The 144179-nt window shown below is 42.4% G+C and overlaps 1 protein-coding gene across 6 annotated transcripts; it reads right to left on the bottom strand.

Annotated features, from left to right (window-relative positions):
- Positions 1-38791: 38791 nt before the first annotated feature.
- On the bottom strand, positions 38792-83767 carry TRIQK (triple QxxK/R motif containing). Of its 6 annotated transcripts, XM_082233692.1 has the most exons (6): positions 82592-82726; positions 79732-79906; positions 68141-68220; positions 50913-50998; positions 49705-49733; positions 38792-42632 (listed from the first exon to the last, which is right to left on the bottom strand). In XM_082233692.1, exons 2-5 carry the CDS (start codon positions 79902-79904, stop codon positions 49707-49709), a joined length of 366 nt encoding a protein of 121 aa, XP_082089818.1. In that variant the 5' UTR covers positions 79905-79906; positions 82592-82726; the 3' UTR covers positions 38792-42632; positions 49705-49706. The 6 variants fall into 6 exon arrangements, with proteins under 6 accessions (XP_082089818.1, XP_082089817.1, XP_082089820.1 ...); XM_082233691.1 differs by lacking the exon at positions 49705-49733; XM_082233694.1 differs by lacking the exons at positions 49705-49733; positions 79732-79906; positions 82592-82726 and adding an exon at positions 83051-83767.
- Between the last annotated feature and the right edge of the window lie 60412 nt (positions 83768-144179).

Consider the following 144179-nt stretch of genomic DNA (forward strand, 5'->3'; position numbering starts at 1 on the left):
GAACAGGACGGCATAGATGGACCTCTGATCTGATCCAGCGGGGATCTTCTTATAGACTTACAGATTATATATGGGGCTTGTCAACCTGGGAAGGTAGCCCATCCAGGAGAAGGAAAACTCTGATCCTAAAACTCCTCTGTCTATTGGCTATACACATTTGTCAGAAAAGCTTCAGAAGTAAACCCCAAGGAACCATGGGAATGTTGTGGATAGTAGGAGAGGATATACTGATTAAATATTATCCTTCCTCACTCACACTAGTGAGCTGGTAGCAGAGTACATTCCCCTGTATATTTCAGGAAGCTAGTTGGTAGATTCGTCTGACTCTCTTGAGTTAAGCAATCCAGTCTGGTTTACCCAGATTGGATTTGTTCCTGGTAAATTCCCCTTTGTTCTCTCTTAAAAAGAATAAAGACACAACGGTCTTTTCTTAAAAGTAATAAGAAGTTTACTTACGTTAAGTTCAGTGTGATTCTGAAGGCAGGCTTTAGCTTCTGGTTACAGAAGAGAGTGTGGGTTTCTCCCATATGGGGACAGAGCCCATGTGCTGCTGGCTGAGAGCCAGCACACAGCAAAAGCATCAAGATGGGTCAAAAGAAAAAGGGTCAAGAGGAAGATGGCTGCATGACCAGCCCTTCTATGGGGTCTCCCAGAGTCACATGCATCTACTTGGTCACATGCAGGGGGAGGATGCTCCAGAATGTGTCACAGAAAGTCCTCCTGGCTGGAGAAACATCCCCCTGTGTGTCCACTCTGGGCAAACAGGAAATGTTGTACTTGACTGCTTTTGTTGCATCCCACAGGAACAGCCTGTACCTGCTGCTTTGAGGGATATCTCCAGGAGAAGGAAAGGCTAAGGAGTAAACCCTACACAAATCCAGAGTGAAGTCCCAAAGACGGTTGGATGGCGTATTGTATGCCTCTTTCCGGCAACTCCTGCAGCTAAGCTGGTGTCAGACATATTGCTCTGATTTCCTTTGGACCACATCATTGAGGTTGAGTGGGTCTTGACATCTGAGCAGCCCAGAACCTCCATACATACTGCCAGGCTTGTGCCCCAGAGAGGTCACTTTGGTGCAGCAAATTGCCATTTCATTTGCTGCCTCAGGGAAGATATTTGGCCCATTATGCCATTGTCTTTTCACTGACGGAATCCAAATCTTATAAAGAAGGAGCTGATTTGTTTTTAAACACTCCAGCTTGCCACTGTAGTTGGGATTCCACTCCCAGAAATGCTGCCCCCAATACACACAGTGGCAGTCCCATTAAAACAAACGTAAATGTACAATTTAAATGCCCCTCTCTGTTTTACATAGCAAAACCTTTAAAAGTAGCATTGCTATGGGTTGTATCCAGTGCTTTTTGGGTGGGGGTAAAAACTGAGGTGCTGGTACCCATTTAAGGATAAAAGTGCCATGGACGCCAGCACAAAATGGCTGCCAGGAGGATCAAAGGGAAAGGTACCGGTACTCCATACCAATGAGTATTGCCATAAAAAATTAGTCATAAGTTAGTCATGAAACCCATTGCTTTCAAATGGGTCTGCACTCTGAGTGTGACTTTAATGCAGCCCAATGAGATTCCGTTCCTTTATGTAACTGGTTAAACTTTGTGATCTAAGGAGGAAAAGCCTGGGGAGATGTTTCAAAAACACTGCTTTCTGTTCCAAATTCTTCTATTTTAACTTTCCCTACCAATTTCCACATGAAACAAAATATCTAGTCATATGTAAGTTAATAAAGTGAACACAAGGGAGACGTACCTCCAAATTAGAGCCAGACCATGAATAATGGAGCAGGAATCTGCCTGGAACAGGGGACCAGCTCTTGACAAAGCCTGTACTCTCTCCATCTCAGCCCTTTGGGGGAGTTTTATTTTTGCAGGGAGGGGGTTCTGGAAAAGCTTCAGGAGCTACAAGAAAAACTTTCAACCTGACATACCCTCTCTGGGTGGAAATGGCTCCTGTTTTAATTCAGCACAGATGTGCATGTGCGTTTGTGTCTTCTTTAATGAAAGCATTATGGTTACGCAGCTGCACGGATGGGACAAACATTTTTTAAAAGGGATAAATTATTCAGAATGCTTTATTTGCTTCATACAATTATTCTTAACCTTTGCCTGAGTAAACCCTAAAGCTGACTACCATGCCATTTACGACTGCTTGTCTCTTGGATCTCTGGAGCTAATCCTGCAACCTCTTATTCCATTAACATCAGGGGGAACAAAGGATGTTCAACACCCTCATGCAGGGCATTAAGCACCTTGTAAGATTGAGGCTGGTGAAAATCAGGGTAAAAATAAAGAGGAAGGAGAGACAGTTGTCTAAAAAATTAAAGGACAGAGGGGTTGTTAGGGACTTGAAGAGGAATCTATAGCACTGTAGCCTGAAGCTTTACCAGGAGAGTCACCTTCCTCTCCTGCTTTCCTCTGATAACTTTTGACCTCACTTCTAAGAATGTCATGTGGTTTTAACAATATTCACACAGAGAGATTCGCACACACGGTCACGATCCATTCCTTAAAAGCGTCTTTGTGCTGCTCCCGTGGGTTACCCGAGAGGCGAGGTCCAAGTCCGGTCCATGGTCAAAGGTGCAACATGGAGGCAGTCTGTAGTAGCTGAAGCTGGGTGCAGGGCAGGGAGTCGAGTGAGGTCAGGAACAGGCTTGCAAGCAGGGAGCCAGGGCGGGTCAGGAGCTCAGCCAGGAAAGCAGGACAGGGTTCAGGCAGGAACTATAAACCAACAATGTTGCTCCCACAACTTGGGACTGGGGCTGGCCAGCTTTTATCTGCCCCGAGGCATAGGACGGCCCCGATCCTCTGGTGACTTGCCTCTCCTGGCCTAGAGGCGAGCACTCCTCCTGCAGGAACTTAGTTCCCTCCGCCTCTCTGCCCTGAGCCTCTGCAGCTCAGGAGAGGCTGGAGGGTTACTGGACCCAGAGGCAACCTCAGCTTCCTCTGACGGGGCTGAGAGTGGAGCACCTGCAGGCAATGGGTCCTCCATCACCTCCGGAGCCAGAGCAGGCTCAGCTGATGCCTGCACCTGAGGATCCAGCACAGGTGAGGACCCTTCAGGCTCATGCCCCAGCCCTGGCTCAGCTGGTTCTGGAGGCGGGGAATCCTGTGCAGGCTGGGAGCCTGGCATCCGAGTCTGAATCCCAGGCCATCACAGTCTTATTCCAAGTCCCTGTCTTGCACCAGCACAGAATTCTATAGGAGGGTCCACTTGGCTATGTCCCAACAAACCTGACTATATAAGAGGCAACACCTGGCTTTGTTGTTAGAACATGCAAAAGTTGTGAGTGCCAGGGTGGAGTAGTGGTTACAGTGTCAGACTAGGACATTGGAGACCAGGGTTCAGATCCCCACATAGCCATGAAGCTCACTTGGTGACCTTGGACCAGTCACTGTCTCTCAGCCTAAACTTCCCCGCATGCTTGTTGTGGAGTTTAAATGAGGAAGGGAGAACCATGCTCCTTGGAGAACAGGGGGGTTGTAAATGCAGTTAATAAATAAACAAAATACTTCAGGGACAGGGCTCTCAAGAGGCTGCCCAGGCCAAACACAGCAGTACAACACCCCCGCTCTTGGACTTTCAAATAATGCTGCCTTTCTTTCTTTTATTATTATTATTATTTAATTCCACCAGTTTTCTGTCATGCCTCTTCCTTCCCGAAGGAGTTCAAAGCAGCTAACTACATAAATATACTCATAAATTTAAGAATTAAAAAATAATAATCAAATATTTGCTACCCATGGTTTGAGCATCGAACAGCAATGAAGCCAGTGACAGCACTTCTTGTATCTCAAAAGGCCTGAGCAGATTAAAAGAAAAAGGAAGAAAAGTTATACTCTTGCCAGTAAATGCTCATTTCCACTGGAGATTCGGAATTATATGCCAGGGAATTCTGCAAGGTTAATATTTGTTGACATTTTTTAAGAATTCATGTAAAAGGCTGACAAAAATCCTCTCATAAACTTCAAAAGAAATGCAGACAATCGGGTGCTGTCAGAGCGCTCAATTTTTTTTAACAATAGGAAGAAAAGCCAAAATGAAGAAGAGGAAAGATAAAAGGAATACGGACAACTACAATAAAATGAGACTATGTGAGCAGAAGAGGTTTAAAGTTATTCTCCAGAAAATTGCTCCGAATGAATTTCATCATTCTTGTTACAAATGTGTTTTTCTGACACTTTAATTATGAAGAAACTGTTCCTGAAACACACAAAATGAGCCGAAGCTGCCATACATTTAAGTAAAAGGCTATCACATCTCCATATTACCAAATTCACAGTGCAATTCAAATTAAATGGCATTTTATTGTGGCGGGATGAAATGAGCATTGCAAAAATGAAAAAAAGAGAAAGAGGTAATATAGAAGTACAAGGAACATTCTAATCATTTTATTTCATACCTTCAAAAATAAGAACTAGTGGAAATGAGAAACTAGAAACCACCTTGCAAAAGTAATGAATATATTGCTCTCCATATAACCACATACAAAAAAGAGCCTTTATCTGTTTGCAAATGGCCCAATATGCACTGTGGAAATATAATGATGAGACCCTCATTATCTGTGGTGGGTAGGCAACAAGTTTCTATTACCTGAGTGTGCCTCCTGTTTAAATAATAACACACTGACTCATCCATATGTTCAGCTCATTGTATCGTTGAACACCCTTGTCCAGCCTATTTAATACTGAATCTTACCATGGTGGGTTTGTTCCAGAAAGGAAAGCCAGCAAGTACATTCAAAATAATTCAATTTCCTTGTTTGCGTGTGTATTTTGTGCAATGGAGTGCTACCACCAGTAGCAGCTGGCTGAGCAGAGTGCATGGCAAAGGTCACTACGAGTAACTGAAGAGGAGAGACTGTGGGAAGGTTGGCATAATGAGGGCACAGTGGCAGAAGCATCTGACTGGCTCCCAGTGAGAGCCAGTGTGGTGTGGTGGTTAAGAGCGGTAGACTCGTAATCTGGTGAACCAGGTTCGCGTCTCCGCTCCTCCACATGCAGCTGCTGGGTGACCTTGGGCTAGTCACACTTCTCTGAAGTCTCTCAGCCCCACTCACCTCACAGAGTGTTTGTTGTGGGGGAGGAAGGGAAAGGAGAATGTTAGCCGCTTTGAGACTCCTTCGGGTAGTGATAAAGCGGGATATCAAATCCAAACTCTTCTTCTTCTTCTTCCTACACTGCTTCACATACACCCCTCTCACTTCCCAGCAGTAACTGGGGAGGCCAGATAAGCAACAAGGCCCCACCCCAACCTGCTAGCCCCTCCAGGTTACCATTTAAAATTCTGATGTGAAGTGGGAACCCCATCAACGGGAAAAAGTATCCAACCTAGCCTGACTTAAAAAAATAAATCATTCTGTGATTTCCTTCATGCTGAGCTGTCACAAATAAAACATTGAAAGTCTCCCAATCACCTCATTCACCTGCCAGAGCAAGGAAAAGCTGTCACTTACTCTGGCGCTGTGGCAGATCAGTGACAAGACCTCTGCAGCGTGACTCCTAAGATATGGTGCTTCTCACCATATGAAGCAGCCCAGATCCTGCAGTAATTGTCTGAGGCTCTTCATGAGAGGTCCAGAGGGTGGCAACATGAGAAAGGACCTTTTCTGTGGTGGCTCCTGGTTTGTGGAATGCTCTCTCCAAGGAGGCTCACCTGGCACCTTCTTTGCATATAGTTAGGCGAAACTTTTCTCTATAACCAGGACTTTGGCTGATTAACACTCTATGGCCTTTTAAATGTGTCTGTGGGAAGCAAGCTATTAGTTTCTTCTGTTTTGTCGTATGTTTTGTGTTCTCGTTTTGTATTTTTGTGTTGTGAGCCACCCTGTGATTTTCGGATGAAAGGTGGTATAGCAATTTAATAAATAAATCATCACTCATGCCCTCGGGGAAAAGAAAACCCTGAAGCAGTTCTTCTCTGTGTGAGGTTGGGGCTGCATGGACGCATTGGCACCAGTACTGAATTGGCTCCACCAGTGTTCTCATTCAGTCTCAACCCCATCCCCTCTTGCCAGTTATTCCTGAGGTAAACACAAAGGCTGTTCCTGTCAATTTCATCCGTAGCCCCCCTTCCTTCATGGCATCTTTTCCACTAGTTTTAAATATGCCTTCTTAGAAGCAATGTTTCCCCCCACATCTTGCCCCTGGTGATGAAAATTTCACTTGAAAATACACTGTTGTCTTTTTAAGCAGCCAAGAGTGCCGTTCTTGCACAATGCATCTGATTTTAGTTAAAAATAGCACATTTAGGCTGCAATCCATGGGAGCAAGACTCAATTAACACAATCAGACTTCACTCCAAGTAAACATGCAAAGGATCAATTCAGTTCTCTGCATTTTCACATCAGTTTGAGATATTTTTTTAAAAAAAAGAAAGTCCTCATGAAAATTCATTAGCATTTCAGTGCCTTCAGTATTCAAGAGTGTAACTTTTTCAGAGAGCACACCTGTCGTTCCTCTGTCACAGCTGTATCACCCTTGCCTTCTCCACTTTCGACTGGACATTTTTGTGTGTGCAATTTGGCCTGATGTACATATTTTAGCAAAGCAATTTTTCCTTATAAAATGCATCTGTGTGTGTTTATTTTTTGTTAGTAATTGATGCATTTATATGCACATTCTACCGTATTCTGTGCGTTTTTGTCCATGTTACCCAGCTGGAGAATGGCTCTGCAAAATTCAGGTAAGTGCACATTTTGAAGAATGACTGTGCTTTTCCCCCCATAAAATGTGAATTTTGTATGTCTGCTTTTAAATGTGAATCTCTAGTGGGCAATAAAGTTTTACCACTGTGACTGTCCCAGGTTTGAGGTGTCAAAGGAGGCGTCTTTGTTAGCATTGACCTGCCACCTGGTGATGTCACAGAATTTGCCAATTACGTCCTGGCTGCTGTGACCCGTCACTCATAGCCTGGAAAGTCTCAGCATCCTCCACCAGGCAGTGGAGCTTTCACACCTCAACTGAAATCCCTCGACTGAAACCCCACAGCCATCCACAGCAATAAGTCAACCAGGCAGATGACGCTGTAAAACCTAAAAGAAATTCTTCAGTGTAATCCAATCACTCTTTACTCGCTCTAAGGCATGTTGCCTTCCTGTTTCAGGGAAGGTAGTCGGTAAGGAAACAACTATCAAATTGGAAGGGCCATGTAAAGAGAAACACAAGTCTCGGAGCCATCATTTATCAGTTAAGGTAGCCATGTATCCTCCTTTATAGAGGGCAGTCCACTAATACAGTAGAGGAAGAGATGCACTTGGGAAGACAAAGAAGGGGACAGATGAATGTGCTGTGTGGCAGGAGAGAGGGAGGGAGGGTGTGTGTGTGTGTGTGTGTGTGTGAGAGAGAGAGAGAGAGAGAGAGAGAGAGAGAGAGAGAATGTTTGTCTTGGTATTGGGGAAAGCTGCTCGGTGTAATTAGAAGAAGAGTTTGGACTTTATATCCCGCTTTATCACTACCCAAAGGAGTCTCAAAGAGGTTAACAATCTCCTTTCCCTTCCTCCCCCACAACAAACAGTCTGTGAGGTGAGTGAGGCTGAGAGACTTCAGAGAAGTGTGACTGGCCCAAGGTCACCCAGCAGCTGCATGTGGGGGAGCAGGGAATTGAATCCTGTTCACCAGATTACGAGTCAACTGCTCTTAATCACTACACCATACTGGCAACAACATCACTGTGTGTGGTGTGTGGCATGGGGATTTATATTGTGCGGGCTTACAATCAGAACCAGCAGAACATACCTGAATTCCAGGGGTGATGGGGAGTAGCAATGGCTGTACTCACGCTCATATTGTGTTAATCTTCTGCAGAAGAATGATCATCTGTTTGAAAGGCTGTCTGGTCCAAGTCCTGTTCAAAGATGAAGAACCATAAGGAGGGAGATCAGAGGCGATGAAGTTGCCCATCAGCAGTTAGCACCTGGTCTGCAGACTGAGTAGGCACACAAGTCACAATCTACCCTACTATGGTAAGATGTACTGTGTTTAAATTACAGTAATTATTTCTAAATTTGCATCAATATGTATAAATTGTCATTTAAAGATATTGTGCACGTCTATAACCATCTCTCTCTTTTCTGATGCACTTCCTCTCTTTGGGCAAGGTGCAACTGGTCATCCTATTATCAGCTGAGAGAGGGATTGGAAAAGGACATGGCTGAAATGCACAATGTGATGTCCAATATGAAGTTAACATCCCAGGACCCCTGCCTTTCTTGTACATTGTCTAGGCAGTTCACACTGATTCTCAATTCTCACCTCAGCTTGTTCAAAGCCTGCCCTTATCTGAAGGCTGAACAGCGGCCAAACAACAACCAATTAAGAAAGAAACAGGATACCAGCCATCAAATCAACCTTTTCACACAGATCTTGGAAAATTAAGCACAACCAAAATATAATTCAGCCATAAATAGCAAACTTGAAGAGAGGGTTGCTTAGAGGCGCGAGGTAGAGTGAAGGATGGAGAAAGTTCTGCATGACCCACCCTGAAGTTCCAGAGTTGAATCTGCTCCAGGTTTGCAGTATGATGATATCTAGCATATTATTTAACATATTATTTAACAGAGCCAGGCAATACTGCTTGGAGAGGTCCATTGAGCAGAATCCCCTGATTTGGCCCTATCACTAGGAAGAGGGAGTCAGCTCTTAAACAAGGGCAGCTATGTATGGAAGTACACATTCTTTCTGATATTTTGGCCACAAGCCACGTGAGGTTAAGTAAAGGCACTTTGAATTGGACCTTGACGTGATCAGGCAGACAATTGAGCCCTTTTAAAATTGGCACAACATTCATAAACCAGACCTTACCAGTCTGAACTCAAGCAGCCATATTCTATACCAGTTGAAGCTTCTGAGTTATCTCCAAGGGCAGGCCCACATATAAGGTATTGCAGTAATCCAACCAGGAGGTGACCAGAACATGGATCACTATGGCCAAACTGTTGTAGCAATGTCTTGTGCACAGGAGTGTCTCCCGTTTATTGCAGCTACCACACACTAAACCACACAGCAGAAAAACTTACATGCTGCTCTGGGTGTGTATTGTCCTGGGACACATTCCTAGAATGGATCAAAAGCATGGGGATTGTTGAAACACTTGCCTTGCACATAAGAAATACTCAAGCTCAGTCTTTAGCACCTTTAGTTAAAATGGTCTCAGGTGAGAAAACTAGGTGTAGCCGCTTCATATGCTATTGCATATATGCTATACAGTGGTACCTCGGGTTAAGTACTTAATTCGTTCCGGAGGCCCGTACTTAACCTGAAACTGTTCTTAACCTGAAGCACCACTTTAGCTAATGGGGCCTCCTGCTGCCGCCGCACCGCCAGAGCACGATTTCTGTTCTCATCCTGAAGCAAAGTTCTTAACCTGAAGCACTATTTCTGGGTTAGCGGAGTCTGTAACCTGAAGCGTCTGTAACCTGAGGTACCACTGTATTGCATATGCATATACTTAGCCTCCCATCTTGAGTTAGGAGCAAGGGATTTCATATAAGGTATTTTGGCTGGCTAGAAATCTGGCACCTCTCTGTTTCAAAACTTAAACATTGAATAAGAGACACAAAAAAATCCCTTTTGTAAAATGCTTGGGAATATATATTGCAGATATGTTGAGCCGTAACTGTGACCTCCCCCATACGCACCCTGCAATGCAATTATTTCATCAGTGCTTTCAAATATAAACAATAAAACAAGAGCACATTAATCAAAGATATTGATCAACCTCAAATGAGAGCCTGTGTGAATACATAATTGCATCATAAATCAATCAGCCTTTCTATGAAGCTACAAATTCAATATTGTGCTCAAGAAACAACAATTATGAGTATCTAAATGTTTGGCTGAGAACTGAAGTGATTTTGGATTGAGCAGCCTTTTTTAAAAAAAGAAATTTGTGCCCTAACAGTCCGATACTTTTCATCTTCTGACCCATTCATCTGTTCCTTCCATCTTATCACCGGATCCTGCAAACTCAACCTTTCCATGCTGGTGGGCAGGGATGTCTGCATCTACATGCATTTGCTAAGAGTGGTGGGATGCACTCTGACCTTACCATATAAAGATAGCTCAGGGTGTGCAGGGTGGCAGTTTGCAGGGCACAGATGGGGAGGAGGACTGCTGATGCTCTTCTGTCCCCCCCCCCTCACTAAAACACATTCCCAGCTCAGGTGGAGGGGTTTATGGTTATTTATTGTGTGGCTGTTTTGTATGCTGTGACTGCTATGTTGTGACCTGCCCTGAGGTCTATGGATGAAGGGTGGTATAACAACAACAACAACAACAACAACAACAACAACAACAACAACAGGGGAGACAGGCAGTCATAGACTCATTCACTCACCCACAATGTGGGAAGCCCATTGGTTGGCACCACCAAGCCATTTTCAGTGGGTGACTTTGCAATTTTGCTTGTTTCTGTCAGGAGCTCAGCCTACACTCGAGTAGGACCCTGGCAGAGACACGTGCCCAACTGGCATGTTCTCTCCCTCCTGGTTGATCATTTGGGAGCTTCAAAAGCTTCCTTCAGCCCAAACATCACAGCGACCAATGCCAACTGACACCGGCACACTTAGGGATCCGCAGAGTTTGCGCATCATGCGTAACAGACCTCAGCAACTCAGCATTTTGGCTAATCTACTATATTTACATATAAACACACACGGAACACTGCAACATGGCTCCCTCTCTCTCTAGCATCAGACAAAGGACAATAGTCCCACTTCAAAGAACACAGTAACACAAACATCCTGTCTCTGTCACTTCCCACTCTGCGGAGTCAAAACATATACAGTGGTACCTTGGGTTACAGACGCTTCAGGTTACAGACACTTCAGGTTACAGACTTCGCTAACCCAGAAATAGTACCTCAGGTTAAGAACTTTGCTTCAGGATGAGAACAAAAATCGTGCTCTGGTGGCAGCAGGAGGCCCCATTAGCTAAAGTGGTAACTCAGGTTAAGAACAGTTTCAGATTAAGAACGGACCTCCGGAACGAATTAAGTTCTTAACCCGAGGTACCACTGTACTGTCATGTGACAGACAGCAATCCCATGACTGCGATCATGGAGTAGGAAGTCTAACAGTTTCTAGCCTCTCCACACTCCTCCTCAGTCTCCTTTCCACACAGACATCCCTATGTGTCAAATTAGCATGCCAGAGGAGCCAAGTGTGAAGACTCTTCTAAGTGACTGAGAGGCAGATATTTCATGTTGATTAGCTCTTAGGAGGCAGACATGGGGCCCAGGGGGGAAAAACCACAGAGTGTCAATGACTCCCTGTGACCCTGGAGGACACCTTTGTCATCCACAGAGCTCAGGGCATGGTGCTGTTTTCCATTCCCCCACTCCAAAATCCACCACTGGCATCCTTCACAAACTACTTTCCCCAGGATTTTTTGGTGAAAGCCATGACTGTTTAAAGTGGAACACTACTGCAGATTCCCCCCCCCCCCAATCAGCAGTTCATTCTGTCCTCCTTGCAGGGATGCCAACTTGAATAAAATATGGGGGGCAGGTAAGCCCCACCCCACATAATCAATCACATGACATGGTGTATGCATCCCATATGAATTCCAGTGCCCATCAACTTTGGGGGCAGCCCTCTCAAATATTTTATGGGGGGCAAATGGACCTTGGAGCTGGCTCCTATGCCTCCCTGGACTTCTTTTGGGGCCCTGCCCTTTACAAGTTGTTTTCTTAAATATTGCTTGTATTTCTGCAAACCTTGGCATTTCCCCAATCCTATTGATACTTCCCCTTGTCCAAGGTGCTTCTGAGAAGCTCAGGTCAACTAAAATTCTGAATGAAATTCAAGAACTTCAAGGTGATCTTAGCTCTAGCAAAGAAATGTTTCCTTGCTCTTCTACGCATGTTTGGCATGCTAGAATAGCATGTGTGTTTAGCATCACAAATAAAAATGCCAAACATGAGGCGCCAGGTGAAATATGTCAGTAGCTCACACCTCTTGGTTTTTATTTGGAGAAGTACTAATTGACACAGTTATTCAAAATCCTTTTTTAAGTTGTTAATTTGCATGGGCTATGCATCTGTTTATCTCTTGGTGCAAATTTTTAAATCACTGTAAACTACAATTATCTCAAATTAGGTGTGGAGAGTTTCCAAGAATAAATATCCAGTTGGGCTCATTTTATTTTCTCCCCAAAAAGAAAGAAAAGAGAAGAAAGAGCAGCTAAATTGTGTGCACAAAATGGCTTGTGGGTGGCTTATCTGTGAAAAATTTCCTTTTTAACAAATTATGTGCTTTCAGAGGTGGCTTAACCACTAGGTAAATTAGATGGCTGCATAGGGCAGAAAAATTCAAAAGGTGGCAAATGATAGAGCCGGCAACCGCCAGTCCTGGTAGTCTTTGCTATCCAGAATGCCGGGAAAATGGAACCATTTTATCCTGACAAGCCTCCTGAGTGGGTCTTCCAGGGGGCAGAGGGAGATCCTCAGAAACAAAGAGGCCAGCTGTGGTGGCAAAGAGGATGATGTGGCCCTACTCAGTGGTGAAAGAAGAAACACCACGGTACATCTGCAGCAGCACAACAAGAGGTTTTCATCTGCCCCAGCTGCAACAAAACATGTCTCTCCCTTATCAGTCTCTACAGCCAGAACAGGAGCTGCAACTTTCCAACAGCTTGACTTCACCCGCAAAGGCACACTCCTCCATTCTCTGAGTCAGATGGGTGCCAACCAACTCAGCTTTCCTAAGATGGCGCTGTCCCAAATGATTGTTGGAATTACAGCTCCCATCATCAGCCCAAGACAATGGGTGGGGATTGGAGGGAGTTGTGGTCCAAAATCTCTCAAGGGCAAGCCACTTGAAGAACCTGAGAAAACCCTCACTTTCAAGTCCTGTGAGAGATGCGTGACAAACATGTGCCTGTTTATTCAGAATTAACGCCCGTTTTGTCCACAGCAATGGCACCTTCTCCCTTCCAAATAAAGGATGTTTAGAGTTGCAAACTCTCTGAAGGCATCAAGGGGGGCAGTCTCCAGCCACCTGGGGACTGCCTTTTTACTGCTTGTGTGAAGCAGGGATAGCTCACCCGTGTGGTTGTGTTGTGAAGCCTCTGGAACTCACCAAGACTTACTTTACCAACTGCACTGGCTCCTAGTGGAGTACAGGGGCAGGTGCTGGTTTTGACCTTTAAAGCCCTATGCAGCCTAGGACCCATGTACCTACGGGACCACCTCTCCTGGTATGCCGCGTAGAGGACCTTAAAGTCCACAAATGACAACACTTTGGAGGTCCCAGGTCTCAAGGTGGTTAGATTGGCCTCAACTAAGGCCAGGGCCTTTTCAGTACTGGCCCCGACTTGGTGGAACGCTCTGTCACAAGAGACTAGGGCCCTGAGGGACTTGACATCTTTCCGCAGGGCCTGCAAGACAGAACTGTTCTGCCTGGCCTTTGGTTTGGACTCGATCTGACCCTTATCTTTCCCTCCCCTTATGGTTTTGATTTACTTTTAAAATGAGGCTGCATTTTAAATTGCGTTTTAACCTGTATTTTAAATTGGTGGGTTTTTTCCCCTATTATGTTTTTATTGTAATTTTACTGGTGTTAGCCGCCCGGAGCCCGGCTCTGGCCGGGGAGGGCGGGGTAATAATAATAATAATAATAATAATAATAATAATAATAATAATAATAATAATTGTTTAAGGGAGTGCAGCTAGCGGTCGCAGCCTGCCCGGATCAGAAATGATGTTTTTTACGGGGGGGGGGGATGTAAAGCACCCCTGCAGGGAGGAACACCATTCCTTGTGCTGGATCTCTCATACTGAGGCCATCTCCATCTCCTCTCTCTTCACTTTGTTATGCTGGGCGAGGGGGGGGGGGGTTGCATGTCCCCACCCTGAGCTGCCAGTGTGCCTCTATCTTTCAGTGGGTGGATTCAGTAAGTACCAATATTTCAGTGCCCTATACAGTGCCCAGTACCGGCACTCCAGAGTTTGTCTATAGGACAAAATACTGCTGTGTGCATTCATCGCATAACAGTATTCACAGATGGTCACCCAACGGTTGGAGTGAGCCTCAAATGAGATTTCAGCACTGCGTATGAAACCAGTCCAAGCCAATAAGTTCCAAAACTGATACGTTCCAATGGTTTTGGATCACAGGTCTGATTAGCCCCAGCCAGAGCGGTCACCTACTAAATCAGAGTTGGCCAATATGGTGCCCCATATTGATTAGCCCCAGCCAGCCTGGCCAGTGGTCTGGGATGATGGGTGTTGCAATCTATCCCTGTACTAAATAAACAGTGAAGGAGGCGAGTTCTCCGTTGGCTTGCAGCACTATTGAGTATGGTGATTTTCTTTGAAATGTAGGGATTAAATTATTTATGCATTTTATAAAGCTTCCTTTTCTATTATATCCGCCTTGCTGTGTACAGGCTTAACTGAAATGGGTCTTACTTCCTTCTCTCCCCCTTAAAAACACACACACCCCTGAATGGCATAATTCAAAGCCGTTAAAATACTGCAGAAGTCTTGCTTCATGTGTCTTATTTTTGTATTTTCCAATATTTCCAGTCCACTTTTCAGCCCAGAAACTTCTGAATGCATATTAATAGAAAGGCAAAAGAAAAGAACAATTTAACACAACGTACTGAAAACAGTAAAATCATAAGCGCAGCAGGCTAAACATTCAAAGGCTTTTTTAAAAAAGCACACATAAAAGCAACACAGAGCAGAACACTGTTAAAAAAAACATTCAGAATAAAATCACAAGTGCTACTGCTCAGTTTAAAAAAAGAAAACTACCTTTAAATGTCTGAGCAAAGAATGAAGTTTTGACTTGTCGCCTGAATATTCACCATGAAAACACCATGTGGGTCATTTGAGAAGGAAATTCCACCTGCCCAGTGCCACCACCGAGAAGACCTTGTCTCCAGTTGTCTCTCAAACTCAAGTGCACCAGGCCCACTTGGAAGAACAGCCTCTGAGAAGATTCTCAGTTCTTGAAGAGATTCATCCAGAACGCATTGGATATAGAAGGAATTTCTGATCATGTCAAATGATTGTCCCCTTCATTGCAGATTTTCAGGTGGTTGTTAAGACCATAGTCAGCCAGGTTTGGGGGTTTTTTAATACCTTCCAGCTTGTGGATTTGTTTTGTTTGGTCCATATTACTGCACTCAGTTTTCATGACATTGCCACTTCCAGACAACCTGTTTATTGACCTTCCATCCAAAGATAAACAATGTTGACTATTTATTGAGCATTTGTTCTGATTTGTTTGCAGGCAGATAATTCGACATAGAATCAAACAACTATTACCCCACTCTTTCCACTCCATTTCCCATCATTTTCCTTATTGCAAAAAGCCTGATTTTGGGGGAGGGGGGAGAACAGATTTGTTGCACAAGAGTGCTTGCACGCCGTGAATTTGCTGGTATGTGATTGAATGCCCCCCACCCTCAAAAATAGTCACAACCTGGAAGCATCTTTTGATTAATAAATCACATTTTGAGAGATAGAAAACATTATACATAGGGGGTTTTTGATATAAAAGTAATGTATAAACCAACATCCACAATCTATGTGGAAAACATATTTAATTCCGTTCGTTCATTTATTCCCTTCCAATTGCAGCATATCAGCATGTGCAAGTTAAGAGTGCAAGCCTGCACAGGTGTACTTCTAAATCCCCATTAAGTTAATGAGCCTTACTTCTGAGTAGACACAGGATTGCACTGCCTATTTTTATGGCCAAAGGCAATTCAAAAGCCAAATGGTTTAAACTAACCTCCCTCCCTCAAAATGAATAGCTACACCATTGATGTGAGAATGGCCCTAAAGGAAACAGCAGATCCAATCGTTTCACCCCATTCATTATCTTCTTAGTAATCTATCCTATTATAAATCCAGCTCTTTGTAGACTTCAGACTCTCTTTTTCTTCCATCCCCCATGCCTGGAGCTAAAGCTATCGCCATTGTCCCTCCCTCTGACAGCAAAATAGCTCTCTGTTTTTTAAGAAATCTGAGCCTTGGTTAATTGCAGAACAAGGTACTTAGGTGGGGGTTGGCTTAGTGAAGCTGTCCACTAATTTAATATTTATTTCGGTTCAATCTTATATACGTCTACTTAGAAGTAAGCCCCACTGAGTTCAACAAAACTTACTCCCAGGTATGTGCATACAAGATTGCATGCAGCATTAGGAGATTATCAGCCTTGGACTCAATCAATTAATCAGCCACTTTTAATTATATTTGCATATTACTACATCTCAGTATCAGGGCTTTTCTATATTGAGAAAGCTCTGATCACATGAGGACACCTGGTTTCCCATCAGCACTGCACTTCATGAGAAATAATCATGGGATCTAGGTGAGCCACATGATCAGTTCTTCTTTCATTGTTCTAGGGAACAATGAAATTGAAAATCTACATAAAACATTCAAAACCCCCTAAAAACTCTGAAACCCCATTTTAAAATACACTGTACTATAGAGACTCCTTATGCTGCGTTTAGAACCAGAATTGCATTTGCGTAGAAACTGTTTCTCAGGTGGCTAGTCCTGGTCTTTATAACCCTATACCTTCTTCCAGAAGGCAGAAGCTGAAAGAGATCATTTCCGGGGTGCGTACTATCCTGCGCTATCTCTGCAGCTTTCTTATGGCACCTGACAGCATAGATTCCATACTGTTAAGTTGTGGGTGAACATACCAGACGACACAGCAATTCTTCAAACAGCTCTTGTTTATTCACAGGCCAGAACTGAACTGAAGGGTTCAGTCAGCCTGCTTATATAGAGCTCCAGTACAACGTAACTGTAACAATTTTCTAAAACTATCCAATCACTGAAGGTCACTTTCGATCCCTTATTTGCATAACTATCTACAGTTTCCCCTGCTGGCCCAGGGTGAGAACTTCAGTACAGTACACAGTACCAATACAATGTGGGGGTCAGTCACTGGGTATCGGGTTTCCAACAGCTAGCCTGCCACACTGAATATCATACATTAACAGTGGCTGTAGAAAAACTGATGCTCTGAGTTTGGCCTCCACATCACGCTAGTAATTTATAGAAGCTCTGATCATGTGGGTTACTCAGGTCTCTTGATTATTTGCATCTCCGTTAGACAGATAAACATGTGTTGTCCTCTGTCAATAATCCCTCAGCACTTAGGAAGCTTTATAGTTAATTCCAGCGGAAGCCAAGTTGTGGTCAGAATGATTTATTGCCACAATCAAATTCATTCACACATCATGCAGTCTTTATCTAACACGTTCTGCTGAAACCTCACCCCTATGCCCTTGGGAATTAAGCTATCTCGCGAATAATTTCTGAAGATTTTCTTTTCTGCTGCAATTAAAAGCCCATTTTACATACAGTAGTCATCTCATTTTTGTAATTATTTTCAAACAGTTGCCAGTTGCTTATATATTTATCCCGGAGCCACCTTACTATTCCCTGCTGGAACGCCGCATATGCAGAAATGAATCCTTTGAATAGTGTAGTGACAAATTTTATTCTGATATATCTATCTGGAGCCTGACTAAATCTCATTGGAATTAATTTGCCAGTAAGTCTAAATCTGTGTTCTGTTCATTGTTGGGTAGAGGAAGAAGAGATCAATTAATCAGTATATCGAGCAGCAGAGCAAGGCCATTATATTATGGCCTGATAGTCAAATGACTTCACACATGTATCCTCTGTATCTGACACCCTTGTATTTGGGGGTGGAGGCACTTCAAAAGATACAGCCAACAAATGTCTTTGGCAGCATATTACCCTAATCTAAAGTAGGGATGAAGGTGAAGCTACCTAATTCACAATACACAAACCAAAACACAGTTGACCTTCACAAAAAAATCACACAAAAATTCTGAATTTTTCAGTGCTGTTCTCCAGCCAAGTAATGTGTACAAAAAAAATATATTCTAGGGTGGAGGGCACATGAAATGCATATGGTTGCCAGTTCGTTTGTGTCTAAATGTAGCTAATAACATATGAAAGTACAGTGTAGAAGGGGGGGGAGTGTAATCAATTAATTAAAAAACTAAATACAACCAAAACCAGATATTAAAAACTCAAAGAAGGTCTACCATCAGCCAAGTGTTGCTTAGGCATGGCAATTTATCCCATGATAATGGCACCCAAGCACTAAGCCAAATTTCAAGTGCCTTAAATGAGGGGCACCTAGTAGCATCCATTTTAGCTGTGCCATGACTATGCTTCCCTGGCTTATTTGGACCGGTAGCAACCAGAATCTGTCCTATTCTCATGCAGACTGTCAGGTAGCATGGCCCAGTGATCCTGCCACTCAAAAAAGTACTATGGAAAGCAACCTGATCCCGAGGGGGTTAAATAACAGGCCTTCATTCAGAGGAATATTTTAAATGGCAGAGTTCTTAAAATAGCACTCACAAGCATACAAATTAGTCCTTGAAGCCTGACTTTTATTTTTAATGAGTTTCCAGGTATGATTGCAACAAGCCTCCTATTTAACAAGCAGACGCTGATATCCCAGCTGCGTAATGTTCGAATGTCCCTCAACAAAAGAGAGATGAGAGAGAGAGAGAGAACCTGCATACAAAAGGATAATGAAAGGATCTATGTCAAAGTTCGCCCACTGAGCACCTGCACATCAGAGACCCATGAAACTTTTTACCACCTTCTTCCCTCCCAGATAAATACCTGCTACCCAATGATTCTCATTGCCGGTCTCTACATACCTGGTAAATTAACCAAAACTGTTGCTTGAAAGCCTGGAGGAAAACAACAGTGGCCACACAAAGTGACCTCGCTTTGTGGCAAAAAGGCAAAATGATCTGCCTGGGAAGATCTAATTAGAAGCAATTAGCTAGTAGCCAGGTGAAACAGGTCACACACACACGGACTGCTCCCCTCCTCTCTCTTTGCATTGATCAATAGGTGTAGTTCTTTAAAATATTTTTTTATTATTAATGAGCAAGAAACAGGCTGTATGCACCAACACGACATTATCAAAGCAATTGGTTTTCCCTCTCCCACCCCTCCCCCAGAACAAAAGATGGATACAACAAATTTTCCCATAAATCTATATGTGTAGTTGGCGGGTGCCAGTCATCAGGATGTTCATTTGAAAATAGGGGTGGCATTTTTTCCAGAAAAAAAATGTCCATATCAGTAGCGTCATTCTGGGTGTGTACTCTCTTAGTTAGTTTCTCAGACAAAGAGATTGTTACCATTGTGTGATGTGCAGATGATCAAATCTTTTCTGGGTTGTTGTTGTTTTTTGCTATGAGCAATCATGCCACTACCAGAAGAAAAGTGATACGTTCCTTGCGCAATAATTGAAGTTGAGAGTCTTTTTAAATTGTTAATAAGCCTAGGTATGGGTTGCTTTGTAGATCCTGATTTTTAATTCTTCTTATTTCTGTCTTCTTGAGGTAGATGTGGTAGATTTTTAATTTACTTGTTTTTAAATTAAGAGAATAAAGTCAGCTATATTTTCACATGAATTATTTTATGTTCATTACCTCAATATTTATGTGCAATTTTATTTATTTGCTTTATTTGAAAACTCAAAGCTTTGTGTCTCTCATTTCCCTGAGTGTTTCAGGTCTGTACTAAGACCCATGAGAGTTGTACACCCACACAGTTTGTGCTACGACAGCAGTTGTATAATGAAAATGGGCTGGTGTGTGGTTTTTCCCTCAATTTAAATTAAAGCTACCTTTAATTTGCAATTTTAATATACTGTAAAAGATTATTATACGGCAGCAAGCTTGCCAAAGGAGATCTTTAATTTTAGTGTGAAGAAGGTCTTCTGTGAATGAATGTGACACCAGAGAAGGGAAACAGACAAAATCAAATGAAACACATTATGAATGTATAATAATTTCATACACCATAAATTCTTCTAAAGAAAGTTAGCTTCTCAAAAGAGAACTTGGCAGACTATGGCAGACTTTCATGATTCCCCCACCAAAAAAAATTGTAAGCTCAATATCTATTCAACTTTTGCAATATCTATTCTTGCAAATTCACCCAGTAGATAAGAGTTGTTATATTTGTAAATATAAAAAAATACAACATAGTTTTGAAATACAGTGGTACCTCGGGTTAAGAACTTACGGTAATTCGTTCTGGAGATCCGTTCTTAACCTGAAACTGTTCTTAACCTGAAGTACCACTTTAGCTAATGGGGCCTCCTGCCGCCGCCATGCGATTTCTGTTCTCATTTTGAAGCAAAGTTCTTAACCCGAGGTACTATTTCTGGGTTAGCGGAGTCTGTAACCTGAAGCATCTGTAACCTGAAGCGTATGTAACCTGAAGCGTATGTAACCTGATGTACCACTGTATGTATTTTATTGGTTTTTTTGGGGGGCAGTAATAGTATACAGTCATGTGCATTTCATAAGACCCTTTCTCATCTAAGACATGGGATGGAGCAGGAATTTGGTTCAATTTGCATTTTCATGCAAACTTACATGATCTGCACTTTCCCAAACAATACACAATCTGTTTTGAAACAAGTTCCGTTAGTAAAGCTTTGGAACCATATTTTTGGTCTGGATAATTCCCCCCCCCCAAGAAGAGTCAGTTTTTATTCATCCTGACAGTAAGAGCTGTTCGACAGTGGAATTTGCTGCCAAGCAGTGTGGTGGAGTCTCCTTCTTTGGAGGTCTTTAAGCAGAGGCTTGACAACCATATGTCAGGAGTGCTCTGATGGTGTTTCCTGCTTGGCAGGGGGTTGGCCTCAATGGCCCTTGTGGTCTCTTCCAACTCTATGATTCTATGATTCTATGATTCTATGATTCATCCTATGGCTTCAAGCTGCACAATATTAATAACCGCAATAGAGGATGCTGTCCCAATGGCAGAATTGAAGCAAGATCAGCTGCTAGTCCTGTACATGGAAAGGGATGGGCGGGTTGCCAGCTTGTTTTGGTTTTTTTGCCTCAATGTCAGGGGCCGTGTTGAGGAGGGCTGCACTGAGGAGGAATGGTGGGAGCCTCTCCTCTCCCCCCCCCTCCAGATCCGGATCCTGAATCTTCCCAGGAGCAGGAGGACAGTATAGATTTGGAACAGTGGTTTGCAGAGGAGCATCGTTCAGAAGGCAGAAGCTGGGAAATACTGGTTGGGGAGCAGCTAGGAGAAGAAACACTAGGAGAGAGAGGGTTAACAGATTCACTGTCTCTGGAAAGCCTTCATCCGCTCTCCCCAAAGTCAATAAGAGCTGAGAAAGTGGCAGAACAGAAAGCACACAAAGCACAGAGGGGGACAGGCTCAGATTACAAGATGTAGCAGTGACGTGGATTAACAGGGGCGTAAGGGGGTGGGATTCTTAATTGGGAGCGCTGCCATTCTAGGAGGTATGTTCTTTGTTCTCTCACTGTGATTATTAAAGTTTCTAACTGGTAAGAAGACTCCTATTCCTTTGTTCTGCTTATCTCCTGCCATGGAGAGAGAAAACTGATTTCCTGAAGCCTGACACTCAAGAAGCAAAATTTCTTGGGCTGGTCCTGCTTCAGGAATTGACAGAAGACTCCTGACTATGGCCTTGGTTGGTACCAAGGATGTTGATCCTGAATGCCAGCTTTGATTTCCCCTGGATTCCATGGGGTTACCTGCATGTGGCATTTCTCTTTAAACCTAAAAATCACTTATTTGCCCAATTTCCCATTCAGCTATATGTACACGCATGCAGATGCCAGATTCCACACTTGTGTAGCCCTCGACTTCACTGGGATTTAAATAACCTAATGTTGCACGGGATTGCAGCCCGCAATTATTTCCCGACTAAAACAGTTCAGCTATTTTATTCTTTCAGCATATACTGTGTAAACACTATTTATTTCCATTCTCTCACTTTTAAAATTCAGTTGTCAACCAAGCACTGAGGTGCTATAGTCAGCTGGTGCTTCAATTAACACCTTATTAACTTCCAGCAGTTTAGCTGGGAGCACTGGACCTTCCCTTCGATTTTCTAATTTGAAATTATACATTACATCATTCTTTTAAATGGTACTTTCCCAGCAAACGCCATTTGGCAATCTGCACACAGCTATTCTTTATGCCAGTACATTTTGCATCCTTCTCTGGAAAGAAGTTCTTTGAACATTTCTGTTAGCGTTGCACAATTATGTGTATGATACAAAGTATTATGTAAAATGCTCAATCTACCTCCATTTGTATTTGTCATGGGCATGCTATTGTAAACCTCCATTTAAAAGAAAATGAATTCAAGGGCAGTAAAAAATGTTTATTCTATTCTATTTTGAATAAATGTAGGTCTAGGCACCATAGAACACTTTTAGAATAAATGATTTTTTGGGGGTGAAATCATAGGCTATGGCCCCTTATTTGTCATAGTCTTCTTTAGACTTCCATAGTATTTATAAAAGCAGTTTGTGATAAAAGGGTGGTACTCAATGCTAGTCCTACTGCAAGTAGACTCACTGAAGTTAATAAACATGACTTACTTGGTTTCATTAAATAGTCTTTCTGAGTAGGACTTAGTGGAATACAACCCATAGTTTAAAAATAGTTTCCCACCAATATTTTGGATTTTTAAGGGGGAAGGGAGTTTCATAAATGTCTGAGAATTGAAAACCTGCCTTCAGGTTCATATACAGCATATTCATATTCAGTTAGAAGAGGGGACCCTAAATTAATGGAAAAAATAGCCAAAGATGTGGGTGATGCCCTTACAGGGTTGTTGTAAAGCAAAGGTGGGAAACCTTTTCTGGTTGATGCACCAGATCTTTATCTTCTTTATCCCAGCAAACCAAGTGGGTGGAAGCACACAGTGGTCAGTCACCTGACATCATATGTTTGACTGTTTGCAAAAGGGCTTTCAAGCAACTCCACACTGCTCTTTGCAAAAGGGCTTTCAAACAGCCCCACACTGCTCTTTGAACCTCCAATTTTCAAAGGAGTTTCAAACAGCAGTGTGGGTTTCTTTGAAAGCCTTTCAAGGAAGGGAAAATCTTTAGCCATGGTTTCAATGGAAATTGCTTTCCGCTTCCAGAGCAAGGTGTGACCTCACTGCAATGGTGCCCCCTACCCATAAAACCCAGCTAGTATGTGCTCTATCTTCTGGTGGTAGCCAAAAACAGTTCCCTTTCTGCCAGCCTTTGGATAGGCTTTTAAATATTTAGAACAGATATGACAGATGGATGTCTTAATGATATGTTTTAATTGTATTTTCTGGTAATTTTGTTTTTATATTGTTGAGATATCACTTGTGATGAGGGACAGAGTATGAAGTCTAAAAATAAAAAATAAAGTAATAACAACAATTACTCTTGTTTTCCTTGGTTGTTTCCGTATCCGCATATTCCAACGAGTTTCAATAGTTTTGTTAGGAATGGTCCTTGTTATGGTGGAAGCGAGGAGAGTGACAGCTTTTAGCATTATATTTAATAGGCATGGTGGCAAATGTATGCTCTCTAAGTTTTGCTCCAGGGGATTTGGAACAACTCCTGTAGCTGAAATTAAGAGGGGTACTAAATGAGCTCTGTTGACATGCTTTATTTCCAACATGGGATTGTGGTACTTTTCTTGTTGTTTTGTCCCTAAAGTTGTATGTGAGAAGTATTTTAATATATATCATAATGGCTGTTTTAGGGCAGGCATCTCCAACCTATCTGGTTGATAGGAACCTAGTGTTTATCTGACGTAATAGGAGGAAATGTCTAGTAAACTGAAAACACATTTCTAGCCTCTTTTTATTGCCATGCCTTCAAAACACGCTTTCCCAGTCATAATAGTTTTGCGATACATATGTTAGATCATTGGTGCTTATATCTGTTATTAGTTCTGCCATGAGATCTGCACTCCATAACATCTTCAATCCATAACAGATCAGGATCTCAAGACTTTCACTGGAAAACCATAATTGGTTAGGTGTGCAAGAAAGCCATTTTGCTTACCATTTCAGGTCTTTATTTTCCACCTGATATTCAACATTCCATAGCATGCTCAGCCCCACCCCATCAAAAAATACAATGGGGAGACTGAAACTGCCTCAGCCCCTAGGAGTCTACGTCTATTTTAATGTCTCATTTCTATTGAAAAGGACATCAGGAGCCAGCCAATTTAATTGGATTGTCCCACTCAGGCTTCTGTCACACCACAAACCTATCACGGTGTCAAGCAAATCCAGTGTACACACAGAGATTGAAGAAACATCTGGGTTGATCATAATTCCGTCCCATTCCCTAGTCATGTTATCATTCACCTCATGGTCAGGTTAAAATAATAATAATAATAATAGCAATACGAGAGAGAGAGAGAGAGAGAGAGAGAGAGAGAGAGAGAGAGAGAACACGAGACAGAGGGCAGCTGCTCTCAACTCAAAATGCACAACAGTGGAGAGCCCCCTCAGGAGAAGTTCTGACACCAAGGACTTTTACCTCATTGACAGCACAACACAGCTTGTCTGCTTGGCTGCTGCTCTCAGAAAAAGAAATGGCAAAGGTTCACGCCGTTAAAGGCATGATTGATGGGCGCTGTCAGTCCCTACCTGTCAGCCTGCTGTAATGGCAGGAATAAGCAACCCTCCCGGGACTTGGCCCTTTGCAACACAGCCACCAATCCCTTTCGATGAGAGTATAATATCTGGTTGCCACTCCCCTCCCCCGCAGCAAGTGGCAGGCTGCTTCACAGGCGGCAGAAGAACAAAATAAGTCACTCTAGTCATGGTGATGCCAGGAAAGAGGCTTCCTGTGGGAGTACAAATAAGTCACTTAGAACACACAAGGCAGAAGGTCCAGGGACAGATAAAGGGAAGTCTTTCTTTACATGCTATATAATTACAGAATTCATTGGCACAAGATGTGGTGGCAGCAGCTACATGACTTAAAGGTAAAGGGACCCCTGACCATTAGGTCCAGTCGCGGATGACTCTGGGGTTCATAGCTGTCAATTTTTCCATTTCTTGCGAGGAATCCTATTCAGAATAAGGGAATTTCCCTTTAAAAAAAGGAAAACGTTGACAGCTATGCTAGGGTTGTGGCGCTCATCTCGCTTTATTGGCCGAGGGAGCTGGCGTACAGCTTCCAGGTCATGTGGCCGGCATGACTAAACCGCTTCTGGCGAACCAGAGCAGCGCACGGAAACGCCGTTTACCTTCCTGCCGGAGTGGTACCTATTTATCTACTTGCACTTTAATGTGCTTTTGAACTGCTAGGTTGGCAGGAGCAGGGACCGAGCAAAGGGCGCTCACCCTGAATTCATAGAGGATGGAACTTGAAAGACATTTATTTTGTATTTGCTTACATATCCTGCCTTCCTACTAAATCTAATACTGAGATAAAAAGTCTCCATTTAGGAGGCTTGTTGAAAGAGGGACATCTTCAACGGGCTCCAAAAAGGAAATGCCTGTCTGATAGCCCAACATAGCTCAGTTGGTACACCATAAGACTCTTAATCTCAGGGTTGTGGGTTCGAGCCCCACATGGGGCAAAATATTCCTGCATTGCAGGGGGTTGGCTAGATGATATTTGTGCTCCCTTCCAACTCTATGATTCAATATATAATGGGAGGCGATTCCAAATGATGGGCAGCTCCACACTAAAGGCCAGATTCTGACCTAGTGAAGAAAAGATCTCTTGCTAGGATGGTATTTGCAGGATTCCCTCTCCTGCAGAATGAAGCGATCAGTTAGGCATGTAAGGGATAAGATAATCTTGTAGGTATCCTGGTTCTTAGCTGCATAGGGCTTTGTACACCAGTCCAACACCTTGAATTTAACCCGGTAGCTAACTGGCAGACAGCGTTGTTATTTCTTGGTTACAGACTGCTGTTAATTCGCAATACCCATAGGCCCAAAACATGAAATGCAAACCCAATGCATCAGGAAACAATCATTTTAAAGCCAAAGCATAATTCAGCTCAAAAAACCGTAATACAGCAGGGAATAAAAAACATTCTAAGCCACAGTCCACCATCTCAGGATATTCCAAAGGTTTTGGTGAGTGGATACATGAATGGAAGTTCAGCACTGAAGATGCCCTCTGCGTCTCAAGAGGCAAGGAATTCCATAAGAGAGAAGGTCCTGTCCCAGGCCACCAATATTCATAATCAGAACCACAAGCAGGACTTCCTCTGAAGACCTCAAAGCTTGAGCTGGCAGATAACAGGAAGAGGTGCTCCTTCAAGCTATTTGGACCCAAGCCATTTAGGACCTCCTACAATAACCAACTCTGTGCTACAAAGATGCAGAAGGCTGGCAACATCAACCCTACCATTTGGGAATCCCTTGAAGACCACAGTGCCTGGAGACAGGAAGTCAGGACGTGCTGAGACCTTCTAAGAGTTTGACTTCACTCCTCCATTGTCGCCCAAGACAGAAGGAAGCCAACAGTAACAGAAACATCAGAACCTTGAAATGAATCTGGAAGTGTATCAGCATGTGGTTCCCAGGCCTTGACAAGACCCAGACTTTCTTAGGTTTCAATAGGACTTTCTTAGGTTCCTGTACCCTGAGACTAGGCATCAAAGGCAATGCACCAGTTGGAGAGAAGAAGAAGAAGAGTTTGGATTTGATATCCCGCTTTATCACTACCCGAAGGAGTCTCAAAGCGGCTAACATTCTCCTTTCCCTTCCTCCCCCACAACAAACACTCTGTGAGGTGAGTGGGGCTGAGAGACTTCAGAGAAGTGTGACTGGCCCAAGGTCACCCAGCAGCTGCATGTGGAGGAGCGGGGAATCGAACCCGGTTCACCAGATTACAAATCTACCGCTCTTAACCACTACACCACACTGGTGTAAACAATGAGGAATAGCTTTTGCTTGCTTGTGGGCTTCCCCAAGGCGTTAAGCTGGCTACAGTCAGAAAGAGAATGCTGAATGAGATAAACGTATGGGCTGATCCACCAAGCCCTGTATAGCATGTCCTAAGGATATTCACCTGCCATATATATATATATATATATATATATATATATATATATATATGCTTTCGTAGATTTTCACGGGTATAGGAATGCAGGTTTTGGTGTCTTCGGGTGTCTTCCCGTGTAAGAGTCGGGGTGTCTGTGCGACGTTTCGACGAGGTCTCACTCGTCATCTTCAGGCTGGTGCTTTCGGCTTCTTGTTACTGGAACAGAGCAGAGTCTGGTGTTTGAGTTCCTATAAATACTGTTGAGGGGTGTGGTGTATAGCCTCCAACGTTCTGGGTAGAGAGGAAGTTCCTAGATTAGTGTGCCTTTTCTTCTTTTGTTCCTTAATTACTTGAGGGATATCTTGGGTGATTTCATGAGTGATATTCTGAATATCACTGGGTGGGTCATTAATTACTTGAGGGATATCTTGGGTGATTTCATGAGTGATATTCTGAATAGAACGTTGGAGGCTATACACCACACCCCTCAACAGTATTTATAGGAACTCAAACACCAGACTCTGCTCTGTTCCAGTAACAAGAAGCCGAAAGCACCAGCCTGAAGATGACGAGTGAGACCTCGTCGAAACGTCGCACAGACACCCCGACTCTTACACAGGAAGACACCCGAAGACACCAAAACCTGCATATATATATATATATATATATCAAGAAAGAGCACCACAACCAAGAAAGAGCTTTCATGTAGAAGAGTTAACTCTACAAAAGATTCAGGCAATAGACATTCAAATTCAAAGATGTGCTCCAGTGACTTCAGGTATTTCTCAATTGTGAGTCTTTAGGGCAGAAAACCATCTCATTTTTATGTCTGCATTAAACCATTACCCATCTGGTGCTCTTGAGGTAGGGTGTAACGTAGATCAGAAATAAACTTTTAAAACTGAGAATAAAATACCAGCGGAAGATCTGTTTATTCCATTGTGCACATATCAGAAGCAATCTGTGAGCAGGGTTTTTAATCATTCTGATTTCTTCTAAACCCAGGGTAACCATTGCAGCTGCCCAGCCAGCTCCCAGAGTTGTTGCTCTGTGGGTTTTTTTGTTTTTTTGCAGCCCACTAGCCTGCACATCTGGATTATCCTGCTTTAAAAAGGACCGCTGAATTTTGAAAGATACAAATAAGTCTTGCATCAAAATGATTCCACAGCTCCCTAAGTTAATTAAATGCTAATTTTCTAGTGAGGTGACAACAATGGCAGGGACCTGTTATCAGCATGGTAGCTGGTGCCAGCAACCAATGAGAGAGCTTGTGCTATTATTAAACCCCATTCCTACATTAATTAATTACCTTCACAGCTGTATTATTCAGAAGTGGGACAGCAGTGTGGATGGTAGTTAAAGAGGAAAAATATACATTATTAGCAGTCATTTGTGATAGTTATTGTTTCTATGACCTTGTTGTTCTCAAAACCTCTTGTGTGTTTGCATTCCTGTAGTGCTGCTTTAGAAAGAGCCATCCAGGGAAAACTCTCCTAAGTATAGGCTTCCTCTTGCTAAAGCCATTTCCGCAACTTAAGAACTGGGTACATGAGTGGAATGTTAATTAAGGGCAAGCTATTACCCTGAAATGTGTGCATGTGGGGAAAATAACCGAGGAAGGACCTCTCCCTCATTTCCCTCACAATCCAGGGGCAGGGACAAGGTAGACATAAGCTTATCAATCTGGGCTGTCAAAGGCACGAAGACCAGACCACCTTCTAAACAGCAGAATAACAAGTGACCAATGAAACCAAAGTTAAGATAGCAGAATGCAATAATAGTAATGCATTGCAAATATTTGTTAAGATTAAATAGGCAAGAACAAAAGTTAACTTGCAGGTCTGTTGTGCTACAGAGAAGAGGGCCAGATCAGAGACTACAACTTTTCTACAATCACCTACCAGTATGTACTGTACTATTCCGTGTATAAGACAAGGTGTTTTTTTCTTAGAAAATTGCACGTAAGTGACCGGCGGGTGAGAGCTTTTCAGCAACTCCCCCCCCCCTTTCAAAAGCTCAAAAACTCTGGGCAATCCTCCCCCCCCCCCAAAGTTCCACAACTCTGGGCAATCTCCCCCCATTTTTCTAATTTGGAGTCCCCCAAATAGGGGGCGTGTTATACATGGAAAACAACAGTATGTCCATTAGAGAGTGGGAGAGAGATTGCATCTTATCTCTCCACCTGCTCAGTGCTGGGGTGCACGAATCACACCAGTGGCATGCAGTGATTTTTTTTCATAGGGGAACAGTTAGGCTTTGGGAAGGAGGTGCCAGGCTTTAATACTGTAATACTCTAAGACAGAGGGCCTTCTTAGTAGTGGCACCCACCTTGCGGAATGCCCTCCTATCAGATGTCAAGGAAATAAACAACTATCTGACTTTTAGAAGACATCTGAAGTCAGTTCTGTTTAGGAAAGTTTTTAATGTTTGATGTTTTATTGTATTTTTAATATTCTGTTGGAAGCTGCCCAGAGGAGCTGGGGAAATCCAGCCAGATGGGTGGGGTATAAATGATAATTTTTTTATTTTATTTATTTATTTATTTTGTTTTATTTATTTTACAGGGGAACATTTAGGGGACTAGCCTAGTCCACTGACCGCACACTGTCTCACACTAGTTCTTGTCTGTGTCACTTTTGCATGTGTTCACTCATTCATCTGTCCCTGCTTGTTTCTGCATTAACCTGTGAATATATTTCTCAATCTGTTATATAAGATTTTTACTAAAGTTTTTCATAATGCAATACAATATAGAAAACTAAACTAAATTTTAAAAGCTACAAAGAAATGCAAAAAGGATAAGTTGAATATGGAGTCCTTTCTGAAATCTTATTGCCCACAGATGGTAGTAGGCCTTCCCAGCTCTCACTTGGGATCTTCCATTTCTCCTCCCAGCCTCTCACTCTGGGAGACCAACTTTTCCCTGCCTCCCACCCAGGGTCCTCCATCAACCAGCTACCACCCACACATAGTCAGCATAACCAACTAAGGCAAACAGAGTTATGTAAATTGGATAATATACGCAGGCAAGCCCTCATTAGCCCTATTCAAGGGTACAATTGCATTGTTTATAAAGACACAAGGAGAAGTAAAGGTACCTTACTTTTCCATGTATAAGACTATGTTTTTTCTTTAAAAATCATTATAAAAAGTGGTGGGCATTTGATTAGTTGCTGTTGCAGCTGTCAGTGGCTACTGTGCGTGTTATTGGTTGCTGTGTCAATGGGTGGTGTTGATTGGCCAATGCTTTGGCAGTTGGGCGGGCAATTAGCAGCTTCTGCCAGAGATGGGACAGGCGGGAGGCGGATTTTGTGATGCGTGCGGGTGAGCGATTTTTGGCAATCCCTCAACAACCCTGGGTAATCCCCCCCAAAAAAGTTCAACAACTCTGTGCCATCTCCCCCCGTTTTCTTAAATTTGAGTCTCCAAAAATAGGGGGCATCTTATACATGGGGGTGTCTTATAGACGGAAAAGTATGGCATATTGCCAATTCCTGTCCCCTGTGACACATCATTGTCACACTGTTTAGAGCCCTCCAAAATTTTGAGGGTGAAGGCCTGAAGTAGGGAGCCGTTACTACTTATAGAGGCTCCCTCCACAATACAAAACCCTAATTGTGAAGGGTTCTAAATGTGAAGGGTTCTAAATGTGAAGGGTTCTAAATGTGAAGGGTTCTAAATGTGAAGAACCCTCAGATTCATGGAGGGCTCTAAAATGTGTAGGAATGAGGAGCTGGAGGTGGTGGGGCTTTTCTTCAGCTGTTTCTCGATACACAGGGAGAAACCTAAATAGGGATTTTGTCCGGGGCACTTGGTTGGGATATAGCACCCTAGGAAATTGATGCAAAATTTCGTTTTGGTCCCGTCCCCCCCCCCCAACTTTACACAGAGTGGAAGAAAATAAATCAAATTCTGCATCCATTTCAATCAATTGCGAAATGATGCTATGTGCTAATGATATAACAATATTTGCCCCAGGGAATTTTTAAAGAACATTATTCGCCTGGTTTCGGCTGGCACATTTAGTTAAACTGGTGGTAAATGCTTTCAAACCAAGGATGTTTTTCTATCTATTATCTTAGCAATACCAGTCCAGACATCGTAAGCAACAGGTAGGGCACACCTGTGACAATTCCTTGGAGTGCTCTACACAGCAGATGTAATGATGTTCCATAAATGAATTCAAAAACCTGCCAGGATAATAAAGCTGTAATGTGAAAATCATGCTTGAAACTGTTGGTGTATGTGTGTGTGTGTGTGTGTGTGTATATATATATATATATATATCCTACTTGCTTGTTCAATTCACATAAATATTTTTGAATGCCTCTTCTTACAAACTGCAACAGAGAACAAGAGCAAGCATCTGATACACCTTTATTAATTTATTCCATTGCAGGTCTGCCTTATTTGCCCCAGTTCCTAGCTGCCAATATGATAAATTGCATTTATGTACAGGCAGCAACCCTTTTAAGCATGCCTGATACGGGGGCAACTGCACACGCGGGTATTGCACCGAGCCCGGAAGTGACCTAAAATGTCACAAAAAGGGGCTGAATGGGCTGGCGCAGAGGCGAAATGAGGTGTTTGCAGGCTTTTTCAACAGTGCTTCAAATATACACGATTTCACTTAAACATACTGTGCCTTGGAACCCAACCCCCACATAAACTGGGAGTTGCCTGTAGCACATTTTCTTTTGAAGCATCTGAGAAATGAGACGTAGGAACTTTGTTATTCTGGGATTAAGCTGCTTCTGTCACTACCTAGTTACAGATGCCCTTGTATTTTAAAATAACAGAAGGTGGTTGGGATGGGGGGAGAGAGAAGATTTTCCAACGTAGAGTGAGATGTAGCAGTGTTGAGCAATGATTATTACATTTTGTTTCTCACTGGCGGTTTTATTAATTCTTTTTAAGGTACTGATTTTGGCAGGGTTTGCATCTTCTTCTGAAATTGTCTTTTGTGCAGATGGCATCAAACTGAAACATGCGCAATCAGACCTTGTATTTTAGATATCCACCTCTCCCTAGATTTATTGAAAATCAGGTCTGGTCTGGTCAGACACAGACATGGAATCTGGGGTGAAGCCAAAATGCATAGTTTTGACCCAGGCTGGTCTCCATTTTTTGATTATATAAACAGGGAGAGTCATGCAAGTACTCCTCCAAAAGCCCTCATTGCAGTTGGTCTGTATACACTCATCTTAAAACCTTGGCTATATGTGACTGCATCTCTGTAATTTGTTTTTTATATATATACTGAATATGATTTGCATATAGTTCTGTTATTGTATGTTAGTTTGTGCATGTTTATGATAAATCACTAATTATTATTATTTTTTTAGAAAGAAAATCAGATCTCACCTTGGCCCATATTAGGCAACGGTGATGCCTCCAAGCCCTGGCTTGCAACAATCATATCCTGCACAGATGGACTTCACAGTGGACCCCACCACCACCAACCCTCCACTTACAGTAAGTAATTCAAAGTGGAGGAGATACATCTGGGAGAGCATTATTCACTGTCAAGGCTAAGGCCCAGAAGCTAGTGTGGTGTAGTGGTTAAGAGCGGTAGTCTCGTAATCTGGGGAACCGGGTTCGCGTCTCCGCTCCTCCACATGCAGCTGCTGGGTGACCTTGGGCTAGTCACACTTCTTTGAAGTCTCTCAGCCTCACTCACTTCACAGAGTGGTTGTTGTGGGGGAGGAAGGGAAAGGAGATTGTTAGCCACTTTGAGACTCCTTAAAGGGAGTGAAAGGCGGGGTATCAAATCCAAACTCTTCTCTTCTTCTTCTTCTTCTTCTTCTTCTTCTTCTTCTTCTAATGTAGACCTAGTACAGAGTCCAGAAAAAAGAATCAGATCTCCAGGTGCCAGATAATCCAGGTGCTCTGGTTGATTTGTGGACAGCGAAATCCAAATCACAGCTAGGGAACTGTGGCTCAGACCCACAGTATCCCAGGACCTACTGGTCATGTCAGCAGCAGGGACATTGCTCTTGCTGTAACTCTGGACTGATACAGCTGAGGGACCCAAACTGAACTCCAGTCCAGGGAATGGAACATCTTAGGATTCAGCAGATCCATAACTGGCTGTGGCCTGCCTCCATCCTGCAATTGTCACCTTTGGGAACCTACACTGGCTTTTGACAATAGGGACATTGCCAGTGATAGCTTCTCAATTGCCTGCCTTCAGTGAATTCCTCCATGATGATGGAATTCCTTCTACCTCCAGCAGATGGGGTTGGCCACTGGATCCTAACCCCCTCTAGCAGCAGTCTCCCTCTCTTCTTTATTTGCATTTATCCTGCCTTACTATACACGTGCGCGCGTGCACACACACACTATGAGTTGGACTCAAGTAACTTTTACTCAGAGTAGATACCTTGGAAAGTTAGTCATGGTCATTAATTTCAATGGGCTTGCAAGTTAGTTGAATACAACCCTATATATTTTCATTTTACTCTCATCTCTTTTGTTTTTGGTAGTGTTTTATGCTTGGTTCTGAGGGGTGTTTTTTGGTCATTTGTATTGAGAATGTTTTGTTGTCTTTCTGTATTTCATTGATTTTTGTAAATTGACCAGAGAACTTGGGTCTCAAAATGGAGTAAGCAAATAAGTGATATCTCTCTCTCTCTATATATATATATATATATAAACCGACACCAGAACCAGAGGCACACAGAACGCCGTCACCAATCAACCACACCAGACCCAAACCCAGACCCTCTCCACAGACATATTACAGACTCCATCCAGTAGCCAAACTATAGTGGCACCTCCGGATGCTGCACCCCCCTGCAATCCCTACACAGATCTGGCTGGCACAAGACACAAAACCACAGCTCGCCCCTATACACGAAGCCAAGCCAGAGCACAACTAAATGCAGCACAGCCATCTTCTCAGAAAAACTCTTCACAAGCTCAAGAGGTCAAGACACGAAAGCTTTAGCAACTAATCTACACTTAATGACCCACCCAGTGGTATTCAGAATATCACTCATGAAATCACCCAAGATATCCCTCAAGTAATTAAGGAACAAAAGAAGAAAAGGCACACTAATCTAGGAACTTCCTCTCTGCCCAGAACGTTGGAGGCTATACACCACACCCCTCAACAGTATTTATAGGAACTCAAACACCAGACTCTGCTCTGTTCCAGTAACAAGAAGCCGAAAGCACCAGCCTGAAGATGACGAGTGAGACCTCGTCGAAACGTCGCACAGACACCCCGACTCTTACACGGGAAGACACCCGAAGACACCAAAACCTGCATATATATATATATATATATATATATATGACGTGGGCATGGGTGAGCTCAGAATTGGTTGCCCACCCCAGGAACAAAACACTTTTTTGTTGTCTAATTCCAGTGATTTCCAATTTACATCTTGAGTGCCTTTCAGCATTCAGCAGCTCTCTCACTATTTGTAACATGTGTGAGTGCTAACAAGGAGGAACAGGAAGGAGAGAAATCAGATGAACGTGTTTGCCAATGTAGAGTTTACATTTACGTTACAGAACAATTTAAGTGAAAACGTGTGTAATCCTCACCTTTGGAGTTTTCCTCTAGGTGCCCACCAGCCATCCATGCAAGGAAATGTATGTGTGTGGCAGTAGCATTTAGTTTCTCGTTTCTCAGCAACTCGAATGAGTCTGGAAAATGGGTTATTTATACCAAGCAACAAAAGCACAGGCCATTCTAGATAATATAGATTTGCTTAACTTAATCATCACAGAGCTACCATTCCCAATAAAAACATATTTTTTTAAAAAAAAACAATTTAAAAAAATCAATCCTCCTTCTCAAAAAGCTTTACAAATTGTAGGACTGTGACGGGAAAAGAGGTCTACTAAGAACTCTCAGCACCCATAACAAAATGCAGCTCCCATGATTCCCATGACACCTGGCTTGAGAGCAGTACATGTGAAAAGGATCTAGGAGTCTTGGTTGACCACAAACTTGACATGAGCCAACAGTGTGACGCGGCAGCTAAAAAAGCCAATGCAATTCTGGGCTGCATCAATAGGAATATAGCATCTAGATCAAGGGAAGTAATAGTCCCACTGTATTCTGATCTGGTCAGACCTCACCTGGAGTACTGTGTCCAGTTATGGGCACCACAGTTCAAGAAGGACACTGACAAACTAGAACGTGTCCAGAGGAGGGCAACCAAAATGGTCAAAGGCCTGGAAACGATGCCTTATGAGGAACGGCTAAGGGAGCTGGGCATGTTTAGCCTGGAGAAGAGGAAGTTAAGGGGTGTTTAAAGTGGTGTGATAGTGCTTTAAATGTGTAGTACAGATGGGGAAGTCCTTTGATTTTAATAGATCCACTCAGAGAATGACTTAGCTTGATATAACCCCCAAGTTCTGTTTGTAGAGTTTGACCTTCAGAGCTACCTACTAAAGAATAAATTCCGTGTTATTTGCCAAGGGAAATGTAATTTTGCAACCAACATGAATGCAAACTTGCATATTTTTATTGTTTGCATAATTTGTTCTTCGGCTAGACATGGGAGGAAAGTAGCTCCACATGCCACTTCAACCTACCTGCTCAGTTGCCCTAGTGACTTCTGAGTTTCTCCAGGTACAGCCCAGTTTTAAGTCACCGAGTTTCTCCAGTTGGTGGATACTGTGCTGTGTAACAAATCCTGTGCTTCTACATATCCATGGAATATACACAGCTTCAACAAACCCTAGAGTGTTCACGCTCCTTGATGCAGTAACAGAGCAGAATCCAAATTCCTTAGATGCAGGCAACCTGGATATTCCCACAGAAATGCAGGTGCTTGTGGGCTATTATACTCAGTCTCTGTGTCTCCTGCTCCTGTTTCATTTGACTGGTTCTCTTTGTCAGCAGCTGCAACCAGTTCCATTCACCCTGCCAGCTTCAGCGTAAGCCAATTGCAAGGTCAATTTTCACTTTGCTGCAGAGGAGTTGCAAGGCAGTAAAACCTGATCATGTGGCATTTTCCATGTTACTAGCACATGTCATCTTGTTTGGCCCTGAGTGTTCCAAGTCTATACATGCATGCGATGCATATCATTCCCATAGAAAAAGACCCACTCTGGTCTCTCTTCAGGTCGTATAAATCTTTCGCCTTTTACTGAAAAAGACCCACATTAGTACAGTGGAAAGATGACCAGACCTAAGGAATCCAGAGTTCTCATCCTATCTTAGCTATGGCCTCACTGTGACAAATTTATGTACATGCATCTATTTTTGAATCTCTCACATCTGTATCACACTCTTCTTCCAAACCCTTCAGGTCACCCACCTCACTACTCACATGCCTGAGAGTTATGCACATTTCTGCTCTGCTTGTGAAAAGTTCTGTAGTCTAAAAGCTGGCACCAACATTGCCTCAAGAAAACACATCAGCTGCACTACTCCTCGTTCATGCTAAAGAATGTAAATGAGTTAAACGTTAATCAAGGGGGTTAAGTGATTTTAACTACAGTATAGGAAGGTAATAACAAAATACATACTTTTTTTTAAAAAAAGGACTGTAATAAATTGTTGGGAGGGATTGTCCGTTTATCTGATACGGTTAATTTACTGTGGAATCTGTTTGTAATTGGTTACTATATATACAAAATTATGTTGTTATGGTGATTATTGGAACAAGTTTGCTAGAAAAGGCATTTGAAACAACCATTCCTTAGGCTCACCTTCAAGCACACGCATTCTGGCAGAAATGTGCCATCCTTTAAGGCTTTTCCCTTGGTGTCATGCCAGAAGCTTTTATAAATGTGAACTGAGATGCCACTATTTCCTGCTCAAAGCAAGGCTGTTTGTAACAACTGTCTCAAGAGTTCTCACCGGCTTAATGAGCTGGTAGCTGCTTGTTCTGGAAAGGCAGGCAATCATATGTGTCTTTATCTGTTCATTAATCTTAGCCATTCTCAAGCTGCTCTTCTCTGGCAATTCTTTACCTTTGTGCCGCATCGCCTCTCCCTCAAATGCCACCGAGTTGCGATAAATAAAAGTCGAGAGTTCCAGGGCTCTTTCGTAGCATTATTAAATCTAATAATGAACCCAAAATGTAGGTAACCTATCCTGAGAGGAGATTTCCTTATAATTGGATGTTGTTGTTTTTTGCCTCTGCCCGGTGTCATTTCAGGAGCTAATGCCTTCAGAAAGCTGATCTATAGAGGTGTATCTCAATCTGACAATCTATTTGTCATCGAGAGCTTACTCCAGGAAAGCAAGGCACACTAATTTAAGTGCAACTTCCAGCAGGTCCCCTATTGCGCTGCAAAGAGATGCCGTGGTAAACTGAGTGTTTGGCTTCAGAATTCATGAAGAAATCAATTTTGTAAACATGGAAACTCAATGTGCAGCTGTCACACTGCAGAGTACAGGGTACTCCAGGATAAATGTACTCTGGGATAAAGAGTACTCCAGGATAAATGGCTCGAGAACTTCAGCTCTAACATGTCTATTAACCACTGTTTCATTGCTTGAATCCATAAATGAATAAATCCATTTCCTTACTGGGCTCCAGAATGTCTGTTAAGAGCTCATTAAATGTTTCCAAAGAAATACTTGGTTGCAGCAGTGGTCCCGGAAAAGGGTTTCTCGAAGTACTAGGAGAATGCACTCTCTTTGGGGAGTATTGTTGTACCAATTGGGGGCAGAGTTTGGCAGGCCTTCCCAGTATTTGTTAACACATGTGATTTCTCAAAGTGTGGGTGCTGACCGCCGCTGCCCCCCAGGAATGCTGAGATGAAGTCACACACTCTTGACCCATTAAGGTCTTAGGAATAACACTTACAATTACATTAAAAGGTTTATCCTCCATTCAGTGAGAGAGGCACCACTTCAAATTGTCTAGGAAATAAACATCCCAAATGCTAATATTCAGAGACGTGTAAACAATCACTCAGTGGATCATTCATTACCCTCAGGTGAGATGCTAGGGACCATTTGAAAATTAGCAGAGGTGTCTCTTTTCAGGGGGAAGGGCTGGAGATCTGTGGTAGAACACCTGTACTGCATGCAGAATGACCCAGATTCAGTTAAGAGTAGGGTTGAGAGACTTCTACCTGAAACCCTGGAGAACCTCTGCCAATCAACACAGGCAATACTGACAATATGGACCAATGATCTGACTCAGTGTAAGGCAGTGTCCTATGTCCCCTCCCTTTTAACACTACAGGTACTGTATATTACAAATGACTTAATAGAGTCAAGTTCAAATAGGTGAAATGGTTTATCTATTATTTTTTGGTCAATAAACTTCTGGACTTATTTACAAGGCTTCTGTCTAAAACCAAAATGCAAGTTTCCCTTCCTAAGTTCTTTTCCAGATATCTGTAGATCCAACCATAACTGGCTGTTGGCTGGTATATAGTCTAAACACTTTGACCCTCCAAGCATGTTTACTAGAGGTATGTTCCACCAAGTTCAGTTCAACTTTCTTCCTGATATGTGTCCTTCAGACTGAAGCCCTAGCAATCCCTATTTGGGGGGGAGTAAAGTGGAATGTTGATACATGAATTCACCTCCACAATTTCACCAAGTTAAAAATTATTTAGGGTGCGTGAGGTAAACACAGAGAGGGGAAAAATAGGACAGTATTTTAATAATTATATGTTTGTCTTTGATTTAACATGCAAAACAAACTGAATACAATTATACAATAGTCCCGAAAGTTACAAGTTTTACGGTAAGGTTACCAGATGTCCCCGTTTCCCGGGGACAGTCCCTGGATTTACAAATCAGTCCCCTGACAAAATCCATCCATTCTGACTGAAGTTGAAAAGTGTCCCCGGGTTCATTAAAAAAAAAAACTCGTAACCTTATTTACAGGCTATTGCAGCTCCCTGGTACTTGTCTGGTATTGGTAATTGCAGTGCCGCCCAAACTGGCAATAACCGATACTGTTGTCTCAATTGGGGACAGTAAACAGATTGGCCCATTTTTAAAAAATAAAAAGGCTCCTACAATGTAACATTTCACAGTTGTGCATGTTTATTCATCCAAACAAGCTACAAAATAATGCTGAGGCATCTGTTTGAGAGACACTGGAACCTAACGTTTTGGCTATCTCTTCACAAATTTGGAATTCAGTAAACATTAGGAGAGAATGGTACTGGTTAAGGGCATTGACATGCCATATAAAGTTCCTTTTCCCCTTCTTGGAAACATTTTAAATCTATATGTTATTATATAAAACATGGCACACTGAGGTTAAGTTAAACGGTCACATAAAAGGATATGCATTCACAATATTCTTTTTTTTCTGATTTAAGTACAGTTCACACAACTTAACAGACCAGTGGTATGTGGTAAAGGCCATGCTTTTTTCTGGGGGACGCAGACCGCTAAACATTTTGTGAATCTTTGTACTTTTGTCCATTTGCTGTATTTATTTTTCCTGATTTGAACTATAAAATGGTGATTTTCTTGAGTCAAAATGAGGGTACTCCTAAACATTTTTTAAGGAAAAAAGCACTGGGTAAAGGAACAAGCAAACACCCCTCCACTCCCATTCCAAAGAAAGCTGGTGCCAGGGGTGGGAATTGCTAGGCATTTGTCATGGCCCACACCCCTTGGAGAACTATTATGCTCTGAAACTGCTTGGTTCTGCTCTCTTCCTCCTTGCTAGTCCTGCCTGTTCACCTGCCCTCTCTGGCATGCAAGCAATGACAAAAGGGAGGAGATGGAGAAGCAACATCCATTTCCCTTGGGCTCACTGTCAGGCTGGTGTGCCGAAAAGTGAGTGGGCAGTGGTGCATTGGAGAGGAAAAGGAAGGACCATAGAGAAAGGGGTGCCAACTCAAGAGACAACACTGCCTCCACCATACAGAGAGCATCACTAGTGCACTGTGCAAACACTTGATCTCATAATTCTTCCTCCACAGACGGGAGAAATCATGCATGCTGGGTGCCAAAGTGCAGTGATGGTGCCAGTTCTCTAAGTTGCATGAACCAGACCCCAGTTTGTTTATTGTTCCGTTGAGAGGGGAAAGTACACAAATAATCATAGCCAGTTTATTCATTTGCCAATTTCATTCTCACAATAACAAGCAGAATTCACTACAAAAAAATGCCAGGAAGCAATTCCAACACTACCTCTCTCTCTCTCTTTTTGCAATTTCAGTCAAGTACCATATTATCATTTCTTTAGTCATAAAAAACCTGAATTATCCTGCCAAAAGAAGTAAAACTTTACATGTAAAGTGACCAATTTTTCAGTTTGGATTGATCTGCATTATGTTTCCTGTTTTTGGAATGTTTTCATGTTGTGTCTTTCAACTTGGATGCATTATAATAGCTGACTTTCAAAATCTTTATGACAAACAACAGCGAAAGAAACACCTATGATTTGGTCCACAGACTGAGCAGAGTAGCTTTATGGTCAGGATGTTAAAATGAATTTCAAGGCTTCAATAAACATACCAAATAATTCTCTATTAAGCTTCCATATCCAAATCAGCACTAGGGCTTCTCTGATGCCCCATTAAAATGAACGAACCATGTGAACAGCATCATAAATTTCCCAACCATCAAATCTGCACAAATTCATCACAAGTTTTTTTTAAAAAAATTGCAGACCTTATCATATACTCAGATGCATTTTTTGTATTATCTATTTTTCCTTGGAACTGAGGTCAGGGAAAAAACCCTTATACATTATATTTAGAATTGTATCATAGAAGAAAGTATTAAGGAGCCAGGATGTTTCAAATTTACTGGGAATTTGTATGGAAAAGGTTTGTTAACCGTTATTTGAACTTATGAAAAATGACTGCCTAATTGCCAAAGAGATTTTTTAAAAAACAACCAGCAACCATGTTGATATTGCAGGAGCAGCAATGGTATAATTAAAACAGAATTTCAACTTTATATTAATGAAGCAATGCGCTAATTAAAATCAACATCGACTGAACTTTCTATTTACATTCGTTAAGATAGCCCAAGAGGCAAGGAACTCTGCTTCAGAGGCATATGTGAATGCTTGAGCTTCTGTCATCCAGGTGCCATTTCTGACAGAACACATGTGCCTTGAACAGTTGGCAATGAATGAAAAAGATGACTGCTGATGTATATGCACAAAGGAGCCAGGGTGACACTGAAAATAAACTTGCACCAAAAAATATTTTTTTAAAAAAAGGAATAGAAGGGTTCTTCTAAACAGGTTTGCCGTGTGATTTTGTATAGATGTGCTACAATTACAAATTATTAAAGCATGCTTATTTGGGAAGTGTTTCTTCTGGCAACTCTTGATAATTTGGAAGCTTTGGATCGTAGAGTTTGATCAGAGTTGACTCCAAGTAGCTTTTACTGAGTCGAGGCTCTCCATATTCTATACAAACATCCATTGAAAGCCACAGCAGAAAATGCTTTGATGGCAGACGTAGGTCCCATTGGGAGAGGGAAGAGCAGTGTAGTGACCCGTCTGTTTCCATTAGCTCCAATCTTAAAATATTTGATTACACTTCTCTGGTCTGGTTCTTGGTTCTCTCACTAATGGCTATACTTGAGCACAGTTTAATCTGCTGTTAGGAAATAAATCCAAGTATATCAACTTGTAGGCCAATACCATAAATTACCTTTAATTATTTTCTCGGTTAAAATCTGCTTTCATTGCAAATGGAAACGCGAGGTGATTAACTCAAGGTGATCTTTGCAAATTAGTTTTTAAAAATCCCCATGAATTAAGACTGCTTGTTTGATATCGACACTTGCAGAGGTTGCAACCAACCTAGGCTGCAATCCTATACACACCTATCTGGGAACAAGTCCAATTGAACTCAATAGGCCTTACCTATTCGTGAATTGTCCATAAATTGTGCTGTTCTGGTTAGCATCCTCTGGACTCTTTTGAGCTATGGATCTTGGCATTGGGCTGTTTTGCAGTTAATAACAATGACCATCTTCCAGCCAACATTCAGCATTTTACAATCTCCTTATTCTGAATGGGATTTAAGCACGTTTTACTCTCTCACTGAAATCAATGCAACCTATGTGTGTTTTTGCAGCATTGTGGCGAATGGTGCAAGAGGGTACACTTGATGCATTGATATGGAGAAGACTGTGCTGGTGTGGTCGAATCCCTCTTCTGCAGCTTGTCTACACTTTTTGCTCGCAAAGTCAAAGTAAACCTTGGCATACTAATACTTGCTCTCACTAATTACTGGGTATGATCCAGCTATAGTTAAGCACATTTAAATTCTCACTGGTATTAGTCTAAGAATTAAACATATGCTTGAACCTTTCCTACTGCCTTTAATGCAACTTAACATTCTTAATAATGGAAGCATGCCCACAGACAGCACAGACAATGTAACTTCATCCAGTTCCATCCTGTTTGGTTTCGGTTTGTCATCCTTTGAAAATAACCAATTAATTCCAAGATGAGTCCAGGGAAATCAGAGTCTGCCCTCCAACATGGTAATGCTCATAAATGTAGGAAATTGTATTCCGGAATCAAATATTTTCCAGCTCAAATTATGAAACAAACTATGAAAAGGCTCTATATCATTGAATAAGCCAGGTTGAATAACAGAGGTTTGGTCAGTGGGCTTCATCATTAAAACCCGTAAGCCTTGCTACAATATTTCAAAAGCTTCCAAAGTGCAGGAACTTGTTCAAGTTATGGCCACCTCTGTGAAGAGACGGCTTGTTCTTCGTCATCGTCTTTTCTAGAAAAAAAAGCTTGCAAAAAAGACATCTGCTAGTTTTCATCTTGATCCAGTTCAAGGTCAACCTCTTCGGACAGGTTAAGATAAAAGAAAGCATAACATGCTACCAGAAATACCAATATAGCTCCAAGGATGAGGCTGACTTCCTGTAGCAATGATAAGATCGGGGTTGAAAGAAAAAAAGTTAGACAAGTCATCATTTCAGTTTAATTAAGAACAAATGACATTTTTCATTCATGAATACATTAACACTGTATGCAATTTACTCAACACATTGTAAATGATCATGGTAGGAAACTTACCCTGTAATTTACTCAAGCACAGTCTGATGACCCTCCTCATGCAAGGCCCCACAGCAATGAGCTACACAGTTTACTTAACCAATGTCAAAATACACTTTAAAAAACAATAACCGTGAACAAACACCCTGACCAAATAATGATATAATCTAAACTGAAGGCCACTTTTGGTTTGTTTTACCACATGAGCAAACCTAACCTTCCTCATGATCTTCAAATTTCTAAAGGGCTTTCACATGGAAGATGGAGCAAACTTGTTTTCTCCCGCTCTGGAGGCATCAAGCAACAAGAAAGGAGATTCCGACTAAACGTCAGGAATAACTTTCTGACAGCAAGAGTGGAACAAGTCTCCCTGCACTCGCCTTCCTTGGAGGTTTTTCAGCAGAAGTTGGATGGCCATCCGTCATGCATGGGGTCCCTTCCAACTCTACAATTCTATGATTTGGTGGTTAACATGCATTAACAGTAAGGGCTAAAGCAGATGTGATATTAATGTATTTCCTACGTTTAACACACACATCTTTATTAGTGTAAATAGCTGTGGGGATGAAGAACATCACGGGATTTTTGTAGGTGAGGAATTCAATTCCTTTCCCCCTGGCACAAATCTGATGACAATCTCCACCCCTCAAGCTACTGCTTTGGCCAACAACTTCTATTAAGGCCAACAGGACCAATCACTGGGGTGGGGCTGGGGCTTTTCACTGGAATCACAGCAGAAGCAAAGGCTTCATTTCTCTCTCTTCACCCACTGTGGTCCTAATCTTCTTCAAATCTCCCTCCCCCCTTTTTTTAAAAAACTGCACGTTTTTTAAAAGTGCATTTAATGTCGCTTCTAGTCTGGTTATCAGAACTGAATCTGGTGACCATGCGGCTAAAGAAGAAAGATTACTGTATAACAGGCTTAGCAAGCGTTTTGCCCAGGACTCTGAAGAGGGACAGAATTCACAGAGTACTTTAAAGGTATCCAAGTGCCCACCACCAGCATCACACATTTTTAACAGCACCCTCTTCCTAGGCAATATACATGAACTTTGAAAGTTCCCTATCTTTTCTGGGAGCTGGGAAGCAACCTACCATACCGATTAAAAAATAAAAATGTTAAGGAAACCCCCCAGGCGCTTGGAACTTATTCTGTAAAATGAGCTTTACAGCTCTCTAAATTATAGCTCGTGTCTCAAACTTACTGCAGGAGGAACGTGGGGCAGGTGGACAAAGACCAGGGCTCTTCCACCTTCTGAAAAGACTATTTAAAGCTAAGAGCCATTTCACCAGGCAGTTTCATCTAATGCTGGAAGGCTGTGACCTGACACAACGAGGACTGGTTCTAGGGTTGACATGCATAAATGAGGCCTTTGGGAGGCCGTCTTCCTCATTTGAACGGCATACATAATTAAGGCCTTTCTCACACACATGTGTTTGCACATTGTGTAAAACTCAAGCCGACTTTATATCTTTGAGCTGGATTTAATGATTTTCACGTAGCATGCAAGTTCTCTCTCTGCAAGCACTTCTGAAAGTACTCACGTCAGAGAGAAAGCAAAACAGTGTCATCCCGAGAAAGAGTTAACGTTCCTCTGTCAATTCTCTCCCCCATCGCAAACTCCTCTGGAACACACTTCATTTGCATTTACATGAATCCGCTTTATATTTTATCAGTATTTCATATCCATAATTCAGTATATGCCACCGCATACACTTTTCAAATATTATCGCTTCTTGGGGCGGAGATTTATCAGTGGATTGTCATTCTGCAGGTAGCACAGATTTCCTTTTCCACACAAATAATGCGACTCACAGGTTTGAAACAACAACAACGCCATTTAAAAACTGTTGGTGTACTTTTGTTCCCAACCCATAATTATAAGGAACGTCAGGTTAGTCTAAACTTTGGGATCTTCTTTTGGTTTTATCTAACGGAATTTCAAAGAAAAGAGCTATGTAAAATTTGTTTTCAGAAAGCGATGGGAATAAAAAAAAAAGCAAGAGATGGGGGACTTCATGCACACATCTTCTCTATGTCAAAATGCAATGGTCATATAAGGCAGAATTCATTCATTTTCTTGTAACTACTACAGTTGTGCTCCTAGACCTATCTGGGCCCAGCAATACTGCTTAAGGGGGTCCTGGGCAGGATGACCTCAGGTGGTTCTCCACTCTCTGGGTCGTTTGTAGTCTTCTGATTTCTTCTATCATTGCTTGCTCTCCTCCTCAGCTTCTTCTTTCCTGCAATCTGATAATTAGGGGCAATAGAGAAAGAAGGAAGGAGTCCCCTTCTCTTTACCTTGTCAAAAAAGGGGGGGATTTGCTACACCCCAGAAGGTTAGAGGATAATCCAGAACACACTTAGTGAGGCAGGGCATGTAGGTCATTGCAGGAGGAAGGAAGTTCTTGCCATAGATGGCTTCCCTCATTTTTCTGCTGACAAATTCCCTTCTGGCAGCTGACAATCACCATTGGATGGTGTATGTAACCAGCACTGCTTGTTTTTAAGGAGAAAGTATGATAGAACTGTATGATAGAACTGTAAGGGACTTGGGTGGCGCTGTGGGTTAAACCACAGAGCCTAGGGCTTGCCAATCAGAAGGTCAGCGGTTCGAATCCCCGCGACGGGGTGAGCTCCCATTGCTCGGTCCCTGCTTCTGCCAACCTAGCAGTTCGAAAACACGTCAAAGTGCAAGTAGATAAACAGGTACTGCTTCAGCAGGAAGGTAAATGGCGTTTCCGGGCGCTGCTCTGGTTCACCAGAAGCGGCTTAGTCATGCTGGCCACATGACCCAGAAGCTGTATGCCAGCTCCCTCGGCCAATAAAGCGAGATGAGCGCCGCAACCCCAGAGTCGGCCACAAACAGACCTAATGGTCATGGGTCCCTTTACCTTTACCTTTACGATAGAACTGAAGAAATTCACAGTAAGGATAGTGACTCTTAATTTTTTGTTGAGTAGCAGAAAATCGTTTCTGATTTTCAGCATAAGATAAGGAGTTTGCAGAGTAGCTGGATGAATCCTTTGCACCTGTCTTTGCAGATAGGGCAGATCCCTTTGCTCCAACTTTTATCGGAAGGAAGACCAAGGAGCTGAGGGAAAGGGGAGTTAGAAGAGATGGCTGTGTTCTACCTTCGCTGCTGGAGGCAGTAAGCCTCTGAATATCAGTTTGCTTGGAATCAGAAGTGAGGAGGGTGCTGCTGCACTCAGTTTCTGCTTGTGGGCTTCCCACAGGCATCTGGACTTGACAGGCCATTGGCCTAATGCCTTTCTTTTAACAGGAAAACTATTTACGCATGGAGAGGTTTTAATAGACATAGGAAAGCACATAAATTTTGCCGTCTACCACAGTCATCCTGCTTCAACAACACAGAGTCAAAAACACTGGATATTTATTGCCCACAAGTTACTGTGTTGACATTATCAACAAAAGATAAAAATCACTCATTGGGGAAATTAAAAAAGTATTAAATGGCAATGACTAAATGAAAGTTTGTTACTTTCAATCCAGCATAAAAATGATAGGCAATCAAAATGTGACAGGATAGACTAATTAGCATGCCAGTTTTGAAATTAAAAGTACCCTACTGGGGTTGGTTTAGAAAAGTTTAGGGCCCGTTTTGAAGTAAGGGGGGAGCCATACATTTTTTTAAAAGAGCAAAGTTTGTGCAAAATGCATCCCTGGTGAAAGCTCAACCTGTCTACCTGGGTAAATCATAGAAAAATAAGCAATAATCAAGATTATTATTAATTTAGAATAATGTTTAATAATGTTTAATTAAATTAGTGTTTCTGAAACTCCATGAAATCAAAATGTCGTTCTAAGCTGAATTGATCTTTTGTAGCCCCCAAATCAAAAAAACTTCGTATTAAGCTCCTAAATAATCTACCTTATTTTTAATATGTCCAGTTCCAACTTACTGCTGCCTCAAATGTGATGAATCTTCAGTATGGCTATTTCCTTCAGTATAGATAGGAAAATGAATGCAAATTGTGTATATGTTACCACAGCTTGCTTATAAATATAGCCCATGGAAATATTGTACCGGCATGCTGGCAGAGAATGCAAAACCCTGAAACTGGCATTTGATTTCACACCGTTGTTGAGCCCGGACACTGAGGTCCAGCTCCGAGGGCCTTCTGGCAGTTCCCTCCCTGCGAGAAGTGAGGTTAAAGGCAACCAGGCAGAGGGCCTTCTTGGTAGTGGTGCCTGCCCTATGGAACACCCTCCCATCAGATGTCAAGGAAATAAACAACTATCTGACTTTTAGAAGACATCTGAAGGCAGCCCTGTATCAGGAAATTTTTTTATGTCTGATGTTTTACAATTTTTTATGTGCTGTAAGCCGCCCAGAGTGGCTGGGGAAACCCAGACAGATGGGCTGGCTATAAATAATAATAATTATTATTATTATTATTATTATTATTATTATTATTATTACAGTGATACCTCGGATTACATACGCTTCAGGTTACATATGCTTCAGGTTACAGACTCTGCTAACCCAGAAATAGTACCTCGGGTTGAGAACTTTGCTTCAGGATGAGAACAGAAACCATGCGGTGGCAGTGGCGGCACAGCGGCAGCAGGAGGCCCCATTAGCTAAAGTGGTACCTCAGGTTAAGAACAGTTTCAGGTTAAGAACGGACCTCCAGAACAAATTAAGGTCTTAACCCGAGATACCACTGTATTTAGGTGCAGGGATACCCAGGTCCTTGCACAGGTTGTATGAGCTCATGTGCATTGTGGGAGTTGAAATTAAGGTACAAGGGACTGCTGAATTTAGAGACTGTTTGGATTAACCCATTGGCTAGACTTTCATATCACAGCAAGTTGGTTCAAATGCAACATTCCCAGTCTCCCAAAGCGAAGTTTCAATAACCAAGAACATGCTACAGGTTTACATCCGCCCTCCTTCTACTTCCTCCTCTTTTCAGTTACTCATATCCAATTATTTCCTCTTTAACACAAACCATACTTTGCTACAATATCCAAACTAATAAGCTGTTTTTCCTTCCTTATACTCCAAAGAGCTAAAACATAACCAAGCTATGCTTTGCAATTCTGGTTTAGAGGGCAAGTATAAACCATTATTTTCCAGGTTTTGATGTCAAGGTAACTTATAGGTAAAGGTAAAAGTAAAGGTAAAGGTAAAGCACCCGTGGGCAGTTAAGTCTACTCAAAGGTGACTATGGGGTACAGCACTCAGCTCGCTTTTCAGGCCTAGGGAGCCGGCATTCATCTGCAGATAGTTTTCCAGGTCTTGTGGCCAGCATGACTGAACCACTTCTGGTGCAACGAGACACCGTGACTTAAGCCAGAGTTCACAGAAACGCCGTTTACCTTACCACCACAGTGGTACCTATTTCTCTACCTGCACTGGTATGCTTTCGAACTGCTAGGTTGGCAGAAGGTAACTTATATTTTGCTCTCATCTGGACACAACTAACTGAACCTGAGGACATGAGGGCAGAGAGACATAAGGAAATGGCTTGCTCATGCAACACTAAACAATGGTTTGACTTTACATCAATACTTCAAGAAGCTTGTTTCTCATTCAGTTGCCAACCAAGTTGTACAATCAAGTGTCCAGAAATCGTGTTAGGAGTGTGCATATGTGACTCAACCCTATGCTCCAACACTGAAAACACAACACTGAAGTATAATTCTGCTTCTGCAAGATTTCCTTTTACTCTCATTATCAATTTGCATAGTACTTTTCACATGCCACATACTGCACAATCTTTATCTTCTTTAACTACCATCATCCAGCCGGGGTAAGGCACACCTATTTTACAGATGGCAACTGAAGCTGAAAAATAGTTCTTTCCCAGCAGCTCTGCTGGGAATTCTTTATATGTTTCTTACGTTATATTTGCTATTGTTCTGCTTTGTAATTATGAAATTGTTACTATGCTATTGTTTGGCTATGTTAGTATGAAACTGTTACTATGTTACTTGGCTGTGTTATTATGAAATTGTTTTTGTAGCATTTGAAATGTGTTCCTGTGTTGTTGTTGTTTTGTAAACCACTTTGAGCATGATTTTTTTGTGTGGAAAAGCGCTATACAAATCTAAAGAATGAACAAATGAATTCAAGCCTCCAATATATGCATTGTTTGAGGCTATCCTCAGCCCTATGCTGTGAGGCCACTTGTCCAGATAGCTCAGTTGGTGGATCATGAGACTCTTAATCTCAGGATTGTGGGTTCAAGCCCCATATTCGACAAAAGATTTCTGCATTGCAGGGGGTTGAACTAGATTACCCTTGTGGACCCTTCTACGATGTAAAATTAAATCAGAAAGGTAAAATTAAATCAGAAAGGGACAGAGAAAATTGCGTAACTTGATAGGTTAATAATCTGCCTTTTAAACAAACAACAAAAACGGCAATCTATTTTTCCCCCATTAAAACCTGACACACTGCACTAACTGAGGAGACGATGTTGTGAAAGCAGACCACATTGCGTGGCAATGCTTGATCGAGATCAGCTATCAGAGAGCGAAAAGAAACCACTGTTTCGTGATTATAATAGCAAATTTTGGAAGACAACCAAATACATCATCTGGCGGCTCAACAGCTGTTACAGCATGGTAGTAATACCTTGCCATTTGCTGTAAGCTATAACTTGGGGAGGGGGGGAATTGATTTCTCATCTGCCAGAAACAAGGAAATGTACTTCTTTGAACATTACTGACATTCTTCTCATTAGGAATAGCTCATTTTTGCATCTATTTTTCCTGATCTGCATCCTTCCCTCAGCATGGGTTGCTAAGCTGATTTTATGTTAATTTATTTTGAACCAAAAATAAATCGAGAGGAAAGTATTGGAAGCAATTTAAACAAACTACATATGTTTAGCCAAACTCTACGACAGGGTCATGTGTGGGTGTGAAAATATTATAAATATCCTTCATATTATTATTTATTACCTTCACTTGTTCTCCTTCCTTTCTTTAAGCTTTAAAAACAGAAGTTCCAAAATAATTGAGTCCACCAGCTTCCTTGCTGGGTCATAAGAGAAGGCAATTGTTTTCCATGCTGGACAGAAAGATGAAAACTGTAGGCTGGATATCAGTTATACAGTGGTACCTCGGGCCTTGCAGAAGCCATTTTGTGCTGACCCCCACTTTTATCAAAGCATGGGTACCAGTACATTGTGGGGTTTTTAACCAAAGAAAGCACTGATGTGCAATAATAATGAGGGCTACAATCCTACGCACAGTTCTTTGGGATTATGGCCTGCTGGGACTTACTGTTGAATAGAATTGAGCCAAACTGGGATAGCTCATTTGGTAGAGCATGAGAGTCTTCACCTCAGAGTCGTGGCTTTGAGCCCCACGTTGGGCAGAAGATCCCTGCATTGCAGGGGGTTGGACTAAATGAACCTCATGGTCCTTTCCAGTTCTCCAAGTCTATTATTCTATGCTGTAAAACATTCACTGTCTGCCTATGGGAGTTGTTTTAAAAAATTATTCCATGACACACAGTAGTTGACAAGAAGCTTTAAAAAAAATAAAATGCTGCCTATCAAAATTACTTTGCAGCTTTATTCTATGCACCCTGCATAGACAAGGAGAGGATGGCATCACCGAAGAAGGGGATTTTCGTAGCAGACCCTAAGTAGCATCTTCACTGCACAGATTTCACTGTATGCTGAAGAGAGACCTCTTTGCCCTGGCCTTTGACAGTGAAGGTATTTTGTTTGGTGGGACCCACCTCTTTTGTTGAATTTATACCCATCTGTTGCCTTTGGAATGGCTTTCCATGTTTTATAATTGGAATGGTTTTACAATTGCATATTTCATCGTTGCAACTCGCCCTGGGACTTTATGGTGGCATAGGGGCAAGAGATCTGTAAAATAGGTAAAATGAAGCTTAATTCATAAATAACAAAATGGGACTGGTTCCTAAGCAGAGCCGTGTCAGATTGCAGCCTCCGAGTTTCAGTTGTTCCTGCTTGGCTGTAGGTTAACGCAAAAGAAATCAGTCATGAATATTTTAGATCCTGGCATTCCACTTAGGGTTTTGAAGTGTCATAAACAATATCTTTCAAAGATCAATATTCACACAGGACATCTATGGGGAAAAGAAACTCAACATCTCTAGGATGTTGGTGTAAGCTATCAGTTAGATATACCTTCATGCCTGGTGCAGTTTTCTTGGCCTCTGCTTTTAATCTTGTTGCTTTTAACATTGGCCTGGTTTTCTTGTAATCTTGTTTTCCTATTGACAGGGGGAGAGAAAAAAAACAGTTACTGAAAGCACTCCATGCTAAATGAGGGACAATTATTTTAATGTCTGCAGCACATCCAAATTTTCCTTTACAAAGCACAAAAAGACCACTGTATGTTAGAGCTGCTTGTAGAGTGACAAACTTTGAAATGTTTGCTCTAATAGGGAATACATATGACAGCAATTTATTATTTACAAATGGGCAGCCTAAAAGACTGATGCTACGCCACATCATGCCACATCCAATGTAGAAAATTAAAAAGGGAAAGCCCATGATGAGAAAAGTTTGACGCAATTGAGAACAATTGTGCATAGTATTTGCATGGGTTGTGGGGTTAATTAGGCATAAGATAAAACTCTTACTTTTTCCGAGACAATTTTCAAGAGTTCGTAACCACTCCGCTTGTAAATTGGAAGGTTATTAGGCCTACACCCAAATTCAGTTCTAGAAAAAATAAAAAGCACTTCCTGCCTAGTAATAACAGGTTTTGACCATGTTGAAATTGTTTTCACAGTATCCCTTTTCATGCCTCATGTCACAAGACTGCATTATGGCGGCTGGCTGGCCGATCAGTGTTAGATTAGCTGAAAGCTATACTTTGCAGCCTTGTAGACATTAAGGGCTCTGATCTTAAGCAAATGCATTCAGGACTAGGCCAATGCTTGAGAGGTTTGGTTTCTGCTGCTAAAGTTACTGTTTCAGGAAGGGTGGGGGGAAACTTACCTTCCATACTTACGGACATTTTTACTGCCTTTTTAGTTTTCCTACTCTGCTGTGGCCTGAGTGCCAAAACAGACCAACCAACCTCGAAAGGGCTTTTTCACTCTTGTGGGCAGATCCACACCTTAGATTTAAAGCACGTGACTACCCCAAAGAATCCTGGGAAATACACTGAAACAGCGTATCTGAAGAAGTGTGCATGCACACAAAAGTTCATACCAAGAACAAACTTAGTTGGTCTCTAAGGTGCTATTGGACAATTTTTTAAATTTTATTTATATATTTCTACTGCGTTAGACCAACACGGCTACCTACCTGAATCTAGAATCCTGGGAACTGTAAGGGTGCTGATAATTATAGCTCTATGAAGGGGAAACTACACTTCCCAGCTTTCTTTGCTGGAGGGGGGAGCAGCTATGTGTGGTGTGACCATCAGGGAGCATGTGGTGAACATTATAAAGCCATGTAGCCATATAGCCAATTAGACATGGTTATAGGATGATGTCACTGAGGGCAAATGAAGCCCCACCACCATTTTCGGTGAGAGGGCAAAGAAGGAACTTATCCTCTTTGCCCAACCGAGACAACTGAGTTGACGCTCCTTGCCTTGCCCCTCCAGTTGTACATGCTTACAGATGACTTGGGGCAGAATGCGGATGAATCTACAAAAGATGTACGCCACACCCCAACCCCAGTGTGCGTTCAGGGAGATGCCTGGATGATGCTTTGGTCTCCCAGTTGCACTGTGCTCCTACTCTTCCTGCGCAAGAGCTTTCTTGTCCTACAACTGTGCCCAACATATGGTTGCTTCGGCAGGGGATGAGGAGGAGATGGGACAATGCATAGGTGAACTATGGAACTCCCGCAGGAGGTCACCAACTTGGATGGCCATAAAAGAGGGCTGGACAACTTCAATACCGGCTGCTGGAAACCACAGGAGGGGAGAGTGCTTTGCGCTTGGATCTCGCTTGAGGGTTCACCACAGGCATCTGGTTAGCCACTGTGAGAACAGGATGCTGACTAGATGGGCCATTGAGTGAATCCAGCAGACTCCTCTTATGTCCTTATGACACTGGGAGCAGGAATAAAACCATGGCCTCACCCCTCGCTGCACAAACACATGCCCTACATGTGAGTAACACATAAACAGGGCTTATGTTTTCTCTCTGGTCATTGGAGGTGCAAGTTGTAATTGTTGTTGTCTTTAAGCGACTCCCAGTCCTTAAAAAAAAAATAATCTACGATTAGGGGAAACATTTTCCTTACTGAGAAGACTAAGATGGATTTCTCTGGTGATCTGTACTATACCAGAGGAGTGGTGGAGATTTTAAAGTCTAATGCATGGGAAAAATTGTTCTTTTCTCAGAGGAAAGTATGGTCATCGTGGAATAAGGGGGAAAGAGTTTACATGACTAGAGCTCCCCGCCAGTCATTATGATATTACCATGTGTTATGCAACAGTAAAGGGCCTGTCAGAATTTCCATTATGAATTGACTGAGTTTATATGCTCGTAAAAATTCACTCCAGGGTGAAACTTGGCTTAAAAATATATCTGAACCTGTAATACTGTTTGGAGCCAATTTCAACTAAGACATGCAGCTGCTAAAAACTTTTACTTGCGAACAAACTGCAGACATTTATTCACATGGGGCTTTGAACACAGATTTATAAGACTTTAAGAAGAAAACAAGGGGAAAATAATTGTTTCACTTCAAGATCTCAGAAAGTCTGAAATCTACCCTCATGTCTACACTGAAAATGAAAGGTGGGACAACTAAGACGTTTACATCACAGAGACCTGCTGTTTCTAGAGATCAGCCAAAATTAAATAGGTGCAGCTTTGGGAAAGCAGAGGGAATGGTGTAGATGAGCTATCCTATGTGCTTGGCATTTCCTCAGAGTAAATTTGAGTACAACCTTACTGTAGATATTTTGGAAGTACAGCGGTGCAAGATGCAATGGGTGAAAAGCAGAAGAGCTCAAGTATATAGGTGATATAGATGTTGATAAAATGTTAGAAGGGGATTTGTTCATCTTCCCTTTCCCCTGGGTTTAGGATCTAATTTATCTTGTGGGTTTTATAGACAATGAACTAATATACATAACCAACAATTCACTCTGGCTTTAGACCAATGTGCGCTACAACTAGCTAGATGGTGAAGTGACCACCTGATTGTCCTGTCTTGGAAGCCATATCTAATTTTATGCCTAGGTTGCCTGAATAACTTTTACCATTCACTTCATCTGGCTTTGCCATGCAGCCAACTACAAAGTGCAGTGGATGGGCAGAGCCAATTTTGGCTTTGACCAGTTTTGGGAATGGACCGAGCATCCCCCTTGCCCACTAAGCATAAACATGGAGAGCCAGGCATCCTTGCCGTCTCAATGAGCCACTAGTCTTTGAGGCAAATGTGTGGTGCAGAGCAATTGTATGCAGGTACCATTTCCAGGAGGGATGCGGGTGGCGCTGTGGGTTAAACCACAGAGCCTAGGACTTGCCAATCAGAAGGTCGCCGGTTTGAGCTCCTGTTGCTCGGTCCCTGCTCCTGCCAACCTAGCAGTTCAAAAGCATGTCAAAGTGCAAGTAGTTAAATAGGTACCGCTCTGGCGGAAAGGTAAACGCCGTTTCTGTGCGCTGCTCTGGTTTGCCAGAAGCGGCTTAGTCATGCTGGCCACATGACCCGGTAGATGTACACCGGCTGCCTCGGCCAATAAAGCGAGATGAGCGCCGCAACCCCAGAGTCAGCCACGACTGGACCTAATGGTCAGGGGTCCCTTTACCTTACCATTTCTACAACCATGTAAACTCCACCAAACCCATGACTGTAAGTGCAGTTAAAGTGGAGTGGCATGTGACCTGTGTCATAGTAAAGATGACATAGATTAAGTGCACATCAGAGTGCATCAAAGGTAGAGGCAATAATGGATTATTAATATTTTTGCATCATTATGCCCTAAGGATAACTAGTTATTTCTCAACAAAGAAAGTTTATCGATCCTCTTCAAGATTATATTCTAGCAACTACCCATTCCAGAGGAGAACCGTGAGCAGAAATAGGACTGCGTCTGAGAAAGTGGCTTTAAGATTTCAAATGAATTGAATTCGATGATCTATATGACTGTTTCCCTAAAACTTACCTCGGTGCAAGTTAACAGTGACAATATTTGCAGGCTGAAATTGAAGTCGATATTAACAACTGAAACTCTCTTTATTGCAAACAATCTATTTTAATAATGACTTTACAGCTGGTAAGTCTCCAAAACAAAGCATCTGTGATTAATTTACCACTCTCCTTGCTAAATGCTATAGCCAGAAGAGAAAGTACATACCAGAGAATACAAGTCTGAATCAACTGTGTGTAAAAATTTACAAAGGACATCTGTTAAGTCCTTGGTAATGAAAACCACATTTTAGTATTGGACTTTTTAAAAACACCTCTTTAAACAGCTGAACTCCCCTCCCCCCCAAAAAAATCCCAAGATAACCACCTGTACTGCAAAAATGGCATATGCGCCCCAGAAGTTGCCACCTGAAATATCTAGTTTATATAAGCAATGCAAACACCTTTGACTGTTGCTAGCTGGAATGTAAATTCACGTTAATTTAAACTAGCATCAATTATAGTGGAGGATATTTTCAGAGCTTAAGGTGGTGTGAAAGGGGTGCTGGCTGCTGTTCGTGGTACATAGGTATACTTATCCCTGTTTTGCAGTGAGACCTGTTGGTGCATATGGCGCAACCACCCCGCTTTGAGTGGGACACCCCGGATTTACAGAATCTTTAAGTTTACTATGAACACTTTCCTCCCTAACAGATTTCCCACATCTCGCGGGGCTGCGAAGACTGCGTTCCTCTCTTCTTCGCATCCAAAGATGGACCAATGCCAGGGATTTAACCTGGAAACTTCTGCATGCACTTTTATGTCCTGCGTGGGACTTTAACTCTCATCAGTATCATCTGGCATGGTTAAGTGTCACAGATGATGGGAGCTGGAGCCTGAAACAACCAGAGGGCTCCAGGTTATGGAAGGCTGCTTGAGAATATCTCAGAATGACCATCAGTAGAACGTGAGACTCTTAATCTCAGGGTTGTGCGTTCGAGCCCCACGTTGGGCAAAAGATTCCTGCATTGCAAGGGTTTGGGCTAGATGACCCTTGTGGTCTCCTCCAGCTCTACCATTCTATAATTCTGTGTCTACCTGGAGTCCACTCCCAATACTTTACTGCCTAAGGGTATTACACTTACTCCCATTAGTACAGCTACAACTCCCATTAGTGCCGGTTCTCGGTAGCAGGTGAATTCATTTTTGCCAAACTCTAGCTAACAACGCTGTGGGGATATCAATATTTGAACCTTGAACTATGCAAGCGTTTCAGCAAGTTTACTACTGGGCTTAACCAACTAAGAGTATAGGGCTTCTTTTTAGTTAATAATGGGGTCTTCATCTTTGCCCTTTGTTTGTTTTGCTGTCCAAGCTCATTATCATTTGTATGCCTGGCTATTGTTTTATGAATGTTCACATTTCAGAAGCTCCTTCTATGTCCCACCCCCACCCACCCACAGACTTTCCAATATCCACCCTCATTATCATCATGAGGCAGTGTTGCTCTTCGCCTGCATTTGCAACTTTAAAAATTAATACACTCCGATTTTCTGAATACTGTGAAGCGTAAGCTGCTTAGGAGCACATTATGCTATCAAGCAAGCACATTCTTTCATAGAAAATACAGCTGGTTCTGATTCAAAGGCGTTTCTTTTCACCTGCAAATGGACTTGCTTCTAACTTGTTCCTCGATTCATTGTCTTTCATGGGTGTCTGCAAATCTTTAATTGTCTTTAATTCAAAAACAAAAGTAAATTCCGTTCTTTAACTCTCGCAAACATGTTCAATCATAATTCCTCCTGGGATGATTACCAAGTTTTATTCACTGCCTGATCTTCAAACAAAAGTCCATAAATTTATTGCCCATTTATACAGACCGCACCAATTATGCCACAATTGAATGGCAGACAAGGAAGAGTCAAAATATTTGAAAGGAGAAGTGTGCAATCTAAATTTAATTACACAGGCAAATTATTTGAAAATGAGTTATTTACTGCATGCCAAAAACTGACAGATAGTAAAAGAAATCAACATTACAGATTTAAAATCCCTTTCAGCGCTTTCTCTCCAATTTGTAACTGCCAAGAAACTGCTGCCCTGAATATTTTTGTGCTGGTACCACAATAATAACTAAAACAAAAACATTATATCTTTCCCATAGTTCAGTACCATCACAATAATAAATGGTACTGAAATGCAAGGAAATGCAGCATCAAAAACACGGAACTCAAATATCCTTGTTACTAGAATCTACAGCAACCCACTTCCCAATCCAGGTGTGGCTGGCCACCTTCCCACTTATCAGGACTTTCAAAAGACTCCTGTATAGTAGGGATGGACAATCTATGACTCTCCAGACGTTGGACTCCAATGTCCAGCCAGCATGGCTAATGATAAGAGATGACAGGTCCCCCATCCTATAGCCTTATAGACACAGACAGAAGCTGGATGGCATATCTCTGCATCAGGAGCAGAAACTGACCTTTAAAAAATACCCCCCCCCCCATGCAGAATACCTTGAAACCTTAGAAGAGAAAGATTAGATGTCCACAGTGTCCTTTATTTTGAATCAGCTATCCTTAAACCTTAACATACATTTTAAAATGATAGAGGGGGAAGGAAACATTGACAGCATTACGGAAGTGTTGAGTGGATTCAATATCACCCACTGCCAAGCTCACACGTACTTCTCCCTCTTTTCTAATCCTCCATTACAGCCATTTAAACATGTGGTATGAAAGAGATAAATTTAAGCGACACGGAAGGGGAATTCAAAAGCTGCAGGGCCTTCACAGGTGTTGTTCCAGCAACCCTGTCTGTTGCTTTCTCTAGCCACAATGCCTGGGCTAAGCTAAACTGCCAATTCCAGCCGTCCCTCAAGCAAGAAAGCGCGAAAACTATTTTACATTCAATCAGCCAGCAAAAGAGCCACAATCTAATTCCCAAGCTGGCACGATAAATAACGCTGATACCTTTGCATTAAAACGAGGGAGTTGTCTGGGAAGTAGTAGGAATGCAGAAAATGTACATTTTGTAGTGAAAGCATTTCAGAAATCGTTTGGCCATGCATGCAACCAGACGCCGTTAAGTGGTTTGCTTGCTATCGCGCCATAAATCCCTCCTTTGCATAATAGGAAATAAGGGCGCTCATTTCCCTCCAACTAATACAAAGTGATACGAAAGGCTCTATCACACGGGGAGCTGGGATATTTAGAATATTAATTGAAAATTTCAATTGTAAAAAAAGTGCTGCTTCAAATAAAAGGGCTCCCATTTCATCATCGCTCAAGTTAATAGCAAGCCAATTGACTGCAACATAAGCAGCATTCATAGCGGTCTTCTGCACCCCCTGGCACACGCGGGGGGGCGGGAAGAGGAAGAGAGGTTTGCTTTAATACCATTTCAATTGTTGCGATTAAAGATGTTTTAGGAGTCTTCAGCTAACGGAAACATTTTGATATATATTGAATATAGTCAAAGTGTTAGTACTCAAAAGAGAGAGCATGGGAACCCCCCACAGCTCTTCTCTCTCTTTTTTTTATTCAGGTTTAATGGTAGCTCAAATCACTGGCCATTTTTCAATCTTGAGAGATGGAACAGCTTGACACTAATAATACATTTGCAAAGGACACATCATCATTTAACACAACATTAAGTGCTCAGGAACAACTTTTTTTTACAATAGACACAACGTGTTCTGAGCTCAGGGTTGACATATCATTACATTTTATGCTACAAAGATAATCCAGCCAGCCATTCATGAGAGGTAAATTAATTTTCAAGCAACTGTATTTCAGCTTTAAGCCAACAAGAAGGATGCATTAAAGTGAATAAGTTTATTTTATGCTATCAGCAAGGGTTTCTTTAGCCTGAATAAAAGACTTTCTTGAGTATACCAGTATCTATACCTTCAATTATTTCCACTCTCCCTGCAGTTTCGACTCGGAATTCTGCTTGTATAAGTTAAGCTACAATTTTAAACCCATAAAGCAGCCATCTCACGCAGGCTGAATGAACACAGGAGGCAGAAGTGATACAAGGAGGTGGGAAATGAAGAGTGACTTCATATGCTGCAGCCTCTGTAGGGAGGCCGCCCAAACCACTAATATGCATAGTGGACCAGAGCGTTTGTAAAACTTACTGAGTGCCAGAAAGGTGGTGGGAGACTCTGCAAACCAATCAAGGCAGTAGATATGCATGCTTTCTGCAGCATTGAAAGCATGTCCAAGCCAGCTTGATCAGACTAAGGGAATGGTTTTTCATCAGAAATCTCAATGATCTTCACCATAGCTGCTACTGGCATTGGGACACTAAGTAATTTAATGTTCCATATCCACGTAGCTTTTAAAGATCAAGCTTTTACTTTTGTGTTGCTTTCAAACCTACATTCACTAGTTCATGGGCAGGTCCTAAGGGCCTGTTCCATCATTTCAGCTCTCCAAAGGGAGGTCCCTGGAAATCACTTCATGCAAGGAATGATTTGCCACGGTGCCCTGGGACCAACAGTCCAGTCATCCACATTCAGCTGGACTGCAGAGAAGCTGTAATACATTTCAGATAATGTTTCTGTAGTACTAAGCTGAAGAAATGTGAGTGGAGTGCACAGTTGGTACAGGAATGTAACATGGAGCTTTCTCCATGTTTCAAATGACAAGGATGCAAGTATAAAGATTGAAACACAAAACAGAACAAGTTAAAACTGAGAGGAACTCAGCTCCTATAAACTGGAAGGGCTTGGTCTTCTGAGATATTCAGCCCAGAACGGTTGCATCTCAGAGCTATTCAGGAAACAACTGGCGGGAAAATTTGACTTCCCAACTAAAGTTGACCACCTTATAGCAGTAGTCTTTCTTTTTATTTTTTAAATAAAATATGCCAGCCTGATGCATTGATACGTTAGAAGGAACATGCTTCTCCAACTATATCATCATTGTTTGCACATGCCATGCTAATTAAGTATATTCTAAAAGCAGCACAGCATTGCATGTGTTAATGCACTGACCGTGATAGGAAGATATTAGATGTGGGAAATAGTGTGGGAAATGACGAAAAAGCCCATCATGTTCTTTAAAGATTTATTCAAAAACGGAAACATTTAACAGAATTGACAGGAAAGAGATCTCTTCTTGTATGTAGCGGTATTATCTCCCACTAAATTTACTTGTGAGGAATAATCTTCCCAAATCACTCATAATTTTAGCACTCCAAAGTCTTCAGGGCACTTGTAATTCCACACTACTTCGCTTCAACATAAATGCCACCTGACAGGTCTTAACGAAAAGATGAATGACATCAATAACAGCTTACACTAAAGAGTAGAGGCTGTACATATTTATGAGCAACTGGAGCATTGGACCTCAGGTGAAATGAAATAATGAACAACAGTTATACCAGGAAATATTAGCAACCAGCTAGATTCAAAGGTATCCGTGTTGATGTCAAGAAGGGGGACTGGAATTCCCAAGCCACTTAACTCAACAGCAGACGAACTGATTTAAATAGAACACTTTAGAGCAGAGGTAGGGAACCCGAACCCACAGGCCGGATATGGTAGCCAAATTTCATCAAGTCTTCTGGGTCCCCTCCTCACCATCAGCTGTTCAGCAGGGAGGGGAAAGGGCTTTGATGTGGTGCAAAGCACAGGACTGCAACTCCTTTCTCTGCAGGAAGATCAAAGCAGAGTGGGAAATGTCTCAGCAGACTTGCATTCCTTGCAAATATGAAAAAAGTGGTCCATACATTTTGCAAGTGCATGCATAACATTTGTGGGTTGCAATTTCATCTTGAAGCTTGAGACTTTAACTATCTATAAGACAGGACTTGCAATTCAGCTGTGCATTGACTTTATTTGCATTCATTTTCCAATATTGTTGAGGTGGGTATTTCTTTGGGCCATTTGCACAGTCAGAACAGAAAAAGGGTCTTGCAAGGGAGCCACTGGGAACTGTCTCCCTGTACACCATTTCTGTTTGAAGTAGCTGCACAGATGCTATAGTGAAGGAGTAATGGATCGAAGGCGAGAAACAATCTCTGTCTATTGTAACAGGAGGACCCACACCTTGCCTAAGCCTTTTGCTTATAATGAGGACATTTTTAGCTTGCCCACTTGCTATTTTAATTCAGTTCGTATTTATTAACTTCCCCATTAACACGTTTCCCATTTTACATGGGGGCGAATTTCATTGGCTTTATTTACTAAGCTTTTAAAAAGCAATCATGTTTGAAGGCTTAATGATTGTTTCAAAGAGATTTTACGACACCCCTTATAAAATTATTATTGGTCCTTAACCTTCCAAAGTACTTCTAAACTGCACAAAACATTGCTTCACCCATATAGGGCGGGCTCTCTGGCTTTGCTTGCAATGGTTTCAAAACTTCCTGTTCTCTTGCAGTGGGGCACAAAAGCAGAAATCAACATGCAGTTTGTGGAATTTGTGGCTTTTTCAATCAAGTGCTCGGTGACTTTGAGAAGTAATCGGGAGATCCTTCCCAACCACACACTGGGATAGAGGTTTTTAAGCCTTGGGTGCTCTAATAGGGCACCTATGTCACCATATGAGTGTAGAGGACACAGCGTCAATGAGCTGGGGAGACAACTCTGAAGCAGGCTGGTTTCAGGACAATCTTACTCGGAGGCTGTTGGTCTGGTCTTTGTTTCCTCTCCATCTCCGCTCCCCATGCCTTCCCTCAACTGCTGGGCCTTGTGGCTCTCTTCTTTGCAGTTTCTACATGTACCACACTGGAGTTTTAAAACAGAATGAGGAACTAATGCTCATGTTCACTCACCGTGATTTTTTTGCATTGGCTGCTACAACCTTCTTTTGCCTCTTCCTTCAAATCTTCAATCTTGAGTTCTCTATCTATTCTGCTCATTGTTACATTACTCCACTACACTGGGCTCCCTTCTTCCCTCCTCTCACATTCTTTTAAGACTTCTATTGCCTTCCAGAGGTCTTCAGTCTCTTTCTTCCTCTTCTGCCAACTCCTCCCTCTCTCCATATCCCTTCTCTCTTTCCTTCCTCTTCCATGAACCCCCAAAGTACATTTTTTTCCCTGCTACTTCCTGACATTTGGAACTTCTTCCTGCCATCTGGCTCCTTCAACTCATGTGTGTAGAAACACCAATTAAAAACTCACCTTTTTCAACTCTGGCATTCTCAAACTCATCTCCCCCCCTCTACCTTTCTGTTGATTTGCTGTGTTTGTTGATTATTATCATTTCTAGAGCATAAGCTTGAGGCTGGGATCTGTAGCTTTTCTTTGGATCCACGTGCAGCACAGATAGCTACTGTGTTGCTCTAGAAATAAATAATAAATGCAGGAGTAAAAGATCCACTAGAATTCTTCTCGGCCGTAAAACACAGAAAAGAGGCTGCCATGGCCTCCAACCCTGATCAGCGGCCCGGACTCTTGACAAATAAGGAATCAGCTGAATTGAGGAGACAGTGCAAACTGTGGGGACAATCCAGAGCCTGTCAGTCAGGATCCCTTGGGCCAGAGAAGCCTAAATTAAAAAACCCTGGAGACAGCACCCCCTGAGCCAGATCACCCAAGGAACCAGTTCCTGAATGCCACTGCATGCAGTGCACGAGCCAGAAACTGAAAGAGAGGAGACTCCTTTAAGGCTGCCTGTTCTTCCTTTGCCTTTTCAGACCAGTGATTCCAGAAACTTTTCTTCAAACCATCATGTGACAACTAACCAATTCAGAGTTGGGGAGAACACTTCTGAGTATATACCTACTCTTCGCAACTCCCAATTTAGGTGGACCAGGCTCACCATCTTTAAAAAAATAAAATAAAAACCAGGACAAAAGTAGTCCAGCTGACTCGCCCAATTAAAATTAATCCAAGTTGCATCAACTGTCTACTTTCTGAAATGTAACCAGGTAATCAAACAGTCAAGTAGTCCTTGTAAAGCATTTGGACTTTGTTGAATACAAGGTGCTACACATATGAAAAAGTATTAAGTGTAATTATTGGTTCAATATCATAATGTATTGCAAGAGCCATCTCCCTGATGGCATGTTATAAAAAGGCTCATAAATTATATTTACTACTAGTATGGAAAACAATTGCAAAAGAACCTCTTTCAAATTGACTCTTGCTATTACCGGACTTCAAAATCAATTTCTCATTTATAAAAAATTAGTATTAAATATTTATAGACAAATGCATAACGATTTCACTTTCTGGAATTAAACACAGGCCATGGCAGGGCACATGCACAAAAGCCTTATTAATAAAAAATAAAAAATGGTCAGCTTTCAAAATCTTCCAAGCCAGTCAGATGAATTCATGGAGAATAGGCTTGTGATCATGACAGTCAAGATAGAGAAAACAGACCCTCCACCTAGCTGTTCATCCCAAGGCACAATAAAGAATCTATTATTACAGTGTTGAGACTGAAATTGTGCTCTATGAATGTCACATGTTGACTTTCTTATTGTTTTGTCATACGACCACTAGTCACAAGGTGCAGGTAGTGCATACTCAGTACTTCTTCCCAGTAACGACACACCCCGTTTGTCTATAACCTTTTTGTGCGGATTATATATCCCTGCCTTCTTAATGTCCCACATTATCCTTCAAGTCCCTGCATGCAACCCACTAATCCATCTCTCTAACCCCCATGCAGTAAAAAGTGTGCATTACACGTGTGAAGGATGCACACATGCCAAGCCAAACTAATGCTCCATTTTCTCTCCAAATTTTACTGATTTCCAGCATTCTATAAACTAGTCCTTCCCCCACAGCAGTCGGGATCATTTGTGATATCACAGCAGCTTCAGCCAATGTGAGAGTGGGAAACTAGCAAGAGGCATCAGGCACTTAAAAAACGAACAAAAAACCAAAAAAACCCTCAAAGTATATATATTGTGGTTCATAAGTTTTATATGACTGTAAGATACATCAGTGACAATCAGGTATTTATTTGACAGGTTAAAAATACTGTACTGTTAAAAAGTGCCGTGCTGGAAACAAGCACATTTCTGCTTCTTTAACCTGTGTCACTTTGATGGTTTTACTGTTTTGTGCTGGGAGCTCAAGGGATGCATGACAAAGGTTAATAGTTACTACAGTCACTCAGCATGAATTTCCTATTCACTTCAACAAAAGGAAACAACCTGTTTAATTCATGATCGTATTCTTCCATTCTTTTGAATTGTACAGTTGGCTGTGATGGAAATAGCATCCATTCTCTTTAAAATAAACTAGAATAACACACATGGCAGAAATACCTCAGAACTTCGGATGTGTTCATTTGCAACGCAAGGAATATAGTCCAGGTTTGTGGAAGACATGCCCCTTCTTCTCTTTTACGACTTTTCAAAACTGAACACAGAGGTAGCAGAAGGAATCAGGAAGGGGCAGTAAGCACCCTCTTTTTCATGTCACCCCAATCCTCACAATGCCCCAATGTGCTGCTTTCATGCACAACTGTACACAAAGGAAGGGAGGGAGCAGGAGCTCCATGGCTCATTCTTCCACATGTTGGTAATGTATGTCTACAAGGAATGGCTGTAGATTAATGGTAAACCAGTTGCCTTGCATGCAGAATGCATCAAGTTCAACCCCTTGCCTCTCCTGGAAGGGCTGAGAATGACTCCTCTCTGAAACTCTGGAGAACCGCTGACAATCAGTGTCAACAGTACTGCGCTAGTAGGACCAATGATCTGATTTGGTATAAGGCAGCTTCCTACATGGGTCATGCTCTTAATTGGTGTTGGGACCAAGTACACACTGCTCTTATCTAATCTTTCTGGAGAAGCTGAATGTTACCAGTGGAGCATGGAGTTACTGCTGGTTGGAATATGTGACAGCCCACCTCCAATGGGAGGAGAAAACACTGTCGACACAATCCCTCTCTCCTTCTTCTAAGGTAGAAGCAGAAAGTCCACATGACAGTGATTGTTCAGGAGGATATGTGTTCTAATTTAAACAGGAGAAGTTCTTTTTTAAATAAAGGAAGCTATTTATGTATTCAGAGCAGTTGGAGTCCACATTTTGCATCCCCATTACACTGGTGATGGTGGTGGTGGTTTTCAGATTAATAATAATATACCATAGAACGTAATCGGCATCCCAGTAAATAACACACTTGCTTAACTAGAACAGCTGTAATGAAGAAGAGTTCATGGAGAGAACTTCCCTGATTTGAAACAATGGATTAAAGACAAGCCTCGGCTGTCTGTAAATTGATTGTCAGTAGTTAATGAATATGAATTTGTGCTACCTAACATAAATACCTGACAGCACAGGCTTTGGTTCTCTTTACGTAGTTTTTCTGCTTTGGTGTGACTGCTAAAACCCATAAATTAATGATAAATTGAGATACTAATACTATATATCCCCCCTTTTGATCCAAAGGTTTTCCCCAAGCATACAATATGCCTTGATATAATCTAACATGTGCAAAAATGTAAGAGCAGGCAACTGGTTCCATTCTGAATGCCTTGTGGTGCATTTAAGTGTTGTGCAATGAGCAGACTATTTTTGTGGTGTTTTGCGATGATTCACAACTTCGCACTCCCCAAAGTCTAAACTAATTTGGTAAGCCTCTTTTATGTTTTCTGAATTCAAATTATTAATGGCTGCAAATCCCTCTGCTATACAACTCCAGTGCAAAAGTACTTATTCAGCCATCTTCACTAAGAACCAGCAAGTCTGCCTTACTGTGCTCCACAGCAATACCTTACTATTGTGTTAGCCTTTTTTTGTGTTGCTGTTAGTTACGTCAGTGAAGTTCATGATTAAATAAATTATCATTATAATTACCTGTCTCAGAATATGAACCTGGACTGTTCGTAATGTTTGGTAGAATGACAATTCAAGCACCTATTTCCCTAAAAAATTCAGATTGTAATGAATACTGCAACAGCAGCATTTCAGCTTAAGAAATGCCCCCCCCCCCAGTATCTGAGTCCTTAGCTCGGCCATCAGATGCCCAGAAAACTAGGGCTTGATGCTCATGGGAATTTTGTGCTTCAGGTTGTCCCCAATCTACTGTGTGCAAACATGATATTCTACTTAGGGATGACACATGAATTCTCCTGATTCAATCTCCATTGCAAGTACTGCTGTTCTGTTAGCACAGGAAAGTATCCTAATGCTTTGTGGTGTCTAATTCTATTCAATATAATTCCCACAAGGAAATAAAAATAATCAGTGGCTGGATGTGCAAGCTCTGGAGCATGCAGCTCAGACAGAGGAAAAAATAGATCCAGCTGGCTATGTAACAACCCAGAAAAGTTCTACAAGGGCTGCAAAGATACAGTTTGAAACTGACATGCTTCAGTTCAGAGAAGTCATTTCACAGTAGAGGTGAAATTAACTAGCTTGAGCCAATTTGGCAACCCCTTGCATTCATTGCAGAGCAAGTATTGTATGCAAACCTGATAAGGAGCAATCAGGGTTGAATTTTCCAGAACTGACTGCTGGTTGTGCAAACCGTTGCACAACCAAGTGGGAGGGTGGGGAGGAGGAAAAATACTTGAAGTCGTTGGTAAATTCCACGGAAATCTGAAACACCCTACAAAGCTTCCATATTGGCAGATGATGCAACGGGAATGAAAACTCTGCAGTCTCTACCATATCCCTAAATTCCACTATTGTAACTGAAGAGGTACCTGCAGGAGTTAATGCACAGAGACTAAATGCTGTTTGGATATTTGGAGTAGTTGTGCAGAAACCCTTTCTCTCTGCTATCCACACACAAAAAATGCTAAGGTGGTGGTGTGTGCATGCCATATAAACTCTATCAGATGAAACCTATGGTAACTGAGGTACCTAACAAATACAATGGTACCTCGGGTTACATAGGCTTCAGGTTACATACGCTTCAGGTTACAGACTCCGCTAACCCAGAAATAGTGCTTCAGGTTAAGAACTTTGCTTCAGGGTGAGCACAGAAATCGTGCTCTGACGGAGTGGCGGCAGCAGGAGGCTCCATTAGCTAAAGTGATGCTTCAGGTTAAGAACAGTTTCAGGTTAAGAACGGACCTCTGGAATGAATTAAGTACTTAACTCGAGATACCACTGTAATGTGAGAACAAAGGAAAGTTTTGTGTCCATTTTTTTTTTTTTAAGATTTTAATTCTCCTGATAGAAAATTGAAGCAGAGCTCTACAGTCCATACAGGAGAAGGAAAAGCAATGGTCCACATGAAATCTACCCTGATCTAGAAGTCTTCCCCCTATCTGAATCAGAACATTCATTCTTTTTTCTTTTTTCAGTTTGACTTGCCTTAAGTGAGGGCAAGTTAGGCAGAAGAAGAATATTGAGTAATTGATGTTCGTCACTGCAACAAACTAAGGCAAATAACTAAGGCAACCCTCTGGAACGGCCTAGAAGTTATTTGGTTTCAGACTGAAGGCCAACTCTCATTCAGATGCAGATGGAAAAAACAGTGTCAGAGTTTGGGCCTGCAGTGAAGTACATGTGTGATTAATTGCACCCAAACCTCTGTTTTTCAGTTCCAGTCCACATCCCAGCACACCTTTGCTGAACAACTCACTGTGCTGATTCGGCTCATGCTAGGTCGCACCATTTCCGACTGCAAGTGGGGAATCACACTGTGAATGCTCAATCATATACAATGGCTTCTCTACAAATGCAAAACAATCCCCCGTCTTTTTCCCAGCAACTATTTTTAAATGTGCAGGTACATTTTTTATATGATAATCCAATTTACAGCTTTCAGTCTAATGTGGTACAGCTCACCGAGAGCAGCAGCATATGATTCTCTGGCTAATGTGCTGTAGCAATGCAGGATACTGCCCACACGGGAAACTGGAGAATTGGTTTCACAGTGAAGCAATCACATGTTCACTTCACCACAGGTCCAGACTTAATGTGAGTGCAGCCTCAATGCAACAGATTCTCTATATTCAAACAACCCTCAGATCAAGCCACCCTCACCATTAATCAATTTGGTATGTGCTATATCCAACTACTCTTCTTTTAACCGAAAGAGGCACGTTATTACACTGAGTTTCACTTTGCCTCCAATACTTTGAGTTAATCTGAGAGTACATCATATCCAGTGAAACCATTACAGAAGGGTGGTTAACCAGTGGCTCTCCAGATGTTGGTGGTCTCCAAATCTAATCGGCTTGAGACTAATGGCGAATAGTCTAGAATGATAGTCCAGCAACATGCATTAGAAAGTTGAATCCATTCAAAACTTGTTGTTAGAAGGCAGTTAAAGTAATCGGCTTTAGAACTCACTATCTTTCCTACATGAATGTAGCACTCACAAAAACTAAAAAGAGAAACAAATATATTAAGTTAAAAGGGAAATGTTTTACCTATTTGTTTTCTGTGCTGCTCAACAGGAGCTCTTGCAGAAGAAGAATCTTTTCTACCCATTTTTATGTGTCCCAGAACTCTGTAAGGAAAGAGGCAAAGAGTTTATCAATATCTATGGTTGTAAGTGGTGTGAGTCATCCTGAATGCTGTCCTTGCAGCAGAAGGTCAGCATATCAATACATCTAATAATTGACTCAAGAAATAACTACACAGATGCACACACGATTCTATGATTCCAGGTGGGTGGAGCAATTAATGTAAATTTCACCTTTGTACAGTACGTTAGCTCCTACACACCCCTCACAGTCCTCCATCGGGGAAGCAAGGGACATTATCAGAGTCCAGGGACACACCTAGAGGAAAACACTAAAGGATGTGTGAGAGAGACAGCAGGTAGGTGTGGCTGGGGAGAGGATCTGGCCTGGGGAGAGTCCAGAGGATCAGTCAGAGAGGCTTAGAGGGTGACATTTCCCCTCACGGTGCCTGAAATTCCCCATTCTTGATCTAACCCAACGCGTTTCCCATCAACAAATGTGACACAGTCCTTCGCAATAACTTTATAGACTACGTGGCTATTCATCATCAGATCTCTATAAATGCACACTACAGGCTTAAAAGGATACTGGAAGATAGTTCAGTTGGTAGAATTGTAGAGACTCTTAATCTCAGGGCTGTGGCTTAGAGTCCCGCGTTGGGCGAAAGAGTCTGGCATAGCAGGGAGTTGGGCGAGATTATCCAACCCTACGGTTCTATGAAAACGGGTTTAACAGTCTCTCCCTCCCCCTTTTCTCAGGAAAACCTAAGAATGTGGTTCGGTCAGGGGAGGGGGGCTACAGAACTGCTAGAATCCCCGCCAAATTACAATTCCCTGGGAAGTTATAATAGTTAAAGTGGTATGAAACTGATGCAGGTTCATCATGTAGATGTTACCTGTGTAATAAAATGAAGGCAATAAGGATAACCTCCTCACCCACCAATCCTACACCTCACCTCACACAGAAACCTATGTGTTTGTCTCCCCCCCCCCCCCCGTCGAATCTGCAATGCTGCCATATTCCAGATGACACAAAACAGGAACAAAGGCTAGTAAAGTTGATGATACACAAACTTTTATGTGCAACATCCACTTTGCAGCTTACTTTATTTGCTTGAAGAAATAGGGTTTTTTATTTGCCTTTTGCTAATTCAATACCCTTGGAACGTTTGCAACAAAATGTCAGCAGTGAAAAAAGACTGCACTTTTTGCAGCTGCCAGTAAACTATGAAGCGAAAAAATAATATCTATTTTGTTCCTTAAAAAAACAAAACAAAACAAAAAAGTTTGGCCTAGTTAATATGAGCCACAGAGACCCTCCTGGATGTCTGTGTGGTTCAAGCTGTCACTGATTTTGCAGTAACCAAGACCTCTAAAATTGCTGTGACTTTTCTTTGTTCTTCAAAGCTGTGCAGTAATCATCATTCATTTCGACTGCTTTGATGGTTAGATAGCAAACTCCCAAGAAACCCAGAGAGACATTAGCACATACAGCCACAATGTCTAATAAGACAGCTATTTGCATAAAAGATCAGCCACAATTTAAAATGTCTTGCAATAGATGTGGAAAGGGAATAACAGATCTATATTAGCATGTACGAAACCGAGATTGTTTTCACAATTTAATTCCCAGGGGACCATAGCTCATCACCTTCCCTTGTAGAAAAAAACCACACCAAAAACTAAAACCTGCATTCCCTGAGGAACTAACTTGCTATGAGCCCAAGTTAAACTAAAATATGGATTAATAAGAAAATATATTCATTATTTATGAATCCTGCTCAGGAATGGTTTTCATTGTATCAGTTTTTTACACCTCATGAAATACTTTGAAAAGAAAACTGTCAGCCTTTCATTAAACTAAAATGGTTTCCGTAAAATGATGCAAACCACTGAGGGTTGTTTTTTTAAGTAAACAAGAAATGAGTTCAATCCTTTCCCCGCTGTACTATTACCAAAGAGTAATAAAAAGATGGTGATTGAGACCGAAACAATAATTATCTTTCTTTTCCTTTTCTAGTAAAGGAGAGTTGAGAAGCAGCTTTAGGAAGGCCTAAGTCAAAATATAATAGGAACATTATTTGTGAAAGCTTTATGCAGGTATGAAAAGCTTCCTGAAGGTCTGTCTAGGGAATGAAAAGGCTTTCCCATTCAGAGTGATGGCAATGTCAGTTCAGGAAACATAACTATCCTCTGAATAGGCTTGGTGATGTTGTCACATGGCTATACAGTGGTGCCTCGCAAGACGAAATTAATTCGTTCCGCAAGTTTTTTCTTCTTGCGAGTTTTTCGTCTTGCGCAGCACGGTTTCCCATAGGAATGCATTGAAAATCAATCAATGCATTCCTATGGAGACCGTCCGGGGACAGAGGGGAAGCGCCGCGTGCCTTCCCCTCTGTCCCCGGACCTGTTTAAAGCAAGGGGCAGCGGGGAGAATTGCCGCCCCTTGGTTCAAAAGGGGTCCGGGGAGAGAGGGGAAGGCGCCTTCCCCTCTGTCCCCGGAGATTGCGGGGCTGGCAACGGGGAGTTGGCAACCATAGTCATTTAAACACTATAGCAGCAGTGGTAACAGCTGACCCGCAGCCCAGGCTTAGCCTTCCCACCCCTGCCTGCCATTTTGCCTATGGTGGTAGCAACAGAATCCGCAGCAGGTACAAAAGGAAAACTGCACTGTCTCTTACTTGCTCCCCATGAATCATGCTCTGAAACGTCACACACTCCTTTAAAGCCAAGTGCTTTCCTCAACATGTGGCAGTGCATAATTCACTGTTGAATCCCTTTGGTTATTTTAAAGGACCTATATGTCAGATGGTGAATTCTATAACCAGCTTAGACATGGATACATTGAATCATGACCTATGTACTTTTTCAAGTATATATCTCTGACCTTATTGGGATTCTCATTTCAATAGCCTGGGACAGTCTTGGTGAAATCTTAATGTCCAATCAGGTGTGAGTGATACAAGTCAGTCCAGAAATGATGAGACCCTTTAATTTTGCACAGCAGATTGCTTTTTCCCCAGCATTGCAAATGGAAGAATAGAGTTTGGTTCACTTTAGAAAAAGTTATATAATTTATGCACAGCCTCTAGGAGAATATATTTGAGCTTGCCACTCATGAAGTACCCATTATTTTTACATTTTGAGGAAATTTATCACCTTGTTCCTCACTATCTCAGGGATCACACATTCCCATTCATATATATATAGATATATACAGTGAATGAGTAATATAATAAAAATGAATATAAAAGCTATAAACTACATGGCACTGTGCTTTACACATTTATGGTCCCATATAAATGATTAATAAGAATAATAAGGTCCAACGGGACTTCCAGTGTACATAGCAATATCTACTGGCACACAAAATTTCATGAAAATTAGACTAGATCTTTTATAATAGATTTGGGTTCCTCAATAGTGGAAGATACTTAAATATTAATACCAAATATTTTTTTGATCATAAAGATAATGAAATCTTGAAGGCAGTCCTTCATTATATAGAAAATGAATTAAGAATTTGTGCTAACCAAATGAGCTACGTTTTTAGGCTATGGCCCAGCAGCTAATGCAGAAATAAGGGGAGAACAATAGCTTATCCCATGCAATAGAACAAGCCATTGTTCCCTCTTCTGCAGAAAGATCAATTTTAGTTAACCACAATGGCAGGTCAGTAAGGGAATAAATTGCCTGGTGAGCTATGGAGCTTCTTTCTTCCGATCATTTCAAAAGAAGGCTGGGCTATCATCTATGTGTAATTAACCTCTAGAACAGCATAGAAAAAATAATTTATGAAATTCATACTCAGATCATTCTTTTTCCAAGCTATTATGGTAGCCAACAGCTTAGCATACTTTAAAAAGAATTAGACCTATTTATGGGAATCTAACCATGATTACTGGTCATTTTAACTAAGTGTACCCTCCATTTTTAGAAGCAGTGGCCTGTTGATTATCAGATGCTAGAAATGAACAGCAGTAATCATTGGAGGCCTTTCTTTGTGTGCCACCTCCACGAGAGGTCCAGAGGGAGGCAACACAAGAATGTGCCTTTTCTGTGCTGGCTCCCAGTTTGTGGAATGCTCTCTCCAGGTAGACTCGCCTGGCGCCTTCATTACATACCTTTAGGCACCAAGCAAACATGATTCTCTATAACCAGGCCTTTGGCTGATTAACATTCTATGGCCTTCTAAATGTGTTTGTGGGATGGGGGTTATTTGGATGGGTTTCGGTTTATCATGTATTTTGTGTTCTCATTTTGTATTTTTATGCTGTGAACCCTCCTGTGATCTTCGGATGAAGAGCGGTATACAAATATAATGAACAACAATAGCAGCGGTAGCAGGGGTTGGAAAACATTATCATGTCCTGGTTGTGGAACCCCCAGAAACATCTGGAACGACACATTTCAAAACAAACAAGTGCTGGACTAGATGGGTCTTAGCCTGACACCACATGACACAACTATTATGCTCTTACTTCATTGTCAAGGGAAAGTGTTGGGTTTGGTAGTCCATGTAGAGTATCCAACTCTGTGTATTTAAATACACCAGTAAGATGGGTAAAAGACTGCCTGCGGGAGCTCAGTAATGGCAAATGTGAGGCATATCATGTTGCAATTTGAACATATTGCTGGGAAACTACCACGTCTTAGATACAGAGCGTGGGCACAGAAGATACCAAGTTCAATTCTTAATGTCTCCGGTTTTCTTTTTTTTAAGGAACAAAGGGCCGATGATGAGAAAGACTTTGTTTTTCCAAGAGCCTGGAGAGCCACTGCCAATCCAAGTAAGCTATATATAGGTCACGATGGACAAAGAGTCTGACCTGGTGTAAGACATCTTCCTCGACTCCATATAAAAGATAGACAGTAGCCGTGGAGCATTATGTGAATGCTGTGCGAATGCCATTTAGGCTGTGGGAATCAGAGATAATCCCCATTATTCAATGATGTGGAAATCAGCGATAAGCCTCACAGTAGACTACCATCCTGAGCATTGCTTTTTTGTGGAGGAGGAGAAACAGTCATATACAAACAACTAGCTATGAGAAGTAGGCACAGCATATGCAGGATGCTGTGCATTCCCAAATAATCCTGAGTGTAAATAAAGCTAACCTTTTCCAGACAGTTTAATTAATAAGGTTCTAGTGCATCGATAAAAAATAGGAAACAATGTGCCTAAAATGAAGAAACAATATTTTAGCAACGGGTTTTTTTTTCTTGGTAACATCCACAATGTTATAAATAGGGAGAATGTGTGTGTGCGTGTTTTGTGTGTAATTATATATCAATCACATATACACACACAGCTTGCACGCGAACAACACAAACATTATGCTTTTTCCATTAACAGGAAAAGCATGGTTGATGCATTCATAAATGTTATTTAGCTGTCGTTTCCTCTTTGCAAAGCAATATTAGAGTTTTCAACATCTGCTACATTGAAATAGGAAGGGCTTGATCCAAAGACTTGCTATGCATGCATATGTGCTCACTGTAGATTATTTCATCTACCATACTTACATTCTGGATTGCAATGACAGCTATGAGGGGCTTCAGTAATATTAAAAGCTCCTTCTATGACGATTCCATTTTAATCCCCCTCCTCACAAAAAAAGTTAGTTTTCCAATTGTTGTCTGTACAAAAAAAGTAAGAAAAATGTGCAAACAGCAGTCTACCCAACTGTTCGGCATTAAACAACCCACTCCCAAATCCCTGTGTTGGAGCAAAGAACTGCAAGGGTTACTAGGATGGGTGATAAGCATATTTGCTAATATAAACATATTGATCTTTTTTCCTTTTTTCTTTTTGCTGTTTTGCATTGACTTACAGGAGGTGTACGCGAATGTACCTTTAGGCTTCATCAGTATAAATCTGTGAACAACATGCCTCGCAGCATTGCTGCCAGACATGTCACTGCAATTGTTTAGGATCAGAGTGACGGGCTCTGTGGACACCCTGCAGTTCCTTTGGCTTTCATAACAATGTAGGAAGGGTCTTGCTAGATCAAAGTAAAGGTCCACCTTGTTGAGCATCCTGCTTCCCACCTTGGCCAACCAAATGGGAAACTTACAAGCAGTCACAAAGGCAATGATTATTCACCACTTGTTAGCAATGCCGTTTTCCCCCTTCTGCATGTTAAGCAAAATAGTTTTGAAGATCACTATGCTGTGGGAACTCTTAACCTTGGGACAACCCAAGGACTGCATGTTCTCTTACTGCAACTTAAATTTCTATTGTGGGGGTAGGAGGGATATCAGCTCTTCTGCATGTTCTGCTCCCCTCAGGGTTTTACGGGATGGAGTACATGCAGCCGGCTTTGGTGAAAAAAATACCAGGCGACAGAAGATCCAGCAGGATGATCATATTATGTAAACAGCCTGAGCACAAATACAGAAACTGTGCCATGTTGAGTATTATTAAAAGTTAAACTGGCAGAGTTCAGGAATCTGCCACTGTTAGGCAATATAAAAATGCAGCACACTTCCATGTATATACATAAAAAAATAAAAGCTACTAGAGGTAATTATTTCTTCTGCCCTAGTGATTAAGGAGATCAGCAGCAAACATGATATGGAAACGGTTTAATTCCCTCTTTTATCCTTAACACTCACAAACCCCTTTTGAATTTTATTTCCTTTGATGCAGGAGGGGAAATAACTGAAATAAAAGCCATAGCAATAAAGGTCATCGATCACATGTTTTCAAAATCATCTGAGGCTTCTAAAGCAGTTCCGTTATCATAATGATTTTTGCAGGGTTCCAGTCTATGGGTCATCAAGGCTGCCAAGGTGCACACATCGCACCATGTTTAAAACATCAAAAAGAAAGTGTGTAATCATTCAAGTTATTTAATGGAGAGAAGATAAATTTTTGTAGCTCTTTTGAGTTGTGATTCGTTGTATACTACACACTGGGAATAGCATAACTTTTCTTCTCTCTCACACACACACACAATCCCTTTGTCTTTTTCTTCACATGGCATTCATTCCACATTGGAAAATTACATACAGTGGTGTCCCGCAAGACGAATGCCTCGCAAGACGGAAAACCCGCTAGACGAAAGGGTTTTCCATTTTTGAGCTGCTTCGCAAGACGATTTTCTCTATGGGCTTGCTTTGCAAGACGAAAACGTCTTGCAAGTGTTCCGATTTTTTTTCGCTCCCCCCCCCTTTTCTAAGCCGCTAAGCCGCTAATAGCCTTTAGCCGCTAATCCGCTAATCCTTTAATAGCCGCTAAGCCTTTAATAGCCGCTAAACCGCTAATAGCGCTAATCCGCTAAGCCGCTAATAGGGTTGCTTCGCAAGACGAAAAAACCGCTAGACGAAGAGACTCGCGGAACGGATTAATTTCGTCTTGCGAGGCACCACTGTATGAATTAAACAAACACAGCTTTAAAATTATATCATCACACACACAATATTCAGTGTTCCTTCTTTTGTTTTCATTTCTTTTTCACTTATTGTTTTGCTTAACATCAGGGGATGAGTCAAAAGAGGAAGGTAGGTGGGTTGTGTTGAAATTTATGGTTTGTTAACCAATGCTGCGGAATGTTAACAAAACTTTGCTTTATTGTTGTTGTTGTTGTTGTTGTTGTTGTTGTTGTTGTTGTTTTAAAAAAGCTGGCCGAAACAATCCAGTTCATTCTTTGACCACCATTGGTAGTCAAAGGCATCATACTACCAGGTAGTTATTTTTAAAAGCCTCCCGTGACAGTTCTAACTACATGGAAAGAAATAGGTAGCTGTTTCCTACTGAATTATTGAGCTTTGGCTCAGTAGTCTAGCATTTCAGACAAGAGGCATTCCCAGCCCTACCTGGAAATGAGCATTGAACCCAGAACCTTCTGTATGCAAAGCAAATGCTCTGCCAATGAGCTACAGTCCTTTCCTTGTCACTCATGGTGACTTTGCACCTGCCCTGCGCATGGTCTACATATGCAGAAGGAGGTGGAAGACATCGAGGACAGGAGACTTGGCCACTTTAGACTATAGGCAAGACGATGCTTGAGTTCTGGCGACAGCGTCATGAGATATACAAGCCCAACTTCCTGACTGCCCCCATTGTTAGTCTTTCCCCCATGCAGCTTTCTAAAAACAGCATGTGGCATGTTTTAAGCACCAATCACATGGTAAGTGGTTATCCATTTCCACTTGTGTTTGACAGATAAGGGATTTCCTTACGGATTAAGAAGTTAACTTTAATAAAACTTTCCCCAAGGTTTCATATGACATCCTGTTCACTAAACTGCAGAAGAGTGGTTTAGTAGGCGTTGCCATGAGCACAGCAGAGCACTGTAATGGATTGCCATTTAAATCAGAAGAAGGCCTCATCTGACCCTGCTTGGCAGGGGGTTGGACTCGATGGCCCTTGTGGTCTCTTCCAACTCTATGATTCTATGATTCTATGATTCTATGACCCCTTGAGGCTTTTGCACCAGAACAGTTTTCACACTTGTGTACCCAAATGGCCACCCTGCAAGATGAGCTTGTTCCCTTAAGGCAGCTTCCTATATCAGAATCAAAACACTGTACAACACTGAAATCCCACAATAAAATTATCAACACCAATAGCAGACCAGCATAACATGAAAACAGTTTAAACTATAAAACACTTTAAAAAGTCATAGCACCATTATCTGCCCAAGTCCCCAAGCCCATTTGAAGGCATGAATTAATGGGACCATGTGTAGAATCAAAGAATCGTAGAGTTGGAAGGGACCCTGAGAGACGGCTTGCCCAACCTCGTGCAATGCAGGAATCACAGCTAAAGCATCCATGACAGATGAGTAGTATTCTACAGATGTGGAGCCCCATCATGGATGCTATGCTCAGGTGGGGACATTGTTGGACGCACTGATCTTATGCTGCCAACACTTGATCGTATACCCTTCAAGGAATGCTGTGTGATTTTATTGCATGTAAGTAAACCTGTTCCTAGTGTTCCCATGCTCTCATGCCTTTTCTGGTACAGTAAAGTGAAACAAAAAATCTTAGAATTGTAGAGTTGGAAGGGACCACAAGGGTCATCTAGTCAAACTACCAGCAATGCAGGAATCTCAACTAGATCATACATGACAGATGGCCATACAATCTCTGTTTAAAAACAAAAAATGCACTCTTTGACCAGGACAACTTAATCATAAACCAAGATACATGTGTATTTAAAAAAGACATAGAGGGGGAAATCCCAAACAGTAATCCACTTAGCTATTTGGAACCTGTGAAATTTATAATACTTTTTCCTTCCTAATCAATACAGGAGTCTGAAACTGACATCAACCCATTCCTGACTGTTCTATAAACTGATTAGAATTCAGAGGGAATTAGAGCAGGGGTACTTATATCGTTGGGCTCTTGCAGATGCCAGAAAGAACTCCTTCCATCAACTTCAGAACGCATCATGGAGAACTTAGTAGAGGGCACCTTTGCACCAGGTGTGGGTGTTGGGGGAGTCACAAGAAAAGGCACTTGCCACTTGTGAGTCAATTAGTGGAAGCCTGCTCACTGCTGTGTTTGGGGAAAATCATTCTGATGTGAAGGGGGGGGTGATGAAGCTCAGGTGTGCCAGTACAGCTGTACACAGAATGCTTTTTCAGTTCACAACAGTCTCATGGCAGCTCTCCAAGTCAAGGCTGATAGATTTGCTGCAGACGACAGACTGGGCTGCCAGATGTGCCTTATTCTGAAGGATTATCTCTTATTCCAAAACATCACAATCCTATAGAAAACAACACACATCCTTTACTCCAGGCACAACAGCTCAAGAGTGTTTTGTTACTAAAACTGTGATCTGCCAAACCTAACTATAGACAAACTGGTTTGCACTCCAGAGTGATGCAGAAACACAGCATTTTAATTTTATGTATGACAGCCAAACTACATGCTGCCTGAAAACGTGTGTGATGATCGCCTAATAGCTATTGCTCTTATTTTGCTGTAAAAGCCATTTCACGAGGGAAGCACTGGAGACTGAAAAACAGGGTGTGATTAACCCTTTCCCCACCCCAAAAGCCCTCCATTCTTGAAGTTTTCAAACACCTGCTGGGAATACCAGTTTGGTAGGGGGGAGCTGTTTAGTAAGGCACTATTGGGAGTGGAAATAATTAAGTACAGGCCCTCACTTCCCTGCTTATAATCACTACTGTGCTCATCTCCTGCCTCTGGGTTTTCCATAGGTATCTGGTTTTCTACTGTAAGAAATATGAAGCTAGGCTAGATAGGCCTTTGGCTGATTCAATAATACACACATCTCAAAGCAACTTCTAGGCCAAAAAAAACCCCATACCGTTACATGTGTTTCTATGTAGTGCATTGTTTGGTCCTGAATGACAACATTTAGATCAGCGACAATTCTATGTTGTCGTTCTAGGGTGTAATTTGTTTTGTTTTGTCTTCTCTGTTTATCCTGCAAGACCCCAGTGAGGCAAGATGATACTGAAGAAATGCTTTGCATTTATTAGATGTTTGCACTCTTTTTTCTGGGACCTCACAGAATGCTTTCCTTCAAGCAAGGTCTGATTTGTATCAATGTTTCTTCTTCCTATTCCTCTAGATAATTCTAGACAGAAAGGTGAGGAATAGAGATGTGGCTTCTTTTACTTCTGAACACCAAAGAGCTCACTAACATTACTTTAAGGGCTAGTTGGTTCAATGAATGTTATTGTCTCATTCATTGTTTATAAAATCTAAACTCAAACAAACACCTATACCAATCACCATACCCAAGATCCCTGTTGAAACTGTCTACTGTACTACAAATTGCACAAGCAGGTATTCAAATCCTGATGCAGCTAGAACAGTAAAAGTTAATGATTGCCTCCTCCCGGTCCACCTCACATACAGCTTGGCATATTTTCCTTGGGACACCCAGGAGCAAAATGGCAAATGTTACCGCTTGGAGCTAAAATGAAATAGCAAAGGTTCATGCAAAACTTCTAAACTTCATACCATCCCCCTTCCTTGTCAAAGCTAATGCTTTCGCTATCACATCTTCATAAGCACTAAATTTGCTGCTAATGTGCTGAAAAATTGCTTCAGCTCAGGTTTCTATTTACAATTTGCCAAGATCATCAGCTTTGTAAAGAGAAACAAGGAACAGCCAAAACACTACACTAAATGTTTGGTAACTGAATCCACGATCGGACTCCTGGGGCATTTCCATCATACAACCCAGAAATGAATAGACACAAATTTATCATAATCTATGGTTATCAGTTCCAATGACATTCTCTACAGCACTACATGGAATCCAGCTAACACAACATATTTTACCTCCACAGCTACAAAAGCATTTCAAAACAGTACAGCTTGATACTCTTATAGTATGTTCAATTTGAATGGGCATTCATTCACAGATTCTGAAAAATATCCACCCCTAAAAATTCACTCAAAGTGCTTTTAGTACTGCATGTTCTCATTAATGTCAAAGTAAAAAAATCTCAAAATAAAAAGATTATATTTTGCCACTGAACAAGAGATGGACTGTATACTGTTTCTGCACCATTGCCTTACTCTTCATTTTTAACTGTTTTTATATTTGAAGATACTGACCTGAGTTTTCTGTGCAATGTTAATCTCAGAGAGTTCCACGTAGGCAGATCATACAGAATGAGCACAAGAGCAAATAAACTTGGCCAATAATAATACTGCTTTGTGTGGTCAAACCAGGTATTTCTTAAAACAAACAAATCAGGGTGGATGCAGAGTGGTATGCTTATGCCCATACCTGAAAAGAAGTGGAGAAAGGCTCCTCTTAGAAATTGCTGCCTTAACCTAGAAATTCATTGCCACTTTGATGCTCAGCCCTTAACCCAGGGTAAAGCTATAGTTCAGCAGTAGAGAATCTACTTTGCATGCATAAAGTCCCATGTTCAATCCCCGGCATCTCCAGTTAAGGCTGGGAATACCCCATCTGATACCTTGGAGAACCAAGATGACCTATGTTTTAAGTAACGTTAACAAAACCAGCTTAGTTATATTAATATTTGACTTCATTCTCTGTTTTTTTTTTAAAAAAAGCAACCCACTACAGCTGCCTGCAGTCTTATTTACAGTATACTAAGGATTGTTTGATTCAGTAAGTTTCACTGAAATCAATGGAACCTAAACCTACTTAGGATCACACTACACAAGCTTTTTTTATCTTTGCATGTGTTAATCCTGAGTAATAAAGTTAACCCTTCTTATTCTACTTTGGTTTTAAATTCTTATTTTCATTGACTTCCAGCTGAACGTTCACAATTTGCACAGAGCGGGAGGAGCATCTCTAGGACTACTAGCAGGCTGGCTTTTTTTTTTAACAAGTTTGCATGTTTTTCTAATGGCCAGACCAGCTACCAGCACAATATTAAAATTTAACTTTAATCCAATGAAAAATTCATTTCCAGGTGCATGGACAAATATCTTAGGGAAGGAATGGGTGTGGCACTACTTATCACACATTAGCACTTTGCTTCTAGCAGCGAACTTGCACACTGCTCCATCCTTAGCCATGCATTGCCCAGCCCAACAACCTAACCACCAGCTTGGCCCAGGAGCAACATCAAGGGCTACCACCCAACAATAGGAGTGTGGAGGTTTTGCCAAGCCAACACCATGCAGACTGACAGCACCAGCACCGGCCAGTACCAGTGGATGAGGAAGAAAGGCCACAGGGCAAGGCTCAGTGGTGGAACACATGTTTTGCATGCAAAGAGTTCCATAGTCAACTCATGTCATCTCCAGATGTGGCTGGAAAGGACTCCTGCCTTAAAAACAACAATCCTGCAGTCACTGCCAGTCAGTGTTGGCAATACCGAGCTACATGGATCAGTGGTCTGACTTGGTTGGAAAGCAGCTTCCTGTGCACCTACAAACGGAGATGGCAGAGGACTGAGTGTTGTGGGTGAGAAGTGTGAATGTGCCACTTTCTGAGGCATCGTATTGATAGGTAGAAAAAATAAATAAATGTGGCACCTTGTATGGAATATGATACTGCACACAAGTCACTAGAATATAGTTTATTTCTTGTGGTCACCACTGATATTTGACCAGTTTGGTCCACGACAATCTTGTGGCTGAAAGAAGCCTTTTAGCCTCAGGAAATCTAATAATTTCCTTGCAGTGAGAAAAAGCTGCCAAACACACACACACAATCAAACAAGGTTAGTCAGTGTCATTCACTGGGAGGAACTTGCCTTTCTTTTTATACACCACCAACCAGTTTTTAGGACATAAATGCAAAGCACCCTTAGGTTCCAGGGATCCATCAGGTGGGGTGGACAATGTGCATCTTCTGCAGGTATGTGGAACCTCTGTGCATCCCTGCAGCAAATCAGAAGAGATCAGCCCATTCCAGCTCAGCTGTATTGTTTTTTTAGCATTCCCTCAAATTGTGAGAGGTACATGAGCACTAACTATGCCAAAAGACTTGGCAGGTCTACAGAAGGTCAATTGCATTGTCAGAGTGACATGAGCATGGCTGGGAGATCCAACTGGTTCTAGGTGGTGCTTTTTTCTGGGGGGGGGGGGGACTCATGGGATCCGCATAAACATTTTGTGAATCTGAGTTTGGCCTCATTGAGGGGCAGTATTTCAATATGAGTAGGAAAATGAGAGTACCCCTAAACATTTTTCAGGGGGGGAGCACTGGTTCTAGGTCAGGAGGGAGAGAGCCATCATCATCCAGAGCATAAAGGTAAAGGGACCCCTGACCATTAGGTCCAGTCGTGGCCGACTCTGAGGTTGCAGTGCTCATCTCGCTTTATTGGCCAAGGGAGCCGGCGTACAGCTTCTGGGTCATGTGGCCAGCATGACTAAGTCGCTTCTGGCGAACCAGAGTAGCGCACAGAAACGCCGTTTACCTTCCCGCCGGAGCGGTACCTATTTATCTACTTGCTCTTTGATGTGCTTTCGAACTGCTAGGTTGGCAGGAGCAGGGACCTAACAACGGGAGCTCACCCCATCGCAGGGATTCAAACCGCCGACCTTCTGATCGGCAAGCCCTAGGCTCTGTGGTTTAACCCACAGCGCCACCCGCGTCCCTGTCATCCAGAGCATAGCTGTCAACTTTTTCCCTTTTCTTGCGAGGAATCCTATTCAGAATAAGGGAATTTCCCTTTAAAAAAGGAAAACGTTGACAGCTATGATCCAGAGCCTCCACTCCAAATACAGTCCCCATTTCCTCCCCTCTCCACAATCTTGGCGTCAAAGGCAAGCCTGCAACTAAGCAGGGATGGCTTAAGCAGGTCGATGATGGGCCACGGGATCTGACAAAAGAGACCTGCGCTAGGTGTCCAAGAAGCAGCTAACTGGGCCTGTAATGACTTTAAACGGGGGGGGGGGGACAAGCGCACCCTTACAAATGATGCTGAAGGGCAAGGTTAACCACACACATCCCCTCATCTTTCCCCTTTTTGTTTCCCTGGCTTACAGCTAGTCGCTCTTCCTCCTCAGCTGAGATTTCTTCCTCTCCACTCTAACACCCCCCACACACACCCCGGGCTACCTCACCACCCTAAAGCAATATGGCCACCGCGGCGCATTTCAACGCCCTCCCCTCCGAAGACAAAAGGACGCGTGGACTTCGAAACAAACCAAGATTGGCAGCAGGGCCTAGCCAATGGCGAAGCCGAGCCCTTCCGCGGTGGCCAATGGGAAGCAAGGAAATCGAGCTGGGCGAAGCGTCCCTTGAGCAAGCCCCGGCCTTCGCCAGCCTGGCGCGCGAATTCCTGCTAGGTCGGCCGTTAGCTGGGGGCTGGCCAGGCGCGTGCGCTCGAGTGTGGGAGGGGCCGGCTGCGCCGCGGCTGTCAATTCTCCCTCCGTTCTGTCCCCTCCTCCCCACCCCCCACCCCGCGCGGATCCCGCCAAACACCGGCCAGCGCCTCCATACCTTCACTGAACGTGTCGGCTCCGCCTCCTCCTCCTCCTCTAATGGCGGGCGGGTTCTCCGTGTCCGAGGGAGGCCCCCCCTCCTCGTTCGGGCGGGGACGGGTCCGCCTCTCCCGTTCGTGTCAACCCAGCCCGATGGAGGAGGCGGCAGACTTTTGCTCTGAAACGGGGCAGGTTGAGGACAGAAATAAAACATGCACCTCCATCTCTACTGCGAACCGTTTTCTTCTAAGCACCTCCTCGCCCTCCCAAAAGAACTTGATTTCTTGTCCAAAGACATGGAGACGCCTTCCCCAAATATGTGGGCAGCGTTGTAAGAAAAACGGCCCTCAGCACATGCTCAGAGGCACTTCGCCGGCGCCAGAAGAGGGTCCCGGGCAGGGCCGGTGCTATCGTTAGGCAGTCGCCCAGGGCTCAGGCTTCGGGGGGGGGGGCGTTCAGCTTGGGTCATGTCCCATAAATATCTAGTAAGATTTCACTTCTGTTTTACGTTTTGAAGAATTTCTATTCTATCTGCCAGACATCTGTTTTTGAAAATTGAAGTCGGCAAAAAGTAATTTGGAGGGAGAGCAGGCTGGCGGGCGTAGAAAACAGCCTGGCCCAGAATCAGGGCTAAGCCTTCATTAACCCTCGGAAGTTATAATGATCAACGTTATAATATAAAGTGGTGCCCAGCAGTGTTTTGGAGTTTTTATGATCACTACAGTCCCGGGGTGGGGGGAGCTTTTGTTCTGTTTATTTTAAAAAACGTATCAACTACTTAATCTAAAAGATGCCAATATGGTATGAAAATAAATATTGCACAGCACATAGTTATTTAGAAACAATGTAATATCATAAACATGTAATTAATAAAACCACTTAATAATTTTTATTTTTTAAAATGTATGGTTTTAATTATTGTATATTGGATATGGTATTCTAGAGGAAGTACATTGTATATTGTATATTGGATATGGTATTCTAGAGGAAGTACATTGTATATTGTATATTGGATATGGTATTCTAGAGGAAGTACCAGGTGCCACTACACTAAAGACCCTGCTCTGGGCTGAATTGCAGGAGCATGTGGCACCATCGGGGAAACCTCACCAGATGACCGCAGCCACCATGCAGAAGCCTTCCCAAAGTGCCCCATGTATTTCCCCTCATATATCAGTGAATATTTACCTCTCATTCCTATGGGGGGAAATGCCTTGGTGCAAAAATGGTTCTCCAGCCCTGACACTCGATGGTCTGGTCCTTGCCGATACAGATGTCGATGAGGGTGTACACAGTGCATCTTTGTGTAGAGATACAAATGGTATGTTTTTGTGCAATATCTCCACACACAGCTGTCTATATAATGATGGCTGCATCATCATAATTATTATTATACAGAGTATACCTAAAATTTTCTTTGTACTGTTGAGAGATGAAAAGCAACACAGTCGCTACCCATGGGTTTGCAGACTTGATAAACACAATGCAAAAAGGATGGAGGGGGAAGACGAAAACAAGAAATGAGAAATAATTGGAAAAGGGAAATGGAAGAGAATGACTGTGTTTGTAGGAAATAGGCGGAACCCTGAACAGGGACGATCCTTTTAGAAGGGAGGATGCAACGCACATTCTGTTGGAGGGCTCACTTGTGATTACTAGGAGACAGGCACTCTCCAATGGCTGATTAGTACGCATACATGAAACAAAAATTTTCTTTTTTAACACCATACAAGATTATTCCTGTTGTTGTTGTTTAGTCGTTTAGTTGTGTCCAACTGTTCATGACCCCATGGACCAGAGCACGCCAGGCACTCCTGTCTTCCACTGCCTCCCACAGTTTGGTCAAACTCATGCTGGTAACTTCGAGAACACTGTCCAACCATCTTGTCCTCTGTTGTCCCCTTCTCCTTGTGCCCTCCATCGTTCCCAACATCAGGGTCTTTTCCAGGGAGTCTTCTCTTCTCATGAGGTGGTCAAAGTATTGGAGCCTCAGCTTCATGATCTTCCAGTGAGCACTCAGGGCTGATTTCCTGCAGAATGGATACGTTTGATCTTATTGCAGTCCATGGGACTCTCAAGAGTCTCCTCCAGCACCATAATTCAAAAGCATCAATTCTTCGGCGATCAGCCTTCTTTATGGTCCAGCTCTCACTTTCATACATCACTACTGGGAAAACCATAGCTATACAGACCTTTGTCGGCAAGGTGATGTCTCTGCTTTTTAAGATGCTGTCTAGGTTTTGGGGGCTCATTCACACTTCTCTTGCCTGATGCCTAGAAAGCATGGGTCCGATAAGTTTTCTGCTTGCTTCTCCAGGAAAACCTCCTATCTGCAGCTCTGATTCAGTGGTAAAGAGCAGGTTTTCCCAGGGGGAAGCAGCAAGAAAGTGGAAGTGTATGGATGAGCCTTTGGTTTCAATACTCAAGATCATCTGAGAAATTAGCTACCGCTTAACATCCTTTAACCACCCTGTCACCCACTGGATGGCAAAAGCTCTGAGCTCCTTGTAACTTCAGTGTAAACTTTTAAATGAATGAGCATTGTAATCTATATGTGAATACTGGGCACTCCTGATGCTTATTCTTCTAGGTGCAAGAGTGTGATTTTTTCATGTTTGGTGTCAAGGTAGAGTTCACCACAAGTTTTTTGGGGTGTTTCTTTTTAAAATGCATTGACTTTGATTAGTCATGTTGAGGATATACGTTGACCTACATAAGTTTATTTCAAGGTCGGGGGGAAATCTAGGGCTTCTGCTTTCTTGGAGACAGCCTTGCATGCTGTACAGTGGTACAGTGGTGCCCCGCAAGACGAAAAACTCGCTAGACGAAAGGGTTTTCCATTATTGCGTTGCTTTGCTAGACGAATTTCCCTATGGGCTTGCTTCGCAAGACGAAAACGTCTTGCGCTTTTTTTAAAAGCCGCTTGAAGAGGCGCAGTTGCGACGGACCGTGCTTCGCAAGACAAAAAACATCGCAAGACGAAAAGACTCGCGGAACGAATTCTTTTCGTCTTGCGAGGCACCACTGTACATGTGTAGGTTCTGTTGACGTTGAAATTGCACCTACTGCTGTGATCCCATTCCTTACATCTTCGTGAGTATCTGCTGGACCTCAACGACTGTGTGAAAAGGTTTCTATCTTTACTGATTCTGGATAATATGAAGAAGCATGAGTTAACTTTGTGATGCAAACACCTGTCTATTATGAAAGGAAGCTCTTTCCATGTAGGCTTCCAACCAGGCATTGGAAACTTGTCCTGTTCAGCCACCTCAGCCTCTCTCCATTGGTGAGGGAAGGACAAAAGGCTCCATATTCCATTACCCGGACTCTGAGCCATCAAGTCTGCTCCTGCCCACTCCCCACTTTCTCTCTATTGATTTTATAGCATTTTGCTAAATGCTATCATCCATACAGATGTCTGCCATCATTTTGTTGACATAGCGAGTCAATACTTCATTAAATGTTACCTTTCAGCTTTACCCTTAATTGGCTAAAGTATATGTAGTGTTTTCATTATTTATGTGACTGTGCCATTAAATTATGCGTTTTAGAATATAAAAAAAATAAAAGGTTTTGTTTACATTTATTATTATTGCTCTGGCGTCAACTTTTGGATTCCTATGTAAAGAAATTAATCTTCCTTTGGAGGGGGAAATGGGAGATGACAAGCACTAGCTCCTGCTGCCTCGGGGACATAATTATGCTCACAAATACAAAAACAGAAAAATCATAAGCTCAACACAGTTGAGACTCTTGAAAGTTTCATCTCAGCATGAAGCTATGTTTTAATTATTATTTTTGTCTGCATTGTTCAGATTGTCAGTGCACCAGATAGAATAAGTGCTTATCCTAGTTAATTCTTCATGAGACTTGTGTCACTGGAAGAAGCATTTAATTTATTTTCTTCTTCTTCTTTCTTCATGCCAGTACTGACAGAAATGTGTTTTACAGCTGGATTCAAAGCCTTGCAGTATCAGTGGAAAGATTCTGAAGCAAAGGTTTGGCCAGAGCTAATTCTAGAAGATGCAACCAATGAAAGTCTACAATTAGGGTTAAACTAGACATTTGCTTCATTCTGTAGGATGCAGCTATGTATCTGCTTTCCCGTAAATAATTATAAGTGCAGGAGTGTCTGTTTCGTACTGGGAAAGCAGCACATGGGAAGGAAAGGCTTATCTCTTCATTCCCCAAACATTATCAAAAGAGACTTTGCCTCCCTGTCTGCATGACTAAGAGCGTTAGGGTTCTTCTAGGTGGTTATTTATCAAGTGACCAGTGTTCCCCACACATTGAAGTTTTTGACCTGTCCACACAACACAATTTTCATCAATATGCCAGCCTGTATTCCCCCCTTCCAGTTTAATCCAGATTTACACTTTCTTGGGAAAATCCAGTGTTAAAAAACTTTGTTGCCAATAGTCCATTTGCAATATCTCAATGACCTGTTAACCATAATAAGCTACCATCTGGAGGTGCCCATTGATTGTCTAGCTGGATTGGAAAACATTTGTGGCAGAAATGTGTTCCATTACTATAAATTAACATCTTACTCGTCTTCCAAGGAGGTTTAGAGCAGTGGTTTTTTTGACTCACAGCAAACAGTATAGGTTAGGCCGAGAGAGACTTATCTGCCCAAGGTTATCCCATTTACCTCTCGACTGAAGAGGGGTTTGAACCAGGTGATTCTTGCATCTAGCTCCCAATATTGCAGTGCAACAGAAAGGCTGTGTTTGTGGGTTGGCATCTTTACCAGCTGCCAGACCCTGCAGTGCCTTCTGCCCCCTTTCTCTGGAGGGAAAAGCCTGGAAACCAGACTGCTTCACCAACAGCCAGACACCAGAAGATGCTGCAAATCAACAGAAGGGCAACTTTACTGTCAGCCAGATCTGGAGCTCATCTGCAAATCCTTCTGCTCCATTCTTCTGGAATGACTTGTCTGTTCTGACAAGAAGAAAGGGCTTCACACGCACACACATATCTGTAATATATTGCATGATTGTGCAGACTTTAACTGTAAGCTACTTTGGGAGACAATCTTGCATGGAATGCACAGAATCATAGAATTCTATACAGTGGTACCTCAGGTTACATACGCTTCAGGTTGCAGACTCCGCTAACCCAGAAATAGTACCTCGGGTTAAGAACTTTGCTTCAGGATGAGAACAGAAATTGTGCTCCGACAGCGCGGCAGCAGCAGCAGGAGGCCCCATTAGCTAAAGTGGTGCTACAGGTTAAGAACAGTTTCAGGTTAAGAACGGACCTACCAGGCATGTGTATGAAAAAGAAAGAAAGAAAGAAAAAGAGAGCAGTATTTTTGTGCACATGCATTTTTCTACTGGAGTATATTAATGCGGACCATAAAACCCCTAGTATCCAAACATCTACTACTCATGTACAGGGTTGGCATCCCCTCCTTCCGCCTGCCGTGGGTTTTGTATTAAACAGCTTCCTGACGTTTGGAAATTCCACAGTTGAAGCTTTTCCCTGTCTGCCTGTTATGTGGCTGTTTAAAGTGCAAGAGCCCTGCCAGGGGGGAAAGGTGGTGCAACAACTCACATTTTCTGACTCTCATATTAAAAAATCATGTGTAGACAGAGTATTGCTCTGTTGGTCACAGTCTGAAATGTGAAAGTTCTTAATTAGGAGTGTGAGGAGAAAAATGCATGTGCACAAAAATACTGCTTTCTTTTTCTTTTCTTTTTTAAAGAAATGCCTTATAATATGTTGTTTAAAATCAGCAATTATACACATGCCTGGTGGGTCTATATATTCACTCTTGGGAAGGGAGAATCCTGTGATATTGCAAGCTGCATGGCAGAAACTCTTCCTGGTTCCAAAAGTGGCTTGCCATAGGGCATGGCAGAGCTCCTATTTGAAAAGCAAAGCACCCCAAAATGCCTTCATTTTGTGCGGAAATCATTGTATGAACCTTTGGATCCTGACCAGATCCCTCCACTCTCTTCCAATTTGTGTGCGTGTGTGTGTGTGTGCGTGTGTGTGCGCGTGTGTGTGTGCGTGTATTGCCTTTATACATAGGAGACGATGCTATGGGCCAAGTGCATAGCCTTTAAAGATGTCTATTTTCCTAGAATGAATGTTTTTACTGTTGCAGTTTTATAGCCCATAACCTTTCATACCCCTGTGTTAATCATGCAAGTGATATCATAAAAAGTAACTTTCGGTAAGTTTTAATCACATATATTTCAAACCTGAAAGAGTGCTCAGGCAATGCATTTTAAAAAGCCACTAGTACACTGCGGTAGTGTGTGATGAGGAGATGCTACATTTATTTTAAGAGAGAGAGAGAGATCTGTATTTCATTTGTTACCCTGCTAACTTCACTTTAGGTAATTGCATTCAGCTTTATTATTGCCCAGAGCAATAACTGATTGTTAGTTATTGAAGTCTGAAATGATTTTCTCATCTCCCAGGGGAATCTGGAGATTTACATGGTGCACAGCAGTAACTAATAGATATAATCTGGTCATAATGTAGCCAAAGAATGTGTTATTTACTTGTTGAGAACATGGATGTTGAACATTCTAACATTTCCTCGAGAAGTGGAGCTGATTGTACTCATGATATGTGAGTTTTGTACATACTGTTCATTGCTTTTTTTTTTAAGACTCGAAGATACTATCCACCACTGAAAGGTATGTCATAAGCAAAAATGCATTTTGACATATGCACACTTACCCGGGAGTAGCTCCTATTGAATTCAATGGGGCTGACTTCATGCTAGACATCATAGGATGAAAGAAGTTTGTGACGCAGTTTGTACTTAAATAAATAGATTTGCATTTTTGTATCAATCAATAACCGAAAGTGCAATACAATAAAATTAATCTGTTTACATTAGCATTTTTTTATAATTTAGCATGTCTTATTAACACCTTAATATATTAATTAGGATCCATAGCCAATGAAGGATTTGCCATGCTTAAGACATTGAAATCAATGGACACTGAAATCATCAGCCCCACCCATCATGGCCGATGGTCAGGGATGGTGAGAACTAGACTTGAAGAACATCTGACATATCAGAGGTTCTCCACTCCTGGTGTATAGGATCACAACTGTGCACCTTTCGTCGGATTGTGATCTCATTTTGATCCAGTGCTGAAATTATTTTATTCTTATATCTGTTCATGCAATGTATATGCTACTTAACCATAGTATAACTCCCCTGGTAAACGTGCTTTATTAAACCAGCTTTTCCTCTTCATAAATGCTTTATGACAATATCAATCCATTTCTTTTGGAGATATTATGGAATCCATTCCTCTGTGGATGCTGTGGGGATTATTTATGTGCATGCTTTGTGTGAAAGCTAATGAGTATTAAGACCTTGGATGTAAGTATCATTTTCCATTCTGCCCTGTATTCATCGCATGCAGCAATGTTTCCATTTCGCTGCAGTTTACTCTTCCGCCCAAAAACTACATTACAGTATTTGTCTGCGGTGTCAAAACAACCTACACTACACATGTTACATTGTCATTACGTTATTCCACCCCATTAATTTCAATGCCAAGAAAATGCAATGCAAATTTCAGGGTGCCGGGAATGAAATCAATTACATATCATTTGTGGAAGCAGCTTTGAGGTTTTTTAACAAACAAGCAGTGTATACATTTTAAAAACATGGCATAAATAAACAAACAAACAATGAATACTGATCATATTCACTGGATTAATATCCATTCTGGACATACAATGAATAAGTGAACGTCTGCAATTTTCACTCCCATTTCTGTTTCTCCCAGAATTCTCCAGCATCCAAAATTTGGATAGAACATCTATACAGCGGAACCTCGGTTGTCAAACAGAATCCATTCCGGAAGACTGTTTGAGTTCCGAAACGTTCGACAACTGAGGCGCAAAGGGCTGCTGGCAATTTCCATTGAGAAAATGGAAAAACACACAGTGGAAGCCGTTCAACTTCTGGGACACGTTTGAAAACAGAAGCAATTACTTCTGGGTTTTCAGTGTTCGGGTTCCGAAATGTTTGGCTTCCGAGATGCTTGAAAGCCAAGTTCCACTGTATTTCACACATATACACAATAAATATAACTTTGCCATCATGCTCTTGCATTTCCTGTACATCCCCAAGCCAATCTTCGTTAATAATGCTAATGTTAGAATCATAGCTGTCAATGTTTCCCCTTTTTTAAGGGAAATTCCCTTATTCCGAATAGGATTCCTCGCAAGAAAAGGGAAAAGTTGACAGCTATGGTTAGAATAGTGTCACTCTTTTACATGTGTAATTGCAAAGGTTTGTCTGTCTTTACTCTTACAATTTAGCTCTTCTTTGCTTTTATTACAATTTTCAGTAAGTGCAGGAAAATGGCACCTCTGGAGCAGCTGTGCCCCGTGAAGAAAAGGCTTTGTTCTGCCTCTGCAACAAGCTAAGCCCCGTCACAGAGCAATCCTGGAGCCATTTGACCAAAGTAGTTCAAAATAGTCAACTAACTACAAATGAAGTCACCTAAATCAAACCAGGAAGGCTCCAGCGGCTAATGTGACACATTATTCCATGATGGACTGCAGATAATGTACACTAAAACTGTCATGTATTGCACTGAAGTCGTTCATCATGTCAGTCCTCTGCTGGAAACCCAGTCAAGCCATTGCTACAGAGGAGGATTTTCTTTTAAAGTCGAGGAAGCCTTGCAGGTTAAATTAAAATTCCTCTTCCTCCCCAGAGCACAGTCCATCTCTACTTTCACATATATCTTCTCATTAACCACCCTGCCTCTTCAGTTGTACAACAACACCAGTGTACTTGTATACTCAAAACACAGGCTATGGAATTCAAGAACAGCATAGAGCTTACTTGAATGGCGGGATAGTTTCTTTCTTCTTAGCCAGCACTGCACCAGCAAAACACCCTCTAGCAGAGCTCTTCTCAGCGGTAAAAGGGCAGGTGGGTGTTGTTTTTTGGAGGGTGAGCTGTTTCAACTTGTTATCGTTATATGGTATTTTGTATTTTGTATTTATACTTGTATTTGTTGGTTTTATAAGGCTGGGTTATAGTCTACAGCCATTTAAAAGTGTTTGTGAGAGGGGAGCAATTGTTTTGTTGTTTTCGTTTTAACTATTTACTTGTGTTTTTACCTTGTGTTTTTATCCTGTAAATTGCCCTAAGATCTTGTGGTGAAGGGTGGTTAACAAATCTAATAAATAAATAGTAATGATAATATCTTGTTCTTGCTCTGGCCACCCAGATGTGGAACCAGCTTGCACTTGTGATATGGGTTTTTTCCATGGATATAAATGTTCACGTACAACCCGCATATGACAACACCATGGTTAATTCAGGACTGAGCCTGAGCTGTCAGTTACACCGTCTTGTTTGAATTACTGTACAATAATCTCTTTGAGTTTGTTCCCCCCCCCTTTAGATGCTGACATGTTGAACATACTCAATGCATTTAAAATCTGCATGCAAAGAGCAATGGATTGCAAGCTTGAGTAATATCAGCCCTGAGAAGTAACTGACCCATGTTAACCCAACTTCAGTTTGTGCCCAATTTTTGATTTGCTGATCTCTACATGAGGATCGAGATCAGTTTTAATTGGTTGAATACCCATTATTTTAGAACGTTCAGTTTTGCAGTCAAACAAAATGACTATCAAAGTGCACACAGGTTTTGGTAATGTATTAAACTAAGAATGACCTAACTTACTTTCATTTTATTGAACCCTATATATCATGTGATTTGTCAATATGGCATATTCCCTCTAAGACAGGTTGCTTATTTAATATATTGAGCCCACAGACAGGTTTTATAAATAAACTTAATATGCATTAAGCAATGCTGACAGTACCGTGAATAATTTATATATTGCATTACATAATTTAGATTGCAATATCATTATAGAAAACCCAAAGCTATCAAAAATCAATTTTTAAAATGAATCCTTCATTGCTGTCAGAGATGCTTGAAATGTGAACTAGATCCCATTAGTATAAGATGCTCCAAGTTAGTATGATTTTGTATCATTTACAAAAGGTATATAATTATTGACAAAAATAAATATTTAATCACCATTCAGTTGAGCATCCACAGCATCGACCAATGAATAAACTGGAACAGTTTAAAAACTGGCCTTGTTCTCTTTACAATACGAATTGTTAAGTCCAAGTCTGACTTTTGAACAAAGTCAACAGTCCTGTTATTTACCTTGCCTTGAATTTATGCATAGCTCTGCCCTTGGAGCAGTTCAACACTGGGGTATTCCCATCCACGGACCACAAAAGGAGTCTGCAAGATCATAACTTGCAAAACAAATGAATCAAAGATTTTAATTGCAATGCCAGAGAGACCACCAAGCCACAGTGTGCTAACCCTGTATCTTGTCATTTGAAACTAAGACAGTGGTCTTATCTTCACAATTGCACACCAGGTACAGACTCTTGTGGACACTCTAGTTGAATTGACTAGTGTATTATATTAGCAATCATAACATGAGTGGTCTATAAAAGAGAGGTCCATGAGCATATACACTCTCCAAGAAATTGTCAATAAAACCACGTAAGATCATGTAACCATGGAGCTTATAAGGTCAATAAAAGTTTGCTTACACTGTACATGGATTCAGCTCTTAACACCAATAACAGACAAGAAAGGACTGTTACACATCTCTACTCTGCTTCCAGTGACTGTTTCTCTCTCTGAGTGTGTCTCGCTTTCTGCTCAGCTGCTCCCTCTTTGACTGAATGGATTGGTTGAGTCATTCATTATGGGCATAAACTATACCAGGCATAGGCAACCCCAGCCCTCCAGATGTTTTGGGACTACAATTCCCATCACCCCTGACCACTGGTCCTGTTAGCTAGAGATCATAGGAGTTGTAGTCCCAAAACATCTGGAGGGCCGAGGTTGCCTATGCCTGAACTATACATTGAGTATTCCGCTGCAAACCTCTTCCATGTAGGTTGAGTGGCAACAAAGTGTGGCAAATTTTGCTTGTGGCACATGAGCTTGGTGCATGCAATGGCCTTGCTCATAACATTGGCTTTGTTTTGCACCTGTTCTTCAATTCTACCTTCCAATACACTCCAGCCTATGTCATCCTGGCAATATCAACCTAGTCACCAAATGGTCTAGAATAGATATGTGACAGAATGTCTTCATGTGAATTTTGATCTACACTTAGATCACTTCGCTCCTTATTAGAAGCTCCTTGGCCTTCTGAAATTAGAAGAGGAGGAACAAGAAGCAGGTTTTGCTTGTTGGTGCTGTCACTGCATTGTGGAATTCCTTACCTAGGGAAACTTTGCAAGCTACTGTGTCACTCTTGAACAAGGCAGACACTTGAGCCAAAATGTGGTTTCCTCTGTCGTGCTGAATTAGTCCCTGATAATGTTTTACAAACTATTGCTGTCTATCTGCTCTTCTGTGCAGTGGCGGAGCTTCATGCTCTGGCACTGAAGGGCAGCGACCAGGGCGGGGCAGAGCTGGCGCACGTCCTGGGGGCATGACACACATCCTGGGGGCATGGCATGCTGCCTGTAGGGGTGTGGCACCCAGCGCAGATGGGGGGGTAGCCGCGATGGCTCCCTGCCAGGATCATGCTTCCAGGAGCAGTGCGCTCCCCCCCCCCACGCCTCTTCCTCTGCCAGTGCTTCTGTGCTCAGTTGTCAGGCTTCGGGGAATAGGCTTCCTCCTCCCCATGGCAGTAGATAAGAAGATCAAAGAAAGGAACGTCTTACCAGTTAGAAACTTTAATAATCACAGCAAGAGAACAAAGAACATATCTTATAGAAACGGCGGTGCTCCCAATTAAGGATCACATCCCCTCCATCCCTCTTAATCTATGTCACTCCTACGTCTTGTAATCTGAGTTTGTACCCTCTGTGCTCTTTATCCTGAGACTTTCTGAGCTCTTCCTGACTTTGGGGAGAGTGAAGGAATGCTGTCCAATGACTGTGAATCTGTTAACCCTCTCTCTTCCAGTGTTTCTTCTCCAGCTGTTCTCCATCCAGTATTTCCCAGCATCTGCCATCTGAACTATGCCCCTCTGCAAGCCACTGTTCCAAATCTATACTGTCCTCCTGCTTCTGGGAAGATTCAGGAGCAGGGGCAGGGGAAGAGGTGGCTCCCACCATTCCTCCTCAGTGCAGCTCTCCTCCAACACCACGATAGCATTTTTACTAGAGAAATCACATCCCCCTCTTACTCAGAGTGGCTGTTTCATTTCACATGCTTGCTCATAGTAGTCACAGAGAAATGTGCACCAGTTGTGGTGGCTGCATATTCTACTTTAGCAGCAACAGTCTCCAGTTTGGAGGAGTCATCTGTCTCAGACTTGGTATCCTACTGGTCATGATGATTATGTACAACCAAAGTCCATTGGTGGAGATCATTAAAATGAGTGTTCTCTTTTGTTGTAAGTCCTGCTTATGGGCTTCTCCTAGGCTTTTGGTTAGCCACCCCAAGAACAGCTTGTGTTTTTTATCTGGTCACAGTCTTCCCCACTATGGCAAAATGTATTGTATTATGTTTCAATTATAGTAATTATTTCTAAATTTGCATATGCAATGTGCAATTTTTATGCAAATCTATATCCTCTTTTGTCCTCTTTTGGTGATTCAGTTCTTGGTTTTTGACAATGTGCAGCTATCCTAACACCAAGGCATAATTGCCTCCCGTCTTCTCTCCCAATGTTCATTTTATTACTGGAAATTGATCTATTAGAAGTATGTATTTAACTGCACCATTTTGGATTAAATAAAATGGAGGTTGCCTTTTTTATTTTTTTAAAAAGAGAGCTACAAACATTAAAGGATTCCCCTTCCACTCCAAGTCCCTAATGAATTACTTAGTGACCCATTCAACTGCTAACAAACACAATATTCTACTGTGAAAGTGAGGAAAAAAGCTGTCTAGAAAATTGCCTGTTGTTTTTATTATTGTAAGAACTGGCCCACTAAACTTAGCACAGACTCAGAGGTCTCTGTGAGAATCCCGTGATTAATGAGTTAGCCATTAATGTCAGTAGATTGAACAACTAAAATCTGATTATATTAAAGTGCTTCCCAAACATTAGGGTCACATTAACAGTTTATTGAAACAAGCTGATAAAATTTTAAATGGTCATCTAATTCCCCAGGGCTCCTAATTGTTGCATGATAAATCACTCTGTAGAGAAATCTATTACATTGTTCCAAATGAGAAAATGCAATTTACTGTACCATTAGTGGGGTGGCCAAAGCATTTCTGTTCTTTGCTGGGAGATTTTAACCAGAAGATGACAAAGATTCCATGTGTGTGCTTGCTGCACGAAATATCCTCAGGGTATCAGACATGATAGTAAATTCATATTTCCTAACGAGATCTATCCATGTAAAGTATATTCTATTATTTGTACCCTGCCCATCCCACTGGGTTGCCCCAGCCACTCTGGGCAACTTCCAACAAATATAAAAGCATAATAAAACATCAAACATTGAAAACTTCCCTATACAGGGCTGCCTTTAGATGTTTTCTAAAAGTCAGATGGTTGTTTATTTCCTTGACATGTGATGGGAAGGCGTTCCACAGGGCAGGTGCAACTACTGAGAAGGCCCTCTGCCTGGTTCCCTGTAACCTCACTTCTCACAGTGAGAAAACCACCAGAAGGCCCTCAGCGCTGGACCTCAGTGTCCGGGCTGAATGACGGGGATGGAGACACTCCTTCAGGTATATAGGGTATTAAGTGCTCAGTTTCAAAAATGTAAACAAATTACAGTGGTGCCTCGCAAGACGAAATTAATCCGTTCCGTGAGTCTCTTCGTCTTGCGCTTTTTTCGTCTTGCGAAGCACGGCTATTAGCGGCTTAGTGGCTTAGCGGCTATTAACGGCTTAGCGGCTTAGCGGCTTAGCGGCTATTAACGGCTTAGCAGCTTTAAGAAAAAGGAAACAAACTCGCAAGAACTCGCAAGACGTTTCGTCTTGCGAAGCAAGCCCATAGGGAAATTCGTCTTGCGGAACGACTCAAAAAACAGAAAACTCTTTCGTCTAGCGAGTTTTTCGTCTTGCGAGGCATCCGTCTTACGGGGCACCACTGTAATCTAATTTTTCCTCCTACAACACGAATGACTTTTTCCCACTCCCACAAGGCTATACATTCACGCTGCTTTACTGGACAGGGTGAAGTTCAGAATGAAATACAATGAAAAGTGTATGGCGGTGGGGGTAGTTCCACATATCAAAATGACTGTCGGAAGTGCAAAACTGAGATTACTTCTGTGTCAGCCAGGTAATTTAAAATATCAGTTTTATGTTCAATCTATATTTAATTTTGCTTAATGTTAGGAAATATCTTGGAAATTGTATTGGCTGACTTTTCAGAGGGTGCAAACTGACACCCTAAATGTATCAGGGAAAGAAGATTCCCTTTCCTGTTGAAGATGACTAAAACCGAAGCTTTTTTTTGTTTTTAATTGATAGCCAAAGTTAGTACCATTTGACAGCATCCTCCAAGCATCTTTTAAAATGTCACTGATGGCATAAATATCACAATAACATTTAATTAATGTTAAGCTGGCACATACCCAGGAAAAATACCATAAATGCTGACATTCCCACATGTTTAGTATGGGAAATAAAGCAGCAACTTAAATTAAGGTAAGAGCCATTTCATTAGTATCAAGATTTTCTTGTTCAGACTGCTACAGGGTTGGAGAAGCTGTGTGCCTTCAGATGTTTCTCAACTGCATTCCTGTCACCTTATTCACACTTCCTGCTGCTTTCTCCCAGGGAAAACTACTCTTTAGTGTTCAATCAGAGCAAACAGCAATTTGGGTTTTTCCTGGATTTCCCATTGTTCTGATCTATCACTAAAGACCGGGGTTTCCTTTGGAAAGGAGCAGGGCTGGGGGGAAACCACTCTGACCCATGCCTAGAAAGCATGGGTCCAGTGGAAAACCACTCTGACCCACGCTTTCTAGGCACAGCACAAGGAGAAGTTTGATGAGGTCTGAGAATTGGCAGTGCAGCTTGGGGCTGATGGGAGTTGGAGTCGGTCAACTCCTGGAGGGCCACAAGTTCCCCATCCCTGGACCACATTATGCAAGCTCAACTGTGTAAAAAGCTACTGAAGAAGAAATATTGAAACTGAAATTAAAATACTTTATTGTCACTTGTACAACTTGTATACAGTGAGATTACACGAACACCCCCCAGTCAGCTCTCTTAGTCTTAATTTACTGACGCCCACCAAACCTGAAAGTCAGTTGCCCTGTTGTTATCTTTTCATTCAGCAGCCTAACAGCCCACGGATAGAAGCTGTTCTTTACCCTGTTGGTGTGACTAATCATGCTTCTATATCTTCTGCCCGAGGGCCGGAGATCATGAAAGTGCCGGCAAGGGTGTGAATCATCCCTGAGAATTTTCCTCACTCTCCTGAGGCAACGTTCTTCTGCTATTTCATCCAGCAGATTCACAGGACAGCCCAAAATATCTTGTGCTGTAGTCACCACCCTCTGTAGGCACTTCCTATTAGATGGTGTCAAACTAGTGTATCACACCGTGATGCAGTATGAAAGGATACTTTCTATTGTTGGCCGGTAGAAGGAGATAATCAAATGTTGATTGAAACTTGTATGTGAGCACAATCTTGCTGAAACAAGGCATATTCGTTACAAAAGCCATAGGAATTTCACATAAGAGGGGAAATGGAAGCAACCAGGGGAGGAAAATATCCACGCAAAATATCCACGGCACTAAAGGGTTTTGAGGAGAGAACAATTGAACACATGCCCTGCTGGTGTTACGGGTTTGCCTAGTGTAAGGTGCAGGAGATCTCAAAGCAGGGGTCCCAGCAGCCATGTTTTGACATAGTCACTCCTGTACCACCAGACTTGAGCCTGACCACTGTTTCCCAATGGTTTTTGCCTGGGTTGTAACACATTCCTGGCCACCTGTGTGATCACAAGGACCATTCCAGGTCTATCAAGCCCTAGATCAGATTTAAAGTGTGCACGGTGGAAGGAGAAGGGGCTAAAGTTACATTGCGCAAGCAAATTCTTGTGGTAACGGAACAAGTTACTTAATGCTACACTGGATACAAGCCAGGCTGATTTGAAGTATGAACATAATCCAGTTGGAAGGACACCTACATAAACCCCCGTGACACATAGGGCTTGCAAAAAAGGATTCCCATCTCCCCTCGGTCGATTGTGCCAGTGAATTGTACCCTATGGTAATGTGTACATTCTGGGTGGGGTAACCATTTGTTTTTTTCACGGCAGACACTGACATATCTTGGACCAGCCCTGGGTGTCAGCGATGCCAGGCCAAGTGCAGCACATGATAAATGGATACCAATAAAAACCACACTTCCGTAATGTTTTGTTTTCTCTGAATATTTATTCCAAATCCTACAGATTCATGGTGCTTTTAATACTATTGTCACCCCTGAAATAAATCACTGTGTGTACTTCCTGTGATCTTTTCAGAAGGCAATAAAACAGATTGTTTTTAATGGCTGTTCCAGCAATGAAAAATATCTGTGTTAGGTGGAAACAACAAATTGGATGCTTTTTCAATTCCTTTTAATGGCGCGAGGATCTTTGCGGCATGCTGTGAAAAATATTCTCTTAATGATAGGCCTGTGGCACAACTTAAGGAGTCATCAAGAAATAAACGCTCGGCTGTCTGGTTGGCAGCTTGGTGTCCCTTAATTGAAGTATTATAAGATTCTGTGAAGAATAAACCCTCCGGGGCTTTGTAGCTAAATGGCACGGACACCTCCGATGAGACATGTAGATGAAGACATGTCAATAGAATCTTCACCAATTTGCTGTAATAGGAGGGACTGATTAATTTTGTAACCACAACCGTTTCTATTACATAAACTAAGGAATGATTTAGACTTTATCAAGGAAGTCATTCCTGCCTTTTTTAAAAGAGACTCCTGCCCAGAGTTATTTCTTTCCGAAGTTGATAGGTTTTTCTCCGAAGAACCTCGGGTTTCGTTATCAAAGGATTTCGGAGCCTCACTCCATTTGCAAGCAAGTAGCACTGCAGTCCAAACTCTTTGTGACTTTTAGGAACTCAGGCACACTTTGGTTAACTTGACGTTCTGGCTTTTTTTCTTTTTCTTTTTTAAAATAGCTTCATATCTTCTTGCAGTGGAGAAGCCATTTCTTATATACATTTTTAATGTCCGAAAAAGGAAATTGAAGCAACTAAATCAAAAGTATATAGCTGTATATTTTTATCTCTTCTCCTCCTCTTCCCCCTCCCTTCCCCAGGCTATGAAACCGCTTTTAATATTTTATTATAATTGCCCGTGGACATCTAACATCATTTGGTTACACATAATCAACTAATGCTTTATGTTTCAGGACTGGATTTAATAAAACATGAATTACCCCGTGTGATTGGGGCAAAGCATGCTGAGGTTTCTCTGCATTGTTTTTATACTTGGAGCCAAGCTGCATTTCATATGCAAAACTCCAAACTAAAAGTGGCATTGTTTCCTTTTGTGGTGGAGCTTAAGACAGCAGCCATTTCTTCAGGGTGTGCAGCTTACACAAATAGTGGGGGTCGGACGACACAACTGCCAGTTTCTGTACTCATAACAATACACTCTGCACTGGAGCACCATCCTGTGTATATTTATTTCTTGAGGATTGTGTTGTGTGGGAGTGTATCTTACACCTAGCACACACAAAAAAGAGGAATCTTTACTTATGGCCTGTCCCAGTCTCTGCATACTGGTTTTTCAAGTGGTCTCCTCTGGGTTGAGATAAAACATAGAAAAGATGTGTACAGGTTATCTTATATATATATATATATATAAGATATTTATTAAGATTTTTTAACATATTACAATAAAAATGTAAAAAGAAAAAGAAAAATACAAAATAAAAACAGTTAAAAAAAACAGATTAATTTTCCGTTTCTTGTTTTCCTCAAGCTTATTTCCCCGGACCTCCTCATACCTCCCTTTTTTGTATTCCACTTAAATTTATTAGTTCAGCAAATCCTTACCATTAAGCTTTTACCCATTTATAAGCCTTTTTTCCATATTCTCTTTAAGCATTACAGCTGGAAACCCCTTAATTTCTATCCAACATCATTCTAACATTCATTAATTTTACAATATTTCTGTAAATAATCTTTAAATTTCTTCCAATCTTCTTCCACCGACTCTTCTTCCTGGTCTCGGATTCTGCCGGTCATTTCTGCCAATTCCATGTAGTCAATCAAGATGTGTACAGGTTATCAGGGGCATAAGAAGTGGGGGGCGGAGGGGGCGGTTCGCCCCGGGTGCCACTCTGGGGGGATGACAATATGACCCCTGCCTCCCCCCAGCTGTAGAGTGGCCAAGGGCATGCGCACTCCGTATGGGCGCTGCTCACTCGGCGTACGTATGGGCTGCCGCTATCACGCGCTGTCCATACGGGCATCCGTACAAGCGGCCTCTTGCACGGAGACCATACGAGCTGCCGCACATCCGCACTCCATAAAAAAAGGTTGAAAAAAAAAACTCTGGGCAATCTGAGGTGTGTGTGCCAGGCAGATCTTTGCATCCCGGTGCCGCATAGGCCTTGCAGCAAGAGCAATGGATTGGCTCTGCTGCTGCACCTGAACCAATATCCTTGATACGTCATCTAAGGCCTGCTGCTTCCCAGCAAAACACAGCAACACACCTGCTGGAATATCAGCACTGTAGCGCCAACCTCCTGGGTGAGCTTCTTCTGTCAAAGGGAAATCTAGTCCCACATTCCGTTCTCACAGTGGGAAACCCATAAAGCAGGACATGACACTTCAGCCTAGTTCTCAGAGACGAGACAATGATAGTCAAAGTAGTATGTGGAACAAGTACCGGTATATCACTGAGGAAATACAAGATCTCAGCAACTGTCATAGAGCTCAGTCAAAATTTATCAGTAGACATTTCTTTGAGGAAATTTCCAGGGGTTTTCTTTTTCTCTGTCCTCTAGAAAAAGGCCACATAGCAGAATTTTCACTGAATATTCCCCACCACAATTATTATTTTTCTTGGTGGCTGCCATCTTCCCTCCACAATGCCCTGAAATGATGTTAACTCCAGGGCATTGTGGGGTCTGCAAAATGGCGGCTGGGCTGCCAACACAGCTGCTTCAGAAAAAGCTAAAGGATTAAGGATTAAGGAAGATGCTGCTACTTCTAAATTCATCCATGTTGGTGGTCATCAGTAAGGGAGAGAGTTCCATACTTCAACTATGTGCCACGTGGAGAAATACTTTCATTCGTCTGATCTGAATCTTCCAACATTCAGCTTCACTGAAGTTTCCCAAGTTCCAGGATTTTTTGAGGAAGAAAAACTTTTCTCTATCCAATTTCTCCACACCATACACAGTTTCATAGATCTGTATCGTGTCCAATGGCCTCTCAGAATTTAACACGATATTTGTGGGAAGAGAAATTGGAGGGAGCCAAATTTCTCCTGGGGAAAGAGAAATTCTTCAATCGTTTCTTGGTTATGGGCTCACAATTAGCTGCAAAAGGATGACTTCATTGGACACAACCCATTATCACTACTCAAGGTACTTCATATAACATTCTATAAAGCTTTGAAATTGGAAAGACTTGCCAAAATCTGACCTTTAAATCATTAAATTCTGTAAGGTACTTCTGTTTGGTCTGACTTTAAGTGGCTAGATTTAATTTGGTATGGAGTAACTTAAGAAATGATATCTGTCATATTTTAGTCATTTGCAGTATGATCCCTCCTTTTCACATTCACAGCTCATCAAATCCTCCAACTAAAATTAGATTTTCTGATGCTCAAATATTCATTTCGTATGAAATATTCATGCAGTGGGGAGGAGAGAAAAGGGACAAATTATCTTGTACTAAATCCAAATTGATAAACAGGCATTTCTAATGAAGTGTGTTTTATATATCTATGTAATACATGAATAACAATTCATATTCGCCGGTGTACTTATATAATTCCTATACATGCCCAAGAATTCTATGTCGATTCAAAAATATTTTATTTTATTTTATTAGTCAACTTTTATATATCGCTTAATTGTGGGGGGGGGACCTCTAAGTGGTTTACGTAAGTCAATATAGAATATTAATTAAAATACTGATAAAATCAGAAGCTAAAAATAAATTGGCATAAAGTACGGTACACACCCCAGTTATTTAAGCAGTGAAAAGTTCCAAGGTTCTAGTGCTTATCAGGGTCCAATTTCCTTTGGAATGAGGTCACCATATGCTTTTTGCTATTTTGCAATATATGTATGTATTTACAAATGCACAAAAGGTAGAGGTTCACTCCTTAACACTCCAAATATATTATATATATTATTATAATTATTATAAAGCACCCTGTGACCCTCAGATGAAGGGCAGTACAGAAAATAAATAAATAAACAAACGCATGCAAATCTTCCAGAGCTCCAAATTAGCTCTCTGACCCTCAGACTCAGCTGCATTAGTAAAAAAAAAAACCAACAGTGTTTTGAATGTGTTATAAACATCCAACACCAGATGGCAATGGAGAGCAAAAAAAAATTCTATGCGATTTTCCATAGTGTTTTTTCCTTTTGTTATAATGATTTAACCTCTGACTTATTTATAGTGTTTTTTATCCCCTGAGTGTGGAACTGCCCATCTAAGCATTTACACAGACACCATGAGGACACTCCCAGCCCAGGGAGCCAGGAGAACACTGCAGAAGAAAGGCATAGCTGCTTCCAGAATAGTTACTGGCCATTGTTAAAGCCAGCTGATTTTAACAAGGAAAGGGTTACAAAGCAACTTTTGTCAAGAGTAAATTTTTACATTTGGTTAGGCAAGAAGGAGTAAAAACTATGCTGAAAACTGGAGCTGGTTTGTAATACTGGAGCATATACATAGAGTAACCCAATGAAAACATTGTTTTGGATGGTGTTCCCTGCACATAAAGAACTACAATACAAAAGAGAATTATTCTAGGTTATGGTAAAGGCCATCTCTAGGAGATGGTTCTAGGAGATGGTAAGGGCCATCTCCTTTACCTCTTTGATTCCTTTGGCTGCAACAGAGTTGCTGCAGTACGATTGCAGACAGGAACAAGGCCTGGGCAGCATGCAAAACTAGTGCTCAAAGATTTGCACTGGTTGTCATTCTTCTTCTTCCTCCTCCTCTTCTTTTTCTTCTTCTTTGGCGATCACGCATAACCAAGTAAGATTGTCTTCCATAAACACGGTTTTAAAAGTGAGTCTGTAAGTGACTGTGGAGGCCAATTCTGGATCCACACGTCCTTCCACAGTGGGAACATTGGTTTCCGGGAGGGAGTTGATCATGGTGAGGGTTTGCCAAGCATGCCTTCCTCTTAGCACGTTTCTCCCTTTCGTCCTGAGTTTGAGCATCTTCAAAGTCCATGACACCTTTGGTAAAGGCTGTTCTCCAATTGGAGCGCTCACAGGCCAGTGTTTCCCAGTTGTCGGTGTTTATACTACAGTTTTTTTAGATTAGCTTTGAGAAAATCTTTGAAACTCTTTTGTTGACCACCAGCATTACCATAGCTGTCAACGTTTCCCCTTTTTTAAGGGAAATTCCCTTATTCCGAATAGGATTCCTCGCAAGAAAAGGGAAAAGTTGACAGTTATGAGCATTACGCTTTCCATTTTTAAGTTCGGAATAGTAGTAGTTGATTTGGAAGATGATAATCAGGCATCCGCACAACATGACCAGTCCAAAAAAAGCTGATGTTGAAGAACCATTGCTTCGACACTGCTGCTAAGCCAGGTTCAAAGAGGTACTATTAGTATTTAAAGCGCTTAACAACTTGGGACCGGTTTACCTACAAGATGGCCTTTTCCTATACAGCGGTACCTCGGGTTAAGTACTTAATTCATTCTGGAGGTCCGTACTTAACCTGAAACTGTTCTTAACCTGAGACACCACTTTAGCTAATGGGGCCTCCTGCTGCTGCCATGCCACCGGAGCACAATTTCTGTTCTCATTCTGAAGCAAAGTTCTTAACCTGAAGCACTATTTCTGGGTTAGCGGAGTCTGTAACCTGAAGTGTATGTAACCTGAAGCATATGTAACCCGAGGTACCACTGTATATGCTCCCATGGCCCTGTTACTCATTCTGCATTTGAACTTAGAATCATAGAATCATAGAATCATAGAATCATAGAGTTGGAAGAGACCACAAGGGCCATCGAGTCCAACCCCCTGCCAAGCAGGAAACACCATCAGAGCACTCCTGACATATGGTTGTCAAGCCTCTGCTTAAAGTCCTCCAAAGTAGGAGACTCCACCACACTCCTTGGCAGCAAATTCCACTGTCGAACAGCTCTTACTGTCAGGAAGTTCTTCCTAATGTTTAGGTGGAATCTTCTTTCTTGTAGTTTGGATCCATTGCTCCGTGTCCGCTTCTCCGGAGCAGCAGAAAACAACCTTTCTCCCTCCACTATGTGACATCCTTTTATATATTTGAACATGGCTATCATATCACCCCTTAACCTCCTCTTCTCCAGGCTAAACATGCCCAGCTCCCTTAGCCGTTCCTCATAAGGCATCGTTTCCAGGCCTTTGACCATTTTGGTTGCCCTTCTCTGGACACGTTCCAGTTTGTCAGTGTCCTTCTTGAATTGTGGTGCCCAGAACTGGACACAGTACTCCAGGTGTGGTCTGACCAGAGCAGAATACAGTGGCACTATTACTTCCCTTGATCTAGATGCTATACTCCTATTGATGCAGCCCAGAATTGCACTGGCTTTTTTAGCTGCCGCGTCACACTGTTGGCTCATGTCAAGTTTGTGGTCAACCAAGACTCCTAGATCCTTTTCACATGTACTGCTCTCAAGCCAGGTGTCACCCATCTTGTATTTGTGCCTCTCATTTTTTTTGCCCAAGTGCAATACTTTACATTTCTCCCTGTTAAAATTCATCTTGTTTATTTTTGCCCAGTTCTCTAATCTGTCAAGGTCGTTTTGAAGTGTGATCCTGTCCTCTGGGGTGTTAGCCACCCCTCCCAGTTTGGTGTCATCTGCAAATTTGATCAGGATGCCCTTGAGTCCATCATCCAAGTCGTTGATAAAGATGTTGAATAAGACCGGGCCCAAGACAGAACCCTGTGGCACCCCACTAGTCACTCTTCTCCAGGATGAAGAGGAACCATTGATGAGCACCCTTTGGGTTCGGTCAGTCAGCCAGTTACAAATCCACTGAGTGGTGGCATAGTCAAGACCGCATTTTACCAGCTTCTTTACAAGAATATCATGGGGCACCTTGTCAAATGCCTTGCTGAAATCAAGGTAGGCTACATCCACTGCGTTCCCTTCATCTACCAGGCTTGTAATTCTGTCAAAAAACGAGATTAGGTTAGTCTGACATTACTTATTTTTCAGAAATCCATGCTGACTATTGGTGATCACAGCATTCCTTTCTAGGTGCTCACAGACTGTTTGCTTAATGATCTGCTCCAGAATCTTCCCTGCTATTGATGTCAGACTGACTGGGCGGTAATTATTTGGGTCCTCTCTTTTCCCCTTTTTGAAAATAGGGACAACATTTGCCCTCCTCCAGTCTGCCGGGACTTCGCCTGTTCTCCAGGAATTCTCAAAGATGACTGCCAGTGGTTCTGAGATCACATCTGCCAGTTCTTTTAATACTCTTGGATGCAGTTCATCTGGCCCTGGAGACTTGAATACATCTAAACTAGCCAAATATTCTTGTACTATCTCCTTAGTTATTCTGGGCTGTGTTTCCTTTGCTGAATCATTTGCTCCAAATTCTTCAGGTCGGGCATTGTTTTCTTTATCGGAGAAGACTGAGGCAAAGAAGGCATTGAGTAGTTCAGCCCTTTCTGTGTCCCCTGTTTGCATTTCACCGTCTTCTCCTCTGAGTGACCCCATTGTTTCTTTGTTCTTCCTTTTGCTACGAACATACCCATAAAAGCCTTTTTTGTTGCTTTTAACCTCTCTAGCAAGCCTGAGTTCATTCTGTGCTTTAGCTTTTCTGACTTTGTGTCTACACGTGCTGGCTATTTGTTTGAATTCCTCTTTGGTGGTTTCCCCCCTTTTCCATTTTTTGTACACATCCTTTTTTAATCTTAATTCAGTTCTTTAGATAGCCACCCTGGCTTCTTTAGGCACCTTCCATGTTTCCGTCTCATTGGTATTGCCTGACGTTGTGCTTTTAGTATCTCCCTCTTAACAAACTCCCAGCCATCATGAACTCCCTTTCCTTTTAGTATTGTTGTCCATGGGATCTCACCCAGCACTTCCCTAAGTTTTATGAAGTCGGCTTTCTTAAAGTCAAGAAATTGAGTCCTAGTATGCTTGGCTGCTCCTTTCCGCTGTATAGTAAACTTCAGAAGAGCATGATCACTCGCGCCTAATGATCCTTCCACTTCTACCCCACTAACCAGGTCATCAACATTGGTTAGGACCAGATCTAAAAGGGCTGTTCCTCTTGTTGCTTCTCCCACTTTCTGGACAATGAAGTTGTCTGCAAGGCCAGTGAGGAATCTGTTTGACCTTATGCTCTTGGCTGAGTTTGACGTCCAACAAATATCCGGGTAATTGAAGTCCCCCATTACTACTATCTCCCTTCCTTTTGCATGCTTGGCCATCTGTTCCAGGAAGGCATCATCTATGTCCTCCGTTTGGCTTGGGGATCTATAGTAAACTCCCACAATGAGGTCTCTGTTATTCTTCTCTCCCTTAATTTTGACCCAAATGCTCTCACTTTGGCTTTGAGGATCTAAATCTTGGATCTCTTCACAGGTATACACATCCCTGACATATAACGCCACTCCTCCTCCTTTCTTGTCTGGTCTGTTTCTCCGAAATAGATTGTATCCCCCCATTATTACATTCCAATCGTGGGACTTATCCCACCAGGTTTCAGTGATGCCTATTATGTCATATTTAGTTTGCTGTACCAAGAGCTCAAGCTCATCTTGTTTATTTCCCATGCTTTGCGCATTAGTGTACAGACATTGAAGTCCATTAATCATTCCCCCGTGTCTCTTATTTAAGGATTTTTTCCTCCCACCACTAGGTCCGCGTGCTGTTTGCTCCATTTGGTCTATGACATTTGGATGATCATCTTCATTAATTGATAGACTCCTACCTTCAGGAGCACTGTCTCCCTCCCCCACATTAGTCAGTTTAAAGCCCTCCTGATGAGGTTTCTGAGATTTTTGGCAAAAACATTTCTCCCAACCGTTGTGAGGTGCAGCCCATCACTTGCCAGAAGTCCATCTTCAAGAAACTGCAGTCCGTGATCTAAGAATCCAAACCGTTCCTGTTTACACCATTTGCGAAGCCAGCTGTTCACTTCCACTATTTTCCCCTCTCTCCCTGGGCCACGTCGTTCAACTGGGAGGACAGATGAGATGACAATTTGTGCATTTAGTTGCTTCAATTTCCTGCCGAGAGCCTCGTAGTCTCTTTTGATCTTCTGGAGGCTATTGCTTGCAGTGTCATTGGTTCCCACATGAACCAAGAGGAAGGGGTATTTGTCAGTGGGTTTTATGATTCCTTGCAGTCGTTCAGTTACATCTTGGATCTTAGCCCCGGGGAGACAGCACACTTCCCGAGACATCTTGTCAGGCCCACAGATCACTGCTTCTGTTCCCCTCAGTAGGGAATCCTCTATCACCACTACACGCCTCCTCTTGGGTTTGGTCGGGGTTCTTCCGTGAGCTGTCCGTTCCAAGGTCGCCTGCACATTCCCTGAGGACTGACTTTGCTGCTCGTCTTCATATACCTGATCGACTGTAATGAGGGAGAGATCCTCAAATGGAGTCTGCTCTTCGTCTTCCATGCTAGGGGAGAGGACCTCAAAGCGATTGTGTATTTCTAAGCAATCAGAGTGAACCCTGGGCCTCCTACTTCTTTGAGTCACGTTTCTCCATATATCTGGCTCCTGTGTTGGTGAACTATCCTCCTTCTCAGGGGAGTCCCCTGTCTCCTCCTTGGTGGAGACGGTGTGCTCTGTTGCTTCCAAGAAGAGCTCCAGCTCTCTAATTCTTTGGAGCGTAGCTACACGTTCCTCCAGTTGCTGGACTTTGTCTTTTAAGAGGGCAATCAACATGCAATTGCTGCAGGTAAAGCTGCCTGCAACCTTTGGCAAGATGGCAAACATTGCGCAGGAATCGCAGGCGACTGCAGCTGTTCCCTCCCCTTCCATCTTGAGATCGTGTCGTTGGGGTTGGCTACAGAGGTCCTCCATCATAAAAAGCTTGAAGACAGGAGAAATAACTTCCCCCCCACACAAAAAAACACCTAGATCTCCCCCAACAAACGTTTGAGACTAGCTCCCCTAACTTGATCTTGCATTGGTTTAACACTCAATCTGTCTCTACAGGGAACTCTGGGAATTGTAGCACCATGAAGGGAATAGGGGTATCCTAGCAACCCTCAGCACCCTTAACAAACTACAGCTCCCAGATTTCTTTGTGGGGAACAATGACTGTTTCAAGTGGTATTATAAAGGTATGGTATGACTCTGCCTGTAGATCAGAAATATTCCATATAATGATGTTTAAAAAATGACAATCTTTGGATTTCCTACCACCACCCCTCCCAAGTTAGTTTGATTTCTGTACTCCTTTTACAAACCCAAAATCCACACTCTAATTCTGAATTTTGAAATATTTGGAGTATTTGTTTTCAAGCAATCTGGAAAACTTGCTGAAGTCTATGGAACGGTTTCCATGGACTTTGGTGAGGCTTGGCTGATCTCCATGCTGAGCTCTGAATACACGAGAAAACTCTTGTGGTTACTTAAATAGTATTTTATAGGACCTATTTTAAGCCCTAATAAAAAGTCAATGAAAAATTAAACTGAGAAGTACACTGTGGCTATGCCAGGATATGATAAAGAACAAATAAAATATATATCTTGTTAAAAATGTGCAAGGTTTCTAATGATACACATTTTCTTAAGGCATGGCAGCCCAGCAAAAAGCTATTTAGTATGTAACATGCTTTAATAAAAATAACATGTCTGGCAAGGTCTAAAAGCTTTTGCAGCTGCATGGGGCACTTCTTAGAAATAAAGTTTGTGTTTACACAGGTGCAGCCATATTTAACAAAAAAAAATTATACGCAATGAAAACAGCTGCCTGTCTGTTTTCTTTGGCAAGACTCATTCCAACTGAAACAATTTGTATCAAACATCTCTCTCTCTCTCTCTCTCTCTCTCTCTCTCTCTCTCTCTCTGTGATACCAATATAAACAATACCCGCACCCCCCCAAAAAAAATCCCTTTTACAGGGTAGAGGTTCCTCCTCATAATTTGTCCGTTAGATAAACTACCAAGCTGAGGTAGCTTAAACTGAAACCCAATGGGGGAGAAAAAGCCTTCGTTTTTCGGAATCTGCCAAGGAAATATCAAGAATGCACTGTGAAAACTAACACACACAAAATTATCCTGTTGTAGTCACTGCAAAGGATATTAAAGTGGCCCAGGAAGACTGGTAAACTGAATATTTTTGCCCTTAGTGATGGTATGGCATATTACTTCAGTTTCAGAATGGGTGGGGTGGGTGTTTATCCAAAATGTAAAAACACTGAGTCAATTCTCCATTTCTGACTACAGCATAAACGCTGTGTTAATATTTTTCATGTTCTTTTCCTATGATGTTCTAGATAAATAAAAACAGCCAAGATTTTCACTGCCCTAATAACCTGGAGCCCCCTTTTCACTGTTCTGCAAGTATTTACATTTAGAATGAGTCTCCTAGCTCCAGTTTTGTTACAGTTAAGTACAAGGCTGGTCTGGACTATGCCAAATCACTGCAGGAAGTGTGTGTGTGTGTGTGTGTGTGTGTGTGTGTGTGTGTTTGGAAAAGGAAAGGAAACGATTCTCTACTCCCATACCCTTGAAAGGAAGAAATGTTAAGATATATATTGCTAATACATGATTTAATCCAAACTCCCTTCACATTTATAAAAAAAGAAGCACACACATATTGGTCCTTGCAGACTGAAGCAAACGTGCAAATGAAACAAAAGAGAAATCTCATAAAACAGTGACTTTACATATTTAATGTATATGTGTAAATAGTTAAGGACAGCCTCATTTTACTATGATGCTCATTACCAGTTGTACATAATCTACTAAAAAAAGAGAGATTAATGTCCATATATGCTGTCATTTGGGACGCGGGTGGCGCTGTGGGTTAAACCACAGAGCCTAGGACTTGCCGATCAGAAGGTCAGCGGTTCGAATCCCCGCGACGGGGTGAGCTCCCGTTGCTCGGTCCCTGCTCCTGCCAACCTAGCAGTTTGAAAGCACGTCAAAGTGCAAGTAGATAAATAGGTACCGCTCCGGCGGGAAGGTAAACGGCATTTCCGTGCGCTGATCTGGTTCGCTAGAAGCAGCTTAGTCATGCTGGCCACATGACCTGGAAGCTGTACGCCGGCTCCCTCGGCCAATAAAGCGAGATGAGCACCGCAACACCAGAGTCGGTCACGACTGGACCTAATGATCAGAGGTCCCTTTACCTTAACCTTTATGCTGTCATTTATCTTGCTCACCCTTAAATTTGTTATTGTGGTCTATCCCCAAAATGCCAACTCCAACACTTTAAAACCAACACTAAAAATTGCTCCAGAATTCAGAAAATCCTAAGTACACCCTAAGTAAGGAGAACAAGTGTTCAGGTACAGGTTGGCTTCCTAGATGGAGTCTCAGAAATGTAAGCAAGGGCTGGAGAGTGCCATTAAGTAGGAATTTGACTTCCAGACCAAAGCTACCTGCATGCCACAATGGCTGATGAATCTGTGCTTGGTGCTGTCATTTCTGAGAACACTGAGAATCTATGTGAGCGGTGGGTTTAATCGAGGTGCCTGCTATGCTTCTCCCAAAAAGTGATCCTTGCTGCCAGAGACTGCAACAGTATTCATATTGTTATAAGTTTGAGGGGATGGAACCTCCCCAAACCCAATAAATTAATTAATGTCAGCAGGGCCGGATTTAGGTTTGATGAGGCCCTAAGCTACTGAAGGTAATGGGGCCCTTTATATGTCCAGCTGTCCTTTGTCAACAACAAATTGTTGCTGTTTTTTGTGTTGAATATATGCTGTATGGTAATTTATGGGCCTCATAGGTATCTAAAGCCATTTGCACATAACAAAATATGTATTTTATCAAAAGTAATTGTTGAAATGAAATTAAGAAGTATATTAGAGTAGTACCCCTACTTACAAACGCGATCCATTTTGGGATGCCGTTCACACCCCAAAAAGTCTGTAAGTGGAGTGCCGCTACTGTGCATGTGCAAAGCACGATAGAGTGCTTCTGCACATGTGCGAAGTGTCAGATTACTTCTCGCATGCGCACATGGCGAACCTGGAAGTAAATACTTCTGGGTTTGCCGCGTTTGTAACCTGAAAAGCCACAACATGAAGCAAATGTAACACGAGGTATCACTGTAATAGTGACATTTTCTGGGGACCCCCAAAAGAATGGGGCCCTAAGCTACAGCTTGTTTAGCTTATATGTAAATCCAGCACTGAATGTCAGCATTTCCTACATTCTTTTTTCTTTTTGGCATTGCTCAGTTTCCACAGAGGAGCAATGTCAGGACCGAGTGATGCCAGCGTGAAAGGAGCCATATCTTTGGATCCTGCTACGTGGAACAAGATGGGATAGAGGGCCAGTAGAGGACCTTCCAAGGTGCTCCAATAATAGACGATGTGAAATCAGTGAGCCTTCAGCTGATTGTGGTCAGGGAGTTTAGAATACAATTGGAAACAGAGGAAGCATAAACCAAACATTTTATGTTAGGGATCAGGTTCCTTGTGTAGACTATACAATCCCCCCCTTCCTTCCAACCAGCTTGCTGTTTTAAGAAAGCTTTTGATGAGTCAGCCCTTTGATCTTCTGAACAAGTGCACTTGTGAGTTTGGCGTTGCAAGTCCTACAACAGATTTTACGGAGGGGGGAGAAATTAAGGGTGCGTTTAAAACAAGTCATACTTTGCCTATGCTTTCGATGGTACTCACACACTTGAATCCTTATGGTTTTTGAGCAGGTCTGTGATTTTACCTCCGTACTGGTTCACTTGGGGACTTTCTATAAGCACCCAAAGTTTGTGTACCTTCAAATGGATCTTGAGCTCTCAGAACCATCTGGTGTCCCCTGTCCCTTATACAAAGAAAAGTTAATTTATGAAAAATAATAAAGCTGACAAGGTAAAAAAGAAAGCCATGCAGTTAAAAACATTTGAATAAGATACTTTAGAAGACTTGTCACCATCTTGAAAATTTACAGCCGTCAGCAATGTAAACATGTTCTTGACAAAGCCCAGCAGCTTGCTGACTGTAGAGTTCATCTACACTTTTTCTGTAGGGCAGATGTTTTCATTTTAATGCTCTTCATACTGTAGATTAGGATTATGTATTTTTCTCCCTCCCCCTCTCCCCCCCCCCAATAAGAGAATAAACCTGACATGCTACTAATGTCATTTCACACTGTGGGCCAGATGGTGAAAAATGCAAGGCCTGCAGATCTGTTTATGTAAAAGGGTGGGGAGAAGGGGGTAGGATTTTGTTTCTGAAAGACTTTTAGCTCTATCATTTGTTACTTTCATCTAAACACTCGATGATGAATAAAGGAAGAGCCTCTGAACTTCAAAAATAAAAGGTCCTTGAGCTTAAGTGGTTAAAAATGTAACACATCTGTGAAGTGGGGGGAGAGAGAAAAAGTGCTTCCTGTATTCTTGGTTGCCACATCAGGGCACTGAGAACATATTCACATGGCTTTCAGGCAGGCTGTTTCAAACAGCACTTTGGAAACCAGTTCATTCTGAAAGATAAATCTAGCGCTACATCAATTTTTTGTGAAGTTTGGTTTTCAATGTGAAACTTGGTGCTTGGGGAGGTGAAAAGATCCAGTGGCTACAGTTCCATACAATTTTCACTCCAGTATGGAGTTACCATGTCTCCAGTCTGCTACTGCTCCCATTTTGTTCTTAACTTGGAAATACTTTTCCATGACACGGTCCCAACCAATCAGGGATGAGGTAATGAGTGTGATGACCTCATGCCTCCATGGTTCAACTCAGATGTGATACATTATGATGAAACAGGAAGCATCGGAGGAACTAAACATTGCCCATTCCATCGGTAGCAGCACATAAAAGGTGTTGCTGAGTGCATTGTAAAAAAAGCTCCTGTTTTGCATGTTTAGACCTTTTAACCTCCCCCTTAAATAAATCCAGACAAGACTCAAATTTTGGTTTGGTTTTTGGCAGAATTTAGGCCACAACTTTATTGATCACATCAAGTGAGTGGTTGCATAGGCTCTGGTTTGACTAGTTCCCTGCCATGCAGGTAGCGCTGATCCAGGGCACCAGCATAGGTCAGCCTAGGGTGAACACCTGGAACAGCGGAAAGCCGGGGTCAGGCTAGTCCACCACCCAGATGTCCCCCTGGACTCGGGCATGGGCACAACCCCTCTCAGGGTTGACCAAACCATTGAGTCCCTGGATTCCTTTAACAGAATACCCTTCACATAAAGATGGCGAGAATGTTCCCCCATCCCTATCCCCTGAACCAGAGCCTATCCGCAACCTTACAAGTTGTGACGATTTGCTACATGGCAGGCGAAACCCAAATGGCAACAGCCAATCAGCCAAGTTGCGGAAATTCCTGCTGTGCCCCTGTCCCAACGACAGACGACACACGACGGCATAGCAAGGTCAAGCGCAAAACCCTAAAAATTGGGAGAGGTGGGCTGGTGTTCCGATGCACTGGCCCAAAGAGGAAGCTCAGGGTCACATGCATGGGTCCCTCGATCTGTTTGGCTAGCATCCCATTGGCCTGATTACACCCAGCATCGAGGGACCTACCAATAGGGTGCTGTGACTGTCCAATTGTACCCACCCACAATACAGGGTTTGGTTGTCAGGTCGCACCGCAACACATGCCCTCTTTGAGGAAGGACACAATTTATATTAAAAAGTTATACAAAGTGTGCACAATGGGGTGGAACCAAACAGCATGCAACACAGTGGTACAGACCGAAACAGGATGGAATTAGCTTCTGCTCTGCCCACCCTGTTCTATGCTGCAGAATGTTTCAGGAGACTGAAAAATACTTCCTTGTCCCAGGAGGCATTTGCCAAGGAACAGGCAGTGGGGTGGGTTAAAAAACAACAACCCTGATTTTACATTATGTTCTCTTGTATCACTTCTCTTTATATATATATATATATATGATATTTATTAAAGTTTCAAAGAAAAGATTACATAAATAAAAAGAGAAAAAGAAAAAAACAAAAAAATACAAAATACAGAAAAAAGATAATAAACATTTAAAAAACACATCAATCTTTCCGTACCTTACATTTCATTTCATTTCCTTGCTTCCCTGACCTCCTCACACCTCCCTTTTTTGTATTCCACTTCTATTAATTAATTCAGCAATTCCTTTCCCTCTTTGTTTTTATCTTAATCCTTTAACTTAATAAATTATGTTTGGAATTTCACCTGTTAACAATCCATTTTTACATACACCTTAATAACATTGCTGCTAAAACCACTTAACTTCATTCAGACATCATTCTAACATTCATTAATTTTGCAATATTTCTGTAAATAGTCTTTAAATTTCTTCCAATCTTCTTCCACCGACTCTTCTCCCTGGTCTCGGATTCTGCCAGTCATTTCTGCCAATTCCATATAGTCCATCACCTTCATCTGCCATTCTTCCAGAGTGGGTAAATCTTGTGTCTTCCAATACTTTGCAATGAGTATTCTTGCTGCTGTTGTAGCATACATAAAAAAAGTTCTGTCCTTCTTTGGCACCAATTGGCCGACCATGCCCAGGAGAAAGGCCTCTGGTTTCTTCAGGAAGGTATATTTATATACCTTTTTCATTTCATTATAGATCATCTCCCAGAAAGCCTCTTGTATCACTTCTCACTACTGTTTTATTCCAGAGTGATGATATTATTATTATTATTATTATTATTATTATTATTATTATTATTATTATTTGGTTTGTAGCATTATAACTTGCTCTATGGTGTCGCCAAGATCATGAAGTGGAATTTTAGAAGTAATTTTTAAAAAATTAACAGCAAAGTAGTCCAAATAGGATAATGGACTTTCTCTCCAGGTGGGTAATGAATCATGGAGACTGACAATGTTCTATTTGTGGAAGAACAGCAGTTCATGCATCTGCATCCATAGCCAGTCCACTGGCTGCATCTATGGAAGAGTTGATGCAGGAAGGCCCCCCTCACTACCAGCCTGGTGAGTATTTGGCTCCATCCCTCCATAACTGGTTTATCCATTGATTAAAACCACCTTGTCATTAAGTAGGAATGAGCTAGTATCTGAATGTGCATTCATTTTCCTCTTTCGTTCCTATGCATTTTCCTTTTATATCTTATCTCTCCTGTTGTATGACATTATTTTAAACAGTAAAGTGCCTCAGAAGTTTTGGCTGAAAAGTAGTGCCTAGGATGTGTATAACACACACACACATACACAATGTCAAAGGGCATTATGTTGTAGGTTTTGTTCTGTTTTTAAGGCAAAATCCGGTAATTATCTCTATAATCATTTATTAAAATCAAGAAGTGGCTAAATAAGGAACAGCAATGCCATTTCTTTCTTAACATTTGAACAGCAAAAGAAAAATAAAATCTGCCTATTATCTTTTTCAAGAATCTGACGCGATGACAATGGAATAGAAGGTTGTCACCATGTAATAGCCCCTAACTGCTAGATAAATGCAGAGCTGAAGCAGAGGCATTTATCAAAAATAAACATTGAAGGAAAGCTAGGAGACATTGATCCTGTGATAACGCTCTGTTAAAATGACTATTTTTTCCCCCATTGCCAAGTGACTGATGTAGATGCAAGTCATTATGTCTGGTGAATGCTCATCTAAAAGTCCTCTCATGGTGCCAGGTCTATGCTGTTAGCTTTGCCCTATGGGCCAAACCCTATGTTATGTTAAACTTTTCTCTTTTTTAAGGATGCACAGGCTGGGCACTTTTATTTTGAAAGAGGGGGGAAAGAGTTATGCGGGGCTTTAATATGGATCACACTGCTGGGTCAAATTGGGACTCGTGAGTGTGTGTATGAGAAGCATCACATAAATTGAGTGATCTCTGTAGCCTGTTTCAGTAAGCGATCACATGAGCAGGACAGTGGGACGGTGCTCACAGACCACACACCCCATTCTTACTGGCCCCACCCCAACCGTCCGTGGGTTGAGGGGTCAGAAGTCTGACGCAAGGCATCTGCTACATGATATATGTCACCTCTCCACACAATTTAGAACCCAGATCATGCTAGCTTCTAAACTGCATGGGGAGCCTACGCCCAGGTTTCTCATTTCAGACCTTGCTTCAAGTGCATTGATGGGGTGGGTGGACCACGACCACCAAGGGTGTTTGGGGGAGAGGGCCAATGAATGCTGCCCCACATTCCCTTCCCCTGACTGTACTGGTGTGACAAGAGATTGCCCCCAAAGGGCTTGTCTCTATTCCCTGTGTCTATTCCCTATCGGTAAAGTGAGTAGGTATTTTCCAAATGCTTACAGTCATACCTTGGGTTACAGACGCTTCAGGTTGCGTTTTTTCAGGTTACGGACCGCCAAAACCTGGAAGTACCAGAACGGGTTACTTCCAAGTTTCGGCTGTTGCAGAAGCGCAGAAGCGCTAAATCACGCTTTGTGCATGCGCAGAAGTGCTGAATTGCAAGCCGCACATGCACAGACACGCAGCTGCGGGTTGCAAACGCTACAGGTTGCGAACGTGCATCCTGCACAGATCACGTTTGCAACCCAAGCATCGTATTTCATATCATCATTTCATGGTTGATGAATATATTCCATATCTTTATATATAACCTATATTTTATGACTTCATAGAATTATAGAGTGAACAGGGACATTGGCAGTAATCTATACCAAGCCTACTTGGTGCACAATCGACAACGCAGGGAAGAACAGGAAGAGATATGATGGCCATCTTGAAATATCTAAAGGGCTGTATCACTGAGGATGGAGCAAGCTTAGTTTCTGCTGCTCCAGAGGATAGGACTCAAACCAATGGATTCAAGTTATAAGAAAGGAGATTCTGACTAAATGCAAGTAAGACAGGAAGAGCAGCAATGAAAATGTCAACAGACTTCCTTCCTTGGAGGTTTTTAAGCAGAGGTTGGACGGCCATCTGTCATGGATGCTTTAGCTGAGATTCCTGCATTGCAGAGGATTGGGATAGATGACAATTGGGGTCCCTTCTAACTCCACAATTCTACGATTTTAGATCACTTTGAGGTTTTTTCTACAATCAAGCAGTGTATAATATTTATGAAATGAAGAAATAAAATATCCATGCAGCTGGGCTTACTTCCTCAAGTCAAGCCAGAACCCTCCCTATTAAGTTCCAGACAACTGACTGAAGAAAACCACCATTGAGGTAGACCACATATGCCAGCCAATCCTCTGCCTCAGAAATGGCTAGTAATGGCAACCACTCCCTGCGTAAGTGCAAGAAGATCCCTGCCAGGTCGAGTCAAATGGAACCCACCTACTTCACCCTCTTCTTCTCACAGATGCCCACAGGAAGTCCACAGAACTGAAAGCTGGAAACCTGCCACACACAAAACTCAATGGAGAATTTGCTTTCCCAATGACCACCGGGGCGGGGGTGAGGCACAAAATGTCGAGACTCCCTTGAAGGGGAAGAGAGAACTGAGGGCCATTGCTTGAACCATTTTACAGCAGGGTTAGCTAACCTGCGGCCCTCTAGATGCTGTTGGCTTCCAATTGTCAGAGATGATGGGAGATGTAGTCCCGAAAGCCGGCACCACAACCCTGGTGGGGTGCCATTGTGGCTGCCCCCCACACGTGCTGGGTGCCACGGCCCCAGGATGCGTGCCACGCCCCCAGGACGCATGCCAGCCACACCTCTGTCTGCTGTCCACCCCCAGTGCGGGAGCATGAAGCTCCACCACTGGTTGCAGGTCCCACTTGTGGGACTACTTCCTAAGCATGTGTGTGTGCAGGATTGCAGCCTTAACCAGCTGAAACAGATGATCCACGCTGCCTGAATAGACAGTGCAGGCAGGGTAGATGATGAGATGCCATTATACATTGTTTGCACAAAGCCTCCAGCTTTCTGCTTTCAAGTCATGACATTACACATCCTGAGCCTCCCTCCCGGACCCCCTCCTGTGCAAAATGTACAAAAGCACAGAAAGATGGTGAAATAACCAAGGAAATATTTTTTTTTCCCAGTCAATTGAGTTGTTAATGGAAAAAAGCTGTGTGAATGTTATCTTATAAATTAGAAGATCCCCTCTTTCTAAATAGTTCAATTGAAATCAGCTTTTTGCATTTATCCTTTGGGTCCTTCGGGCTGCAAATGCTGTTAGCTCAGAGTCAAAAAGTCAGATTTTTAAAGGGAAAATGTCAAGTCCTTTTAGGCTGCAACTGACCTTTTAAACCAGATTAGAGATTTGAAGCATTACACACAAATTTTCTACATTTTATATCACAGTAGTTAACGAATGATCAAATGCAGCTCCCAAGAACACTCTTTGTACGAGTGTGACATTTCCAGCCTTAAAAAAAAAAAAGACACGGCCAGTCTATTTTACAGAAAATTACTCTCGAGAAATTAATCATTTCCTGCCCATCTCTGAGGACTGCTGTACATATAGTTGCCATGCGGAGATTGCTTTAATCCAATCAGTCTACCTAGAGACGTGCGCTTCAAGCTCTAAATCGACTCTAACCAATAGAACTGGCCCCCATTAACTCAGGTGTTCAGTAGTTTCACTGCCCATTCATTTCAAGAAGGGCAAATCAAACCTCTGCTAACTAGGGCATTTCCAGACGGTGGCTATTTTCAGGTCGGATTCAATCACATACTGGCAAATTCAAATTGCTCATTCAGGAAGTTTTGCACATCAAACCCGCTTCTGCCAGTCAGACTTTTTGCCGCATGGAAAGTGTTAGGGGAAACTGCAGCAGGGAGTGTGGGGTAACACTTGCTTCAACATATTATTTAACCTAAAAGGTAAAGGGACCCCTGACCATTAGGTCCAGTTGTGGCCGACTCTGGGGTTGTGGCGCTCATCTCGCTTTACTGGCTGAGGGAGCCAGCGTACAGCTTCCGGGTCATGTGGCCAGCATGACCAAGCCACTCTTGGCAAACCAGAGCAGCGCACGCAAATGCCATTTACCTTCCCGCCAGATTGGTCTACTTGCACTTTGACGTGCTTTTGAACTGCTATGTTGGCAGGAGCAGGGACCGAGCAACGGGAGTTCACCCTGTTGCGGGGATTCGAACCGCCGACCTTCTGATTGGCAAGTCCTGGGCTCTATGGTTTAACCCACAGCGCCACCTGCGTCCCTTATTATTTAACGTACCAGCAAACAAATCAGAAGGAGTGCTCATTAAATGGTCATTAAATTAAACAAATGAATGAGAATGAATGTTCAGTAAAGAGGTCATCTAGAAGCACCTTAAGTTAAACCTGTTGTTTTTTAATTAAAGAGGATGGGGAGATAATACATGACACAACAATTGATCCTATAGTTGTTGAAGAGTAAACAGAGTATATTAGGAGATTCAGGTTTACCAAAAAAAACCCAGATATACATACTGATGGGTCCAGTTCTCTTCTTCAAGATGTTTCAAAATGAACTGCGCAAGGGCATGGTAATAAGCTGTACCCATTCATCTCTATGGAGCTTATGCAGGAAAACTTCTCAGCAGTTGTGGAGTGGTTGCCTTTTTTATGTTCCTTCTAAATAATCCAAGTGCTTGGGCCAGCCCTGACTATGCCAACTGGGTTATAGGCAATGCTATTTTTGTAGAAAAAGAGGTGCCAGAGCTGCCTAATTCACACTTTCTGAATCATGAACCAAAACACAGCCATTCTTCAGAACTTGCACCTTTCTGAATTTTGCAGTCAGTACTCCAGCCCAATAATACATCTACAAATGCATATACTAGGGTGATGTGTATATATTAGTGAAAATAATATACAAAATTGCATCACATTGCAGAAAACTGCTTTGCGAAAATGTGTCTATTAGGCTAAGTTGCACACAAGCCAGTGTTGGTATGGTGGTGAGAGTGTTGGACTAGGGCCTGGGAGAGCAGGGTTCAAATTCCCACTGGGTCATGAAGGTCACTGAGTGGCTTTGGGTGAGTCATTGCCTCTCAGCCTAACCTACTTCACAGGGTGTTTGTGGGGATTAAATGGGGAGGGGGAGAACCACAAACACCAGCTTGAGCTCCTTGGGAAGAAGGGTGGGAAATCAATGAAATCAATGAAACAAAATATATGGGGGAAATTCGTACTAAATGCTGATGATATGCAAATGTGCAGAACTGAATTTAAGAATGGGAAAATGGGAATCTGAAAGAAACCAGCACTGACAGATTTGCCCATCACTAGGAGGAAGGGAAGCATTGTTCTCACAAATCGGTACAATGGAAACATAAAAACAGCTTCCACTGCAACCAGTCATTCATACACACACACACACACACACACACACACACACTTGTAAGATGAAGTAAAATAGCCAAATTACCCTAGACATCTAACAGACGCCATTTCTCTGATGCTATTGTCGGTTCTAAAAGAGCGCTTCTGTGCTGCTATTTTAAAGATTGCGTCAGAATTCATCAAAATCGTCTACCTATCACTATAGATATGCTATGCATAATGGAAAATACCTGTAGTGTGACAGGAAGATTAGGTTAAACTGAAGCAAATCAGTGTGATAGTTTTCCATTAGCAGAACTCAAAACAGGATTGTCAACAAAGGCTGACACAGAATAATGATTCCGCTGTCATCTCACACAGAGGAGTGCATAAAGAAAATAGGCATATTTTGATATATGTAACTCCTCTTATTTTTTCTCAGTTGTATCGTGTAAGTCAGCAGGTCTATCTATAATTATAATTCACTGAAGGCAAGCAAGCGAAGGTTGAGTGACACTCTTTTCTCTTTCTGGGCAATGGGGGCTTGTATCGAAATTAAACCCTTGACTCTTCCTCAGGCTGGAAATTATACAAGAAAACCCTTTAATTAAAAATCCTTCTACCTTGTGTTTTTTTTGTTTAACTTTTCACGTGAGGAAGTTTTTGATGTTACTCAGAATCTCCCATGCTACAGAGGGATTTGGTCCAAAAACAGGCGTTATTTTACAGTTCCCGGTTGGATTTATTTATTTTAGAAAGGGTTATCGTGACTGCCTGTTTCTGGTCTCTCCACCTCATTCACAATTTTATAATCCTCCAGGGTCCCCTTGTGCCTGATAGCTGTAGTGTGGACCAAGTCACAGGATCACAGTGCATCATGGCAGTGATTCATAGAACTGTAGTATTGAAAGGGACCACGAGGTCTAACCCCCTGCAGTGCAGCAACCTTACGGCCAGTGTGGGGCTCGAACTCATGACCTGAGATTCAGAGTCTCATGCTCTACTGACTGAGCTATGGCAAATTCCCTTATAACATGCCAGGCCAGTGGTCCACCCAAATTGGTATTACAGCTATTGGCTAGCCAGCGTTTCAGAAAGCCTCTCCTCCTCCTCCGGCCCCTGCTCTGTACCCTAGCTGCCGCGCCACGCCCCCTTGCAGCCATCCAATCTGGGGGAGGCTTAGGGGTGGGGTTTAGCCACTCAAAATGCGGCCGCGGCCGTGCTTCCTCCTCATTACGCTGCTGGTTTTCGTTGGATCACTCACCCACCCTCCCTCTAGCTTATCACTTTTCTTGACCTTGCTATGGACCTGTGGTTGGTCACCTTGGTTGTCCAAGGGTCCTGGTAGGAATTTTTATCCAACTGGCAAATTGGCACCAGCCACTTGGTTTTTCGCCTACCTCGCAGCAAATCGTCAAACTTTTAGGTGTTGGCCATTAGGCATTAGAATATGTTTGTGTATTGGGGGCAGGGTGTGGCCATCGCCTACCCCTCCACTTTATGGGTATTCTGGTAAAGGAATCCGGCGGTCGTGGATCCTGTCTGACACTCTTGCTGGTGGCTAGGGCCATGGCACGACCCCCGGTGACACCAGGGGGAGCTTACAGTTGTATTTGCCTCAACAGGCTCCTCCTACTGGTGGTTAACCCTTGTTAGACTCACCCCTTCCTGAGGGAGTGGAGTCACGCTCTGTTGTTGTATCCAATCCCTAATCCAATATCTCTCACATGCTGTAATCGATAAAGTTGTGGCCTTTTTTAGCCCATTAACCTAATATTCTGTGTCCATGTGTCTTTTATTATCCTCAAGCAGGTGGTGGGTCCTCGAATCACAAGAGTCTTTCCTAGCCCTGCCTGAAGATGCTGAAGACTGAATCTGGCTTCTTTGGCGTGCAAAACAGGCACTGTGTCACTGAGCTATTGTCTTTCCCATCCTTATTCCCTCCTGTCATTTGCGATGGCACCATTGCCTGAAAGAGAGGTGGGATCAGTGTTACAGGGAGGCCTCCCTGCTTTGAGTAACATAGGGGGGAGAGGCAGGGTTAACTTTCCAATACATACTTCAGTCTCTCTAGATCTGTGGTTCCCAATGTGGGGCACAAGCCCCACAAGGGGGGCAATTGGAGTTTTAAGGGGGGGGCAATCTGAGAATGAGTTATTAACAGAGAATGGCATTTTAGGTTTCTTCCACATGAATAGTTCACTTTTTGAATAATAAGAATTATAGAAGAAGAAGAAGAAGAAGAAGAAGAAGAAGAAGAAGAAGAAGAAGAAGAAGTAGAAGAAGAATTTGTTTATATCTCACCCTCCCCAGCCGAAGGGGCTCAGAACGGTTAACAACAGTAAAAGTAACACAGTTTACATAAAATGACAATCAATTAATTGAAATACATTCTAAAATCAATGCAGAATCAAATTAATGGCAACCATTGGGCTAGAGTTCTATAAGGATTACCAAAGGGAGGAGGATCAGGATTTTAGAGATGCTTAGGTGGGGCATGGGAACCACTGCTCTAGATGAACTAGGGATGGCAAACCCATGGCCTTCCAGATGTTGCTGGACTCCAACTCTCATCAGCATCAGCCAGCATTGCCAACCATAAGAGGTGATGAGAATTGTAGTCCAGAAACATCTAGAAGGCCTTAGGTTCTCCCCCACCCCTAGTTTATCTGTTTCTGATATGTATATCCTGTGGGTTGCTTTCCACATTAGCCACACAGAGTGTAGACCCATTGAAATTCATGGACACGATTAACTTAGGTCCATTTGTTTTACTCTACTTTCAGCAGAACTTAGTTGGGTACCTTTTCTTTCTTCCACAATGGAATTCAAGGCAAGTTTCCCCTCCAAGCAGTGACCTAACCCAGTTTCCTTCAGCAAGTTGGCTGCATAATGCGGCCTCAGACAACACACTTGGACTTAGTCACAGGAATCATAAGAACATAGGGAGTTACCTTATACAGAGTCACACTGTTGGTCCATATTGGGTATGTGGGTGGCACTGTGGTCTAAATCACTGAGCCTCTTGGGCTTGCCGATCAGAAGGTTGCCAGTTTGAATCCCCATGACAGGGTGAGCTCCTGTTGCTCTGTCCCAGTGCCTGCCAACCTAGCAGTTCGAAAGCATACCAGTGCAAGTAGATAAATAGGTACCGCTGTATTGGGAAGGTAAACGGTGTTTCCGTGTGCTCTGGCTTCCGTCACGGTGTCCCATTGCGCTAGAAGCGGTTTAGTCATGCTGGCCACATGACCCGGAAAGCTGTCTGTGGGCAAACGCCGGCTCCCTTAGCCTGAAAACAAAATGAGTGCTGCAATCTCATAGTGGACTTAACCATCCAGGGGTCCTTTACCTTTACCTTTACCACTGGTCCATACACACACCAACCCCATTCTTTTAATTAGGTGTTGTTTGTTTGTTTTTTAAAGAAAATCCGAAATTTTCTCTCACCAAAAAAAAAAAAAAACCTTAAGAGAAATTTCCACTCAGCTCTACTGTCAATGGCTGTCTGCCATGGTGATGCTCAGCATCAAAGGCAGTAAGCCTGGGAAGAACAAAAGAGGGAGAAAGCAATTACCTTCATAGCTGTTTGTGGGCTTCAGAAGGTCATCTGGATGGCCACTGTGGGAAGTGGGAGGCCAGGCCAGGTGGACCTTTGGTCTGATTCAGCAGGACTCAGCTATCAAGCGGGATACCCCTCCACACTTCCATATAATATGCCCGTTAAATGCAGTTCAAAGCCATATGCTCAAAGGACCGAATATCTCTCTGTGTTGGTTAAGATGAATGTTTAAGTAGCAGAAGCAAGCATGTTAATAATCTGTCCATCCATCTGATAGTGGGCTGACATTGCCCACAACTCCGGTACATTGGTTCTGAAGCCCATTTTGAAACATGCAACGTGCTGGTCCAGGCCATAGTCAGGGAAGGAGAAAGGCAGTTGCCATCACTACAGAAAAATGTACAGCTTTTTTGTTCTCCCGGGCAGTCACCATCTTGCCCTGTGTTTACCAATTTCACGTGTCATTAAATCAGCCCTAAGACACCTTTTGTTTGACATGCAGAAGTAACCGCAGCCGGTAACTTTAATGACCTTTTATGTGATTCAGTCTATGAAACATGCCCAGCAACGGTGCAGCGTATGTGGCATTTAAATAAATATTTTAATATTGAAGGATATGTCCATGGTGAAAGAAATAAGCTGGCTTCAACAAAACTCGGTTGCATACCCCAAAAAAGGGGGGGTGGGGTGGGAAAGTAACAAACTAGCAAAGCAAAAATATCGGGTGAAATCTTTAAGTTTAGTAGATCTCCTCAGTAGACAGTTTTGTTTATTTTTTTAAAAAAATCAGTCAATCTTTCCAAGTGAGGGTTACTATCCTACTCTCAGGAAAGCTGCTGTCATCCCATGAAAATCAACAGGATTCAATCTGTGCACAAGATCACAAGCCATTAAATCAGTTATGTTTAAAGCGATGCAGGGTTGGACAAATTTGTTAAGTTTAGTTTTTCTGAGTCTCTTATTTTTTGCAGTCTTCAGTTTGGGCGGGGCAGGGGGGAATGGGGGGGAGACGTCCTCATGGAAATTCATCCACATTTCAGTATACATTTTTCCTAATATACACATTTTTTGCAAGCAATTTCCCCTAACGTAACTCATTTTAAGTGTCGCATTCACCAAGATGCATGCTTTCTCCAAATATTCACCTTTTTTTGTACACATTTTTGGGGTAAGAGAACTACATCGCAACATTCAGAGAAGCACCAGTTTCAAAGTCGGTTCCAGTTTGCCTATTGTTTAGGGTAGTGCAAATCAGATCAGTTCTGACTGAAGCCCAAACTGAACCAAATTTCTGCCCCATTTCTAGATGGGCTGCTCTCCCTTTTATAATACTATTTCGAAAGTGCAGCTTTGCTTGTTGGCAAAAAAAAAAAAAAAAAATAAGTGGAAGAAGGCTTCACTTGCCAAAATTCCCCCTTCCAGGCAGCTTATTGTCCCAAATGAATCTGGAAGCCCCGTGATTAAATCAGCTTATGAGGTGCATGGTTTGGGAAGGAAACTTATCCCATTTAAAATAAAATAAAAGTCAAAGCCATGGGATTTTCTGGTAAGGAAGAATTCCAAACCGTCTAGCCCTGAACTTCGTCTCCATCAAACAATAAAGGGGTTCTGTAAGGACGTGTGGTTGGCAGGAGCGTTTAGCATGCTGTAAAGCACCCAGCGAGGCAGCGGGTGTCAAGATGTCAAAAGCAGTGAATGGTGGCCACAGAGCTGAAGCCAAGAAGTGACTGGTACTCTGACAGGAGGATGTATGTGAAGAATGTTTGATGCAAATATGGTGCCTGGGATAATGGATAGTATAATTTAGTGCCTCTTCTGAGAATCTGAGTAGAAAGGACACCTGGATTGCAGAGATGAGCCTTAGAGAGGAATTCTCAGCTCCCACCCTCAGAAATGCATTATTCATTCCTTGCCAGGATGGGGAGAGGGGGTGGTCTACAATTTTATTTCCATCAGACATCTTAAGCAGTGAGAGGACAAGCACTTACCGGGTGCTTTCGAGGAAGGCTTTCTATACAGGAAGGAGAAAGCCCTGGGCAACTGTTCTTTTGCCCTCTCTTCCTTGCCATACTTGGAAGAAAGGGTCACCGTACTTCAGCAGGCTTTTAATCCTCCATCACTTGAGGTTGCCTTACTCCTTCCTTTCCCCACCTGCGCTATTCAGGTCCAACTTCCTGCTGTTCCTGCGCTGTGTACTACTGCTGTCCCCTAGAGGAGGGAATAAACCTGGATGTTATTAGCAAGGAACTGGGTACTCCTTTTTCTGGAAAGGATGAGTATGAGAATGGTCTGTTTATTTATACTCTATCTTTTCCCCTCTGATGGGACTCAGAGCAACTGAAAACAAGAATTGCTAAAAACATGGGGGGGGGGCTAAACAGTAATAGAATTAAAGCTATTTACATATATAACATCTGTTTTAAATGAGCTGAAAACCAACTGAAAATGAGTTGAGGCCAGCCTGATATTATTGGGAGCTTACTCTTGGAATCTGATAACTTTTTGAATGTGTCATTTTACGCATCGGATGATATCTGAATGGTTAACGTTTCTTTCAAGGTACCAATGATTGCTACTTCTTTCAAGGGATGTCTCTTCCCTCAGTTTTCAAGAAGTCCAAGCTTTGCTTTGAACATAGGAAGGTGCTTTATACTACAGTGGAACCTCTGTTTTTGAACATAATCCATTTTGGAAGACTGTTTGACTTCCAAAACGTTCAAAAACCAAAAACTGAAAGCAGACGTCTCAATTCAATTGCTGTTGATGTTTAGTCATTTAGTCGTGTCTGACTCTTCGTGACCCCATGGATCAGAGCACACCAGGCACTCCTGTCTTCCACTGCCTCTCAATTCAATAGGGAAACTCTAAAAGGAAGCAGCGTTGGACGTTCAGGTTCCAAAACACATTCGAAAACCAGAGCATTTACTTCTGGGTTTTCGGCGTTTGGGAGCTGAAACATTCGAAAACAGAGCCGTTCGAGAACCAAGGTTTGACTGTATTGAGTTAGCTCATTGATACACAGTTTTGTGTATTTCAATGGTTGTGAAACTGGATTCTCCAGGAACTTGAGTGGAAGCCTTTTCCAGCACTGCTAACAAGAATTCCTTTTAACTAGAGATGCCAGGGATTGACATGGAACGTTATAAATGCACACACATGCACTACAACTCACATCAACCCCAGTCGCCATGGCCAGGGATGATGAGAATTGTAGTATGTGACATCTGGTGGGAGCCATCCCTGGCTATTTCCATTATACAGGTGAGCCTATTTAGGATAACTCGGTCTACTCTATGTGTGGGGAGCCTGTGGATCTCCAAATGCCCCCAGCTCTGGGAGGGGTGAAGGGAGGAGTTCGTTGGGAGTTGGGTGGTTGGTTGGAGTAGGAGTGAATTGGGATAGAGTTTGTGGGTAGGTTGAGTTAGTGTAGCGAAATAAGCTGAGTCAGAAATAGTTAGGGGCTAGGAAGACAAGTCAAAAGCATGTCAAAGTGCAAGTAGATAAATAGGTACCATTCCAGTGGGAAGGTAAACAGCGTTTCCATGCACTGCTCTGGTTCGCCAGAAACGGCTTAGTCATGCTGGCCACATGACCCGGAAGCTGTACGCCGGCTCCCTCAGCTAATAAAGCAAGATGAGTGCCGCAACCCCAGAGTCGGCCACGACTGGACCTAATGGTCAGGGGTCCCTTTACCTTTAGGGTTAGGGTTAGGGTGGTTTAGTGAGTGAGAGCAAGTAGCGGAAGTTATAGGTCTGGATAGGCACCCCATGGTTGTAATTGACCAATATCATTTATGAAACCCCATGCTTGTTAAACTGCAATAAATAAACAGAAGTTTATTTAACCCTGACTGGACTCAGTATTGTACCGGGTAGGGCCTGGGTGGTGGCAGCGAGAAATAAAGTGGTGGCACAGGGAAACGTCCAGGGACCCTGTGTGATCGCCACACTCATCACCCCTGACCACTGGGAATGCTGGCTGGAGTTGATGGGAGTTGAAGTTCCACAACCTATGCGGGGCTCTGGCTGGCAGCACTCTCCAGAATCTACCACCCAATCCCTTTTTAAAGCAGACATACCAGAGACTGAACCCAGGAGCTTCAGCATGCAGAACACCTGTTCTGCCCTTGTGCTACAGCCCACCCTGTTTCAAAAGCAATTTCTGAAAGAGAATGAAGTAAGCCCAGCTGAAAAAATTGAGATGTGTTTTATGATGTTCATCGCCATTCCGGTGTTTTACAGTTCTGCAGCCGCAGACGAGCTGTTTCATGCACTCCTGAATCTAAGCCTCAGTTTTGAATTTTCCCTTAATGGACTATATATTGCAGCCCCGGTAGGTTACGTGGGGCTTGAATTTCCTACACTGCTAGTTGAACAGGAAAAGGAGATGATTGTCTTGCTCCAGCTTGACTAAAGAGAAAATATCTTATATATTCATATCTCTGCTTTCTGCTCACTATTTTCTCCTAGAAAGCTATTTAAAAGTGGGGAATTAATTATACATTAAATGGCCCATTCTTTGCAATTATCCCCTACCTCTTTCTTTACAATTTCTGTGCCATCAGTTCCCCCCACCCCTGTGCGTCCTGGAAGATCATAAGTTCTTGAGATAAAGAAGCCACTCCAAGAGTTTTTAAATGGGGGGTGGGAGAGGGAGAAAGGAACTGTAATGAAATATGCTAGCATTGCACAAAAAACAGTGCAAGGGGCTTCTGCCTTTGGCAATATGAGCACACATGAATGACAGTATTGTGAGAGGCCGAGCATTGTGTGCTTCAGAGCGCCACCAGATAAAGGCTCAGTCCTTTTTGCATAAATATTTGACTGCATTGGGAGATGTCTGGGAATTTATTTTTGGTAATCATCCAATTGCGGCCAAATGCATTAAGTCTAGTATTTGAGACTCTGTGCTTTCTAGTCAATATTTCTTTTTGCCCTGTCATGTTTTTTAAGTATGCTATTCTGTGTTCTTGTGAGGAATCTTCTAAAAAATCTCAAAGGAATGTTGCAGGATCACAGAGCTCAATCTTGTCATTTGCGATTCCCTGTGGTCTTACAGACGAGGGTGCATTTCCCACAAAGCAAGTGTTTGCAAGAGGAACGGGAAAACATCCTACTGCTCACCTCGAAAACTACTTGGGTTTGCTATCATTCATTGTGAGTAGGAAAGACCGTGAACGGTAGACTCCTCCCATCCTTGGGACCAGTGGCTGGAGAGAGCACTGGTTCCCAAAGAGACTTAAGAACATGAGACTAGCCCTCTTCTCCCAATGGCCAGCCAGATGGTCATGGGAAACCTGCAAGCAGAACCTGAGCAAACATCGCTCTCCCCTCCTGCAGTTTCAAGCAACTAGTGGAGGTAGAACATAGCCATTACAATTAGTAGTCAGCAGTAGCCTTATCCTCCATAAATTTGCCCAGTCCTCTTTTAAAGCCATGGACTCTGGTGGCCATCACAGGCAATCTGGCGTCCAGGCTGACAACAGCCTGTCATGGCTGGCTCCAGAAGATGGAATAAGCAACATGCCACTCATTGGGACTGAAACAACAGTAGCCTTAGGACCTGGAGTCCTCACAAGGGCTGCTGCCATAGCCCTTTGGAAGATTTAAAGGTTCCAAGGCCACCTCTCTTTCATTCCTTGTGTCTGCACAGCATGGCAGAATAATGGAGAGGGGAGAGAAGGACAGAAAGCTTTCTATTCCCCACTGTCTGTTTGAAGGCAAGGAAAGGTAAGGTGAGGATCAGAGTGGTGCTTTGGGGTTGGCTGAGAGGTGTTAATTTATGAAGCATGTCAGGGAATCATAGAATTGTAGAGTTGTAAGGGTCATCTAATCCAAGCCCTTGCAATGCAGGAATCTAAACTAAAGCATCCATGACAGGTGGTCGTCCAACCTCTGCTTAAACATCTCCAAGGAAGGAGAGTCCACCACCTCCCAAGGGAGTCCATTCCACTGTCGAACAGCACTTCCTGTCAAAAAGTTCATCCTGATGTTTAATCGGAATCTCCTTTCTTGTAACTTGAACCCATTGGTTCCGGTCCTAGCCTCTGGAGGAGGAGAAAACAAGCTTGCTCCATCCTCCATGTGACGGCCTTTTAGATATTTGAAGATGGCTTTCATATCTTCTCTCTGTCCCCTCTTTCCCAGGCTAAACATAACTAACTCCCTCAACCGTTCCTCATAAGGCTTGGTTTCCAAGCCCTTGATCCTCTTGGCTGCCCTCCTCTGCACACATCCCAGCTTGTCAACATACTTCTTAAATTGTGGCACCCAGAACCAGACACAGCATTCCAGGTGTGGACTGAACTGATTTATTTCAGTTTACACATATCAGTTGACTTCAAAGTCACCCTGAGGAATACCTAGAAAGGTTCATCTATCTCTGTTCTAGCCAGCATTATTCCCAGAACAGGTGGAGTCAGGTAAACTGTACATTCAGTTTTTAGTGATAATATCCCCCCCCAAGAGGTGTACGTATATGTATGTGTGTACATGTGTGTATACACCCAAACACAGAGATACATTGGGTGACACTGGTGAGGCTTCCATTCAATTTGTTCTGATTGGTTGTCTTCTATTATTTCCCCCCCCCCCACCACTAGATTGTGTAGCAATTCACATAAGTTATTTCAGCTGTTTCACTTAACTTTTGTATAACACGGGTCTCCCCCCCCCCCGTTTCCCGAGGCTGAAAACAGTTATTTTCTCCTGCGACAGTAAAAACGATATCTATATTAAGCTACAGCCACTAAGTCACTCCTCTGGAAAAGTAGTTAAGGGATTAGAAACATGAAATGCTTATGCCAAAGAAAATTGATATAAAACTCAAACATAAATATTTTGATTGGGGAAAGCCTTGCAATATTAACTGTTTTCAGAAGCTGACTGCTCCTAGTTCACTATACATCTACAAAACCAAGATATTTGGGTGTGTGGAGCTGCCAACCTGGAGTCCCGCCATTAAGAATTGACAGATCAGTCCCTTTCTATTCTGTGCCAATTTTACACGTGTTCATTCATGATTCCATTCTGTCCTGGTTCCTCAACAATCATAGGAAGATTCCTATTTAAATATATTAATCCATATTTTATCACAAAATAATGCTTCACTGCATATCTAGAGAACAGAGATTGTGTTTTTAACTGGGCGACATGGATATTGAATTAAATAAATAGTTTATCGCAATACATGCCTTCTTAATGGCCTATACTGGGACTTAATGTGTGACCCTGCAACCTGGCCTGCCTGGCAGCAAGTCAGTATGCCAAGTCCAAAGTCAAAATCTGGGGGGGGGGGCAAAGCACACAAGCAAAGTCTGAAAGTCAGGAAACGCAGTCCAAGATCAACCCAAGTAGCCAAGTCTAAAGTCCAGCAGTCAGGATACAGTCCAGAGTCAAAGCACAGCCCCATAGAGGTCCAGGAGCATCCAGGTCAAGGTCTATCAACATGGGCAGTTGAGCAAACACAGCACCTCAGCACCTCACCTCTGCTTCCCATTTGTACTTTGCCTGTTGATTGCAGCATCTGGGCTTGACGAAACATGTGACCCTCACCTGCTCCAAGCCTACTCCAGCTGAGGAATCACACATCTCCTTCCAGAGCTAGCAAGCCCCTCTTCGCTAGCTAGGGAGCTCGGCTGTGGGCCCTTACCTGCCTCAGCCTCCTAAAGTGCTCCTCCCATTGCTCCCTACACCTCAGAGCCCACTGTGTTCATAGAGACAAGGTCCGCTCTGATTGTCAGGCATGAGGAATTCTCTCCCTCCCCCGACGGCACCAAGAAGCAGAGAGGAAACAAGAAAGTTCTCACTTATGGTTTTATTCACATTTATGGTTTTATACACATCACGGTGAAAGACAAAGAAATCCAGTCATTCCTCAATTATGGCATTGCTTGCCCTGAGCTCCTCCCCCTTCCTTTCCAGCAACAACACCTGCCTCTATGACGTCCACCCGTGGTCAACTCTCTCTGTGCCCTTTGTTCTGGCACCCTTAATGAATGCCGTGTTTTGGGAGAAGGGGGGTCGGTTATACTGTCCAGTGATGTGTCCGCTAGCTGCTCTGCCTCCCCTCCTCCTTCTTCTAACACCTCATAACTCTGCTGTTCACCTGATTCTGAGCAGTTATCTTCCTCAAAGTCCTGCTGTAATTCGAGACTGCCTTCCTCTTCTCTGGAAGCTACAGGAGAAGGTGGGGCGACCTCCACCATCCCTCCATCTTCTTCAGTCCAGTCTCTGGCACTGACTCTGGTGATGGGTCCCTCCTGTACACTGAACCCCATCCCCTCTCCACCCCCATCTTTCTTCCTCATCCCCTGCTTGCCCAGGTGTGTCTCCAGTTCTGGCTACACCCCTCTTTGAGACCCTCTTCCTCTTCCCCATTGCCCTGCCAGTTCATGGTACCCTGTTGCTCTTACTCAGTCTCTCAGCTTTTGATTTGAGATGAAGGAATCAGTTTTAAATGCATTGATGCACTGAATTTGGCCATTCCAACTGATGCAGTCCAAAATGTTTGGAAGGCACCAGGTTGGCTAAGGATGCTCTAGATTCCAGACCAGACATAGAAAATCCATTATAGTGGTACCTCAGGTTACAGACACTTCAGGTTACAGACGCTTCAGGTTACAGACTCCGCTAACCCAGAAATAGTACCTCGGGTTAAGAACTTTGCTTCAGGATGAGAACAGAAATTGTGCTCCAGCGGCAGCGGGAGGCCCCATTAGCTAAAGTGGTACCTCAGGTTAAGAACCGTTTCAGGTTAAGAATGGACTGTTGGGAATCAAGCCTTTATCAGGAGAAACTGGCCACTCTCCAGGCACCCGGCTTGATCTCCGGTTGACCTCCCTGTCTGCATTCCCCGGCAGGATACAGGCTAGGTCGCGATAGGCGATCCTTCTCGGCGTGAGAAGAACACACACCCTCTTTCCTGCCCCCCCCCCCCAGGCAGGGGAAAGAGATAGACAGAAACGTATTTACATGCCTTTATTTCTGTCTTTGCAGCGTTACAGAAAACATGTCTGCTCTCTTCAAACTCCAACAGCCGAGAGACAAACTCCTCCTGTACTTCCTGTGCAGCTCTTATTACACTCTGAGCTAATTCTGGTGCTTCGCACTGTGAATAGACTGTCCCTCTGTTTCCCACGGAACATTCCCATTATGTTTTGCTTTCAAGCTACCAGTAGCTCGCGGCCGCATTGCTTCTATATCGTAACACGGACCTCCGGAACGAATTAAGTTCTTATCCCGAGGTACCACTGTACATACGGCTTTTATTACTACTGGTGCATCATGACTGTAATAATATAAGAAGAGCCTTCTGGATTAGGCCAGCGGTCCATCTAGTTACATCATCCTGTTCTCACAGTGGCCAACCTGATGCCTGTAAGAACCCAACAAGCCGGACCTGAGCACAACAGGACCTCTCCCCTCCTTTGCTTTCCAGCAAAGGGTATTCAGACTCTGACAGAAGAGACAGAACATATCCATCAGGGTTAGCAGCCACTGATATGCATCCTGCCTGGGGGGCAGGGCTGCAATGACAAGTTACCATCAGTGGGATTACTGCCATTTATTGGGTGGGTGAGGCAGTGGGAAAGTTAGCATGATGCAGTGTCCCTGGTGAACCAAATCTAGGGTTTAGAAGACACCTGAGTTTAGAAGACATCTGAAGGCAGCCCTGTTTAGGGAAGTTTTTAATGACTAATGTTTTAATGTATTTTTAATCTTTTGTTGGAAACTGCCCAGAGTGGCTGGGGAAAACCAGCCAGATAGGCAGGGTACAAATAATATATTATTATTATTATTATTATTATTATTATTATTATTATTATTATTATTATTCCTGCTGGTGTGCCTGCAAGGTGCCAGCCTCCTCAACCGCACCCCTCCTGGTAAGCAGAAATGACCCCACTGCCAGAAAGCTCGAATTGCATCCCCACACCACTGGGCAAGGCACTTCTGTGTGCATCGAGAGCAGCTGAATTTCAGATATTGATAGAAACTCATCATCAGTATAAGCTCACTATGTTTGGCTACAGGAATCTAGTTTCATTTACACAAGAAAAATGATTTCAAACGATAACATCTGAGAATAATAGGGTTTCCAAAAAAAACTAGTCTGGTTTAAAAACTTGAGACTGCTAGGGACAAACTATTCATCTATTATTCTTAAGCTAGGGACAATAATTAATATCCGGGAATATTTTTTTAAAAAACAACAACTGCCGATCTCCCATCTTAACTACATTATTTTGTACCTTCAGGCCCTTGTTGTATTTTTTTTTTTATGAACATGATTCAAATAAATTGGCTTTTTTCCTTGGTGGCCTCTTTAATTATTTTGTTATTATCCAAGGAACTGGTTTAATTTAAATGAACACGGTATTCCTGCTGCTGCTACCTAGAGAAAATACTGGCTTACAACATGATGTTTTGTAGTCAGATTCTCTGTATCTGTGTTTTGATGCCAGAATTGAACTGCTTTTTTCTATTTACTAACTCTGCTGATCTGTACGTTCCAAAAACCTGTTTGCTGACTGAGCGTCTGCATGTGTGTGTGTGTGCTTATTGTTATTGTTTAAAGTGTGATAAGGGTCAAATGTAATTGCCTGCTGCAATTGTTCAGGATTATTTCGATAATTGCTCACAGTTAGGCTACTGTCATACATTCTAGGTGGGGTTGCCCTTGAAAAGTGTTTGAAAACTTCAACTAGCGCAAAGTGCGATTGCCAAGGCATTGATTGGAATGAAGGGATCAGAACACATTATGAACATCTTGTGTGCTGCACATTTTTTTTTTGCAAGTTTGTTTCTGAGCCCAATTCAAAGTTCTGGTTTAATCCTTGAAATCTTAAAAGGTGAGGTCTGGGAAACATAAGGACTGTTTTCATTCATATGTTTCTCCTCACATGCTCCAATCATCATCTGAGGCCTAGCAATCAGCAACTGGGGACTTTGCAGTGGTGAGTCTCACCCTATGGCATGCCCCATGGCTGAGTGATATAAAGCCCTGGCATTTTATGGTTTTCAAGACCGGCCCTACCATTAGGCAGAGTAAGGCAACGACCTCAGACAGCAAATGTTGGGGAGTGACAGCTAAGTGAAGTAAGATTTGACTGTACTGAAATAAGAGTCAACAACAGCTTTCAATAGTGGAAAGGAGACTGCCATTTTCCCCTTTGCCACAGGCAGCAAAAGGTGTTGAACTGGGCTGGATATTTGGCCAAAACTTGGTTGTTCAGAAAAGAATTCAACAGAAAAATATTTATCCACTTGTTATGAATATGTGGGAAGAGCTTTTCCTTTCGCTGTGTTTTCAGTTGGCTTTAGGGGGCTTATGAGTTGAGATTTTGTTAATGGTTTTGGTTTTTCTGATGTAAGTATGCTCAATAAACTCTAAACAATAAAGCCATTCATGTGATTTCTAGCAACGAAAATTAACTGGATAACACCTCAGGGACATCCTTCCTAAACAAAGATGTCTTCGGTAAGTACCCAAACATCATTGCACTAGGTGCCTATCTGGTTTTGGCTGGGAATTTATTCCAGAGAGCTGTATCTGCATCACTAGAAGCCCTGTTTCTAGTACTCCTCTGGAGCATAGGACACTCTCAGCAGTGCTGCATCTGAGAAGTATGGTTGCCACGCAGACATATAATGGTCAAGGCAGTTTGCCTTCTGGGCTTTTTCCCTCCTGTACAGGTGAGTGGCACTGTCATTCTCTTAGCACAGAAAACTGGACGGTGATGCGGGGAAAAACGAGGGATCTGGATTGGGAGCAACAGGACTTTCCCACAGGCTCAAACAGTTCACTGCTAATGTGGCCCCTTACATCTCACCAGAAAAGAGGCTGAAAGAGAGCAAAATCCAAAGTGCAAGGATTAACACTTGCCTCACAGAACTTCGCCTCTCCCACAGTGCCTTCCCTATATTTGCTCTGGAGGATGGGGAACCCAGAATAGACTTAAGGGAGGTGAAAAGATGGTGGTGGGGGAGCCCCATTGCATAAGGATAAATCCTTGTGTTAATGGAACAAGAGACCTTGCACTACTTTGAATACGAGCCAGATATTTGCATCCTATTTGCATGTGCTAATTTATACATATAGATGCGCATTTAGCCATAATTACTATAATTTAAATAGAAATACTATGCATCTCACCATAGTGAGAAGAAATGGGAGCCAGGTGGCCTATGTGCCTGCTTAGTTTGCTACCCAGTTGTTAAAAGTCGATGGGCAGCTTTACATATTCTCATTTCTTGTGGCTATTTAACTTAAACCAGTCTTGGGCCCTACAAACATAGGACAGGGGTACATCTGGCTCCTTTATCCTATAGCTTTTGTTACATGCTAAACCTACCTCTTTACCTTGGGCCATGACACCTGAGATGTCTGGATTTAGGGCCCACCCTATTCTTTTGAATGTAAATTGTTTTAACTTATTTCATTGCTGCATTTTTGCATTGCTGTGGCCAGCCTTGGGACCTTGTGTCTAAGAAAAGGTAATAAATCTATTTGATGATGGTGATGATGATATCAACATGGGACACACGGCTACCTTACTTGATGTTGATTCACAGATCCGGAGAGAAAGGCCAGAGACTAAATGGGTTACTGGAGACATTCCCTCCACATAACAGCTGTATATATACAAAGTGGGGGTGGTTTGCTTATATAAACCTGTTTCTGCCTGCAGAACACCTCTTGCTGGATTCAACCACATGGTTACAATAATACAGACCCAACACCACAGCCCTTTCCCATAGATGTTGAATCCCCCCGCCCCCCGCCCCATATACACTTTGGCTTCTAACCAGCTAAAGTACAACATAATATACCTAAGAATTAAAACAAAAACCATGTGGCCATTTGTACATCATAAAAATTCAATGTAAATCCAAACTGTATTTCATTTCCTGAAATAGTAAGAGTTTCAAACCAAGTTCTTATAAAAAAAGCACGCACACACAACCAAGCCCAGATGTGTTGTAAGCAGTTTTAATCTGTATTTTTTGGCTAGGTTTTTCTGTAACATATCCAGTAGCTACTGTTAGCAAAGTGAGGTTATCGAGAAAGAATCTTAGCAATCAAAAGTGATTACAGGTAGTCACCTGAGTAGAGTACTTATATGGGATACAGATGTGAGCAAAGGTATAGTAATAAAAAATGCCATGAAAAATCACCAGAACTCCGAAGCACTTCAGGTATTAAAAGGTGCCTGTTTATATAATAAAATCATAAAACCTATTAAACAGAGAGAGAAACAATCTAGACGTTCAAATAAGAGAAATGTAATTATTCAAAATATGTATGTGCTGTTTTGGAATGTTTGCGCTAAGGACAAACATGTTCTTCAATGTGTTGTTTTTGTGCATTGAAATATTTACATTGAGAACAAACCTGCTTACACTCAACTTGGGTTTACAGAGCTTGCTTTTTCCATCTCTTGAGACCTTCTGGTGCTTTTTTTTAATTGGAAGACAGAAAGTGCTGCTGCAAGGCTGTTTCCTACAGGAACCAGAGGCCCCCCCAGTCAAGTAGAGCTGATTACAGTACTGTTCCAGCCCGGCCCTGTCATTAGGCAGAGTGAGGCACCTGCCTCAAGCGGTAGATACCTGGAGGTGGTTCAATGTGTTGGCGGGCAAAGCTCTATGTGCCAAGCAGCCTGCCCTCCTTATGTACCTTGTCTTGGGTGATGCGTGGGTTGGAGTGAAGCACCACTTCCTGCTCACCTTGGGCTGGTCCCGGACACTATACTTTGTAGATGGCCAGAAACCAATGGAGACACACCAAGGCCTCTAAAACCTTTCCTTCGGAGCCAGTTGCTCAGTCATCACTTGAGTAGCAACACATCCAGTCCAGAAACATGTCTTCTGCCTCATACCCTTGATTCCTGTTTGCCTGATCTAGCAGTAGACACCTGGCCTAGTCTTGACTCTGGCCTGACACTTCTTTACTCCAGCCATTCTATATAGTTTCCACCCAGCAGCCTGCAGCTGAAGGCCATAAGATGTAGACAGGTCCTTATGTTCATTTTTCAAGGTCTAAATTGCCACACGGGATGCTAATGGTGGAAAAACAGGAGTTCTCTTGTGCCCAAAGTAGACATCTGCTGACTAGGCCCTGGCATATCTCTAACATTGACTTTTCTTTCAGCCATCCAATAATATTGCAATCATGGCTAGAGACTATGGCAAGCTGTGTGGTTCGTTCGTTCGCTTTCTTTCTTTCTTTCTTTCTTTCTTTCTTTCTTTCTCCGTCACCTCTCAAGTAGGCAGGGTGTGTGTCTAATTAGCTCTTTACTATAAATATGGCTGACCCAAAGGCCGAGCTGATTTGTTTGACAAAGGTAATGCATTTGATCTCTGCACTGAAGTCCTTCCCCAGCTGGAGTCCGACAACATCGACAAGCCTCCCATGGCTTCATCTCACATCTCTTTCTCTGTGCTGTGCCACGCAATCTATCAGACGTGTCAATCAGATCCCATACAAAGAAGGCAAAAATGCCACCGCCTCCTCCTTCTTCAGGCTGAACCTCCACTGCCCACCGCAGCGTTACATTCCAAACAGTCATTGCTTCTTGAAACTACCACTAGGATGTCATGGTGTTGAAAGAAAATAATTAGATGCCAACTTTGGAATAATAGAGTATTTAAAAATCAATTAGCCCCTAATGGGAATACATCTCAAGTTTTCTCATGATTTCACCAGTTGACACACTATATTGAAGTGTGCTTGTACACAGGGAATGGTCCAGGATCTCACGGGAAAACAAAGCCTCTGATTCAAGCTATGAAGAGCGCGTCTTCTTTTTTTGCTGCTGCTACTTTGACTTCTGGACTCCCCTTTCTTTTCTTGGCATGCTAGCATCAATAAACCTCTTATGACACGATCCAAAGCCCAGATCCACCAAGATCAAGGGTTTCTGTGAGCTGTAACCCACTCCGGAGGCTTCAAAACAGGGTTTAGAAATAGCTGAATTTATGCCAGCTTATATTTTGCCAGCATTAGGTTCCACTGGGCTCCTTTAAATTGTTCTGCTTGCTGTAATTGTCATATTCAGCATAGACATCAAGTCAGTACTGGACATCATAAAAACGGATGGCAATCAAGGTTGGGCCATAGCTCAATGGTAGAGGTCTTGCTTTGCATGCAGAAGGTGCCAAGTTCAATCCCTGGCATCTCTAGATAGGGCTGGGAAAGGAAGATTGTCTGCCTGATATCTTGGAGAACATCTGCCAGACATTGTAGACAATACAGGATTAGATGACTCAGTGGTTTGACTTAGTTCAATGCAGCTTCCTATATTCCTATAAGTTATTTATGATACAGACTAGAAGGGGAGAAAACAGAAACTTACATCTACCATGAATCAAAGCCCTTTCAGGATCCAAGTTTTCAAAGTTTCCCCCCTCTCTCTGCAGAAGTGGTGACAGCGCTGGTCACTTTCTGCAGAACAACTTATAGATCTGAGAAGAAAAGCAAACGTAGTTTCTGCAGTGATTTCATTTTAAAAACACCCTGGTGGTGAATCTGAGTTCCAAATCCTCCCAGCACTGTGCTGTTCAGTGTCAATTATATAAAATAAGATAACACCTGTTGTTATGATTGCTGGCCTTCCAGCCCGATGAAAGAGGGGAATGTGTACACGTGTTGCACCAAGAAACCCAATGCCCCACGTTGCCACAGTGAGTAAAAAGTGCTACTTCCAAAGAAACATGGGAAATTGCTGCTTCAAAACCGATTCTGAAAGGCTAACTTTAATGCAAAATAGAAAGCAGATGTGTCGACAGATTGCCTGGGCTGAGGCAACGGCCGGCAAATCAAAGCTGAATCTTTCTTGCAAATACCTAACTGCTTTTTGGCAGCAGGGTAGCTTGGACTAGACCTCCAGGATAAAGTGCGGAGTCCCACGGCCCTGGTGGAGCCCATATGACTGACCATCGCAAGAGCAGCAGAGGATTGGGTGGCAACTAGCAACTGGGTCTATATGGGGAAGGGCTCTAGCTCTGTGGTAGGGCATCTGTTTTGGGTGCAGAACGTCCCAGGTTTAATCCCCAAGCAGTGATGGGGAGATCTGAAATCCTGAAGAGTTTTTATTGGTCAGGGTAGACAATATAATGAGCTGGGCAGCCTAATGGTCTCTGTGTTTCTGTGAGTGTGCCATGGTCCACTGAAGCTGATCCTCATCATTCCACCCTTCCTTTCCCTTTTTCCTCGACCCTTCCCCCCATTTTACAGTCAGCAAGTGGCCAATGTAGCATGTACTTATATGATGGTGGTGATTAAAATTATTATTATTATTATTATTATTGGATTTATAGATCGCCTTTCATCTTAAGTTCTCAGGGCAGTTCACAGAACAAAACACAGGATACAAACAAGTAAATGAGTAAACCAAAACAGCAAAACAATAACCCCTTTTCTACAACCAAATGTTTCTTATTCCCAAGTAAGTATGTTTGACCAGGTCAGCATAAGAAAACTCCTTTTCTATCCTTGTAGGCCTGCTGGTGCTACAATTTAAATGAGTTTAAAATGTGAAACTGCGACTGCTTTGAACATTCCCTTCTTTTTTTCCTTTTCTTAAAACCTGGGGTGCCAAAATGTTTGTGTCTTGTCCTAACCGATCAGGAATGTAGAAGCAATTGTAAAGCATGGGAAAACAATATAAGGGCTGGAGGAATTAATGTCATTTTGGTGCTTCAGAGCTGAACATGGCCATTTTAAGGAGAAGGGGAGAGACCCTTAAGACCTAAACGTGTCCCAGCTCCACTACTGTTTGTTGGCTGAGCTACAAATGCTGCCTTTGTCAACTTCCCTTCCTGCCCATCCTCTCCCAGTTTTTCTTTCTTCCCTGGCTATGGCACACCCTCTCCACAAAGAGTATAAGCTAAAGGAGATATATCTCTCAGCATCTATCCTATGGCTTCCAGTTACCTGTGGTACCTACCAGGACTGTGGGGTGGTTGCCAGGCAACCATCAGTTCTTTCTTACCTAATTGCTACCTCTTGTGACAGCACAGAAAGAGAGGTCAGGGAGGCCGGGAACCTCTTCCCTGCACAGGCTGCAAGTACCTCAAGCATGTTTAAGGGTAAATTGAGGAGAGGGGGAAATGAGGGCACATGACACAATTCTGCTGCTGAAACTAAAGCAGCTTTGTTTGCTGGATGGGAAAGGTCTCAGAACTAAACATGAGACATCATGAGCTCTTTGGAAGAAAGAAATGGACACAACTGTCATTAAAAAAGGTAAAGGCAGCACAGAGTGTTTCAATTTTATTCCCTCCTCCAGCCAAACTATTTTCTGACTACTCTGAATGGGACACCTATTAGGAGTATACCAGCAAAAGGAGACACAAAGATTGCACCAGGCTATGTATGTTTCACAGGCACTCAGTCACCAGTCCAAGCTGTCTCATATTGTGTGAATTTTGTTTTTGTTTTTTAAAAGAAACATAGAAAATTTTGCATTTAAATTGTATGCATTTTGTATGCATTCTTCCCCTGAAATGCACGTCTTTGTGTGGTTTTCAACGCATTTCCTCTTAAAATGCGCACTGCACACATTTTCCCATTAAAAAAATGCATTTTTGTGCACATTGCTGGAACCCAAACTACTCTGCACAATTCCAAGAAGGGAATAGTTTGTAGTCGTGTTCCAATTCACTTGTAAATTTGGAACCAGTGAATTAGGTTAGTTTGTTTTTAAAATGAGGACTGAAGAAATTCCTTATCCATCACTAGATTACACACAGAGAGAGCAAAGGGGCCAGGGCAGGATTTTCCAACTAGATCACACAGTAGAGCTGATCCAAGATATTTTGCTTGCTAAAGTGAAGGGCAATATAGTTTTCTGCACCCAAACACCCGGTTCTACATACAGAAGCTAACTGAACAAGCAGTTGAATTTTATTTCAACACTGACGAAGGAACCATGTTCCCCCATCCCATCTGAAGATAGCAGGATAACTTTAGTTTAGGGGTTATTATTTGTCTTTGTTTGGAGTGCCCATTTTTCTACATTCTCAGGATCCACCTGTGACCCAGTTTTGTTTGTGAAAGGGGGCATCCATTTGCATTTAGTGCAAAGAACATGCAGCCTTTTCTGTCACATTGGCTGCTTGCTATGCAGAATGTCTGCGGAAAACAGAAATAAAGTTGTATAAAAGAGATTACGTTTATGGTAATATATTTATCACCAGGCAACATAGCAAAGTAGAAGGGTTTAAAATGGCAAAACATTCTAAACACACAAAAAACATTTGTACAAGTGAAGTTCCCTCTGGGGTGACATCCTTCCAAAGCTTTAAAGTCTTAAAAGAGATATTTGTATCATTTCTACTGCTAGAAAGCAGGCTTGGCAGAGATGAATATTAGTTGCTCCCGTGAAAGCTTCATTGAAATGAGCAGACTTGGCTCAGTGGCTGAATTATTATTGTATTGCTTGGAGGACTTTTTCCCTGGTGTAAATTCTGCATGCTTAACAGCAAAGGAAGTAGGGAGGTGGAATTCAGTTCGCTTCACATTTAGTTAGTTAGTTGGTTAGTTTTAAAATATATATATTTGTGACTTTGTGCACTAATAATAAGTCTTCAACAACCATATTGACTACGAACCTGTATAATCCATTCTTCTCAAAACAATCTGCAATAGCCACAACAGTATTCCTCCAAAATGTGCACTTCTCTGGGTTTTGCAGTGCTGTATTGCGCCCCAAAATGCATGCATTGAGGGTGTGTGCATTTTAAAAAATACATATATTGGGGGAAATAACATCCAGCAGTGCATTATGTTAGGAGAAACTGCTTGTAAAAAATGTATATATCGATCAAAATGTCACCCCCAAAAAATGTGTATTAGGAAACGCTAAAATGTTCTTGTGAGGACTTTAAAAATAATAATCACAATGTGATGTGGAAATATGGAGAACTCAATTTAAGACTGGAAAAATGAGAAATAGAAAGAAGCCAAAACTGAAAGATTCATCCACCTTCTCATGGGAGATTTGGGGACTGGTAGTCACAATCCTATCCCTGAATACCAGAGACTGGGGACAACTTGCTGCTGAAGTCTCCCCTCTTGCCCCTAACTATGCTCCTGGGCCTTTAGAGGAAGAGTTAAATTTTGTTTTGGTGTAAATTTAATTTTTAAAATTATATTGAAGGCACCCTA

This window comes from Podarcis vaucheri, assembly GCF_965113315.1.
Source record: "Podarcis vaucheri genome assembly, chromosome: 8".
Lineage (NCBI taxonomy): Eukaryota > Metazoa > Chordata > Lepidosauria > Squamata > Lacertidae > Podarcis > Podarcis vaucheri.

What these genes read in the sequence shown, in the direction of transcription:
- TRIQK (XM_082233691.1), bottom strand. Translation starts at nt 79,904, where the DNA reads ATGGGCATAAGCATACCACTCTGCATCCACCCTGATTTGTTTGTTTTA. An exon ending in ACATTGCACAGAAAACTCAG is followed by an intron (nt 68,221 to 79,731) that starts GTCAGTATCTTC and finishes CTTTCCTTACAG; the next exon opens with AGTTCTGGGACACATAAAAA. An exon ending in GCAGCACAGAAAACAAATAG is followed by an intron (nt 50,999 to 68,140) that starts GTAAAACATTTC and finishes CCCTGTCAATAG; the next exon opens with GAAAACAAGATTACAAGAAA.